This window comes from Bactrocera oleae, chromosome 3 (assembly GCF_042242935.1).
Source record: "Bactrocera oleae isolate idBacOlea1 chromosome 3, idBacOlea1, whole genome shotgun sequence".
In the NCBI taxonomy this organism is placed as follows: domain Eukaryota; kingdom Metazoa; phylum Arthropoda; class Insecta; order Diptera; family Tephritidae; genus Bactrocera; species Bactrocera oleae.
Genome location: NC_091537.1, coordinates 66,118,212 through 66,262,390, shown reverse-complemented (window position 1 = coordinate 66,262,390; position 144,179 = coordinate 66,118,212). Strand labels below are relative to the sequence as shown.

General features: G+C 33.5%; 1 long non-coding RNA gene across 2 annotated transcripts; it reads left to right on the top strand.

Moving 5' to 3' along the window:
• Positions 1-48,622: 48,622 nt before the first annotated feature.
• Positions 48,623-110,303, top strand: LOC118682385 (uncharacterized). 2 transcript variants are annotated; one of them, XR_011395436.1, is made up of 4 exons: positions 48,623-48,694; positions 89,770-92,501; positions 93,052-93,849; positions 109,792-110,303. It is a non-coding gene; the product is annotated as an uncharacterized lncRNA (long non-coding RNA). The 2 variants fall into 2 exon arrangements; XR_011395435.1 differs by lacking the exon at positions 109,792-110,303 and adding an exon at positions 97,002-99,626.
• Positions 110,304-144,179: the final 33,876 nt, after the last annotated feature.

The following is a 144,179-nucleotide window of genomic DNA, read 5'->3' as shown; positions in this document are numbered from 1 at the left end:
AAGCCAACCGGAAGTTTGAAAATCTTTTATTAGGTATATGGGACCCGATTGACCCTATTTAATAAATTTTTGGCATTAATTTTTAATAGAAACAGATACCCTCTGAGTTTAATTAAGCTACCTTCCATACCATCAATAATATAGTATAAGGAGTAAAGTCAACCGGATTTTTAAAAATCCTGTTATTCGTTTAAAGGGACTACTGCAATATTTCACCCAATTTTATCCATTTTAGGCACAGAGATGTACCGTAAGAAGAAAAACACACTAACTCAATTTAATTAAGGTAACTCACATATAGGCCGATATATGGGGTATAAAGTCAGCCGGAAGTTCGAAAATCTTTCTACTAACATATGTTAGTTATATGGGGGCCAAGGAAAATATTCACTTGATTCAACCCATTTTTGAAATATGGACATATTATTATGAATAAAGAATTCTCTCCTAATTTCAATAATTTATCCAACACATTGACCGATAATTTCAGTATGGTTATGGTTTGACAACTTTTTAACCTAAGAAGGTATACCATAAAGACAATACTCGTGCAAAGTATTATTTCAAATGAAATTTAAAGTTGTATTATATGGAATTTAAAATGGTGCTATTTTCACAATATATCATAGGATCCTGAAGATAATATTATTGGCTGAATTTGGTTGAAATTGGTCAAGTTGGTCCCTAGATTTGTGATTACTCCTAAATGTAGGCGGTGACACGCCCCTGCGACCCCTATTCCTATAGAGCCATATTCTTATCATTATGGGTGTAACATTTAATGTATTTGGCCTATTTATTTACAGATTGATAGCGCTTTTAGTAGTTTTTAACAATACCGTTATATGGGGAGTGGGCAGGGTTATCATCCGATTTCATTCATTTGCAGTGGTAGGGGTTGTTATAAGAATTGTTCTACGTAAATTTGGTTATGGTGACTTTAGTGGTTTAGAGCTATATACTTTAAACCTCTAAAAAGACCCATTTTTTCAAATTTTTTGGACCATAGCAAGAAGCACCTACTGCAATTCCCTGCACAAAATTACAAATTTATTTCTTAGTGCTTAGCTATGGTCCGATTACGCCAATACTACATTCTTATGGTGCCAAGCAACATGTGTACCAAGTTTTATAAAGATATCTCAATTTTTACTCAAGTTTCAGTTAGCACAGACGGACGGTCGGGCAGACAGACAGTCACCCAGATTTAAATTCATCTTTTCATCCTGATCAATAATATATACGTTACCTGATATCTATCCTCGATAATTTTTAGGTGATACAAATAACCGCTATGTGGAAAAAACTATTGTACTCTGTAGCAACATGTTGCAAGATAATAATCCATGCCAAAGTTGTTGAAGATGTCTCATCAGAAAGTTTCATTTACACAGAATTGAATTGGATCGTTCCATTTGTATGGCAGCTATACGTTTTAGTAATAGCACAATGGAAACAACAACAAAAGAGTATAAAAACAACTGTTGCTCAACTATGACGATAACTGTTCAACTATCTTAAATTTCTGTATGACTGCCCAAGCCCTCTCGAAACTTTGCGGCTCACCTTGCCATCCACCTACTACTCATCATGCGGTATTTGTAATGAGTACTCGTTGGCAGGCCCATTGTGATACCCACCGGGACATATATTCCCTCACTCTATTGTCTCCTCTATGAACCAACCTGTGCTTTTGATGAAGTTCATAAGTATAAATAGTTTTATGTGACCAATTTCCGATATGTCGTCTAGGAACCCTCGACAGTTAGTTGCGATTATTTTCCTGTATAGAGCCTTACATTTCCATAGAAGATTTTTTACAGTCTCCTCTTCTTCTACCTCATGACTTCTGAACTTCTACAATACATGTAGTCATTGTAAGGCGGATACACCTTGATTGCTGGCATGTCTACCAATTATACTTGTACATAGACCTACAACTCCTACCAGAATTCTTATGTCATTCCTTTTGAATTTTAACAGTCGGTTTGTGCAGCTCCTGTTTCATTCCCGCCACGTTTGCCTGCTATTTCAGCAAATCAGCGTTTGATCCTCTAATAGATCAGGACATTCTTCCACTATCTTTGATGAAACAATAGGATACTTCAGTGATTTCAAAGCCGCTGGGCTATACGATTTTTGAGTTTTTGTCAGAACAACAAAGCTTTTTTTGATTGCTTTGATCTCTGCTTATAAGACAATCCAGTGGTATCGCAACCGGAAGTCGATTTTGGTATCTAATTTTGCTGAAAAGACACCACCTCCAACTCGATTATCTAGTTTGGACCCATTAGTATAGATGCTTATCCCTGCATTCCTGCCCACTCTTCTCTGGTAGGGAAGGCAATATTGGGGACCGAATTTAGTTTCAATTCTGATGAATTTTTTACGAAAATCCGTGGTAGTGGGTAAAAACGCGAACTTACTAAGTATCTCAGAATGCCCCTTGTTGCAGGCGACTAATTGAGAGGATTCCCTCTGAGAGCTGACTTCGCTGCCACTTGCTTACAGAGCAAGTCTATTGGCAGGAAATGTAAAAAGACATTTAGTGCCTGACTTGGCGTTGTTCTAAGAGCTCCACTAATGCATAAACTGCCTGCTCTTTGTATGTTTTTCATACGCCTCCTTTTCCATTATTGGCCACCATACCAATATACCTTATGTCATGATCGGTAAAACAACTACTATGTAGAGCCAATAAGCTACGAGGCGTTAGTCCCCTTTGGAGCCCACCATCCTTTTGCAGGTGTAAAATGCCGTAGCATTTAAGTTTGGTTTCCTTGAAAGCTTTCTGTCTAAGATTAGTCCTAAGTAGCTTGCCTTATCTCCAATTGTTAGTCTGTTACCATGTAATACTGGCGCCGTAATTTCTGGAGTATTGTATTTACTGGTGAACAATACTAGCTTCGTCTTACTAGCATTTAAGTTTAGTCCGCACGATACGGCCAACGATTTATATCGTCTAAAGTTGTTTGCATAAGGTTAGCGAGAGTGTTTGGGAATTTACCTCTAACCGAAACTGACACATCGTCAACGTCGGCCACAACACGTTCCCCCTCCTTTACTACTTGTAGATCCAATAGTAACTTATTCATTGTCAGAGAAGTGGGGATAACACGCCTCCTTGAGGTGTACCCCTTTGGACGGATCTGCACATCGTTGAGCATCTGTTCAATTAATTTTCTGAGAGGTTCAGAGATATCCAGATTCTTAAGCGCGCTCAGTGTGGCCCTAGGTTGGATACTATTGAAGGCTCCTTCTATATCTAAGAAGGCAATTAGAGTGTATTCTTTAACTTCCAGAAATTTTTCAATCTCCACCACCATAGAGCTTAGTGCTGTTTCTGTGGATTTTTCTTTGGAATACGCATGCTACGAAACAGTCAATTTTCTAGTTTTAGTTTTTTCTTATATGCATTTCTATTAGCCTTTCCAACGTTTTTAGGAGGAATAAGAAGAGGCTTATTGGTCTGAAATCCTGTGGACTTGTATGTGAGCTTTGGCCTGCCTTAGGTATGTATATTACCTTGACTTCTTTCCATAGCGAAGGAGAATAGCTTTTAAAAGCAGAGGTGGCACATGCTCCTCGTCGTATGGCATATAACTAGACTCCAGCCGGTAACTGCTTGCGCCCGTTTCCCAGATTACTGCTGCTGTGTCATGGTTGCTAAAACTATGTTAACGTTTTAAAGGTTTTTCTTTCCCATTATGCATGCTCGGACTTTACCGTCACAATTAGTCATAAATAGCGCACAATTAGTCCTCAATCCATAAATACGTTCTCCATTAACCCATGGCTCCTGAATGAGGACAAATTCAGGCTGTTCTATTGCCATTTCTGGATCAATGGGTATGTAAACAAGCAAAATTGCCGCATTTGAGACGAAGAGTAATCTGAAGAGATTCAAGAGCTGCCATTTCATCCAGAAAAAACAACGGTTTTGAATCATCGGTCCATATTTCTTAAAAAATTATGCCGGTGAGAATATAACCGTCAATGGCGACCGATATTGCGTCATGATAACCGACTATTTGATGTATGAAATTAAAGCCCGTGATTTGTTCGTCATTTGGTTTCAATATGACGACGCCACTTCCCACACATCGCATCAATTAATAGATTTATTAAGAGAACCCTTCCGTGAGCTGATAATTTCACGTTTTGAGCCGGTCGATTGGCCACCATGATCGTGTGATATTATACCATTCGACTTTTTCTTGTGGAATATGTTAAGTCTAAAGTCTAAGCGGATAATCCCTCTTCGATTCAGGCCTTGGAGCAAATAATAACGTGTCATTCGCCAGTTATTAGTCGAAATGCTCAAACGTGTTATCGAATATCGGACTCTACGGATGGACCATCTGGGACGTAGCCAGGTCCAACATTTGCTAAAGAATGTTCTTTCGAATGATGACAAATATTCCCCATTAAATTTGAATTTTCTATGTTTTTTTCTTTAAAAAGTAGGAAACCTTGAAATGGATCATCCGATAGAATCGCTCTACCCTTATTCCCACAAGCACAGGAAGTGCAATTAAATGCACATTTATTCGTGTCATTATCGCGTTGCGGAAGCGAATTTTAAAAGCTGACACTTTGCAGGTAATTAAAATTGTCGCACGCTGGCATCAGCACAGCTGCCATGCCACTCACTTCTGGAAACATTAAAAATAAACTTGGTTAGCTGCATGTACTTTTGAGTTATTTAAATAGATTCGTATTTATGTGAAAAAGGAGAAGAAAAGAAGAAAAGTTTTACCATAAAACTTTAAGGCAGCAACTCTCGGCACTGTTGCAAAAGTGAGATCTCTTGTAAGTGAATGCCTTAAAATATTTGGTTAATAAGGGAGGCGCATGAGCTTCACACCTCAGGCGGCCGTCATTATACCCATTGTGTTCCGTGGTGGTAACCAAATAAAGCCTTATCCAACCACTCAGTGGATTTGGTAAAAAACATGATTTCTATCCATTGTAGCTGCCCAATGTCTCTCAATTTGGAGCATTTGGAGCCGTGGAAGATATCCCGTCTCATCCGGCTAAAGGCTAGACATTCGCATAAATAATGTTCCTTAAGCAGTGAGACTTAGTAGTAGCGCTACGGCTTATGAACTTGTTCTTATTTCATCTTTTGATCCGTCGTAAATTTCGCCGTTGGAACTGTCGATCCCAGGACCATTTGTCTATTCTTCTGTAAAGGGGAATGGAAACGTTGAGCCTAATTCCTCATTTATTTCCTTTTCTCGGTCGCATTGCCAATTCATCCCGAGTTCATTAACATGGTCGAGTAAGACACCACACGTAGTGCGGTCAAGTCTGGCCCCAATGGCCAAAAATCATAAGTCGGCTGGCCGTAAACAAAAATTTTAAACAATCTCATGAAAAGTTCTTGCTAGCGTTCCAACCTGGACAAAAAATCAAGGGAGTTGATCTATATTTATCTTTGAACCTCTATGCCGTATTACGTTTTCAAGAAAGTAGTAAAGAAGTAGTTTCCTTTATTAATTATACTCCCGCAACATGTTGCTACAGAATATAATAGTGTTGTTCACCTAACAGTTGTTTGTATCACCTAAAACTAATCGAGTTAGAAATAGGGTTATGTATATATAATGATCAGGATGAAGAGACGAGTTGAAATTAGGGTCCGTTCAACCGTCTGTGCAAGCTGTAACTTCAGTAAAAATTAAAAACATTATGAAACTTGGTACACATGTTTCTTCGTACCGTAAGACGGTTGGTATTGCAGATGGGCATAATCGGACCACTGCCACGCCACGGGCTTCTGCAGTTTAAATTTTTAAAAAATGTGGGCGTGGTCTTGTCACCTAATAGGTTTAATGAGCATATCTCCTAAACCGGTAAAGCTATAATAACGAAACTCACTGAGAACGAGTATTTTTAGGCTTCCTATCGGCAGTGTGAAAATGTATGAAAGCGGGTAGCAAGCCCGCCCACTCCCCATATAACGGTACTGTTAAAAACTACTAAATCAAAAAACGATAAATCAAGCACTATACACGCCAGAGACATTTAATTTTATCTCTGGGATGGTATAAAATTTTATAGATTTTATAGAAACCGTGTTCAAAATTTGACAGCGGGCGTATCACCGCCCACTTTTAGGTGAAAACCCATATCTTGGGATCTGCTTAACCGATTTCAACCAGCTTCCATTCCTTTTATATTTTTATTTTATAGAGCGAAAATGGGTGAAATTTTTTCACTTTCCAGTATGCAAATCAAGCAACAATGATTATATCGGCGTGAAACTTTGTGTGAATAATACGTTTAAAGTATGCCACCTTGTGACCAAAAATTGTCAAAAGCGAACCAAAACTATTCAAGCCCCTAGGTACTGAATATGTGGACCCCAGTGCATATAATTGACTTTTTACCGAAAATATCGGGCAATGTGTAAGATATATAATTGAAATTTATAAAATAAAATAAATAAATGAAACTCTCGATATTGGTATGGTTTTGTGACAAAAATTGGTTGAATCGGATCAATACTTTCTTTAATATACAATTTTTCCAACACCTGACGTACTTTTTCTTGCAAGTTGCGAGAGTATAAAATGTTCGGTTACATCCGAACTTGAAACTACCTTACTTGTTTTACTTTGTTATTTGGTGAAATTATATTGGTTAATTTTTAAAGAAATTACAATTTCAAATAGAAATAAAGAAAGCGAAAATTGAATAACATGCTGCAATGAGACATAGCAAAACCTTAATGAATAAATTTTAATATTTACAAGTACTTAACCGTTTTAGACAATTTGTATTTATAATTATAATTTTTTTTTTTCATTTAATGGCCTTTGAGGACAAATGTATTTAAAAAATTATGGAAGGGATTTTGACTATGGAACTATGGGAAGAACGATATTCAATAAGCGTATATAAAAAGAAAAGCACTGAGCGAAAGTTTTTGAAACGAAAATGAACTGCTATTTAGCACACGCCCATCAGACTCAGCAAAATTCCAAAAAATATTTGGAAATGTTTTCTGTAGCTTCAAAAACAACAGATCTGGGAATTTCTCCCTTTTTAATGCAAAAGACCAAAAAGTTCCCCTGCGATAGGCTTACAAGAGATATTAACGATTTAGGTTCGTGTTAATAAAATATAAGTTCACCTAATTTATCATCCAGATTATACACAAAATTCTTATCTCTCTGCAATAATAAGGGTTTAGGGAGGTCGACTAAATAAATGTGAACGTTTTGAAGAGGGGTCTTGAAAAAATATAAAAAATAAAATTTTATTTTCCTCTTCTTTGAAAGTTAGAAAAATAGTCTTCCAGATTCATTTCTTCTGAGATTGGAAATGCATAGAGAATCTATGCAGTGAATGAGTTTGAAACCAGAATAATTTTATATGAAGTAAACTATTTGTAATGAATAGCATAGTTTAAGTAAAGTTTATCCAAGGAGAAAAGTCTTTGCGAATGGCTTATGTTATAATGACATTCGTTAATACTTTTATTATCACTCTTATACTTCTGCACAATAATTAGGAAAAATGGAGAAAATAGAGAATGAAGAAAATTTATAATTCACTCTAATATGAAATCAACGGCTCATCTACTCATCAACTGGTAAAATGAAAATACCTATAAAATTGTATGGATGTGGAACATCCTCATATTCCACAGATAATACCATGAATAGAACAAACAGCCAAAAACACCAACATTTGCAAACAATAAGATTCCATAAATGATTGGTTAAAAATCTTCTCTATCAAAACCACAACTGTACAAAATTGATGCCACAACGTGGCAAAAACTAGCACCATGGTATTAAATTTTTTAAAACAACAAAAACCATATAAGAAGTTTATTTTGATTATTTTTGGTCAGTTTTAATGGTAGCTGTATGATATAATAGTCCGATCTTTAAAATATTTTCCGAAATTCTAGCCTCTCACAAAAAGTCAAAATTTCGTAAAGATATCTCGACAAATGAAAAAGTTTTTCATACATGCACTTGATTACGATCATTTAGTTTGTATGGCAGCTATATGCTATAGTGATCCGACATGGACGATTCCGACAAATCCGATCCGACAAACATCACGGTAAACTAAATATACGCTGTTCAGGACATAAATAGTAAATTAACGACGATCTTGAACAACGCAATCAACACAACCACTAAACCTGATAAGCGCTCTGTCTACCCTACCACCAATTCGTGCAAAATAAAAATTTCCAGCCGCGTTAAAATGTCAAACGCTCCACACTTCCATTTCCTCATAGTTGGGAAAACAACTCAGTAAATGCAAATCGTTTGACAATATTTAGGTGGCAAAGTTTCGCGCTGCAAGAGTATAAGGGATATTAACATAGCTTTGCTAAGGAGTTAGGAGGGTGAAGAGACTGCAATGTGAATTTGTAAAGTGGTAATTGAAATGTGTAACTATAAAAAGTCCTGTCGTTCATTGGCATTAAAAGTATTTGAAGTGAATAACTTTAGTTATAAAGCATCGCCTAACCAGCTGTTGAACCTAAAATAAAAATTTATAGTTACGGCATATAAAATTCTCATTCATTTTTCTACCTGGAATCACTTGCTACCACTTTATATTTATATTATATATATGCAGGTTAAATTAATATTTTCTATTTTTTTTTCAAATCTGGCTTATAATTTATCTCAAAGTCTATTTCCCTCATTCGCAGCCACGCTAAATCTTCCTTGAAATTCTTCTTATCTTACCTTTGCCAGAAAAAATTAACCGACGTTGTCGAAATTATAAAACATACAATAATTTTTATAGGATATATTGGCCTCTTTACGTTTTCGTGTTCTTAATCGAACCACCAGAAGTAGTAGTTTCGTTGAATTTTCACTGTTATTGTTATATATTCAAATCTACAATAAAGAACAATTCTTAATCTAAAATAAAAAAAAACTAAGAAAAGCATACTTCTTTAGGAATCACCCGACCCTCGCATTTCTTCACCTTCTAAGTCGCTTTTACTTAACTTTTTTTCTGTATCGTGGAAGTTTAATAGTTTGATGCGTTTACCAATATTGCTACAGCTGTTCGGGAATGCGAACAAAAAGTGTTATTAAAACCAAAACAAGAAAAAACATTAACTTCGGTTGCACCGAAGCTATAATACCCTTTGCGAATACAAAGGCTCCGTACAAGAACTCGATTCCGATTTTTCAATTTGTATGTTATACTATTTCTTTGGAGATTAGATTATTGCCTTAAATAATAATCCATGTCAATTTTTAAGATACCGCGGCAAATAAAAAAGTTTCTCATAAAAGTACTTGATTCCGATTGTTTAGTTTGTATGACAGCTATATGCTATAGTGGTCCGATGTCGTACCGACAAATGAGCAGCTTCTTAGTGAGGAAAGGATAGGTGCAAAATTTCAGGTCAAAACTGAGGGAGTAGTTTGCATATATACAGACAGATGGACAGACATGGCTAAATCAACTCAGCTCATCATGATGATCATTTACGTATATATTTTATAGGGTCTGCGACATTTCCTTCTGGGTGTTACAAACACCGTGGTATAGTTAATATACCATGTTTAGGGTTTACTGTTAGAATGAAGTAAACCCACAGTACACGAGTTGACACACATAAAGTATAAGAACAAAAAGTGTAAATGCATTTTAATTAGCATACTTTTCTTGGTTGGTACTAAATTTAATCCTCTTAAAGTTATAAAAGTTCACACTCCATTACTACAGTGGCCGGGGCATGTCTACACGCTAGCACTTTTTGAATTTATTGCAAAATATACTCATCCTCGAAAAGTAGAAAAGAAAATTTCCCGGTTTGCGTCGTAACACATTTGCCTTTCTACTCCTTGAAAAGTTCAAACTAAAGTAATAGTTCACAGCGTGTTGCAATGCCTGTCGTTGGTGCTGTTGGACTGATTTTTTGAGCACAGTATTTTTAGTTACCAAACCGATTTTTGCAGCAGTGTTGAGTAATGAAACGACCAAACTAATTAAAACAGTAACGGAAGTATCATTAAAAAATCGAACTAAGTGCATTAAAGTCAAGGGAGTAGTTAAAATGTTGATTGGTAGAGTACATTAACGTACGAGCTGTCAACGTAGTCCTTTTAATTCAATAAGGCACTTCCGGCGTGTTTAGTCTCAGCCTTGTCGTACTAATATCATAGTTGTTTCTAACGTAACCGTTATATGATAATTGGTTGTGGTAACCGCTTTCGCTCAAACTCTAGTATTCCATATCTACATAACTTGATGAATTAACCCCAGTAGCTTATGAGGTTCATAAACATATTATTGCACCGACAAAAGCCTTTTTTTTGTTTTATAGTAGGGGAAAGCATCGAAAGCCGAAGTGCGGAAATTTAACCCGCTAAACCTAACCTACTCCCAACTCAAGTCTCTCCCACGGAACCATCGGATTAAGTATTACTTCATGGGAGGCAAAAGGACATTTAAGTCTCCTTTACGGTAAGCACCTCAGTTTTGTCATAATTAGAGCTGCCGCATCGCTGACAGCTTTCCATTTATCAGAGGACTGACACATATGTGCTGTCAAAGTTTCCACCGTTAGACTAACGCCGAGTGTAGATTTTAACTTTTCTCTAATATTTAAAAAAACTGGAGCACGGAAAAAATACGTGTTCAGAGTGTTCTGTACACGTCGGACAATCGGACTAACATCATGATGAAATTGGAATAGATATTTTCTTAAGCATCCATGTCCACTCAGTATTTGGGTTAGGTGGAAAAGATGAGGTTTGTCACCATTGTTAGGCTCATTGCTTTGCTATTAAAAACCGTCGGCTGGAACGCACGTAGCCTCTATTGGCCATCATTCACGCTAGAGCATTATAAATTCGGTTTGCTTTACCGAAAGTATACAGCAGGTGCTCTTTAAATTTTACTTTGAAGTCTAGTATTACTGCCAGATACTTCATCTGCGTCTGAGAAGTAATCTCGCAATCCCCAATGGTGAGTGATAACCTTTCTTCCACCTTCCTTGTGCTTATGAGCAAGATTTCCGTTTTCTGCTCGGCCAGCTCTAATCTTATGTTAGCAAACCATTGGCGCAGACCATTAATGCAATCGTTGCATTTGAGCCTGGGGTCATCCGAATATTTAGCCACTGCTACCACTATGAAATCATCCGCATACACTATTGTTTTCACGTTTTCTGTTGATGTATTATTAGTACCCCGTCGTACATCAAGTTCAATAGTAGAGGGCCTAAGACCGACCCTTGCGGTACTCCACTCGAGATAGTGTAGCTCTGAGTGCCCTCGTCGGTGTCGAATAACAATCTGCAATTTTTAAAATAGCTCATTATAATATTTACGAGATATTGGGGAGCGCGTATTTCGTATAGAGCTTTCATTTTACAATATTTGCCCACTTTGCGGAGTTGAACACATTCTTCACGTCTAGAATAATTAGCCCGCAATACTTTTTTGTGCCACCTTTCCATCTTTTGTCACTTACTGTACATTTCGCAGTATCAACGACTTCTCTTAGTGCGTCCATAATGGACCTCTTTTTTGTAAAGCCATATGATCTTTCTGATAATCCGCCAGCTTTTTCGATTGCTAACTCCAAGCGGTTTCTTACAATGCTTTTGTACACTTTACCAATCGTGTCGAGCAAGCACAATGGTCGATAAGATGAAGGTTCGACCGGTGGCTTTTTTGGCTTTGGGAGTAGTACGAAATGTTGTATCTTCCAGGGGTCGGGGAGCACTTCTTCTATTATACACGCGTTGTACACTTTTAAAAGCAAACTGGGTTTTATTCGTTGCTTCCCTAAGGGCTCTGTTTGGTATGCCATCTATTCCGGGAGCTTTGTTGTTTTTTATTATTTTAGCTATGGTCAATATTTCATCTTCAGTGATCAACAATGGTGGTTCTGCCGGATCGTTTTGTGGCTTAGCGTAGGATATAGGGTGGTGTATCGGAAATAAGGACCCGACTACTCTTTACATAAAGGATGCGCTATTAGGCTGCTGGAGCTTATTTTTAAATTTGGGTATGCAAATTTTGTACGCAGTTCCCCATGGGTCTATGTTCGCTCATTACAGAGCTTTTCGAAACTGTTTATCTTGCTGTGGGTAATCGCTGACTTCTTATGCCTTTTAAACGTTTCCCTGAACTCAATTTCCTTTGCGGCCTCTGGTTACGTTGTAGGCGACGTCTGGCTGAGTGACAAAGTTCCCTGAGCGTGGCTATTTCCTCGTTCCACTAATATACTGGCCTTGGTTTATTACAGTGTGTTTTACTACTCATAGTTGCGTCGCATGTTGCGATCAGTTCTTTTCGCACTATTGATACCAAGTGAGTGGCGTCTTCACCTGGTGTCTTTGCCGCACTCCAGACTATCTCGAAAACGTCTTTATCGAAATATTTTTCGCTCCAGCTTTGCCAATGGAAAGAATTTCTTTAGGGGGAACCGTTTCCCTAGAGTACAAAACTTCAGCAATTACAGCCGAGTGATTGCTATTTATGTAGATGTCTGACACCTCCCACTTTATGTGTCTGCTCAGTGTGTCATTAGTAAACATTAGATCTATTATAGAACCTTTATTTACTTTTTGGTACGTATTTTTCATGCCGCTTTCATTAATATGAGGTTCTTTTGGCTCACTAATTCCTTTTACAAGACCATATTGCTGCCTTGCCAGATTTGCCTGTGATCCAAGTGCTTTGCGAACGCTGGCAGTATCAATATTTTTTTCTATAATCGTTTGTTTGAGCAGGTCTTGTTCTGCAACACAGTGATTTAAATTTAGCTGCAATATCCTCATTTTTTTAGTCACGTCATTATCTCCAGAAATTTCGGGCACTTCGTACTCAAGACTGATTCCCTTTACATAGCATGCACTTTGGAGCGTTTGTGCAAAACTTTGCAACGTGTCCTCCAGTTCCATAAAGCGTGCAAAGAGACGATTTGTCAGTCGGATTTCAACATTTTCGTGCCATATTTTCCAGGTCTCAACAGCTAAAACCACACGGAATAGGCGAATATTTCTACAGATCGACCACCCTATCCTAACTTTGTCCAGTTTTACTGCAGCCTTGGCGTACTGAGCACGCAGGCATACAAGAGCTATTTGTGTGCCATTACGAGTTTTTTTTCATTTTGACGGTTGTTTTCTCCAGGTTTTGGATCCCACACTTCTTGTGTAGTGCACACACTATTGTAACGTTGTGGGGTTTTGGTTGTATCACCGCCATTACACCCACCGCTCCCTCTAAGACGCTTTGGATGGTCCCATCACATCGAAGCCAAATTAGCGGCCATTAATCTGAAATCTACTCAAATGCTCTGGATTATTGGTCCTAATTCAACACTAGATTTTAAACACAAGGTTCTTCTATACAAGTGCATTATAAAGCCAATATGGAGCTACGGCATTCAGCTTTGGGGCAGTGCTTGTGAGTTTAATGTCCAGAAATTGCAAAGAAGATAGTCTCGGCTTTTACGACAAATTGTCTGTGCTCCATGGTATATTTGTAAGGAAAATATCTATAGAGATCTCAGCATTCCTATAATTCATGAAGAAATTAAAAAATACGCCATCGAATACGTTGATAAGCTAACGACTCATCCCGAAACCCTAGCAAAGGATCTGTTTCTATTCGAAGGCCATCAGAGGTTAAAACGAAGTGACACATTGAGCCTAGCTCGTTACGCCCACTAACCGTGATTATAGAAAATTAAGATACATTGTAAAAATTAATAAAATCAAAGTGAATTTTTGTATTACAAAAGAGTTAACTTCAAAAATTCGCCAGTCTTTGAAAAGTAATTTCCTGCTAAAGTAGTATCCAAATCAAAATGTGAAAGGTAACTTTGGTCTACATCTAACGTGCCACTCTATTACCTTTAATACATCGATTATTATTTATATCTCCGCAGTATTGTTAGAAGCTTTTGAAAGCAGCTGAATGACCTGATAATTGGATTATATATATATTATAAATACACTCTAAGAGTTGTTTTTTTTTTTTTTTGGTTTAAAAAGTTTCCCTTGAAGTGCTTATAAATAATATAAGTTTAAATAATTATTAACTTGTAAGGACTAATCTAAACTGGTGGATAAACTTTGTTAAGATTTTATTGTATGCGTTAGCTATAAATTAAGATTTTCTATCTTTTTTGTTGACCTCCTGTTTATGAGCGTATTTGACTTTGCAAATGTGTAAAATCTCTTTTCTTATTTTATTTACCTGCTGTCTTTATTATTTCTTCTCTGGGTGATAACAACAAAGAGAGCATACAATCCATTATAACCGAAGCACAGTGAAAACAATTAAAATCAAATATCTCAAAAACTACGGTGACCGCAATAAAAATGTCGCTGATATGTTCGCGTTGAAGCAACATTCAATGCAGCTTTATTCTTTATGTTTTAATGAAAAGATAACATTGAGGCAGAGTATAAGAAAATACATAAACAATTTGTCACAACATATAAAGATGTATGTATGTACTATTTCGGTTGTTTCTTTTTTGTAAAAATACAAACTGTTATTAACAAATTGTTGGTTTATATTTTAGTAGGTTGTAACTGCATGAATAAGACCATAGAATATGAAAAAACCAACCTGCTGGTTGGCGCTACAAGTGACCAAACAATCCATTCGCGGTTTGATTTAGCATGTTTTGAAGGAGCGTCTGGCTCGAATAAATTCCAGTCGAGAGAATATTCTCTTCCAAGGCGTCCATTGTCTCGGAATTATCCGCGTAGACAAGCGACTTCACACAACCCCACAGAAAATAGTTCAACGATGCACGGTCGCAAGATCTTGGAGGCCACGCCACAGGTCCACTACGCGAATTATGCGCATACCAAATTTTTATATTCTATTCTATAAATTGATTGTTTTGTTGGCTGCATGGGAAAACGCCTCAACAATTACTTGTGGGGTATCACCATTCGACAATTTTGTTTATTAGCAAACCTATTAACTCAAAAGTGAGCTTCATCGGAAAAAAAATTTTCTTGTGAATCTCGGACATTTCATTTTTGGCCCATTCGTCGAAAGTATGTCGCGTTTGATGGTCGTTCTGTCAATTCATTTGGAAATGGCAAACCAAACTGAGAATAAATCAAGTAAGAGCTGTTAGAAAGACCAACTTGAAAACCAACAATTCGTAAAGCAATGCAAACAGAAGAGACAGAGTATTAAATTGCAAATAAAAAACGAATTTTTATACAATTTCGCTTCAGTATACGTGAGAGTAATGTGAATAACAACCAACTGGGGCTAACTAGTGGCAAAGTTTAAATAACCAAGAAAATTTTCTTCCCCCATTATTCACACAAAGGTGGGAAAACATGTCGATTTGCTTGGGAGGAAGCGTGTTGAGCATCATACGATAATTGTTACGAAAAAGGCTTTATTAGGGTATAAAAAGTGCGTGTAAATGCAGTGAAAAAATTCAGGAGTGAAAGAATTAAGTAGCGGATTATGAAAAGTCGTAATATTAGTATCCTCTACATTAATACAAGTTTGGAAAAATATACTTATCTCATTATCATAAACAATAATAAACATTAGAATGTACGTCTTTTAAAATACCTTTAAGGCTAGAAAAACTTTATTTTTACTGAACATGTCATGCTTAAAATATCGAATTATTTGTAGGCCAACGTATTTTAGGCCACGCAACAGTCAGCATGCATAGCTTTAGCCATTTGAGAGCCAAATTGTGAAATGTAAAAGTTTTCTTTCTGACAAAGCAAATCAATATGAATTTTTATTCTTCAGATTGATTTGTTGTTGAGCTTTGAAATTTTCCTCCACTTTTTTTCAAGAACTGAGTTTTTATGCGCTATTCTTTACCAAACTTGTATTACTTTTGAAGCTACCATGGGAAATTCTGAAAAACGATTGAAACTTTTTTTTATCAAGTTGATAATTGGACAGTTTTCATAGAGTGATCCTTAACTATAACGATTAAAGTTAAGAAGATTTCTTTATTAATGCTTTTTATACTCTCGCACGTTTGTTTGTATCACCTAAAATTAGTCAAGTTAAATAAAGGGTTATATATAATATATAATATATACATAATCAGGATGAAGAGACGAGTTGAAATCCGGGTGAGTGTCTGTGCGTCCGTGCGTCCGTCCGTCTGTGCAAGCTGTAACTTGAGTAAAAATTGAGGTATCTTTGTATGGCCCCCCTAATAAGTTTAATGTGCATATCTCCTATACCACTGAAGCTATAATAACAAAATTCACTGGAAACAAATGTTTTTAGCATGTCGGATCTCGGAACCACGTTCAAAATTAGATAGTGGACGTGGCACCGCCCACTTTTAGGTGAAAACCCATATCTTGGGATCCACTTAACCGATTTGAACCAAATTTGGTACATAATATTATTTTCATATTTCTATGTACAGTACGAAAATGGGAGAAATCGGATTACAACCACGCCTATTTCTCATATAACATCATATTAAATTCCATCTGATTTTTTCACTTTCCAGTATGCAAATCAAGCAACAATGATTATATCGGCGTAAAACTTTGCGTGAATAATACGTTTAAAGTATGCCAACTTGTGACCGAAAATTATCTAAATTGAACCAAAACTGTTCAAGCCCCTAGGAACTGAATATATGGACCCCAGTGCCTATAGTTGACTCTATGCCGAAAATATCGGTCAACATAGAACAAGCCGGCAAGATCCACAAAGTATTCTAAAACGAGTATACTTTGCGAGAGTATAAAATGTTCGGTTACATCCGAACTTGGCCCTTCCTTTCTTGTTAATATTGCTTTCATGTCAACTTCTTAGAAATAAAGTTTAAATGTAAAATATTTTGCCACCTCATCTTGGCAATAAATTCGGGTTCTTAAGGCAATATAGTTTTAGATTTTAACACATTTGACTCTCTTTAAACAAGCATCGGCCTACTTACCACGCTGTCATAAGGGCTGGCTGAAGCTTTAGAAAAAATAGCATGCAAAAAAAAATCCGTAGATTTAATTCAATAATTATAGTTATTCAAAAATACAACATTTTAGCTTATTAGCTTTCATTATACACCAAAAAAACAAATAAGCCGGCTTAATACTCATCTTATTGTAAGTGATTTAGTAATAGTAATTTAATACTATTTCCGACCGGAGAGTTTCATATATTTTTCGATAGTTTCATCCATTATTGAAGAAATTTGATACGAAAGAGATACCTTTAATTTCCATAAGCAATAAATTAATCTGAAAAAGTCATGCTGGCGTGCTAATTTACCAATAAAGCCATGTACATATGCAGTTACGAGTATATACTCGAATATGTCATTATTTAAAAAGAACACTACATCACAGAAAATAACTATAAAATTGATACTGTGTTTTGATCTGTTATTTCTAACTAAAATTTTCATATTTCCAAGAATCAAATAAGGTTAAAATACAAACTAACAAGTCTCAGAAATTTGAATATCAATAATTAAAATAATGCCCAAAGATTGGCAATATTTTATGACATTTTATTACAAAGAAATTTCCTACTGACCTGCACTTTACACTTTAGCTTGTACAAATATTATATGACAGTAAAAAGTATGAGTAACAGACAACATTTAATTAAAATGCTGGCCAGGCATGCTGACGCTCTCACACACCACACTACACTTATGAGCGGCCTTAAATTGTACACCAATAGCAGCAAGCAGAAAGACAGATAGGTAAAAGATAAGTTGGTTGCTATTGTTAAATGTTGATACTGGGGGGTATATAAACTGTTTGAATATATATATGTATGCCCTATAGTATAGTTGATGCTATAAATACATTTATTTACACTGGCCTACAGTGGTCTTGCTGCCCTAGATATAACATAAGATCGATTTTTGACACATTTGTGCTCACAGTTCATCACTCTATCAGAGATTTTGTAAGATTTGCTCTGTTTTATTTGTAAATATTTATTTTTATTTTACATTACAGAAATCATATAACAAAGGGGAAGTAAACAGAGAGACAAATATCGATAATACAATATAAAAGTATGTTATATTTCAATAAAATGCTGTTTTTAACATTTCATTTATGGTTTTCCAGTTGAAAATATTTTTTTTAAATACCAGAAGTAATAAATGGCATATTACCATTACATCCACCTTGAAACCTTTTTTCCATCACTTTTATATCTTGGTGGTACCGCTCTCCCTGTTCCTCTCTATAATTTCTTAAAATATCCGAATATCTTTCCAGATGATTGCGAAGATAGAACAGTCATAGCTTTGATAAAATCTGCATCTTTCACGATTTGCCTTATCTGAGTTTTAAACTTTTTACGGTAAAGAACCTGAGAATGGGGATCATTTATTACTATTAAGCTGATAATTGATCAAAGTATAAGATATGCAATTGTCATAACTTACACAATAAAATACTTTAATGAATAAATTGATAAACTGGGCACTCGAAACCGTCAAAATTTGCTAAGATATATAGGGCAACAAAAAATATTTTAGTTTTGAGGAGCTGTGTTATAAAAAGTATACGTTCAGCCGTAGACCAAAAATGTGTCTGATTATATAAAACAATGACAAAACAAAAGTCTCATTAAAATGGTTCTTTTTATCATTCGAGATCAGTTTAAGCCCTTACAAAAAAAATATGCTATTTATAACCGCTTTGAAGGAAATTAAAGTACTGCTCACAATAACGTGGTTTCTCATCTCCTTCTATAGAGATGAATGTTCCCTTACTGGTCTCATTTCCAATCAGTTTAGCATATAGCTACAGTATAAACTGAACGATCGGAATAAAGTGCTTACAACGAAAATTAACGTTTTTTCTTGTTATCGTTGACTTGAAATATATCTTTTGAAAACTTTCCCAGATACGAAATCATCTTTATACTTATTTGCCAGTCAATTACTTGTACATCCGATTAGTTGACTATTGAGGAATTTCAAGTATGCTTCGAACTACCTTGTGAACATCTATGGTATATATTCAACTATGTGTGGCTTTCTAAATTAATCTACAAGTATATAGACGGTGCCATTATGCTTGCGTCCAGTTAATTTAAAAGCTTTCCACAAAAATTAATCACATAATTAAAAAGCTGCCACACTAAAGAAACAATCACAGAGTAAATATGAAGAGCAGGATAGGTTTGATGGCGTCAAAGGGAGAAGAGCAATGAGGGAAATATTCTCGTCCAGTAACTTAAAGAAATTGGGGACCTTTCTTTTTTAAGAAACATTTATATTTTTCTCATTGTGTCAGTGTACATATTAGCCGCTCATCTACGAACAATACAAACTTGTGCTTTTCAATTAAAATCACATTTAATTTTGCATGTCCTGCGTTGCTTCATCTTAAAGCTTTACCATTATTTTTGTCGCTCCATTTTGCTTACTCGTTTCATATCTTTTGTGTTTGTTTTTTGTTCAACTGAACTTTGCTATAATTTTTCCTTCTGTGAGCACTCCTTAGTGGTAGCTTAAACAGATTTTCATTGAAACTAACCAGCATTGAAAAGAAATTTAAACGTTTACTGCCTCCTCCCTTCTAGTTGTGTATTTTTCAGTCTAAGTGTTTTTTTGTGAAAGTATTGATACGTTTTGAGAATTTGGCGAGATAAAGTTACATCACCATTGAAATTTTATAAACAATTTTTCACTTCATCAAATACAACAGTAAGTAACAGAAACAACAAAGCGGCCACTACAATACTGTTCAGCCAGATCAGTGCGTCCTCTTAAAGTGAGCTTACAATATGTCAACAACATTAAGAACACTCTCAAAACTTGAAATGTAGCATTTCGTTAAAACTTATAGTAACTTAAAATCTTATAAGTAATTTAGGTTGAAAAATGGGAATGGATTTGCTTTGTACTCTGTTTAATACTCCACTGCAGTCTAATGACATGGTTGTCTTTCCGGACCTTTCTCTACTTACCTAATTATTCTATAAGTAAATATCCCGCTATTACAAAGAGCAACATAAGCCATCTGCATGTACATATACATTTACTCATTATTTATAATTTCAGATATTATTTTAAACGTAGTTTCAGTTCATATTTATAATAATAGTAAAAATCCAAATTCACGATAGAAAAATTAGTATTAATTTAAAATCTATATTTCGTTATCGTGTGCAATTATGAGTTAATATATTTCGCTTTTATGTGTTTAGATTTATTTAATTAATATACAAGTATATTTGTTTAATTATGTGTCTGTTATCATATTTTTTGGCTCTGAAAAAATACAATTTAATTTAAAACATGCCTACGCAGCAGAATTAAATATTCATCAACATATACGACATAGTACATACATTTAAAAAAACAAATTTCCAATTGATTTTAGTGTTATAATTTACATTTCAGGTACTTATATAAAATGTTTCTCTTTCATAATTATAGAACTTTTATTCTTATGGGTATACTGCAAAATTAATCAACACTTCCTCTCCGCAAATTTATTATGTTGGTCGGCCAGTACTGCATTTTGCTATGTCGATAAATCACGAATACGCAGTGTAGCTCATAAATAACCAATGAGCATGTGAATTACATCATAGTTGTCAGATGATTTCGCAAAAACAAACGCATATACCACTAGTAAAAGAAATTAATTTTGTTCCAAAAATATAACTAAAACTATTCAGTAAAATATGTCTACAATAACTTGTATCAACCAGTTATGTATACCTTGAATTTCTGCGCTCACTAAAATATATAGTATATTAATGGAATAATTTTGAAATATTTCTATCATAAACAAAAATATTTCTAAACAATATACCTACTTTACAAACATAGAAATAAGTGTTCAAGCACTCACTTCTTTGACACTGTTTATGATTTATGATTTTCTGCATAATATATACCCAAATAGGAGTGTACTGAAGATGGAAGGAAACTACTATTTGCTTAAACTTTTTTATTTATTAACGAAACAGTTCATATTCTACATACACATTTGAACATGAATATAAATAAATAAATTAAGTGTGAATCAGAATTTGAATAGAAATTGAACTAAATATTTTTTATATAATATTAGCTAACATCTTTTAATAAAAATTATCATTTTTACAATATTAGAAAAGTGGTTGGAGACTTAAACATCTGCTGTTAGGAGCTGCTTTTTGTAGCAGTGTCTGCCATCAAAACAACAATGCTAGATAAGTGGGATATGCCTTGAAATTTAAATAAAATAAGCCTTAGTATGTTTTTGTGTAAACTAAAGTGAGTGTGCGTCTGTATTTATTAGAAGTAAGATATGAATTTTACAAGTTGTAAAATTTTGGTTTAATTATTATACTTTATTTTTTCAAGCTTCATTAAGGGTATGCCAATAGCTTAAACTTAAAAAAATATACCAAAAGCTTTTCGTTTCCCATTGGTACTAGTTTTAGATTTTCAGAAACCATTTGATTGAGTCTATATATACGTCCTTACGCCCTAATTATAAATTATAGTTTGACATATGGTCAAACATTCGTTACAAATGTTCGTATTCATCATTTGTTGATGCCAAATAAAATGGTTGTTAAAACAAGACAGTAGACAGTAAGCTGATTAACTACATACTAATCACGCGAACGAAAGCTGCTGATGCAAGGCTATATTTTATTATTCAGTATGAGGTTAAGATTACTATACCCGTAAAACTGGCAGTAAGGTGAAATAAATGACGTTTTAACTATTGTTGTGTGTCATTCGGTAGGCGTAATGTGATGTTTTCAACTTCATTAACTCCCATAATTCAGCATATATGGCTGGCGTATAATAGTTTCAAGTTTTCGAATAGCTGTAAGTGACTTGCGGGATCTTAAGCTTTACATATTTAGTACTGATTGTATCTTTGATACTCAGATTATTCCTTTACCGATACTCAATTCCAGGATAATGAGCTTATGCATCAATATTAAATTAGAATAGATAAATAAAGAAAGAAAGCTTATGGCAAATTCGAAAAGCTTTTGAAGATAGAGAGTGCTAAGTTATAGGAACAATATCTACAATTACTATTAAAAAGTGCAGCGGAATAAATGTTTGAACATGCAACTCATAAAATAAGTAATTTTGTCTGGACTTTCTTCAAAGTTTTTGAAAATAGTTTAAGAAACATTACAAAATAATTAATTTTTTTATTATTTAAAGATATTAAGAGAAACAGATCAGCTTTTAAAATACAGAATATGAGTCACTTCCTCATTACATTAATCCGAATTAAATTATATCATTATATTACCTTATAATATTTTTACTTTACAAGGTATTTCTCACAATAAGGACTTCTATGAAACAGCATAGTATGACGTGAAGCGTTTGTCAATATTTCTATCAAGAGACGAGAGATAAGTAACGTAATAATCAAAATTAGTATCAAGTCTACCATAAGTTGGTTTGATTTCCATAAAATATTAAGCAGATGAGTAATAATGGCAATGCAAACTATGAGAAATTTATTTCGGTCTTCTATACTATGCGTGTTGTTTTACTGTTCGTCCAACAAGCGCAAACAAACATTGTTTGATGTTACTCCTAATGTGGTTACCGAGTTGTTAGCGAAGCTGTTAAAATACAACAGTTGTTCCGTATTAACCATCATTAAACTAAATGCTCTAATAAAAGTACATACGTGTTAACGCAGTAATGCTCTACGATGCCTGAACGAGCTGCAGTTATCAAATTTCTCTTCTTTCTTCCTTTTCGCATATTTAATCACAAGTAATCCATTTAATGTAATGAAGAAATTAATGCCAAACATTTGGTCGTTCATTAATTATTAATGCCCTTCATTTGGTTGGCTGCTTATGTTGGCCCCCAACGTAGTTAGCTTTTTATATCTATTGTATTTCACGTATAGGAGAAACAGATCAGTCTTGTTGTCAAAAATAAGCGGTAAAAAATAAAAACTGTTTATTTAAAAGACTTACTCAGGCTAAGTCTTTCTTTCTACTACATTACTTGCTTTCGTTGTTTTATCTTTTTCTTATTCTAATATTGAAGCAACCACTTATAGTTACGGCAACATGTGTCAAGGCAATATATATTCTTTATAGTGTTATTTATTGCGACGTTAATTTATTTTTGTTTGACTGCCGCAATAGTCGTTTGAAAATAAAATGCACAAAGAAAATGTATTTTCAAAGAGCTCCAATTTATACGAAATAGGATATGCATATTTTTTGTGTGGTCGCTGTTGCGATCACAAAACAAGAAGAAATATTTTTGTTTACATTTCGCTTATGCCAACTAATTGACTTTTAATTGTTTGAGGAAGGTCGGTAACGTTGACATCGGCAGCGAGATTTCGTTATTGAAGTTCTTGAGAAATGTATTTTGGTGTGCATTCAGAAATCTTTGTTTTTTTGTCTTACTGTAAGAAGTTAGGTCTTCATGGAATTTATTATATAAATTAAAGCAGTAAAGCGTACAAATATGTTTATATAACTTCTATAGCTCCGAAAAATTCTAAATAGTTTTGATGGTAACGCAACTTTGTTTAGAAAAAAATTTGTTGCAAGTCTTTTTAATAATATAAAATTCAAAGCTATGAACCAATCATAAATACTGTCAGCTATCCTGGCGGGCTATTATAGTCCTTTAACCGCCAACGCGGATGGAGTCTATAAGCAGCGGTTTGGGTTAGCCACCAATACATTGACAGAGATATGAAAACAATTTCCTTATTGTATGAGTTTTAAACTTTTTTATACTCTCACAACTTGTTGCTACAGAGTATAATAGTTTTGTTCACCTAACGGTTGTTTGTATTACCTATTGGTGATGTTGGAAAAGCGCAAACGCGCTGCTGCGTGGTAAATTGCCGAAATGTTTGCGGGGGTACTTTTTGTCCCGTACCCGTATAATGGTAGACCATAGTCGATACCAAAAAGAATTAAAGACTTAGTTAGATTAGTTAAAATAGTTTGATTACAATTACTATGTTTAGAAGCAAAATATTTTATAATATTCAACCTTTTGTGGAGTTTTCCTTTTAGAAATTTACAATGTCCCTTAAACTAAGAGTTTTATCAAATCTTAATTATATTATTCATAGAATTTTTAAATAATAAACATTTGCTATATTTTTATTCATATAAGATAAACTAAATTTGAACACTTTCTCTTTTTATATATATGTAAAGTTACATTTTTCATAAGATATATTCGCTCCGGTGCTATGGCCCCGTTCTGAGATATCTTTAAGGATGTTAGAAAAAGTATCTTTAACCTGGTTCATACTCTATATTTAGCTATAATTTTCTCACTTCGTCGAAAGCAATAATGAAAAGCACTACCGATATAGGGGAACCTTGAGCAAAACCATTCGATAAAGGGAATTTGTCAGAATATTTTTTATTAATTTTCCCTAAATGTTCGATTTGACAGATTTTTTTTACAAAATTAAATATATTTTTTCCGACATTCCATTTTATTAGCTGGCGAAGAACAACGTTTATACCTATTGGATAATTTGTAAACGTTGTTCAAAAAAATTACAGATCATGACATATTAAAAATGGCCGAAACGACATTAAGAAATCATATCATCCTTAGTGGAAAACCCCAATCATACAAATAATTCACTGTTTATCTTTTTTACTTTTACTATCCAAAATTATGCTTCAAAAATTTGAATAATTTATGATGCATTTTTTTTTGTGCAAGATAATGAAGAGTTGTTAACAAGATTTTGCAAAGTAAATATATTTGTCATACATTCAACTGCTTTGCAGTTGTTATTGCTTTGTTTTCCGAACACATTTCTATTTTATGAAAAGCATTTAGTTGAGTAGCTAATAAATGTGTCAAGTTGTCAGCAACAGATGTCCGCTGTTTATTAATCAAATGATTTTCCAGAAGGTAATAAGTCGAATATTCGAGATGTGGTAGAATAAGTATACAGCGAGACGGTTATATGGTATCAATATTTGAAAATATAACATTAGAAACGTTTTTTGACAAGTATAGTTTAAATATGTTTTGAAGAAAGATTTAAAAAGTAAAGGATGACGAAATTATTACAATTACTTCTAAATGCTTGTTTAATGCAGTAGACAAGTATCTGTTTGGAAAACGGTTTAATTATCTTCGAGTTAAATGTGTCTTTGTAAACAACCGAAAGTGAAATTTCCGATATTTACAATGGTTAATTTTGTTGAGAAAAGAACTTGCATCAAGTTTTATTTGCGCAGCAAATATTCTTGTGCGGACATATTTAAAATGTTGCGGATGGTCTTTGCGACTACTGGCTACTCAAAAAATTAAAATGCAAATTAAATTATTACCATAATCAAAACCGTCGGCTGCTTAATACAATCACGACCGATAAATAATTATTTTAAGATTATTCTATATTTATTCGTCGCAATTGAATAAAAAGAAATATGGAGAAGAATTATACGAAATAAATCACTTATTCCAACGGAAAAATGAAACAATACAATAAACTTATACTTATCCTTGTAAAAAGCCACTGCATTCCATCATACTTTCTTCATCCTTTAATGTGACTGAAATAAATAATTTTTAAATATTTATTTATGTTACCACATATTGCATATTAGAATACTGCGTGAAATAACATATTCAGCTATTTTAATGTCGTATGTTATTATTACTAAAATTTGATCTATTGCAATTTGCACTGCAGGGGCGCCAGAAAATTAAGTTTCTGTCCAGTTTTCCAGTCGACTGCTGCTTCGTTTCGGGCTCCTACGCATTTAATAAAATAATTTCCTTCACTATTCTCTAATTGTACAAATTATTAGCGAACGCTGCAGATTTAGCTTTGCGATGAAAATAATATCGAAAAGTTATTTGATAATAAGTTACGAGTTCGAATTAATACAAGTATATAGTTCATTAAGACTTCCAAATTATTGCAGATACATAATCCGAAATCAATTGGTTTGAGAGACTAACTATATTGCCATTATGTAAATATGTGAAGTCAAGGAAAGGTATTAAGTGCATATATGTATAAATACTTTACTGTAACGGTACGAAAATAATTATATAATTATTCAAAATTAGGACGAAACCCAATTTAAGGTATTATATATTGTGGTCTTTCATATCAACGATTCACTATTTAATTTATCATTATTATAACATATGTGTGCACTAAAGTACAATAGTACGCACACACATTTTTATTATAGCTGCAGAGTGGTCTGCGATGCTGTGAAGATACAATATATGCATAATATATAAATCATCATTAAATTGAGTGCTCTCAAAATGCACGCAAGTTAAGACATTAATATTTCATGGCTCTATGCGTTCTAACAAATCACGTTTGTGCGTCTTGCAGTTATCCAACTAATATTTATTTTTCTAGTTGTTGCTAATTACTACATAAAATGCCAAACGTTTGCGTCTTCATTAATCGTAAGTTTTCTCTATACATGAGACTACTATTGAATTACCTCGTTACTCATACGCCCTGTAGCATATTCGTTTAAGTAAACAATCAAGTTTTTGCTGCATTACAGCATAAATCGCGAGTTACCACAATATATGCTTTACTTTAAATATATTAAGCAATAAATAATGTAATATAAAATTTGTATACTCTTTAGCAAAATGTTGCAAGAGTATAAAAATATAAAATATTTATTTTGTTTCTTACTTTGTTTTTGTATTTATCTGCTGTTTTTAAGCACATTTATATTATATTATTTTATATTTCAGCCCTTCATTCAACTAAATCTTCTTAGTTAACATACAAATATGAGTACTTATTCACGATATTATATCGTTCGACTTTTTGGCGGAGTTTTAAGGGTCTTATTCAGTGACCAAAGGTTTTATTCACGTTTGGATCGGATTCGTTATGAGACTATAATTAATTATGAGAGTATAATTTATTACATATTTTCTGATGCATTATGTAGTTTATTTTTACTTACTTTAATTTATATGATTTCGGAAGTTTGTTTTTATATACCTATTAGGTAAACAATTTAGTGCTTACCGATTTCGAACTTTAATCAAAAAGTTCAGTATTTTGTGGTAAACTTAAGAGATTTATAGTTATTTTCAACGAACAGAAAATAGATAGGGCGCTAAGAAAAATGCAAAGCTCGAATGAATAGTAAACAGAATAATGATTTAGAAAAGACCATGCATTAATCAGAACCTGAAAGAGGTTTTGTGAATAATAACTGTGGACTTGAACTAAAGTGTGACTGATCTAATACAAAATGTACAAAGAAACCTTAGAATAACCTATTCTATATAGTAAGCAAAATTATATATAGATTTTCAAATAAAATACTAATGACTAACGCCAACAAGCTTTTGGCTGTGGCTGCCGCCTGATGATTTTATGTATGATGCATTTGTCTGTCTTGAAGGTTTTTAATGCTAAATCAGAGATAAAAAATTAGCGTAGTATCAAAAAAAAGGTAATTAATCAAGATATTTATTTTGGAATGTTGATACGTAATTTTCCAATAGCTTTTGTACTTAATAAACGTATATTCCTTTTATGTGGTGTTCACTCATTAAGCTTGGATGTACAATTTTTCGACTTACTTCAAATGGAGGCAAATCACATCCGAAATACATAAAATATACATCTAAGCAAATAAACAAATACATCGTTTTATTCCTCGTACAACAAAACACATCATTGAGAAAGCTGAGCGCTGAGCGCTGAGCGACCGCAAAGCCTAATAAATGTATTCAACCAAGCTAAATGTATGTGTGAAATAATACATATTGTACATATATACGTGTATAAAATCGACATCGATCTGACTATTGATTATATAAAGTTATTGCATTTTATTCAAAGCTACTTTTGTGTAAATGCTCCTGATCTCACAGTCGATCAAAAACAATAACGAATTGATGCTTCAGAAGAGTGTTTGGTACTGGTAATTTTATCGTCGATATGTGACAATGGATGAAATACGGCTTCACTTGAACTTGTATACCCCGAAATTTAGAAAACGGTCGACTGAGTGGACAGGTAACGGGATGACATACTTGTATATAGTTTGGGATGCAAACGGAATAATATACATCAACAATCTCCTTAAAGTAATCAGCATCAACAGCGGTTATAACTGTGTACTTCTGGATCTATTTTTCTTACTTATCCTACGTACTTATGAATGACCTCTTATATAATAACTAACAAACTTAATTCTTTCTCCATGAGAAAAAACCTGCCAACAATATTCATTTTCCCCGCACATGTAAAAAATGACCCTAACTTAAAAATTCACATACCGACGCAATTTCATGTACACCAAATACGTTGCATAGTTCTTGTTATTGCTGTGAGCTCAATTGGCGTGTAATTCATGGAAATTTGATTCTCCTGCCCTCTACCAATGTCAGCGCGTCCACCGATGTCATTTTCTACATATGCGGTGAAAATGGATATTGTTGGAAGGTTTTTTTTTTTTAACTGCAAAATATGCCATAAATTAATAATAGTTTCTGCTTTGTGCTCTTTCGATTTATCACAACTTCGCATTAATTGGTGTGCGTTTCCATGGTCTTAAAAAAGAGATGTGTAATAAAAATGTTTTTAAAGATGTTATTCTAGTACTATTAAGACATGTTGATCACTCCATAAATAATCAAAAACATTTCTTTTTTTTCTTGATTCTTTTGTTTGTTAAATACTCGTTAAATTCATATATGTAAAAGGATAACCAAAACTCTGATCGCTGCTCACACTTCTTTTTCGGGAGTTGGAAGTTGGGATGAAATATAAAATAAATTCTACATTTGTTCAAACATCAATGATTTTCGTCTACCGCAATGTACTATTCTTGTACACTTTTCTTCACTGGTTCTGGGTTTATTCTACATCCTTAGCACTCTGCCAGCTTTCTTCCTGCGCAAGGGAAAATACGTAATAGAAAATGTCCAGGAAAGCACACACCATTTGCCTGCTAGATACTTTTACCACGTTTGGCAAACACTATTCTGACGCCTGGTGACCGTCACTTCCCGTTGCTTGCGTTGACTTTGGCTAGCTTGTACGAGTAGGTTGCCTTCTATTAATTATAATAATTACTATTGTATTATAATAGTTAAAACAAATGTCAGATGCGCGCACTTCTCGCTCGTCATTTAACTAATCACAACCATAACGTATTACCAGCACGGATTTATCTATAATAATGCTATAACAATACGCAGAAATTTGGATAGGAATAAAGTTTTATTTAAATGGTTGTGAGGGGATATCCAGTTTGCATATTAAAGTGTGGATGTCTGGATGTACGAGAATATGTACATAATAATACACCAAATTGTTCAGTGAAGATAAAAGTTTAGCATTAACCGGTTAAATCAATTCAACGTTATATTCGGCTGCACTGCAGCTAAAATATTTATTATAGCAATAAAGGGTATAAAAAGGAAGCTATGTGCTATAGTTGTCTGATCTGTATAATTTTGGAAACTCGGAAATTATAGCAATGCCCTGGTTAATGATCTATGACGAATTTCGTGAAGATACCATGTCAAATAGGAAAGTTTTCCATACAAAGATTTGAGTTGGATCAGCCAGTATTGTATAACATCTAGATGTTATGTTGGTACGATATTGGTGGTTCCGACAAATGAGCAGCTTCATGGGGAGAAAAGAGGGTTTGCAAAATTTCAGATCGATATCTCAACAAAATAATTGTGTTTTTAAATCGACTTAGCTCTTAAAGCTGGTCGTTTTTATATTTACTTTATAGGGTCTCCGAAGTTTCCAGTTGGGTGTTACTAACATCGTGACAAAGGGTAAATTAAACACTGATCAGGATATTAATATAAAAGTTATCATATGAAAGGTGAGCTGAACTATATTTGTTTAGCTTAATTTATGGCCAAAAACTTTTAATAGGATAGATCAATAATATTTTCGAGCAAAATTTTTACGTATAAAAATTGTTGCAACAAAATAATTTAGTAAACCTCTTTATAATAACTATAATTTAATCTTCTAAGCACAATATATCATTTAGAAGTTTTCAAAGAACATGTTCTTTAATTGCTATTCGTAGTTGAATATCTTTAAATTTGCATGATTTTAGATTTATTAGAAGGTGTCTACTGAACCATACCTGCTAAAATTGTTAAGAACATATTGAAAAAGTTTATTCGAAATTTGAGCGTATAAAACTAAACTTAGAAGAGTTACATGGCCAAGTCTTGAAAATATAAATTTACTAAAGTCTCGAATAGTTAGAATGTAATATGCTAGTTTTTTGTAATATTTCGTATAGCAAGAACTATTATGAGCAATAGCAGGTATTTTAACAAAATATTATTTATAAAAATCTGATTTACAATGCGCACAATATTAAAATATAATAAATGATGACAAATGAAAAATTGTATTTTGACTATTGAAATCATTTCCTTGAGAGTCCAATTTCGTACAAAAAGCAAGAAAAGACATATTTCCTTCAATAAAGAGCCTGTTATTAAGTGGATACTATTTAAGAGTAGAGAAAGCACAAATCAAAAGGATACGACAATGGTCGATAGAAAAACTACATCACATGATACCAATTATATTTTAATTACTGTTGACAAACGAATAATTAAAATATCTTAACCAAAATATCAGTTAAACCATTTAAGTAATTGATGCCACCAACGACCTTTTTTTGCAAGAATATTTTACTGGAACTGTGTAAGTGATTTTGTATAGTAAATATCGTTTTCATGGTGACCTGCAGGTGGGTAGCCAATAAATATGACAAGTTATCGGCAGCAGATGTTCGCTGTGTACGAAACAAATAACTCCGCCGAAATCAAGAATTCAGACTTTCAAGATGTATTGAAGTAAGTAAATGAAATTACTAAAATGGTAGTAAAAATCAGGATATTTTTAAAAATATGATAGATATTTTTATTTGCTTGGGATCTCTTTAATACTTTATAAACTTTCTGGGATTTTTTTAACACACTTTAAAGTACGCGGATTTTCAACACAAATTAGTTCAGAAACTGTTGCCAAGATATGACCAGGGCCTGGTAAAATAAAAAGTTTTACATAATATTTATAAGACTTTTTCCAGTTGGCCGGCGCGTATTAGCAACTTTTTGCCCTATACTACACAAAAAACGGAAAATTTTGACTATTAAAGATGTGAATAGAAATTTATTTTTATTAGTAACATTTATTTGATTTTATTTTATTTCATTTATAAGCCACGTACTTCCTGAATTTTTAGTAATGATTTAACTAAATTTTAAAAAGTTAAAAATTCAATTGAAGGATATTCGAAACTACAGGTTAGTTGTTAATTTGTAATAACATATTAACTGTTTTTAAATGTGCTAAAATGATTTTATATTTATTGGTAGAAATAATGAAAGCAAAAATTTTAAACAATGTTTATTTGTTGTGTTGGACAAATATACATACTTAAGTACAAATTTATATTTCAAAATTTAAAACATTGTATAAAAACGCAGCGAAATTTATGCAGCAACGTTATGACTATATGTAATTACCATTAAAATTCTACACATGGCGTCTCGAGCCGTAGGCGCGCTAGAAAATAAATTTATTTGGTGATTTACGTAAATATTTTTACGTGTTCACATTCGACCAAAGAATACAAATGGAAAGGTGTCACCCAGACAGGTACGCACCTGACGGGGGGTAACTGTGTGCAGAAAAATAAATAAAATAAAAATCACTTTATCACAATTTACTGTTATAAGCAATCAAAAAAGCTATGTGTGCGTTATGTTGTGATTACTAATTTTGTACAATATTGCTTTCGGTGGCTTTGTAGCAGTCATGCTGTGAATTGTAAGTGAAAACATACGAGTATGTTAAATATATACCAAAAAGCCCTGCGTTGAAAATAAAATTAACTACCTAAAAACATAAACGAGCTAGTATGTCAATACATATGTGTTAAAAGTTGTAAATGTTATGGTTCCGTTAGAATATGAACTGCATTACGACTTCAACACTACTTAAATTCAAATGCTTAAGAGGTAGTAAAAATACCTGACTGACAGCGTATATGTATCATCTGCATATTAAAATTAAATATGCATGCATGACGATTTTTACATGAATCATTAGTAACAATATCGATGGTTCGTAAAGAAGTGTATTCCACCTCGGTACATCAATAATACTTTTTTATTAGGCATAATAACAGGAAATCTACAATTAAAAACTATTGTTAAAAATAGGACAGTTTTCTAGCAGCTGAAAATTATTACTTGCGACCAGGTGGCAAAAATATCTCATCTCTTCAAATGAAGCTTTTTCAACTGACCTGTCTTGCTCCATCTTCTTGAGACTTGCAGGAAGTGTTTAGTAAGTCCTAGGCTTATAGATCCAATAGCCTACTGGATATTAATTTTGTAGCAAAGATAGTTTCCCTAATTGACAGAACAACTTATCAACTATCAAATATATATTAAAAGATCATAAATTTTACAAATCTCCAAACTCATATTCAATTATACTGTAGTTTTAAAAAGAATATGGGAAATATAAATGCCTTAAGGATTAAGAAATTAGCGAATGTTGTTTTAGAAAATGAACAGCCTTTAAATATATATTGACAGCAATATGTTGTCTTCAACATCGGTATTGACAGCGTTGGCCTTTGAGATAATAAAAATGTGATAAATGTGAAATCCTCTCAGACAGTTAATATATGTAAATACCTTAATTCTTTTAGAAATAAAAGTTTGCTGAAGATATTGAAGGTTTTCTTTCTTGCCAGATTTCTTGTAAAAATATATATAAGTGTGTTTTTTATATTAAAAAGGAAAAATGTAAGTTTAGTTGCACAGAAGTTATTATACTCTTCACAAATAAAAAAGTTTCCTCACAAGAGCTTGGGATCGTCAGTCTGTATGGCAGCTTTTTGCAATCGTGATCTGATCTGAACAATTCCTTTGGAGATTGCACGATTATCTTAAGATATAATCCATGGCAAAAGAAATCTCTTCTAATGAAAAACTTTTCCAAACAATTACTTCTTTCCGATCGTTCAGTTTGTATAACACGTATAAGCTTTAGCAGTCCGATATCGGCAGCTTCGGCGAATGATCAGCTTCTTGGGGAGAAAAAGACATGTGCTAAATTTCAAAACGATCTCAAAAACTGCGGGACTAAGTCGCGTATATACAGAAAGACGGACAGACAGAGAGACATGACTAAATCGACTCAGATCATCATGCTGATCATTTATATATACATTATGTGCAGGTTCTTCTAAGTGTTAGGAAATTTGTGGTAAAATTAATACTTGTATATCTTATTTAGGGTATAAAAAAGAAACTAAGAGAAAACACTTATCTAAATTTTTTTTTGTGAGTTAAATGAAATCTCACTATCAAAAAAATTGGAAAAATTAAGTGGTTTCACAGACATATTTTTGCCTGTGGAAAACGGTATAGAAAGTGCACTTTATAAAAGCAAATATACTTACAAGCTACACGCAATAGAACATTTATTACGTAGGCGGACAACAACAAGTCAATTTACTCCATAAATCTGATTGTAGCAAAATATAAATATTGATTTCATATGTGGAAAGACATTTTCATTCTTTGGAAAGCGCTGATGTAGTAATTACTGCACGAAATAAACATATTTCTATAGGCATGCGTGAAATGTATGAAAAGAAGTTGAAAGCGGCAACTTAAATGGCTCCCTCCTCAGGTTATTTGCCCAAAGTAGCAAACGAAAGCATATATTTTCTTACACACATATGCACAAACATACATATATAACATACAGATATGAATTTTCAATCATAAACATACCTCTGAATCAAACTGACAGAAGTTGTCGACGTTGTATAGTAAATGTACATGTATTTTTGTATGTTTTTTTGTGGACGAAAGCATAAATGAGCGAATGAAGTGAATAAATGAAACGTGACATATATAGCATTTGCACTATTTAGTGTGTTATGCAACAATTTTTGGCGGCACAAATTTGACAACCTTTACTTGTGTATGCGAATATTTTTGAATGCCTATGAACAAGATTGCTCTGTGTATATGCATTGAAAAGCAAAACTGTAGAAAAGTATGTCCAGCAATATTAATAGCCCTAAACATTTGCACTGATTTGTCTCCTTACTTCGTTTTTATAGTATTTTCTTTTGAAATTATTTACTTTTCTCTTTCAAACCGTTCATTTGTTTAACTTAGCCCTCAATTGGCAATCTTCATGTGCTACATCAGACCTTTTCATTTTAATTTTTTCACTCCTGAATCCATTTACTATACGGATATTAAATATGTAGTTTTCACGATATATTTCAAAATAAAAGTCCTTTCGACGTGTGATTTTCAGTGGGCAATATTTTTTTCGGAGTTGGCTTTTTGACAGCTAGTACTTGATTTAAACTCACTACAATTTTATAATAAACATACTTAACACACATCAAGCCCGTCGCACGTTAAGTGAATGGTGTCGCCTTCAAGATTGTGTGATTTAACAGCGCTGGACTATTCTCCGCAATGATTTCATCGCTCACTATAGCTTCGATTCGCCAAACATCATTTTCCAGTGAATCGAACAAACTATACTAGATGCTTAAACAAACGATCAGTACTTGTGATGCAACTCTGCGCTAACATGTCTTCTGAGTCATTCTTTCTTAGTGAAGAAATTATTTTTTTCGCTTTAAAAAACGTTACCTTTATTTCTGTTTTCTATAAATAACTATAACTTATTTTAAGTCTAAAGTTTTAAAAATATAAGAAAAAAATTTGAATACTAATTTGTTATTTTAATCATTATCAATAGTAAATCTGATCCAATATATTAAAAAAAAACTTGGTAGCACTGAAAATATCATTTATACCACTTTAATGAAGTATCCGCATACTCTCTTGGACGAATTCTCCTCAATAACTTTGTTGTTGCTTTTTACAAAAGAGCAGCGAAATGGCTAACTTTACATATCCAAACAAACGCTAGCGCAAGGCGCTCTCGGGAACGAATAGAAATTATGGATCCCTTTTTTCTACAAACATATTTAACCATTGTTAAATTCATATCATGCCAGAATGTATTAACGCTGATTGACAGAAAGGAGATACGCAACAGAGAAAGTAAATAGTGTAACTCTCCGTGCATATACAAGAAATGTGCTTGGCTAATTAGGGAAACTTCACATAAATAACGTACTGGTGTGAGATGTCATTAAAAAAAAAATAAGGAACGGTAATCCGGTTCTTGGCACCCAAACGTTGAAAGCGTCAGTATTTTTTCATATATTTTACATAACATTTGAACACAAGTGCTAATAAACAATCATATAAATATATTAATATTATATAGATGTAATATGTACGTAAAACAAGTTATTTGTATTTAACGCAGCGAGATTTTATTTCTTGTCGACAAATCTACATATCTGCTTGATAAACATAACGTTAAGATGTTAACAATTCCTTCACCTCTATGTATACATATACTATGTACATATATTATATCTTCATCTTCATCCCGTTTTTTTCGGTCTTTGCTTACTTTAAACTTTTTCTTGTATTTTTTGTATCATATGGGTTACTGCTGTGCCGCTTCCTGCGATCTGGGAAGAATGACAAATGCATGTTTGCAAGGCGGCGTGATCTTTGACATACTACATTGTAAGCATATAACATACGTTCGGTCATACATATTTTAGTTGATCACACGACTAGGCGCGTAAGCAAATATGTCACATGTCTGTACCTAAACACAGACCGCAGAGCTGGGTATTTATTCTATTATGCCGATCATAATTTAATTTTTAACGATATCTCGCAGTCTAATTTATTTCTTTATTTATTTAATTATTTGTCAAAGGATCCTTTCTGTTCTTTTAATCGATTAATTTCAAAGAAAATCTGAAAATATCTGAATTTATATTCAATTTTGGATAAAAGGGTTTTTCAAAAATCGTATGATCTAGAGTCAATAATTTTCATTAAAGCTTAAAATCTAACAGACAACGATTTTGGCAAATGTTGGCGAATTCCTCTGAAAAGTATTACTTTTATAGAATTCGTTAGAGGGTAAAGTTGTGATGGTCTGTCCTTTTAAATATATTATTTGGTAAAGAGCTCTTTCAATATCAATATACGAAGCTCTGTATAGACTTATCTGCCTATATATATATATATATATATTGACGGAAATATACTTCACAATAATGCAAATATTTCTATACAATATGACGATAGCTTTAGCTCAAAATTCAAATGGATGATTGTAAATAGGTGCTTTTATACAGAACTGAGGGACTATGCACTTTCAAATTTACTTTGAAATACGCGACTTAAGATTTTAGTTCAAAGAATGTAATGCAAAAGCGAATTCATTCGGGGGACAGTACTCCTATCTTTATGCAACCAATTTATATAATAACTGCATAAGGTGCTTCAAGCCACAGAGATTTTTCAAAAAAGTAAGAAAATGTGTAATCGTTCTTAAAATTAATAAAAGTAAAAAATTATAAAGATTTCTTGTTGTTAAGGGAATCACGTTTTAAGATTAACTTGTAGGACAAAAAATACTTATTTATTTCAATTGGTAAACAATACAAGCTTTCAATAATATAGATGTGCGATATCATTTCGAATATTTTGCAGCTTCTTGGTGAGAAGAGCACATGTATAAAATTTTAAAACGATATATCAAGAAATGAGGGACTTGTATTCGTATATATTGTATATAAAAACGGAAGTGGCTAAATCGACTCAACTCGTCTCGCTTTATTGATGTTTTCTACATTCTTCTTCATCTGTTGCCATAGCCAACAATGTACATTTTTTTTTGTCGATTATTGTTATCTGTTAGTTATTTTAGTGAGCCGACTGCGTGGCTGTTGGTGGTGGTGTTGCTGCTTCGTCGCATGTTAAGTAGTGCTTAATCAGAAACGATAAAAAAGTAACAAAATTCCATTTTGCGTTACTGAAAAAAAATATATGGAAATAGCAGTTTCAGTAGGTATCTGTGTGCTGGAGTGTAATTTTTCGCTTACTTGCTAAGGCGGCGAGTGAAAAATTTCACATTTTCGTTTTCACAAGTCAAAAAACTAGGAAAAGTGCTTGCATAGCTGTTGACACCGCAGGCATTGAAAGGGTGCGCTTGATGTTGCTGTTGCATTTGCAGCGACCTTCAACTCCATTTAATGGTTTGTGGTTACGGTGCAGCAAGTTTGTCGTACAACTATGCATATTTGTGCGCGTATGTATGTATTTCAAGTATACCCATATGTATGTGAAAGTGTTTCTGTCGAGCTTGTGTTTTATTGAGCGCGAAATTGGGTATTTCACACTCATTAGTAATTTATTTGCCAACAGCGAGGAGGCGTATTTATATTGCTAGCCATTTTTTTTATATGTTTCCACAAATGCGCTTCTTATTTGTATATAAAACCTTACAATTGAACTGGTAAAATTCAAAATTCATTAATGATAACTAAAAGCTGGTGTAAACCTCAGATTAGCAGCTTTACAGAAACATAGTTTCAGGCGTTTGACTCAGATACTTTAATAAAATTCCGAGTTTCTTAGTTTTAATGACAACTTTCTAATATGGAATCTATTAATGAGGCACTTTAAGATAAACTTAATGCAAAATGGGGAGTTAGGCATTTAAGAAATTTGAATTCCAAGTATATTTTTTCCTAAAAGCAGAAGGTAGCGCAAAAACTAATTATATTATTTAATTAAGGGGCATTGTGGCACACTTGCGGTAAGTACTCACGGGAATTCTTCAGATACTTAGAATACTTTCCCATAATTTTTAAAATATGGAGGTTTTTCTGAACTTGTAACAAATGCAGATAGTACAGGCAACAAATTCGGAGTTGGAGCTCATTTTTTTATGATCACGTTGTATAAATTAATATACTCAATAAGCCTTTTTTAAAGTGGTAGACGATATTATACGAGCTGAAGAGTTATGTTCCTACCGAACCGAATCCAACCTGGGATTGAATACCATCCCTATTCATCATTATTCACCCAACTATCCAAATATTTATGTTGCATCAATTAACAGATTTCCCTGCTGCCGCTTATGCTTATGCTTCTACTTATTCTTTAATTTAATTTTAACCTTTTTTTTCATTTCTTTCTTTACATTAGCTTTGCTGGAAAATTTATTTAAAAGTGTTGTCAGTTGTTGAAATTTTTCTTCATTCAGTTTTCGCAAATAATTCATTTGTGCAAGTATCTATTCTTCCAAGAGTTTTCCACGCGTCATTACAATTTTTAAATTCCACTATTCAATAATGCTCCTTCTTGTTATTACTTCATCTTCTTCCTCCTTGCCTCTTGCCTCTTGTTTTCACACTTTCCCACTGAAATAACTTCTCACACAGCTGTGCTTAACTTTTTTAGCTGCCACACCATTCGTCAAGTAAAGTTATGCAACGACAGCCTATCGTAGCAGTAACAGGTCACAAAACTATCAAGATTTATCTCCACATCTACAACAACAGCCACAGCAGAAACAAGTACAACTGGAGAGGTTATATTTTATTCGGTGGTATGGGAGCGGCGCTTGGCGGGGACAAATTATATAACCTTGCTTTATATGTGGTCCCTTTTTTCAATCAATATAACAATATAAAACACCGATCATATTTTTGGTGACTTTCAATTCCTGATATTTATAATGTTCTTTTTTACTTATTTGATGCCTTCGAGATAAGCGTCTTCTTTAACTCCGAATCCAAGGAACCGTCTTAGGAAGCTTATTTATCAAATATTACTCATACGTAGTGACGTATTAAAACTAATGTACTTATATCAAAAGAAATAATAGATCATTATTTGAAAATACTTTTGTAATGTAGCTGTAGGGATAAGCGCTTTCTTAGCTTTGTTCACCACCACGGTGATTAGAAAGACTATCTATTTAATCTATTGGTGCAATACTTAGGATAGTTAATCCAAAAAGGTAAAACATTGCAACTATCTTCAAAATTTTAAGTTTCAAAGTAAAAAGATAAAGAAGTAAGAGTTTTACTAAATTTTCAAACTTTTACAGCTTTTTTTTATACAACTTATAGTCCCGTACATTTTAACTGAGTGTCTCATAATAAAGGTAAACTAGATATATGAAAACTTCCAAAAGCGGAGGGAGTAGTAAGAACTGTCAACTGCGAAGGCAATGAAAGCACGTACGAAAAGCATAGAAAATTTTCTTGTATCCACACAATGTGAATATCTCACTTCTAATTGTATTTTACAATATATAAAAGAATGCGCACTTGGGTCTTGTATCACTAAATCGGTATCTTAAGTAAATTTACCAATAAATTTTATCAATGGCAATGCGTTTTTTCCATGGTTGGAAACTGCGAAAATGTGCAAACTAGCAGAGATTCGTCAGAAAAAGGAAAAAAACAAAAATGCGTTTTGGTGCGTTCTCGCAAAAAGATAAAAATGAATAATCAGCTTAAGTATATACAACTTAATATATATGTATAGTCGTAGGAGGTAATTTAGCCAAAATAGTTATGCAAGTACCAGGGCAAACCATTACAAAAAACGAAACGGTTGGGTTCAGAGGTTCGAACCACTAAGAAAATACTTGTACCGATTCAAGAACTGGTTTATGCGTATCTCTCATCCGCGGTTCGGTTCGGTTCAAATGGTTCAGTTTTTATACCCTGAACAGGGTATATTAAGTTTACCACGAAGTTTGTAACACCAAGAAGGAAACGTCGGAGACCCTATAAAATATATACATAAATGATCAGCTTGATGAGCTGAGTTGATTTAGCCATGTCCATCTGTCTGTCCGTCGGTCCGTCCGTCCGTCTTTCATTTATCGGAACGGTCGATATCGGACCACTGTAGCATATAGGTATGTATCTGCCATACAAGCTGCGCAATCGAAGTCAAGTGTTTGTATGCGAAACTTTGTAATTTGGCATGAGTTATTTTCTAATGAAACAATGTAATCTTTAAAGAAATTGTTTAGATCGGATCACGAGAGCATACACCAGCAAAGTGCTTGCATGGAAAACTCTTTCGTTTGACGAGATATCTTCAGGAAATTAGGTATGAATTATTCTTTAAAGCAGTAATGTATTCCCCGAAGAAATTGTTCAGATCAGATCTCTATATAATAGCTAGCATAAAAATCAAACGGAATCAAGTTCTTGAAAGGAACCGAAGTTAACGTTTTTTCTTGTTTATACTAATTTATATGAAAAAACCCATACGTACATACATACATATTTATGTATGATAAAAATCCTTCGTAATTGAGATCAAATTCGTGCGAAATATTTATTATAACTTTTTAGCGTTAATTAAAAAACCTAGTATGTAATATATTAATAGTTATTATTATATACATATAACGGGTGTTTTATTTTCGAGGTATAAAACTTTAAGTTGGCATAACTGTTCAAGATGGCGACCGATTAAACAGCTGTCAAGTGATTTATTCTCCGTTTGGTTTGGCAATTCATCATGAACAGGCTCCCGCCTGAACAACACTTGCAAATAGTGCAATTTTATTTCGAAAATAATGGTTCTGTACGGAAAACGTATCGCGCACTACGTTCATTTTATCGTATGAAGCGATGAAGCGCACTTCTGGTTGAATGGCTACGCAAACAAACAAAACTGCTGCATTTGGAGTGAAGCTAATCCTCTAGTGTATGTCAAAACACCGAAACATCCAGAAAAACTGTTTGGTGCGCTTTATGGGCTGGTGGAATCATTGGTCCGTACCTCTTCAAAAACGATAATGGCCAGAACGTTACTTTTCACTCCTGAATTGAACAACCATGATGTCCAGGAGCTGTGATTCCAGCAAGACGGCGCAACATGTCACACAGCTCAATCGATTTATTGAAAGTCACATTTGGTGACCGCATAATTTCACGTTTTGGACCTGTGAATTGGATTCCAAGATCTTGTGATTTAACACCGCTAAACTACTTCCTGTGGGGTTATGTAAAGTCATTGGCCTATGCGCATAAGCCACAAACGCTTAATCATTTGGAAAACAACATTTGCTACATTGTTATTGCCGATATATGGCCACAAATGTTGGAAAAAGAAAATTGGACGTCCAGATTGCCGTGGCGGTCATCTGCCAGAAATCATATTTAAAATGTAATGCCACAAGAATATATTTCGGATAAATAGAATTCATGTCAATCGAATAATCCATCGTTGTTTTATTACAATTAAAAGTTCTATACCTCTAAAAAAAACACCCTTTACACCCTTTTATATATAGAATGTCAGAATGTAGACTTTCAATGAAAAATATTTAAATTTTTCTGTAATTTCTGCTTTGAAATTTCACCAACGATCTTCTCTGAAACGTCGTGCTGTATTTGTATGTGTCTCGCCTAATTTGCTGTATGTTTTCATTTAATTTTAAATTTAATATATTCACTCATTTGAATATTAATTTGTGTCAAAATAAAAGCTTTTGTGTACTGGATTCACCGTCATTTCAAAAATATTTACAAACAAGTAAGGAAGGGCTAAGTTCGGATGTAACCGAAAATTGTATACTCTCGCAAAGTCAAATGGTATACTCGTTTGAGATTTCTTTGTGGATTGACTGATATTTTCGGTAGAAGGTCAATTATAGGCACTGGGGCCCACATATTTAGTACTTAGGGGCTTGAACAGTTTTGGTTCGACTTAGGCAATCTTTGATCATAAATTGGCATACTTTAAATGTATTATTCACACAAAGTTTTACCCCGATAGATTTACTGTTGCTTGATATGCATAGTGGAAAGTGAAAGAATCAGATGGAATTGAAAATGGTGCTATATGGGAAATAGGCGTTGTAGGTAGGTGTAGGTTGTAGTCCGGTTTTGCCCATTTTCGCACTATAACACAGAAATATGAAAAGAATATTATGTACCAAATTTGGTTGAAATCGGTTGAGCGGATCCCAAAATATGGGTTTTCACCTAAAAGGGGGCGGTGCCGCGCCCGCTGTCTAATTTTGAAGTTGTTTCCTATTAAGTCATCTCATACCATCCCAGAGATAAAATTTAATGTCTCTGGCGTGTTTAGTGCTTGGTTTATCACGCTTTTAGTATTTTTTAACAGTACCGTTATATGGGGAGTGGGCGGGCTTGTCACCCGATATCACCGTCAATAGAGGTGCTAAAAACCTTTGCTCCCAGTGAATTTTTTTAATATAGCTTTAGCGGTTTAGGAGATATGCACATTAAACTTATTAGGGGCGGGACCACACCCACTATAAAAAAAAAAATTTAACTAAAAATGCCCCTTTCTAATGTGATCCTTTGTACCAAATATCAGTCTTGTATCTTATTGCGGAGCTTAGTTATGGCAATTTATTTGTTTTTGATTAATGGCGTTTTGTGGGCGTGGCAGTGGTCCGATTACGCCCATCTGCAATGCCAACCGTCTCACGGTACCAAGAAACATGTCTACCAAGTTTCATAAAGATATCTCAATTTTTACTCAAGTTAGAGCTTGCACGGACGGACGGACGGACGGACAGTCACCCGGATTTTAACTCGTCTCTTCATCCTGATCATTTATATATATATAACCCTATATCTAACTTGATTAGTTTTAGGTGATACAAACAACCGTTAGGTGAACAAAACTATTATACTCTGTAGCAACACGTTGCGAGAGCATAATAATCACTTTAAAGGTATGCCAATCTTCTGAGAATACAAACGTAATTATTTAAAATTATAGTGAATAATTACATCTCATGGCGTTGCATTCAAGCAAATTTGTGGCAGTTTATTATCGTGTATTATGTAATTTAAAAATGCTCGTTGGAGATTTTCATTTCGAACCGATCGGACCATTTTTTTGAGTCGTTTCCGGTTCGGTTTTCGCATTTTAAAATATACGCGGTTTGGTTCGGTTTAAGGTCTGTAAAAAAGAGGCGGTTCGGTTCAAAACTGGTTTGTAGCCCTGGTAAGTACATCTTAACGCATAAATAGGTGTAATTTGGCTTGTTAGCAGACTGCTCTTAACAATTGTCGACATATGCAAGTAGTAAACCATTTTGTTTGTAAAAATAAGATTGGGTATTTTATAAAAAGTCAACAAATATGGCGAAATGTTCCTAAATTTTATTTCAACGTAATATATTCGAATGATGAATCAAACTTAGTACATGAATTACCTCTTCTTACAAATAATTTCTTGCCAGGACATTTACGATTTAATTTGCTTTCCATTTTTGACTATATTTCGGTAGTTTTTGTTCATGAAGTTTCCTTGCTAGAATAAAAGACTTTTTTTTGATAAATCCTTATATCATAACTCAATAGTTTTTCAAATTTAAATATATATTTTATAGTACTAAACACAACTTATATTTCTATTCTTAAAAAATTTAAAATGAAAACAAACCAAATTCAACTACTGTTATAAAGATATTCTGCAAAAGATTTTTTTTTAGGAACTATTTAAGTATTTCGTATTAGTGTTTTTCAAATTAAATAATCTTCGTTTCCATTTGCAACAATTTACTTTCACAGTCGACAGAGAACATAATATAATAAAAAAACGTTTCGCATTCCATTGCGCATATTTTTATTGAAAAAAATTTTTGCAGAAGAAATCATGGTACTTAGGCACACTTTTTCTTAATTTGCTTCACTGAATAATTTAGTTAAACCTTTCGCGTGCAAATGGCATCGGACTTAAGTGTTATGTGAAGGGAAAATGAAGAAAATGGAAACAAAGAGCTAAGCAACAAGATGTTTAGAGGAAGGATATACATAAATATATTAATGTTTTGCATTTATAGCTGTAATCTATAAAAAATAGTGTAATGATGGTATAGGGTGAAGTATTAGAGACAGGAGGTAGAAATGCTGGAGAAGGCTTTTAAAATGATTTGTGTAAAAAAGTAGAAATCAATTTATTAATATGTTTATATTTACATGTAGAACGCTTAAATTCATTATAATATTTGTAATTTTTTTTTACAATTGAAAATTTAAATATTATACATACAAAATTTTTAATGTTATATTTGAATTTAAATTTGGTGTATGCATTAATTCGTGCGGTTTTCTAAGAGAGGGCTCTACTAGTATTATTTCGCGTCGTATTCATCTGTGGCTATATTCATTTCAAAGGTACTGCCATTTCGCGTCGTTTTCAGTAGACATAAATTGTTTGAGCGTAAACAACAATTTGTTTCATTCATTTGAAAATGTCGAAATTTGTACCAGATAAAGTGTTTTTGCGGGGAGTTCTTCTTCATTATTTTAACATGAAGAAAAGTGCCGCCGAAAGCCATCGTATTTTACTGGACGTTTATGGTGACCATGCTTTAGCCGAACGAACGTGCCAAAAGTGGTTTGCACGGTTTAAAAGTGGCAATTTCGACTTAGTCGACGGAGAACGACCCGGACAGCCAAACAAACTTCAAGACGAAGAATTGGAGACATTGCTCGACGCAGATGCATGCCAGACACAAGAAGAACTTGCAAAAGTATTAGGAGTTGATCAAGCAACTGCTTCCAGACGATTAAAATCATTAGGATTCATCCAGATGCGTGGAAATTGGGTGGGTGGGGTTATGAATTAAAGCCAAGAGACGTCGAACGTCGATTCTGCATGTCGGAAATGTTGCTTCAACGCCACCAAAAGAAGTCGTTTATGCATCGGATTGTCACTGGCGATGAAAAATAAATTCATTATGATAACCCAAAGCGCAAGAAATCGTATGTGAAGCCCGGCCAACCATCAACATCCACGGCAAAGCCGAATATCCATGCTGCTAAGGTTATGCTATGTATTTGGTGGGACCACAAGGGTGTGCTCTATTATGAGCTATTGAAATTGGGTCAGACGATCAATGGGGACCTCTACCGAAAATAATTGATTCGTTTGAAAAAGGCCATCGCGGAAAAACGACCAGAATATGCGACCAGACACGAATCAATAATTTTTCATCATGACAACGCTCGGCCACATGTTGCAAGGCCAGTTAAAAACTATTATGTTTGGAAAACTGTGGGTGGGAAGTTCTACCTCACCCGCCTTATAGCCCAGACATAGCACCTTCCGATTACCACTTGTTCAGATCAATGCAGAATGCCCTCACCGGAGTACGCTTCTCTTCAGAACAGGGTATCAGAAATTTGATTGATTCTTTCTTGACCTCCAAGCCGAAGAAGTTCTTCTGGGATGGGATCCATAAACTGCCAGAAAGATGGGCAAACATCATAGCTTCCGATGGGCAATACTTTGAACATTAAATGTATAACAATTTTTTCACAATAAAGTCTTAATTTTCGTAAATTATTTTCTGTCTTAACCTTACTATCCGTTGATTGCGTGTTTTAGAAATCGATTTCATTCAAACGATTACTGAAATTTACTGAAAAATATACAATTTTACTAAAAAATAAAAAATACCACTTTGTTTTGATTGCCAAAATTTATGCTATCTAACTGACAGTTTTCGAATAGCTGTTATTCAAATCTGCGTCGAAATTTTTATGTTTGCATGCGTAAATCCAAGCAAGTATACTTTGGGGCAATTAGGAACGGGCATTTTAATACATTTAAAATTTTAAGTAGTGTTCAAGTGGAAGCGTGTGAACTAAGGCATTATAAAAGGCAGTTATAATTTAAGTAGTAGCTAGTATAAATTTTTGAATAACAATACTTTTATATCAATATTCTGCGTTGTTTAAAACTGAGGGTTAACATTTTCTTATGAATCTTACCAAAAAGTACCAGATACTTAAAAAGCATTACTATCATCATATTTAGCTCTCCGCATACCGTATTGATTTCCATAAACTGTATGTTTGACCACAATGAAGAGCTCCAAAAGTATGTAATAGGAAAAATCCGGGCTTATTGATGTGGACGAAGCGAACTCATATCAGAAGGTTGTAGGACTAAAATCTTTAATTTCCTTATCTATAGACCTGAAGCTACTTTTAAGTAGCGCTTAACCGAAGTATGTATATTTGATGCTTACATCGAAGAACACATTTTTTTGGTCAGTTTGTTGCGCAAACAAAATCAGTTAACAAAACTCGCGAAAAAATTTATCACCACACGGAGAGAATGATTTTTTGCCTTTTAACTACAAAACAAATAAACATTCAGTTGCACTGCAGCAAAAATGCTTTATTAGCCACTATAAATACTATCAAAATAGGCCAACTAATATTGAAAATTTCAGTCAATATATGCATACATACATACATTCCATAGATTCAAAGTGCTGAAAGCTAAATATCAACTAATCTAATTTCTTTTAAGCTTATTTTCATGTTTGGATTCTAGGTATGATAATGCGTGTGTTTGTTGAAGGCGTCATACAGACACTTTTATGACACCCCAGCCCTAGCTTTTTTCGAATTCACTTCTACACAACACTATAACTTGAATAAATATTGCAATACATATAAATTTTTTTTATTGTCTCATAACTTTAGAGTTCATTTTCGTTTACCGGATTTACAATATGTATTTTCAGCCTCGATTTCTCACTCAATTACTCACTTTCGCTCATGTAGGAATTGATTTGAAGAGATCATATTACTAACTCGAGCACTCAGCAATTTAGCTTCTTGAGTGATATATCTACTCTGAGCTAAGTTTGAATTTCGAAGTACTCAGCTTACTTTATTTGAGGCGAATTTGTGCAGTTGCTCTCTTATTGAGTGTAGCTCACTCACATTTGTAGTAAACAAAACTGACCTACACTAAGCTAATTTACTTTAACTTAGGTACATAAATTAAGACATTTTATATTATCTCAGAGGTTTTGTGGAATATATACAAACCGCGGTTAACGTCATACACATTAAAAATTTTAAAAATTTATTTAATAAAATGTTAGGGTTCAATCTTATCCAATTAAAGAGTACAATTAGAATATTAATATAAAAGTACTAAGTAGCTAGAACAGAACTGTAGCAATGCACCCTAGTTTCATCTAGCACTTCAAGCTATCCCTCAACATTGAAGACTTTTCGTTATCCGTTAGAACTGGTAAAGTCAATTACAGGGAACTTTTTACGAGCTAATATTTTACGCCCTTTAGAGACATTGTTGTTGTTGGAATTGAAACTGATACACAGGTTACTTTACGCTGCTGATGAGTATAAATATAAAATGATAATAAATTATTCAATTGAAATTTTTGTAGTAATTACAAGTAATGTAGACCAAAATAGGCGTAAGTATCAGTTAAGAGTCTTAAAATGTAACTACGGGACTCTCTATGGTGAGATTTTCTATATAAAAATGGCTGCATTTTCTTAAGATGGTCAGAAGACAATGTCACATAATTCGCGGTTGAATAAAATGTATAAAACTCTACACTTGTTCAACAATGAAATAAGAGAAGTTTTGCGTCCAATATATATGCATGTTGCGAAATTACTCTTCATACATTTTTTTTGGCAATCGGTTCAAGTTTTATGAATTTATATGAACTTTTTTTTCATACTCGTGCTCATTACTTAAGTTTGATTATACTCTTTATAAGTAAATTTATTCCTTGCTACGAACCTTTCCTTTTATACATAATCGGTTTAAGTTTAGCTCACTTCTGTTAAAAATCTCTGCAAACTTATGTTCTTAGCCTTCAGCTAGTAATCTTTACTCTTAAAATGGGTTTAATTTTAATTCACAAAATTCCAATTATTACATATATATTTATATATTTCGCAAAAAACATTTGCTCTTATACAATGTCAGTTCATTTTTATTCTAACTTGTGTTAAAAATCTCCACAATTTTTCTGCGCACATATGCTGTTAAAATCCAAAATTTGAGCATCATTCGAAATTACTCTCTATATTTTGTATTTATATATTACAAGTAACCTTTACTCTTATACCAAATCGGTTTAAGGTCAACTCACTTCTGTTAAAAATCTGCGCAAGCTCTCTCCACGCTCATAATGCTAAAATTCAAAATATTAGGATCTATCGAAATTACTTCCTATATATGTATTTATATACTCTTATACTAAACTGGTTTAAGTATAATTCAATAATGTTAAATATCTCTACACACTGTCTCCACGCTCATTTTGGAATTAATTCCTATATATTAAATTATGTATAGCAAGTAACCTTCACTCTTATACAAAATCGGTTTAATTTTAAACACACTTATGTTAAAAATCTATACAAACTCTCTTCGTGCTCATTTTTTTTAACATCAATGTTTAAGCACCTTTCGAAATTACTCTTCATTTATTAATTGTTAATAAGTTTTACTCTTCTTACATTTATTTATTACTAGTAACCTATAGTGTTATACAAAATCGGTATATATTTAACTTATTTACGTTAAAAAACTAGGTAATATTTAAAGCTTCTGTATACTTTCAAGTTTTTCAAACACATCCTGATCTCAAACAATAACACTCACTATAGCTGGCATTAGCAGCACAACCTCCGACAAATTCCATTCGTCGTTGGTTAGCTACCGAAACCAAATTGCAAATCCTCACACACATCTACGCACTTATAAATGCAGCACTGACTTTGTGAGTAAGTCGGCAATTCGTTTACTTTCGAAGTTTCGTTAAGCAGCGCTGTCGCTTAAACCCTCGTTAGGACGACTTTTCCAGTGCAATTTGCTCGTATCATCAGTGCCTGTCGTCAACAAATTAGTTTAGTCTTATTTGGACTTCGTCGTTGATGGTTGTGTAGCGATCCTGAATATTGTGCCGAACGCGCGCCTTTCTGGCATAAAAAATGTTAGTGTACATATGTATATAAGGCTATTATTGAGAATATAAGAACAAAATCAGTGAAAATGCCACAGTTCAAAGTTGAAGGTCGAAAATAAAGTTGAACTCAAAACTATCGCACGAATATACTTCTGCAGCTGTTATCGTTAAGCTATGTGAAGAAAGAAAGTCATATAAATAATCGTGGTCTTATTTTTGCACAAAATGTGAAGTTTTACAAAATGAAATTATAATAAGCAGAGAAATTTAAAAAATTTTAATAAAATAAAAGACGCTGATATAAAATGCATACAAAATATTTATAAGATAATTAAAATTACGAAACAAAGAAAAGACTAAGCATTTTGAATATGATAACATATTTAATACAATTGGTTAGTCAAAGCATTACAAAGTAAAGAATACCATATCATAACTTAACATAACATGAATTAAGAAATCAAAAATTACAATAAGTAATTTACTTTTCGCCAAATAAAAAATAGATACGAGGTGGGTTCAGTAAATAACGAAACTTCGCGGCTTTAGAGAATCCAATTGTCAACATTTTCAAGCCATTGCATAGTCTCAATCGCGGGCTTTGAGCGCGGCGACCAAATCAAGAAATTCTGGAAGGGACACAAACCCAACATGATCACAAAGTATGCCCAAAATGTTTGCATACTTTTAGCCGTATTTTCGCATATCTCAAGCGGAACAAATCAATTGAAGAGCATTGTGGTTCAAAAATAATAACTTTTAAGATATAATTTTTTAATGGCAAATAAAAATATGGAATTTAATAAAAATTTAATTAACAAAAAATAAATTATTCAATATTCGGATTCATAATATTAGTAACATTATTATTGTTTTGGTAAATAGCTATCCCACCATTTGGAACAGTATCTCGTTTGAACATTATTAGGTATTTCAATCGGATTATTAATGCTAATAAGTTTCCCCTTATCTTGACTGGCGATTTCAACATCAACTTCGCTAATAAAAAATCAGAGCGGTTGACAACTTTTCTTTCGGAAAAATTTAATTTAAAAATGAATAATGATCCACAAGAATCCAGATATTTAAAGAATATCAAGTCTCAAACTTATCTTTTTGATTTTAGTTACCATAAACCTATATTTTCAATGATATAAATTCCTGAATAACTTATATATATGTGTATTCTCAGTTATTCAATAAAAGAAAAAAAATTGTTTTTTTATCGATCACCTCGCTCAAAAAGTGTAACTTGAATTATTTTATATAAAAAACAAAAAATACTGAATAAAAAATATATAAGTAATTAAATTGCATAAGTTGATAAAAAATGCTATGCAAAAGCTTTACCGCGACAGTCCCCGAGCGCCACATGTATTTTTGTTTTAATATGGAGGTTTACGATAAAATTTTAAACTGTATACCTATATTACCTAATTTGTCTGTAGCATCCACTGAGGTAAGACGTGCTTTTATAAGCTTGTCGATTTTCGTTTCTTAAAATCTCACATTTCGGTTATTTTTCGTGAATCCTTAGCCAAAAACAATACCGTCACGATGCCCCAGACTAAAGATAACCTTAAAGGGCTATCGGTTTACAAGCATAGATTGCAAGCATTGCTAAAGAGCTATCCCAAAAATTGAGTTTGAGAAGTGTTTCGACGATTGAAAGAAGCGCTGGCATAAATATACAATATCGGAATGGAACTATTTTGAAAGCGACAACATTAGTTTAAAAGAATGAATAATTTTTTTTCAAAAAACGAAATTTCCCCCTTATTTTTCGAGCAAACGTAACGTAACATTAATATTTTAAATATTAGATGACTAAGAACGACTTTCTTAAAAAATATTTGCTCTATCAAACCAAATTAGTTTCAAATAACTAACTAAATGTCTTTAAATGCAATTATGCAACTGTAACGAATAACAATTGCTTAATATAGTGTGAAATTACTACCATGATTTATAAGTGTGAACATAAAGCAAAACGAATAAAAACAAAAATTCGGTCTCGATTTTGTTAAATTTTTTGCTTCGACAATTCTGAAATAAATTATTAAAATTTAATGTACCAAATTCTCAAAAAATTGTGATGTGAATTCAAATCCCGTCGAATAAGCACGAGAATACACACCGAGTGTTATGTTATTTCGTGTTCATTGAATTTAAAAAATATCATTACGGTTGGAAAATGTTTCTCCATAATTTAAATAATGATTCCCTGGAAGCGCAGAATTGCCAGAAGCGACAGTAATATAAATAGAAGGTTTAAATTATGTGTAAATGGAGGAACCATAGTGAAATAACAACAACAGTTAGTGTATTGGCAGATAGGGTTTTAGCGGAGTTTGCTTACTAGTACACATTAGCCATTGGCACGTGCGGAGTGACGTATACGTGTTTTTTTTTTTTTTTTTTGTAAGTAGGGGGAAGCATCGAAAGCCGAAGTGCGGAACTTTAATCCGCTAAACCTAACCTACTCCCAACTCAAGACTCTCCTACGGAACCACCTGATTAAGTGTTACTTCGTGGGAGTAATAAGACATTTAAGTCTCCTCTATAGTACGGACTGACGGACGCCTAATCTATTCCATATATCTTAGTTTTATCATGATTGAGGCTGCCGCTTCGCTGACAGCTTTCCAATTCACACTGGACTGACACATAAGTGTCGTCAAGTTTTCCACCATAAAACTACCACCGAGTGAAGTTTTAAGTTTTTCCCTTGTACTCGAAAAGCGAAGGCAATAAAAGAATACATGCTCAGAGTCTTTTATGCACTCTGTACACATCGGACAGTTCGGACTAACATCATGATTGAATCTATACAGGTAGCTTCTAAAGCACCCATGTCCTTTTAGTATTTGGGTAAGGTGGAAATCCAGGTCCCCATGTCGTCTGTCTATCCACGGGTGGATGTCCGGTATAAGTCTGTGGGTCCACCGTCCTTTGAGTGAGATTTGCCACCGCTGCTGCCATATTGATAAGCTTTTGACTCTCTCTGCTCTTTTGGCTCCTATAGACGACTCTGGTAACTTGTATACTCGCGCGAATTCATCACCGTGGATGTCAATGGGCATCATACTGGCTATTACTTCCGCAGCCTCGCTGGATATCGTTCGGAAAGCACTGATTACTCTTAGTGCCGACAGCCGGTGCACTGTGTTTATTTGTTTGGCATATGCTTTAACGTTTAACGCTTGGATCCATATTGGGGCCGCATATAATACAACCGATCTCATTACCTTTGCGAGTAAAAATCGCCGGCTGGAACATACGCAGCCTTTATTTGCCATCATTCTTGATAAGTCGTTGAGGATTTTGCTTGCTTTACCAGAGGTATATTCTAAGTGCTTTGAGTCTATTATTACTCCCAGATACTTTAGTTGTGGCTGTGGCTTTAGTTGTGGCTGTGATTGAATCTCACACTCCCCTATGGTGAGAGATATTCGTTCCTCCACTTTCCTATTACTTACTAGCAAGACTTCTGTCTTGTGCTCAGCCAGAACTAAACTCCTTGAGGAGAACCATTGCCGCAGACTATTGACGCATTCATTGCATTTGCTCCGGAGGTCATCTAGCTGCTTAGCCACTGCTACCACTATAAGATCATCCGCGTATGCGATTAATTTCACGGCTTCTGGTTGGTTTATTCTTAGCACCCCATCATACATCACGTTCCATAGAAGGGGGCCTAAGATTCGAAATAGCGTAGCTCTTGGTGCCTTCATCAGTGTCAAATATTAGTTGCCTGTTTTCAAAATAACTTTTACAAGATATTGAGGAGCGCGTATTTCACACAGAGCCTTGATTATGTTTGTCCATTTTGCTGAGTTGAAGGCATTCTTCACATCCAGGGTGATCAGGGCGCAGTATTTTTTAGTCCCGCCTTTCCATCTTTTTCCACTTACTGCGCTTTTCGCAGTGTCAACGATATTGTTTAGTGCGTCAATAGTGGACCTCTTTTTCATAAAGCCGTATTGTCTTTCTGATAATCCGCCGGCTTTCTGGATTGCTAACTCCAAGCGGTTTCTTACTATGCTTTCGTACACTTTGCCAATCAAGCATGCACAGAGGTCGATATGATGAGGCTTCCTCCGGAGGCTGATTTGGCTTAGGTAGTAGAACCAATCGCTGAACTTTTCATGGGTCGGGGAATATTTCTTCTTTTAAGCATGCATTGTACATTTTTGCGAACACATTTGGTTTTAAACTCATGGCTTCCTTTAAAGCTCTGTTTGGTATGCCATCTATACCAGGCGCTTTGCTGATTTTAAGTGACGTATACGTAATCAATAGGATATGCAGAAACAAATCCCATTACTGCACATGCTGCGCTATCTGGCGCTCTTGCTTGCAGGCCTTGCGTGCCAAAAAAACAGTGTAGTGTCCGCACCGTTTTGATACATTTTGCACGCTTCGCATTTGGCCTTGGCTGCCATTCGTTCGTTAACCAAGTAAGCAAAAATATATTTTGTGGAACAGCAGACATCACTGTTAATTACTTTTATTTACTAATAAACTTGCCGTTCTGTTGTCAACCCGTGACCAAATGTTCGTCCAATATTCCACATTATATTTTTATATTATTAGGAGAGGTCATGCATTATTCAATTAACTTAAAACGCTGGATATTCCATACTAAGTCTCTGATTATTGTTGGGGCAAACTACAGTCTACTACTGAGTTTTAACTCTGATTACTCCAAATCAAAAATAGGTATTTTTTTATAACAGAATATTATCAGCTTCTAAGCAATGGTTGACCTAAATTTCATTTGCGATAACTTTTACCAAACACATTATGTGCACCACTTCTGAAGCCAATAGCTTATTTCTAGAGTTATTGGAGTTCACATATATAGTTATATACGAATACAGGCATAAGCATCAATATATTTGTATTATCAGCATTCTTTCAACATATACATACATATATATTGGTTGTTTCTGATAATGAATATAATGCAATATTTGGAACAGAAGAGAGACGTTTGCTTGGCGTAGTAAAAAAGTTTCGCTAAGATTTTGCAGTTAGCTCCCTTGTGGAAAATGTGAAAAGCAGAACTTTTCGCGCTGAGAACTGTCTTCTGAGCTGAAGCACGTTTAATAAAATGAAATTTTCATTTTCTTTGACTTTTATGCATTTCAGCCAAACTTTCAAGAAAAAAAAAACGAGAAAAACGTTAACCTCGGCTGCACCGAAACTATAATACCTTTTACTGTAGCATTTCTTAAAGCATAAAGTGCACAGAAATATCTTTACTCTGATTTTTATGGGTCCGCTAGTATGGCGGCTATAAGCTATAGTGGTTCGGAGATCATACCGTTGTCTTGGATAATAATTCTTGCCAAAATTTGTAAGTCTTGTCCTTTCATACTAGAACTTAAGTTTGTATGACAGCTTTATGCTATAGTTGTCCAATCTGAACAAATTTTTGATACATTGTATCGTTGTTCAAAACAAATACACGAGGAAAGTTTTGTGAAGAATACCCTTTCATATATAATAATAACTGGCATTTATACCAGTGTCTCGTCTGACAAAATGTGTGGCGGAACTTGAGAAATTAGCTGAAATACAAGCAAATACCAAAGTGTGTGCATACGTTGTTGTTGTATTATACTTGTACAATAATATGGCTGCAATTTAATTTTAATAATGTAAGAGAATTGTTAGGACCTTTAGCAAAAATTTAATTTACTTAATAACCACTTGAAATATCTTATTAATTATATTAAAGCAATAATATTGCTGATGTAACTCGACAGAAATTTTAAAGTCGTAAATTAAGATCGCCCTTTTGAAATTTGGTTAACTACAATATCATCTGTACTCATATTATAAAGAAGAAGGGTTTGGGGAAAAGGTAAATATCTTTATCTTAGTGTTAATGCTTATCAAAATTACATACTTCATATTCAAGACTGACTCAATTCATTTAAATTATATTAATAATATGAATTAATCGATTCAGAAATTCCATTTGAAAGATATCCTCTCGGCTAGGCTTCAACATAATACATAACATTGGGTCACATGTCATGAAATAAAGTGCGCTGCGGTTCATTTGCCCAGTCTATCATATATTCGTGTATATGAAGTTCTCTGCTCACAAATGGGATGGCATATAGAGAGAACTGCTAGTTATTTACAAATATTAGTATTTATTTCGCGAAACACAGATCAATTACTTGTAACATTTTCATTCCCTACATGAGTTTAAACAGCTGCAGTTAAATCACAATACAAAATTTCAGCATCAAATTAAAACGTTTATTACAATTATAACTGGCATTGGTTTTTGTCAGTAAAGCCTTGCGATAAATTAAATTTTATTATGCACCAGCCAGAGAACTACCAAATTCAATTGCAATGCTGGCGGCTTTGCATGTTTGCTGGCACACTTTCGATTCCATCGAATACAATCGGCAACTACATAATGGTTTTCGCTACCCCCATTATTAATTTCTCAACAAAACTTTTTTTGTGAGCTCTTTGTCTAAATTGGCGTCAAATAAGTGCATTTTAGCATTGGCGTTATTTTTTAGTCCTTAATATTATGGCTGACACATTTGAATGGCTTTAAATATGTTGGGTGCCGGTTGCCCACATGCACACCCACATATGCTAATAAACAAATATATTCAATAAAATAACTTGGTTGTATGCCAAACTGTAATCTTTGGTGTGTCACATATACACGCAAGACAAATGTCACACATATTTATGTGCACTACTTTCTATACAGGAAGGCCAAAAGAAATTAGCCCAAATTTTATGCCCAATTCATTGTGAAATACCAACATAAAGGGAGTGCCTGGATCTTTTATTGAATCAACCAATGAAAGTGTAGATTAATTGCATGAAAGCACAATAAAGATCTCGTCTCTGAATTTTTTTATTTATTATATTTATTTTTTAAACGACGTCCCCATATTCTTATTCCAAGTTCATGGAAGAAATTTTTCTTTCTTAGTTGGCAGTTGAAAAGGCTGATTAACGTATATTCTTCGAACTGAATTGTATTTTTGCTCCTAACATTGGATAATACTTTTAGGAAAGGAAGATCTGGAACAAATACTGATTTAGTAAATATTTTAGAAGTCTCAGAATTGATAATTTTTTTGCATATTTGATGATATTTAATTTATAAATGTTCTCGTTGCTAACAATAAGGATTCTGAAATAACATATATTGTAGAAATTGGTATAGGTATTCCCACCCTTGAACTTAACAAAATTTATAATAATAAATTAATGCAGGTAACGCAACTGATATTGGGTTAATAAACTAATCAGCTACTCAAATTTTAAAACTGGAAAGAGCCTTAGCTCAATATCACCTCAAATGTTTTGTTTTTTATTAAATAGAAAAATAATATCAGGGAAAATATAACCCTTGTTTAGTCATTAATTCAAACTCTTTGGTGAAGTATTGAGTGACTATTTTTATTTGTCACCCAAAAATAAATATTCACGATTCTTCAATTTTAAAGTAAATTTTGGTTTACTAAATCGTAAATATTACACTTGTTTCAATTGTACACGAAATAATTATATTTGTTCTAGCCAAATAAGGTAGAGCTAAATTCGGATGTAACCGAACATTTTATACCCGCAAAGTCAAACGGTATATTCGTTTGAGATTCCTGATCCCAAGATCCATATCTTTTTTTCCCCCTAAAAGTGGGCGGTGTTTAGTGCTTGATTTACGTGCTTGATTTAGTAGTTTTTAAAAGTACCGTTATATTGGAACTGGACGGGGTTGTCCCCTGATTTCACCCATTTTCACACTGTCGATAGAGGTGCAAAAAAAATTTGTTCTCAGTGAACTTTGTTATTATAGCTTTGGCGGTTTAGGAGATATGCACAATAATCCTATTAGGAGGTGGGACCACGCCCACTTGAAAAAATAATATTTTAACTGCAGATGCTCTTCCCTAATGTGATCTGTATACCAAATAACAGTCTTGTTTCTTATTGTGGAGCTTAGTAAAAGCAATTTATTTTTTTTAATTATTGGTGTTTTGTGGGCGTGGCAGTGTTCCGATTACGTCCATCTGCAATACCAACGGTCTTACGGTAGTAAGAAACATGTGTAGCAAGTTTCATAAAGATATCTCAATTTTACTCAAGTTACAGCTTGCACAGACGGACTAACAGGTAGGCAGGCGGACAAACAGTCACCCGGATTTCATCTAATTAGGGAAATGAATTTTAGGATACTTATTAAAAGAAAAAACTCATTTCCCTAACTAATCCTCTTCCTATTCATATACTACTATTTTACATTTAAAATTTAATAGTTCACTGAAATGTTAAGTGCATAGCGCGGAACAAACACATTAAATTAACGCTAAATTAGAGCGTTTACTTCAAAAGTGATACAGACACTATAGTAGAAGCTTCAGTAGTGAAATGCTATTTTGATAAGAATTGTACGCGCGAAAATTTAGATCACTACCACTAATAAATACCGCAAGTGAATACGCTTTGATATAAATAAATGATATTGAAGGGAGTAGGACTCACCATAGACACTGTAGCAACGATAAGTGCGCAAGCCCGGTTGGGAATTCTGAGCGTGTAAACCAACATATCTTTCAAAATTAAATTTCTTAGACAAACTGAAAGATCGATGTCAATTGCTTGTATAGAAAAATTTTAATTCGACGAGATATCTTCACAAAATTTTGCATGGATTTTTGTACAAGACAACGCTAAGATCTTTGAAAAATTTGTTGAGATCGCCCTACTATAGCATATAATAGCTAAATAACCTGACCGAGTAAAACGAAAATCTTGTATGGAAACTTTTTTTATTATGAAGGGTTTTATGGCTTCAATTCAGCTGAAATTAACGTTTTTCCCTGTTTTTATGGTCAGTTTCGGAAACTCAATACAAATTCATTTAAGAAAATATAAAAATACCAAAGAAATAATAATATAATAAAAAATGTTACGAAAACTAGAAGAAAACTTCTTAAACGATTCGAAACGCGTGCACTACTACAACCATCACAGAGCAACAAAAATGTCACACCAAAAACATATTACCACTAATGATGTTTCGTCAGGCAACAAACTACGTAGTTGATATGCAAGTTCTTACAATTTTCGTCATTATTTATATAAACTGCCGACTAGCTTGAACAACTTACTTTACCATTTGAGCTAAAAATTTAGATTAATCGTTGGCCAAACAGTAAAGGTGTGAAATATTAACATTCCGTTACACCCACTCACTTCGCTTGTTTGAAAGCGTCAAACGTCCTACCAAAGTGCCACCAGAGGGTGGTCAAATGAAGGCAGACATTTGTATGTTTACGTATTGTTTTGTTATAAAATTGTATCAGATTGTGTTACACAGATTTGGTTAGTAAATGACTGCTGAAGTAAAATTAATGATGTTTGGAATAGAACACGTATTGTAGATCACAATGATAAAAATAGTAATCACATTTGGGTTTAGTAATCATATTTTAAAATTTTTGGAAAGCAATTATAAGAAATATTTCGCTTTAGAAATTCAAGTGTTATAAAATTTATATATTAGGTAAAGTAAAAAGTTCGTTCGGTTTTTTATTGATTTTTAAAAAGATGATAACTTTGTGTACATTTGTCCGATTTAAGTCAAATATGCGCCGTTTTGTTGGTAAACTTGTTGCCGACGAGATGCCAACTTCATTATACCCCTCTCCTAGAAGACTGCGTCTGTTGATCAAAGATGGCCTTTTCTGGATGAGTGCTGCTTTCAAGCGGTCCAGTTGTTGGCAGTAGAGGGCCGAATTGAGCGTTTGGCCATAGGGGAGCAGCTCGCAGTAGATGATTCCTTGCCCATCCCACCAAACACACAGCAAAACCTTCTTGGCAGTCAATCAGGTCTTGGCCACCATCTGGGCCGCTTCCCCGAGCTTTGACCACGACCGTTTGCGCTCGATGTTGTCATAAGTGACCTATTTTTCATCGCCAGGCACAATCCGCTTCAGAAACGGGTCGATTTTGTTGCGATTCAGCAGTGATTCGCAGATGGAAATTCGGTCCATCATGTTTTTTTGCGTTAGTTCGTGTGGCACCTAAACATTGAGCTTCTTTTTGAATCCAAGGTTATGCAAATAGTTCCAAACGGTTTTCTGGCTTATCTTTAGTTCCTCAGCAATTAAATAAGTGCTTACGTGACGGTCTGTTTCCACTATTTCCATGATTTTATCGCAATTTTCGACGACAGGCCTCCCGACGCGTGGTTCATCTTTTACATCGAAATTACCGGAACGGAACCTAGCAAATCACTTTTGTGCTACACGTTCGTTTACAGTATCGGGCCCATAAACTGAATTAATGGTTTCAGCCGCTTTGGCTGCTTTTTCGCTTTGATCGAAGAAAAATTGTAAAATATAGCGAATTTTCTCTTTGTTGGTGTCCATCTTTGACAAGCGCTCACAACGAACTGAGTAAATCAATCGAAAAACTGTCAAAGACAAACTTTTAGCGCGAATAAACACGTTTTCAGGGCCATATTTTATGACATGATGCGATACGTAACACTAGTACTATGGACAATAACGCCATCTCTTAGATAAAAACCGAACGAACTTTTTACTGGACCTAATATGAGAATAATTTTATGTCCCGAATTTGGTTGAAATCGGTTAAGCAGATCCCAAGATATGGATTTTCACCAAAAAGTAGGCGGTACCACGCCCACTCTCTCATTTTGAACGCGTTTCCTATAAAGTCATCTCATACTATCCCAGAGATAAAATTTAATGTCTCCGGTGTGTATAGTGCTTTATTTATCGCGCTTTTAGTAGTTTTTAATAGTACCGTTATATGGGGAGTGGGCGGGCTTGCTACCCGCTTTCATACATTAGCACACTGCCGATAGAAGTGCTAAAAATACTCGTTTTCAGTGAATTTCGTTATTATAGCTTTAGCGATCCTGTATACCAAATAACAGTCTTGTATCTTATTGTGGAGCTTAGTTATGGCAATTTATTTGTTTTCGATTAATGGCGTTTTGTGGGCGTGGCAGTGGTCCGATTATGCCCATCTGCAATACCAACCGTCTTACGATACCAAGAAACATGTTACCAAGTTTCATAAAGATTTTTATTTTTACTCAAGTTGCAGCTTGCACAGACGGGCGGACGGACGGACAGACAGTCACACGGATTTCAACTCGGAAAAAAATTCTTATTGTTTCCAAGAGTATGTAAAAATAGCAAAATACAATAAAATTACAAAAAAAATATATATAAATGTAAAATTTTCTTATATAATAATATAAGCTAATTGCAGCAATATGTGCTGCTTATTGTAATAATATATTCGTCCATTAATTTCCGGTAATACGAAAATAAAGCCCTAACATATATATGGTAAGCCCAGATACTGCCACTGCCGCTATACTATTCCATTTTCGCCTACAACAAAACAGCAGACAAGTGAATTGCACTCAGTGGATGTAAATAAGAAAATACAAATAATTTTAACGGTTATGGCAATAACTAACGAAACTTACGAGTGAAATTTTGTAGAAACAATAAATATTTTTAAATATTCGCGCAACGAGGCATACAGCGAGAAAAGCAAGAATAGTACCAATAACAAATACAACCAATATAGTACGGCAACCAATGCATATAATGAAAATGAAACGAAAAAGTAAAACACCTAAATTCTTTTCGTTAATTAGCGCAATTTGTGTTAAGAGCTTCTGGCCGTGGCTTAGCGAAAGCGGAGATGCTGGTGGTAGTTTACTGCCGCTTGCCTACTGCACACATGTGACCGTCACAGCTGGTGATGCCATCGGATACACGCTCACCATGCGTGGCCAAAATCGCTATCAAGATGTAGGTGGGGGTGGCGATAGCAGTAGGGGAAGTATGTAGAATGTGTATTTTCAAAATATAATGGATCTACATGGCGTTGATCATGATTTTTTCATAGTCAAATGTGCATGTAAGATTGAATGTGCGCTGGCCCCACTAATGCCTCTAGTTGTCTCAATCCCATGATAATTCAGATGACGATCTTGCAATATCAGTTTGCGCACAGAATCATTGATTTTCTGAACAAGAATTCATTTTGGACGACCTTCCGGAAATTCGTCCTGGAGTGATCAGGGACCTAGATAGACTTCACCATACCTTCATAAACATTGGTCCTTGATGAAGCTTCATCGCCAAAAGTTGAATTAAATTCATCGATTCACTTTGTTAAGTTAATTCACGTCGAGTGTTTTAAGTTTTTGTAAACAACACAATTATGTTAGCGCTGTATATTAAAATGTGAAGGCAACTCGAAATACAGAAAGCAACCTACGTAATTCATAAGAAATATTGTCGTTACAGGAAAGCATGTACTTTAGCTTTGAAATAGTTGACTAAGATTTTATCTACTTTCATTAAGAGATTATGTCCATTTGTTTTAAGATTTTTTTTAATGTTAGTTTTATATTTTGTACATTTTAAGAATTTAAAATGGTTTAACATTAGGCGATTCATTTTAGAAAATTTCGGATCCTCTTACAGGATTTCGAAGAAGTCCTCTAAGAAGTTGTTAGGCGGTGAGAAAGATTTTTCTGTTTAAATAATCTGAAATCCAAAATTAAAATTTTTTAAAATTATTATTCATAAATACAGGCAATGATTATAGAACAAGCCACAATTTTTTTGTTTTTGATACAATTTCAAGTCGATCTGTCCAACAGTTTTGGCGAAATTTTACTCGCCGATTCTGAAAACCGCTTTTCGGGAAAAATGTTTGTAAAGTTTAGGGAGCCGATTACACTAAGGTAAAAGTTCTTAGATATCCGCGCATATATCAGAAACTATTTGCCGGATTAATTTGAAATTATCGAAGAATATTTTCAAATATAGCCAAAAAAATAGATTTTTTGGAATTCACGACGGGTTTGCCCTACTTACATGGGCTTTAAGAAACTGGCCATCTTCATCTGGGAAAACTGTGAGAGCAGTTTATCTCCTTCGTGGAAACAAGGTTGGAAATGGAATATTTTATAGTTCTTATTGTTAGTGATAATTGATTAAAGTCAGCAACTTGAGGATGTGTTTTTTACCTTCCAAAATGTCATGTATAATGTTAATGAATGAAATCATGCGATCGCCCAAGTCGATAGTTTGCATATAGAATTCCTAATTTGATATTCATATTATTTTGAGAACAATATAAAAGGGAAAAATGTAGAAAAAATTCGATACGTTGGCGTTGAAGTGTCAACAAATAAATTTTTAAGCATATGGTATAGTGACATTTGTGTTCATGATAATGTCAATAACACTACCGAATAATATAATAACACCAAATTATAAATAATAAATTCGGTTTTACTTTATAAAAATATAATACTTGCTCACGCCTTTCATTTGGCGCACATTTCAAAAGTTATTTTCCCTAAAGGTCGTTAACGCTGTTTTCCCGGAAAGTATTCCACCAACTTATATTAAAAAATTTGCATTAATTTAATTTCAGTTTTTGCTATATCCACAGTTCACAACGACCTAATTATATTTAATCCACTTGACCGCGCAGGCGTATAGCTGACTATAAGTAAAAAAATAACAATGAAATGATAACAGTTACAAATTCTGCTGGGCCACGAAAATACTTTAGTCGGCATATATCTATATACAATATTTATCAATATGTATAATAGGGTAGCTCAAAAAAAATTATATTTTTTTCGGTTGGTATTTTGAAACATAGGTTCTTAGGTTTAGTTGTTACGGGTAGGTACTCCGCCTTACAGTTTTATGTTATTTTTCAATTAGAAAAATTTATATCTCACTTCCGACTACTTAAAAATAATTTCTCGTTTCATAGATTTTGTAGGAAGTTGGATGCTCTGCAAAATCGATTACGATTTTTTTCGTAAACCTAACTGTTTAAAATACGGTTGAATTTTAATTATTTTAAGGGAATTTTTTTTTCTTATGAATTTTGGAATTAAATGATAAAATATAATTTTATATTACCAAACTCACAACAAAATGGTCTTGAATACTTTTTCGAGTAAGTTTGGCACCAGTAAAAAACAAAAAAATTATAAAAATAAAAAATTTAAGAGACAATTTTTGTAGACGATAATTTTGTTTTCATTGAGTTATAAAATTCATAAGAAAAGGAAATTTACCTTTAAATAATCACTTTATGAAACATTTTTTGGTAGAGTATTAAATTTCACACAAAGTCTGAGAAACGATACATTTTTTCAAATAGTTGGAAGCGAGATGTGAAGTTTTTATTTTATAATCAGAAAAGGATAGAAAATTGTAATGCGGAGGACCTTCTCTTAACAATTTAGAGCTCATATTTGGAGAGATTTTCGTAAAGGTTTCTAAGAACCTATTTTTTAGAGTAAAAACCGAAAAAAATTTTTTTTTTTTACCCACCGTAATGTATATATGAAATATATACACGTTGTTATATACGTAACGTCTGCATAAAATGTTGCTGCAAAATTGCGCGTACTTGCATTATATGTATGCCTCCATTGTGGAGGTGTTTGTGTTTAGTCTATTGCAAGCAAATAAGCGACAAACGAGCGAGCGGCGATTAAATAAAATTAAAATTCATTTTATCTTTGGTTTTTAACGTTAGGGACACGACAATGGTTCATCAAAATAGCTTTTCGACTGGTCCATTTTGTTAATGCAGTTAAAGTGACTACAATTATGAATTTACAAATAGATGCCGGTTGCGTGAAGAACGCACAAAAGCAGCAGTACAAAGTATTTAAATTTAAGCATGGTATTACAAAATAAAAAATGCAATATAAAATCATAAGTAAAGAAAATATATCGAAATTTAAAGTTATTCCAATTAGAAATAAACACTATTTTATATGCCACTAGGTAAACATTGAATAATTTCGAAACAGCAACAACTAACAATTTAATAATGGAAAAATCAAGGGTTGTGCTGTTACCCGTACCATAATATTTAGTATATGTTTATGATTTGTCGCTTAAATATTCTGAACAATATGTTAATATAACATAAGCAACAAGAGACATAATTCATATTCTCTCTTTATATGATTACCATTCATTTAATTAAGATATATGTATAAATTATAAATGTTTATACTCTCCCCTTCATATTCTAAACTGTTCAACATTTAATACTGACATAAATTGTGTCTCATAATATGACAAGGTCAATTACAAGAAGTTCCAACATAACCACTTGTTGCGCGTTGATACTTCATGGAGAGTGATAGCCATAGCAAAAGAATGTACATATGTTCTTAACTATAATGGCGAATCAAATACAGATTTACTTACTCCATAAAAATATATGTTAACAGAAAGTTTAAAACTTTTTGCTATACATACAAGATATAGAGTTTAGCTGTAACATGTCTTTTGTTCCCATGTATGGCATTTTCTACACCATTTGTGGGGTGGTCTAATCACATGTATTGTCTGTATTCGCACACACATTTAGACACAGTTAGCAATCAGTCGTTGGACCTTATTTGGGAATGACTTTTTCTTGTTGAAGAGACTTGTCGAGTGACCAACTTATCCTGAATGAAAAACTTTGTTTACATTTATTTTTACTACATTGGTGTTAGTATTTATTTGCGTACTGCTGAAACGAAATTTTGTATGTATAATTAACATTTCCGAAAGCCTTTTCCTTGCTCTTATTGGTCCAGAGGTGCGGAGAGAAAACGCTTTCACGCTTGAATAAAATAAATTCAATAATTTCCTAGTTAGATAAAAAAAACACTATTAAGAGAAGGAAATCTTCATTTTAGTAAGTCTTAACCCGTTCATTCATAACCGTTAGAAAAGTAATTACTTTGGCTTGAGACATAATCTTAAAGTGAGAATTCGACCGTACTCCATTAGCTTGCACAAAAGTTATATATACCTATACATAAGTACATACATATCTATAAATTTCACTACTTTATTTTCTCTTATACTTGCTCTATTTCTAATCATTGTTCCAACATTTACTTGGTACTCGTATGCTTGTGACAACTAACATGCGGCACCTCAACTGCGCTTCTACCAACTCATTGTCACCTTCTATTACGTATTATACCTTTGCGCAATATATGACGACGTGCGTTTGGTGTCATTGCCATTGGTTGTCATAACTTGATTACATTCAATTTATCGCGCATGCTACATCTGCCGTAAAAATGAAAAATCATGAAGAATTTTATTAGAATTTATATTAAGAGGATATTCGGAATGAGGCAACTACGAATCTATTACTTGAGAAAGGTGAGAAGGAAATTTATAAGCAAAAACACATTAAAGACTTAAGCCATAAACCTTTAATACTATATGGCTATATGTATTCAAGAAAAAGATATGGGAAAATTTTTTGAAGCAACTAGTCCATAAGTAACGAGATATTTGGACTCAGAGTAGAAAACTACACCTATCGAAATAAATTGTGTTGATCTTACATTTACCACATACATTTTTCTCCTTGTATCAAGTTAATATACTTGTATATATATTTAGTGCTTAGTTTGTATACGGTTAACATATGATTTATTGTACAGCATTATATTTTTTGCCCGTTATTTATACATATTGTTTAAAAATATACTAATAAGACCGCGATTAATTTGGGTACTTACAAAACATTCTAAATGGGGAGTACCATAACCTGTGACAGGATAGCATTTTGTTGCCCCAGAAGCAATTGCGCTTTTAGGTGAATTTGTAGTTGTCTAACACGATAGCAGACATCCAGTGAGGCGGCAAAAGTGTCTTAATTCGATTCGATTTATATTTGTAGGTATATCTGTGCACTATGTGCTGTGTATTTTTAGCGTTTATGCCCAGGATTATGTATAGAATTTTTCACGCATAAATTCTGATACTTAAAGTCCGCATACATATACCTAGAAATTTTACTGTCGCTAGTAGTATCTTCTGTGTTAACCACTATGACCTTAATTTACATTGGAGTCAGCATCTCCAATACTTGGACAATCGCCAGCACCCTACAAGCAAACTGCCGAAATCCCCCAAAAACAGTAGCATCTGAACACCAGACACTCAACACAGCACTCCTGAATAGGCAAACCAGTGAGCAGAAACACCCCCACCACGACACATTCACTAAGACTACGGAAGGGCTCACCTACAAAAACTGCAACACACAACAACACACAAAAAAAAAATAAATAAATAAATTTAGTACTCAACACTCAACTAACACAACACTCACACACAAGCATTCGTTGTAATTGCCTACTACAAAATTTACAAACATTTTCCCAAAAAACACTGTGTACAAATCCACCTGCTAGCTAAAAACAAACACTTGCCCTAAGAAATCGCAACGTCAATGTCAAAGCCTACTCCTGTACTGTCAACAATTGGATCATCTGAAGTAAGTAAACGCTCAGCAGCCCCAAAAGCTGCTTCGGCCAAACGGAGGGATTGTGTTCCATCAGGACAACGCCAGGCAACACACATGGCTTGGGACTCGTCAGATGTTCCAGGAGCTTGGTTGGGATATTCTTATGCATCCATCTAATAGTCCAAATCTGGCACAAGTGATTACTAATTGTTCCAGTCTATGACGAATGATTTTGAAAAATTTTCCTCCAGAGAAGTTTATGAGCATCGATTTTCTGATGGATTGGTGGAAAGAGGATTTACTTTTACTACACCTTATATTATTAGATATACCTTCCTCAAATACAATAATAACGTGTACTCATAAAAGAATAAAAATACCCGTCCAAATGTTCATATATTTACATATATTTTCTACGAACCTTTAAATGTGTACCTTCTTAAAGTGATATTCCATCATATAGAGCTTGCTGTTGCAAGAATAAAAATATTAAATAAAAACAAGTGAGGAAGGGCTTAGTTCGGGTGCAACTGAACATTTTATACTCTTGCAACTTGCAATGATCGAAGCCGGGAAAATACCTTTAGGCGTTAGGAAAACTTTGTATTAAAAATGTTGAAAAACAATTTAACATTCATTATTCGATGAAATTGTAAATGGACCAAATTTTGTATTTTATTAAGTTATATTACAGGTCATAACACTCACTTAGTATTATTACTATATTTTACGTCCCGCCCGCTAAAATTGTATTAAAATTATCTTCAAATGAGATATATGGGATATAAACTCAACTGAAGAAGCTAAATTTAATATAAGGGATGATGTGAAAACGTCACACAGGGCGATCGCAATTCATTAATTTACGGATATAAGGTTTGACCAAAGCTTAGACCAATTTCATTCATATTCTCACCCAATTTTTAAGAAAACTTGTTCGCTAAATTTTATTAAAGTATCACATATATTTTTAAAGTATTAAAGAGTCAGATGCAAAGTCGGAAATTTTTATACAGTATAGTGGAGAGAGAAAGGGATGGGCTGATTGAGTTAATTTTGATATTGCTGAGGTATTATTCTAACCATATTTTCAAGCAATTTTATAAATATATAACTCACACATTAAGCGGCATGTTCGGCATAAGGTTTGTTAGAATAACTAAAAGCAATATACATACATATGTATGTAGTATTTTGATATTTGGGGTAATTCGAAGGCTAAATTCCCATATTTTCAGCATTAAACTATAGTACAAGGTGCAATTTAAAAGTTTCAGGACTTTTAATAAAAAACGAATATTATTTGTTTTTGTTTTTTTGAAAACTTTATTGGTCGCCTTCAAAATAGTCTCCTTCCGCCTGAATACAACGTTTTGCACGTTCAAGAAGGTTATCGAATGACTTTTTTAGGTCATTTGTCGGTATAGCGTTGAGGATGGCGGTCGTCGCCTTTTGGATGGCATCAACGTCAGCATAGCGGTTTCCTTTCATGGCCAAATGTAGTTTTCCGAAAGGGTAGAAGTCGCACGGTGCCATATCAGGTGAATACGCGGAGTGGTTGATTGTTAAAATTTGATTTTTGGTCAAATAATCGGCCACATGCGTCGATCGATGAGACGGCGCATTATAGTGCAACAAACGCCAACTTCCATCTTCGCGATATTCGGGCCGAATGCGACGAATACGTGCTACCAAACGCTTCAAAACTCTAAGGAAGAATACCGCATTAACGTTTTGGCTGGGTGGAGCAAATTCTTTGAGGTCAATACCCTTGGAATCATAAAAACAAATCAGCATTGTCTTCACTTTTGACTTCTCCAGGCGCGATTTTTTGGGTTTCGACTCATTTCTCATTTATGTCCTCACGACCACTTTGAAAACGTTTAAACCACTCGTGAATACGGCTACGGGATAGACAATCGTCGCCATAAACTTGTTTCATCATTTGATGAGTTTTGGTAAAAGTTTTACCAAGTTTAAATCAAAAATTAAATTTGGCTCTTTGTTCGATGCTCATTTTCCGACCGACACTACGAATGTAATGTCACATGTAGCGCATAAGATTTACAAACTTTACAACAATACATTAACAATTCATTTTATATTTGAAATAAATTTAATATTTAAGTTAATTCTAGTATTCATGAATTCATCGCTTAATTGTGCCTGCCTTGGTTGCCGCGTCCGCCTCTCGTACCCTGCCGTCTTGTCCATCTGCGGTTACAACGACCCAACCTAGTATCCGGCGGTGTTGGTGCGGATGTTTGCAGCTATGAATGGTTCGCAGGCTCGGGAACGGACTGTCACTTCCACAAGGATTTCTCAATGTCACTGTATTTGTATTTTATTTAGAGTATTTCGTGTGCGTCTTTATTATTTATTTTATTGAGTGGCTAAATTGGTTACTGTTATTGTTACGGTTTACAAAGCACTTTAATAAACGATAGCTGAAACGGTAGTTCAAGCGGTGCCGGTGGCCGACACTGAACCGGTAATTTGTAACTGTAATTTCTTCAAATTTAACCGCGTTCGTGTAAATTACATTTAACAATTTGGTACGATTACTTACGAATATGCACATAAGTATGTATATTTTGAAAGTACATATGTTAACGCAGTCTTTTTTTTATAAGGTAAGTACATTTTACACACTCCACGTCACGTCGCCCTCTTGTTTTATTTTTTTTGGAACTTATTTTAATTTTTAATATTTTAGGTATTACGTATGTATGTATGTATCGCGAAATTTAAGCTCACTCCACGGTATGCGTGTATTTACATAGATAGTAATTTCGAGAAATTCTAGCATACACACTTCAAGATACTGAGTATATGTATACATATAGCTATATTTGGATTTTAATCCTTTTAAAAATTTTTATACTCTCGCAACTTGTTGCTACAGAGTATAAAAGTTTTGTTTGTTCACCTAAAACTAATCGAGTTAGATATAGAGTTATGTATGTATATATAAATGATCAGGATGAAGAGACGAGTTGAAATCCGGGCGACATATAACGGTATTGTTAAAAACTACTAAAAGCGCGATAAATCAAGCACTAAACAAGTTAGAGACATTAGATTTTATCTCTGGGATGGTATGTGACAATTTATAGGAACCACGTTCAAAATTAGATAGTGGGCGTGGCACCGCCCACGTTTATGTTACATCCGAACTTAGCAATTCCTTACTTGTTTATTAAATTTTTGTTTTGTTTAATTTCTTTTTGTCACTATCACATTTTTGTAGTTAAAAAAGTCGAAAACTGAAAAGTTTAACACAGGCAATTGGTAGCGAAAACAATTTTATTCACAATTATTTTATTGCACTTTTATGTAAAATATGCTCGGGCGCTATGAAAATTCTCAAGAGTTTTTGAAAAACGAAAGCAAGTTATTAATAGGGGTCCGCGATAAAAAGAAAACCTAATTGACTGTGAAAATGAAAATTTAAAAATCCATTAAAATAAATAACCGTCCGCATGATTCTCCGTTTAAATTACAATTCAATTCTCTATTTCATTTCTTGTAATCGCTTAGCCTAAACTTAAGGTAGCGGCTTAAACTAGTGGTTATGAAAACATGTACAAAAAGGGGTAAGGGGTATTAAATTTTGAATTTCCATTAATTATTGTAGTACAAGTACTACTACTAGTAAGTAAGTATTTTTATATAAACAAAAACCTTTATAATCGTTTACATTATTTATAAAAACTTTATATTTTATTACAATATATTAGCAACTCACTTTATATTTTAAATAAATTTAATATTTGTTTAGCTTATGCGCCACGTTGGTTAATAATTACCTTTTTTACTTTATCTTTACTAACAAACTGGGTTTTAATGGTTTTTAAGAAGTTCACAATTTTATTCATAAGAGAAAAAAATGAATACCATTATTTAAATGAAAAAGGGCCGTGACGGTTGATAAGTGGAGGTCATGTTTATCTTGCAATGATGTTGCGAAAGAGAGCCTTGTGGTCGCTCGTCGGTCTTTTTTACTTCCTCCGGTGTGGTGTGTAGTGTGTCCACGGATACTGCCGGTATACAATAATAAATTTTGAATTTTGCACTTCTTTATTTGGGGCTTAATTCGGGGAATGTAAAATTCCTGGCAGACCATATGTTTCATGCGATGTTCGGCGTGAAGCGTTAATGTGTGGATATAACTTAGGGGTAATGTGGCAAGTCAAGACTTATCTGGTATAATTATGGGTTAGGTTTGAGTTGGCAAGCCGACCATTCACCCGAAGCAGATCTTTCGTGTCTATGAATGGATTTAGTACTAAGAACTTTTTTTATCAATCGGCTTCGATGCTCTTAGTAGTGATATTTCTCGGCTGAAGTAACGCTCTTGTGTAGATGCGACAACAACGACCTTTGCTTTTTGTAAGCCTAGGTGGGTCACTGTATCGTATTTGGAGTATACTGAGGTTACTCCCATAACTTTAGTTTTGAGTCGCTCTATGAACTTGAGAATATAAGCGATTACCCGAGGGCTCGGGGGTACGATGAAAATCGCTCAAGGATGTCAGTATCCTCCAATGTTGTGTGGAAATAGTCGATTTTTCTGGGGCAACTATATTGCGAATGGGCGATTGTGGCCAGTAATCGGAAGATTTTGTTAACCATTGGGGCCACTCCACCAGGGAGTGGTGGTAGCAGGGCGAAGCGGCTTGCACCTGGATCAGCAGGATTGTCAGCACTGGCTCCATGTCGCCAAGTGGCTGATCCTACCAGGTCAAGTATTTGAGACGTTCGATTGAAAATATACGTCTTCCATGCATATGGGGATTTTTTTAACCAGGCTAGTACAATTTCATAATCGGACCAAAGATATAATTTATATTGCGTTTGTGCGATGGACACTAGTTTGGCTAGCAGTAGCGCTCCACATAGTTCAAGTCGAGGTAGACTTATTGTTTTTAGAGGAACCACTTTTCCTACTATTAAGTGGCTTGTGGTCGCAATGCCGCTTTTTGTGCGAACGTATAGAATGGCACAATATGCTTTTTCAGAGGCGCACAGAAGACGTGTAGCTCGATTTTGTACTCTGGGGCACCCATCGAGAGATTTGTATCTGTGAGATATCATTTAGATTGCTCGCAAGCTAAGACCACTTTTCTAAACGAAGTGGCTTTACTTGTTCGTCCCAGTCGGTTCCATCTAGCCATAATTCTTGTATTAAGATTTTGGTTTGTATCATAATTGGCGAAAGCCATGCTGCAGATATTGACTCTGTAGTGTATGCAAACTGGTCAGATATCGCATTCCGCATACCGGAATTTCGGAAAATAATTCGCTGAAATCTTGATCGTCTTTATGTACTTATGAACTGTTTGTCGATAAATTTTTTCGACGTTTTTGTTGAATACATATTTGAATATACGCCAATTTAAAATGAGTAGCATTAAATCTGGTTGGAGCGTGCGTCCCGTAAATAGGATATCATTTAGGGAATTCCACTAGCAAGTGGATCTTGAGGAATTGAAAACAGATCTTTTTTGTCTGGCTTTACTACTGCGTGATGAGGCAAGTAAAATGAGTAATATTTGCCAATTATGATTTTTTCGCTTGCGCTTACTTCCGTTCCTCCATGTGGTCTAAATGTAGGTATTCTTCTAACACGCCATCACCAGCTTAAGTTCACCTTTTTTAAGTAAGTTTTTTTCCATACTTAAAAACTGCTGTATTGCAGAGGTGCGAGAGTGACCTAAGGCGAGTGTGTTAGGAAATTGTGGTTTAAGTGGTAGTCGTACGACGTACCGACCATTATCTGATCTAGTAGTTGTGGCTTTGAAAAGTCTTCACAATACTGATATTGAGGGGTTGTGATTGATATGGGAGGTGTTCTTTTACCTCCCAAAATTTCTTTAATTGTGAATTGAGGTATTCATTTGAGATTTCCTCAACTTGAGTTGTCATGGTGGTAAGTGGTTCCGTAACTAGTCCACTTAGGATCCAACCGAAAATAGTATTTTGTGTCAATAGTGTGTTTGAAATTTTCTCAACTCCCTCGATTATTATCTGAGGTATGTGATCGCTGCCTAATAGAATGTCTATTTGAATGGGGTTTTGCAGTTGGGATCTGCTAACTTGAGGTGTTAAACTTTTTATGATAGCTCGGAAGCATATTTGTTAGTTGCGGGTAAGACTATAGCATCTGTTTGAATTCTTCTATCCGCTTGGGGAAAAATTAGGATTATGGGGCAGATTTTATTAGAGTTTTGAACTTTTCTTCCGCCCATTCCTGTAATTTCAAAGTTGGCTTGTTTTGTTAGCAGTTGTAGTCTATTTTGTGCCCAAGGCGCTATAAACGATCGTTGCGATCCTTGGTCTATTAAGACCCTAAGCTTAAACAGTTCTCCTCTGTGTTCAATGGAGACGACTGCCGGGTTCTGCCTATTCTTTTGTCTACCCTTTCTGCGATTTCGTACTGGGTAGTAAGGAAATATTTCATTTGTTGCCACGTGGGGCATTTTCTTCGTGATGAGAGCGATTGCTCCAATAAAGGTTATGATTTTTCTGGTAATGCGGCGGTGCATATGTTTACCAGCATAGGGTCCCAACTGTCTGTGAGAATATTCTGTGTCGATAAAACCGACAAACGATTTGAAACAGTGGATTGTAGTCTAATAAATTCATCACTTGTTTCTTTTTTAATTTTAGACAAGTTTATTAGTGCCGTTACTTGTTTATCGATCAATATTCTTTCGTTTTCGTATCTTGATTCAAAAGCTTCCCAAGCGAACTGTTTGACTTATACGCCGGTTTAACCTTTTGTTTTGTATCGGATCAGTGATATAATTTTTGTGCATTTGATAACATTGGGGGTTTACGTAAACGGCTGTAAACATGTCCCGGAAGGACGGCCATTGTTCACAACCACCATGAAATATGAGGGATGCCTGAACTTGCCTCTCGACTTTGTGCTTGTGGCAGCTCTACTCGCTGATGTGGAGTAAGTGCAATTGCTTTTATAAGCTTAAGTTGATCGAAAATCATTGCTTTAGTTTCTTCGAATTGGTCTAAGCAGTTTTCGTATTTGGCATATGCCGAAGATTTGAAATTTTCTGGTAGATCTGAGTCGTCAGATTCTACAATTGCGTCATATGCAGCTTGGAGACGTGACCAAAAATTGTCAAGATTGTCTTTTTTGATATCTAATACCGATTCAGAATTGTCCTGAATTGGCGAAGGTGAAGTACAGTATCTTATTAAACTGTCACTTTCCGAAATGAATTTTGTGTAAGAAATGTCTTTACCCCTCTTTTTTGTTTTGTAGCACATTACTTTGAGCGTATAGCTTCTGCAGGTGTACATGGACATCTTTCATCCGAAATCATTTTTGTTACTTTTAGATATTGAGTTGGTTTAGATTCCTTAAAATCTGGGTTCATTTAAAAAGATAAAGTAAGTGAAATTAAAAAAAATTTTCAGTGTACACTGATAATATTAGATAAATAGAAGAGAATACCTTTTAGATAAATGGGATTTTATTTTTTGTTGTATCCGGACTTCGTCAATAACAAACATGTATTTCGTTTTTCCGCCTTTTGTTTTTTTCTTATGTTTTATTATTTATTGTTACATACTCGTTTGTATGTATGTTAATTGTGTATATTATCGCTTTTAAAATGAGGTAAATAACCTTTGTACATAAGCGTGCACGTCATGTGCGTATGTAATACAAGTATGCTTGAATGTTTTGTTTGCAATCAAATCAGGTATAACAAACATTTTTATACTCTCGCAACTTGTTGCTACAGAGTATAATAGCTTTGTTCACCTAACGGTTGTTTGTATCACCTAACACTAGTCGAGTTAGATATCCGGGTGACTGTCTGTCCATCTGTGCCAGCTGTAACTTGAGTAAAAACTGAGATATCTTTATGAAACTTGGTACACATGTTTCTTAGATCGGACCACTGCCACGCCCACAAAATGCCATTAAACAAAAACAAATAAATTGCCATAACTAAGATAAAAATAAAATACAAGACTGTTATTTGGTATACAGGATCGCTAAAGCTATAATAACGAAATTCACTGAGAACGAGTATTTTATCACTTCTATCGGCAGTGTGCAAATGTATGAAAGCGGGTAGCAAGCCCGCCCACTCCCCATATAACGGTACTATTAAAAACTACTAGAAGCGCAATAAATCAAGCACTATACACACCGGAGACAATAAATTTTATCTCTGGGATAGTATGAGATGTCTTTATAGGAAGTACGTTCAAAATTAGAGAGTGGGTGTGGCACCGCCCAAATCTTGGGATCTGCTCAACCGATTTCAACCAAATTCGATACATATTATTATTTTTATATTTCTATGCTATAGTACGAAAATGAGAGAAATCGAATTACAACCACGCCTATTTCCCATATAACACCATTTTAAATTCAATCTGATTTTTTCACTTTCCAGTATGAAAATCAAGCAACAATGACTATATCGGCGTAAAACATTGCGTGAATAATTCCTTTAAAGTGTGCCACCTTGTGACCAAAAATTATCTAAATTGAACCAAAACTGTTCAAGCCCCTCGGTACTGAATATGTGGACCCCAGTGCCTATAGTTGACTTTTTACCGAAAATATCTGATACCATAGAACAAGGCGGAAAGATCCACAAAGAAATCTAAAACTAGTATACCATTTGACTTTGCGAGATTATAAAATGTGTCAAATTGCTTCAAAATATGTTCTCGAGTATAGCTGAACAATGTCAAAATTAATATCTCTCTCTATCCCCAATATATATATGATTTCCGTCTTTTTACCTGACTTTAAACCGTTCTGGTTTACCAAATGTGATATTTTAACAAAATTATGCGGATAAGATTTCTTAAAAATTATGTGGTTTGATACTGAATTAGAATGAAATTAGTATATACCTTGGTCTAAACCTCATACCTTCATATAATGAATTCCGCTCCTCTGGTTGACAATTCACAATTGATGCTTAATTCTTTCTCAACATATTTTTAATATAAGGTTTGAAGGAATTTCCTGGCCTTTGATTCTTGCGAATTGTAAGAGTATAAAATTCTCGGTTCCGCCCCCGTACCCATTATCGGGCATATATTGACCCTAGCTGCAAGAAATTTTATGTAAAAAATTCAAACTTCCGTTTGGTTTTATAAAAACGTATAATATAAGATATACGATAGTTTAATGCCGAAAATGTGTGAAATCGCTCCACGAATTTCCCCAGCTCACATGTACTACTTATGGTATAATTTTTTTTTTTAAATGGACAGTTTTTCTTAAAAATAATATGACGCTGCATATGAATGAAATCGGTCTAGACCTTTGTTTAAACCTTATAACCCTAATATATTTTTCCAATTTTCCTTGCTTACTTATTTTGCGCAATCCTGTTTATGATTTATTAAACATAAGGGGTATTGCCGAAAAATTTGGTCAAGTACTTGCAATTTTTTGTTTTTTTTGTGTTTTCAAATTTGTGTGTTTTGGATACACAAAGGTAAGCATGTATAGGCTTTTGTTTCTTATATATATGTATATTTCTGGTTTTCCCAGAAATTAACCGTACGTTAGAATTTTACCACAACCGCTATATTTAACTATAAACCGATTTTATTACAGTTTTTTAACAAGTTGAACTTTAACTTTCAACATAAATATATGCAAATAAATATATACAAATTATAAGTAATAGTAAAAGGAATCGATACGACTCACTTTGTACCGCCGCAAGAGTATTTGAGGGTTTTATATATGTGCATATGTGTGGGGTGAGCCAATGCAGAAAAATCCGTTTCTTCGTCTCTACTGTCCAAACTTTCGTTTGTTGTTCTTTGTTCCGTAGACATGTTCCTTAGTTTGTTGTATACTCTCGCAACCTGTTGCTACAGAGTATAATATTTTTGTTCACCTAACGGTTGTTTGTATCACCTAAAACTAATCGAGTTAGATATAGGGTTATTTTTTATATAACTGATCAGGATAAAGAGACGAGTTGAAATCCGGGTCACTGTCTGTCCGTCCGACTGTGCAAGCTGTAGCTGGAGTAAAAATTTAGATATATTTATGAAACTTGTTACACATGTTTCTTGATACCGTAAGACAGTTGGTGTTGCAGATAGGCGTACTCGAACTACTGTCACGACTACAAAACGCCATTAATCAAAAACAAATAAATTGCCATAACTAAGCTCCACAATAAGATACAAGTCGGTTATTTGGTATACAGGATCAGATTAGGAAGCACCATCTGCAGTTTAAAAGTTTTGGTGATACCGACCACGTCAGTCCGAGTTGCTGGGATCGGCGCCGAATCGACTCTCCACGGTCTTCGTGTACACTCTCAGCTACGTCCTCTATATTATTTTCACTGCGTGCTGGACGTGGTCTTTCGGTCGAATAATGAATGCTGGGTCTCAAGATGGGTGATGGTGTTGCGAATAGTAGTTTCAGTAGGATAATTATGTTGACCATAAGTTGAGCGAAGCGCGAATTAGGTATTTGATTATTGTGTTTAATTAAAAAAACTACGGAAGAGTACCGTACTGTGCGGCTTACAGTCTATTTAGTTTATTAATAATTTTTTTACTTTTTTTAAAATTACATTTTGCTTAATTTATTTGTGCTGAATCGACGTTCAAAAATATTCCTTATGTGGTAATAAATGTATATGATAATCAGTATGAAATATACATACATATGTATGTATATACCTAACATTGGCATCCAATTTCATTATGCTATTGCAAGAGCATATTACAATGTAGGCTCTTGCCTATACAAATTGCTATGATACATATTAAAAAATACTTTTTTTGGCAGCTTGGGAGTGGTGGAGTAATCTGATAAAGAAACTTCCCCGGCTGTAAGAACTCTCCTGATTTCTTGTATTTATGCTTTTCATTTTTGTTGTCTTTTTCTTTGCCATTCTTACAAGGATTACTACTACCACCATTACTATTATTATCAATGTTCTATTAATACCATCGTTATGGGAATTTCTTATTAAAATTGTATCATCGTGTATCTTTTGTATTGTAGTTTTGTTATTATACATAAATTCTCAAGTATTTAAATATACAGCTTTTACTCAATTCTTGAATTTTTATTTATTTTTTTTTTTCGTAACCAAAATAGTTTTCGCCAATCTTCGTAATGAATTTTTCTTTTTCACAAATCTATAATTTAATTTTATTTGGCAATGGAGTAATTAATTGAATCTAAGTTTGAACGAAGGTCCTTTTATCTGAATTGCGAATATTATTGTTTAATTTTTATATACTACTATTCCTACTTTTGCCAATTTTATTTTATAATAATCAATTTCGTACTTTCAATTTCGTCCTTAGTTAACATTCTTGAATGTACCATAGTAGTTGGCTTCTTTTTTTTTTTTTGGCTTAGCCTGAGGTAAAGCTTTTAGATTATAAAAACAGAAAATTGTTGGACAAAAAAAAATTTTTAACATCTAAAGGCCCACTCACTTTTAAAGTAAATTTCATAAATTTATCAAAATTTTAACTCGAAATTTACTTTAGAAGTGCCTCTAAATGTTAAAATTTTTTAATTTGTTTCCAAAAATTTTCTTTTTTTATAGTCTACAAATTTTACCCTCAGGCTAAGCAAAAAAAAAAATTTTAGTTTGGCTCTATCCTAGTCAGTATACATACATTTTCTTTTAATTCTATTTTTTTCTTTGTTTATTTTGTTTAGGGTTTATATTATTTGTTTCTTATCTGATTCTATAAGCTCTTTTAATAGATTTAATAATCTATTGAAATGGTGATTAATTAATATTTGTTTATTTAAGTTTACAATGGCATTATGGCCATTTTCTTCAATAATTTTCAAATGTTCGACAATGTCCTGCCTGTCATCATCCACAAATCCAAACATCCATTTATAGGCTGTTACTCCAATATACATATATTAAGCCTCTTTTATTTCTTTCTTTGAAATACGGTGTTATGCTTTTATATTTTTTATTTCATTAAACAAAATTTCTTTATTCTCCATATTTAGCGATATTTTCTTTAATCTGGTCAACTATTTAAGTAATTTTGTTCGGTTTTATAATGTGCATAACTGTACCCCCACTCATTATAAACCCCACTTCTTCTATTATTGGTGTGATTTGCAAAAGTGATGCCACCAATGTTATAATTATTGTTAAAAAAATTATTATAAACATCATCTGTAAAAAAAAAATTAAAATTTATAACCGTTTAGGTTTTGATTAATTGTCTCTATATGTAAGAGTTTGCGATATTTTATTATTGCAACGGAGTAAGCATTTTAGTCGCTTCTTACGACTGGCATCACTTACAATGGATATATTCTTGGAAATTACCGTACCCCGTACCCACTGGGGTGGAACAAAAATCATGTAATAAAATTTTTTTTTTTTTAAGTGTTACTATCCCCATTAAATGCTCTTAAACTAAATACATAATCATCTTTCTTGTTTGGGTTTTCTATATTAGCCAATTTCATTGGTCATTTTATATTCGAGTGATAAACATTTTGCAGTGGATTAATTCGGTAATATGGCTGATCTTTATGCCGTACTCTTTTGTAGTTTTTAATCGGCCCTGTTTCTCTGTTTCCCATGTATTCTTCTCTGTTTTGATTTAATTTTGCTATTGTTTTTTGTTTTATCATATTTAGTTTATTTTGTTATATGGGTGGATATATGTTTTCTTTGGCGTCCTTTGGATAACATTTGATAGTTAAGTGATACCTATCGTTATAGTTGCATATAACAATTTGCTTTCTCATTTCTGTTGAAAGTCTAGGGTCCTCAATTCCTGTTAGTTTTTCCAACAAGGTTAAGTGAAGTCTCTCAATATCTGCATTTCCTGTATAACTATTTGGTTTTGTATTCGGCATTTAAATATTGCATTAATTGTTCTGCTCTAAATTCGTTATCCATAATAATTTTCTTAGGTTTACCGAATTTCGCAAAATTTTTCCATAGTTATTGTCTTTTTAACTCTCCTGTTTATATCTGTTATTCTGTAAGCTGCTGCAAATTTGGTTATTGTTGGATTGTTTTTTGAAATGGAATACGTCAATATGAATTATCTTATTTTTATTCGTTGGAGTTTCAGTTAGATGAAATTTTGGTTTTATCGTATTTTATTTGTTAACGTTTATGGCAGTCGTTTTTGATGAACTATATTTCTTCATTGAATTTCGGAAAAAATATTTTATCTTTTAACCCTTTATGCCACTATGCATAGATTTCTTAGTATAATGCATTGATATTTGTTTATGTAATTCCTCTTCTTCTTCTATTTCTGAGGCTCTTTTTGAGCATTTTACAAATTTTAAACGTCTCTCTTGAGCATAAATGTCAATGAGTAATTTCTGTATTTTATGATAATCTGCTTCAGTCACTTCTAAAACTATTCCCACTATTCCGCTTCCTTTTATACATTTTCTTAATGTTTCCTTGTTCTCTTCTTCTTCATCCTTAGGGTTTATTTCAATTATTTTTCCTCCATGGAGTCTTTGCATCTGAGTTATTGGGCTATGTGTCAATATTATTTGAATTTTGTATTTATTTACAATTTTTTCAAGCAGTTCTTGTTGTCAGTTGAATGAATTGTTTCTGACAATTCCATTTTTGATTAATTGTCATTACCTTCGTTTATTTATGGTGAGTTCTCAATTCGACTCACGAAATCAGCTACTGTATAATTTTTTCGATTTACGTATTCTATTTCAAAGTTCTATTCCTGCAATTTTAATAACCACCTCTGATGGTGTTAAGAAAATTCCTTTATTTTTATATTCATTAACTAGATATTTGATTGGACAGTGATCTGTTATTATTTTAACTTTATATACATATATATATGGTAAATAATATGTGATTGAAAAAATTACTGCTAAAACTGCTAAAAGACATAGAATGTCTGTAGTCGAGTATTTTTGCTCGTGAATATTTAGTGTTCTTGAAATTTAACACACTGGTTGACTTTGCTGGGAAAGTACTGCTCCAATGGCATAGTCACTAGCATCAGTTGTAATACTGAATTCTTTATCCTACTCTCAGAATTTTAGAATTGGGTGAGTGAAATTAGTGCTTTTAAGTTATCAAAGCTTTCAATATATTGTGGGTCTTTGGCATTTATTTTATTGCCTTTTTTCAAATATTTTTTTATGGATTAAGCTATTTTCGAATAATCTTTCATGAATTTTTTGTAATATCCTGTTGCTCCTAAAAATCCTTTGAAGTCTTCTTCAGTTTTTGGTATTAGTAGTTTTTGAATTGTTACAATTTTATCTGGATTTTCTTTTGTTAATATGTGTCCTAAAAACTAAGTTTCTCTTTGAAGAAAACTGCATTCATTTGTCTGTATTTTTAATTTGTTTTCTTATAACTTCAAAAATATTTTTCTCAATGAGCTTATATGCTCTTCTAATGAAGTTGTAAAAAGTAGTATGTCGTCTAAATATACAACACATATTTTATTTATGTATTCTCTTAATATGTCGTTCATAAATCATCGAAACGTAGATGGGGCATTTTTTAACCCGAAAGACATTCGAACTTAGTCTGGCGGGTAACAAAAACTGTTTTCTCGATGTCCCTTACTGCCATTAATATCCTTTGGCTAAATCTATTGTGCTAAAGTACTGTGGTTTACCCAATTTGTTCAAGATTCCTTCGATATTTGGTAGAGGATACTTATCGTCTACAGTTAATTGATTTAATCTCCTATCATCAACTACTAGTCTGAATTTTTAAATTCATGAATTATCTATCTTCTTTGGTGCTATTAAGATAAGTGAGCTAGCTATATCTACTGTGATTTTCCACCACTGCTTTTGCACTTGTGAGCATGTCCCCTTCCTTGTAAATGAGTTTATTAAAATTCTTCAATAATTTTTCAATTTCCCTTTTCCAATTTGATGATGATTAAGGTTGATGTTCTTTATTTCACTTGTATCCAATGACTAAACTTGCTTCTGCATCATCTTCATGTTGAATGGAAGATTTCCGCCATTTTTCAATATTAATACAATTTTTTCGACATCAATTGCTTTTACATTTTTAAAAATGAAATCATTTCCTATCAATAAATCATTCGATTTATTAATATAAATTAAAAACCATCTTATTCTGGCGTTTTCCGGATATTTGAATTCTTTTGCTCTTTATCCTAATATTTGGCGTTTTACTTATTCCGTTTAAAGTAGTCACCTAGTGCTTTCACTTCCAAGCACCGGTAATTTAATTTTTTCAAAACTAGATTTTTTCATTATCTTCTGGTTGAGCCTGAGTCGATCAAAGCATAAAATTGTTTCTCAATTCAAGATTCTGAGGCTAGTTTGTAAAGAACGTTCGTATTTGATTCTTGTGGATCACCTCTACTATTCATTGTGTCCACGGCCATGGGCTCTGGTTGCCTTCTTTGTAAATGATGTCTATTATTTCGAGCTTGTTTGCCGTCTCGCGTAATCATAAAGGTTTTGATTTAAATAGTTTAACCGACTATGCCCCGATGGCTGTCTTGTTTGATTGGATTGTTGTCCATAAAAATTTATTTCACGTTGTCCAGATTGTGGACGATACTGTTGTCCAGAAACATTTTGGTATTGTGGACGATATTGCCCTGAAACTAATCTGTTTTGATATAGAGTATTTTTTTGTTCCCTTCGTCCCGAATGAAATTTTTTTTATTGTTATTGTTGTTTTTAGATGAGGATTTAGATTACCTTCATCCAATCCAATACATTTTTACATTTCATTGGTCATTTCTGTCTGTTTGCTGAACCACAAATTTTTAAGGCATAGATCACCCTAAAAACTATTTCTTAATGTCCTGCATAGTGCCTTTGTATTCTGTCAATAGCCTAAATGAAGGATGGCAATTTTTTTACATTATTTTATCTGCGATAAAGATGCTAAGCATCGAGTTAACAGTTTTATTTGGTCTGCTATTATTTTCCTTACTGGGTCTTTTTATTTTACTCAAAATTATGCAACAATTTTTTTTTTTTAATTTTCTTAAGATTGCAGGACAAACCATTACATATTTATAAAATAATTGGTTTTCAGAAAAATGGTTTTGTTTGATGAATCTGATGTTCTTTACTTTTGCCATATATGTATTTTTATATTTTATTATACTTAAGTTTACTTACTTTAAAGTTTAATATCTAATTTTGTATTATTGGCTATGCAAGCCTATTTTATATATGTGTTAGTGTGTTTGTCTTTATCTTGCTGTTGTTGTTGCTGCTGCCTTTGCTGCTGTTGTTATTGTTGTTGCCCTTACTGCTACTGTTGCTTGCTGCTACTGCTGCTGTTATTGTTGTTGTAGGTTTATTATAAAACTCTTCTCTTTCAGTTATTTCGACTGGCGTACGGTTTTCAGCAGGAAAATCTCAGGAAACATACTGGTTCCTTTGTTTTTTTTTTAATATATATATATCATTTTTTGAACGATTGATTTTTACAAAGAAAAATTGACTTTTTGAAAAAGTTTTTACTTTTCTGCGCCTTCGCTATATTCCAATTTGCTGAATTTAATTTTACTGTTAAGTTGTTGAATTGCTTGCTGCTGCATTGAAGAATTTGTGTTTAGCTTCCAATCCCGATATTTAAAATATTATTAAATAAAATTTTTTGTAGTTTGAAATCACAGCACTTGATTCTGCTTTTACTTTAATAATTTTTTTGTTTGGGAACTGGAACGAGGAACGTCGACTTCGCCAATTACGTATTTGGTTCATGTGTTTGATTAAAAAACTACGGAAAAGTACCGTACTATGTGGCTGACTGTCTAGTTTATTAATAACTTTTTCTACTTATTATAAAGTTACATTTTGCTTAATTTACGCTGAGCCGTTGTGCTGAATCGACGTTTAAAAATGTTTCTTATGTGGTAATATGATATTAAATGTATATAATAATCAATATGAAATATATATATATATATATATGTATATACCCAACGGTGGCATCGAATATCATTATGCTATTGCAATGGCTATTTATTTACAATGTAGGCACTTGTCTATACAAGTTGGTATGATACATATTAAAAAATACTTTTTTTTGGCAGCTTGGGAATGGTAGAGTCATCTGATGACGCAACTCGCGCGAAACACATTCTTTACAGAACGTGAATTTTCGTGATAAAGTTGAACGATTTGTAAATGTTGTTCAGGTGTAAAACTTTCCATGATAAAATGCCAAACAATACTTAACAAAAGTAATACCTATGACAGCTTGGCACGACTTACGCGTGTCTGTCAAAAAAAGGATATTGAAATAAATTCCTCTACTTTTATCACCCCTGATGTATGGTATTTTATCCCACTGTTATGCCCATAGCGAAAATTACAATTTATTAGGTAAATTTTCAAACATTTCGGAACAAAATCTTGATGTTCGTGAGTAAAATGGTATTTATCGCATTATCAAAGCTGGTTCGACAGGTGGTAAGTATAAGTAATTATTACTTTCATTCGGAGCTGCTTAGTATTGTGATTGATGCCTTATTACAACTGTTGTTAGCAGAGTAAAATATCTATCTGGCACTGTGTTTATGAGTAGACTACTGACTGACATGTATAAATATATATATAAGCATGAACAACAAAGGACTGACAACAAATGCAGTCACTTTATTGCATAAGCAGCAACTAAGTTGCAAAGCATACGTATGAATGCGTATTTACCTATATATACTATTGCTACTTTTAAGCATGCTGAATAGAGATTTGCACGCTTATGTGATAACTCATAAGTGACAAGTGCTTTTACTAAAAAGAAATACTGCAAAATAGTTTCAATTAAAATAGAATGGTAAGTGGTTATTCTGCAAGAGAAAACATTAATTATTATTTTTATTTAAATGAATTTCTAAATTAAGTTGTACGAGGTTTACTCGTATGCTTGTAAAATAGGATGTGCAAATTTCATTTATAATTGAATTTATTTGAGTATACTTCGGTGATAATACATACTTAAATTTTTATTTTGAAATTTTTTCAAAGGTTACATAAAGGTTTCCAAATTAAGAGTTCTGAATATTGGCGACAGGTTCATTTTAAAATTATCTACAGAAATTAATTATTAAATCATGCTGCCAGATTCTCTAAGAGCCTTGCTGTGCGGCTGTTATTGAATATAGTTATATCAGCATTTGTATAGCAAAGTTTATTGACACTCTATCGATTAAAATGACAAAAATAACAGATAACACAGTGTTTATTAACATTTAGTGACAAGTGGCTAAGAAAATAAAATGTGACATAAACATACAAACATACATACAGGCTGAGGGACTCAACAAATACCTAATGAACCACATAAATAAAAAAACATATGTATGCAAGATCAAAGTTAATCACTGATAATGATTATGATAAATAAATAATTTTACGGCTTAACACACCCACCATTAACTTTCAAATATATCCATTGACTTTGAAGGTGTAAACGATTGTTAGCTTGACGTCTTAGCAATAACAACAAAACAGAAGAATTAAATAAAATATGTTAACTTGACGAGGGAGGTTCGAGTTGCTCATTATGGTGTTGTGAGTAATTTCCTTGTTAACGATAGCAATAGCAACCCGTATTAAGGTTCGAAATTCTCATGAGCTTCAAAGCCGTCGCTTCTAAAAGTTTGTCCTTATGACAAACAACATAATGTGACAACTCAAGCAAAAAGTAGCAACAAATAAGTAATCAAGTACACTCAGGATACTTTAGCTTTGGAAAGTTTCATAGATATAAGTACTTATTAGCGATTTAATATAATTTTGTTAATATATGATTGATAAGATATCTGTTAAGTCATTTAAGCTTGAAATAATAGGCAATGGTTAGATTTAAAAAGACTTTACTTTATTATAATCGTATGTACTTTATGGTTAAGTAATCTAGTGTTATTTCAAATTTTCTAATTGACTATTTCGTTTCTATTTCCCTAATCACCGTTTCTTAGAATATTACTCAAAGGTTTAGCGCACCTTTTGTGTTTTAGTACGAAGCTTTTTAAACCATATACCCCATACGCAATACATACATTCCGTGATACTAATTTAGCACTAGATTTAGAACTAAATTTCAATTATAACGGGTGATCCAAGGAGATGTACCTTTTTAATAGCCTTTTTGTGACAGATCATGCGTGAGTAGTTTCAAGCTGTCATATTATATTTATTCAGTATTGTTTGACAGACTTACGCCTGAACTTTATTACGAAAATTAACGTTCGGTAAAAAATGTCATTCGCGATCGTTGCTCAACTTATAGTCAACATAAACGGCCTACTGAGCGTACTAATCGCAACACCATCTAGCGACCCAGAATTAATTATTGGATAATATTTGACCGAATAGATCACGTCCAGCACGCAGTGAAGACAATGGTACATTTTACGTCGATATCTTAAATTGAAAGCGCATAAATTACAGCTTGTGAAAGAGCTGAAACCGATCGACCTTCCCAAGCGACATCGCATCGCATAGAAGGGAAGGAAAGGGGGAGTGTTTTAGTGGGTATACCACTCACGTAGGATGACGATTCTATATGGTGCGAAGGCATTTTAAACCCTTCTTACCGCCTAAAAATAAAAAAGGCACTGGTTTAATCTTATTTGATTCTCAACTAACTCATGTATGTATTTTGATCCAGAAGCCCGAGTTTCGAAATGTTTTCGGTAACTATTTAAAATACGACCTGAATGCGGATATATACTCGGACAAACAGTCAGTGAAAGTACATAAATTAATATGAGGAGGGGAAAACAGTCTTCAAACAGTGACGCACAGATGAAATGTATGAGAAGTGTACTAGCACTATAAAATAATTTAAAAGGAGAGTAAACAACACAGAAGGAGAAAGTGGTATGGCGACAGTCTATCGCTGAAGGATGCGATGGTTTAAAATAATGTGCTCAAATAGTAAAAACAACAGCTCGCAACGGCTGCACTTTGCATTGCCACCGACTTGTTTTGAAAAACCAAAAAATAAAGTCAGAAATATATATACATACCTAGCTACTAATGTATGTATGTATATATATGTGCCAGAGAGAAGATAAATACGGCAAATGACAAACCCGACAGGGGTTAAACAAAAAAAAGTTTGGTAATGGAGTAGTTAGCGTAGTCTAAGTGACATATAGGGTGGAACGAGATAAAATTAAATTTATAAATAATTTTGAAAGAAAAGTAAACCAACCTTAAATTTTAAGATAACACGTCTTATATTGCAATCTTTCAACTTTCCGCTGAAAATCATACAATAAACGGTATACATTTTGTTTGACAATACGTTTCAGTTTAGGCTCTGGAAGAGTTAACAATTCGAAACTCAGTTCAGAAAGCTTTCAGATAAAATTCTTTTCGTCCATAACATGCTATTTTCATATAATAATAATTCAGATATCCATATAATTCTAGAATCACCGCTGTTAAAAAAAAAATACGAATCCTATTTTGTACAAATTGTAAAAATTTTAAAGCAAACACTAGATCCCATATCAGATTTGTAGAAGCGACTTTCAATTAGTAGGTATACAGTATACGTGTATAATGCTTATATCGAGTTTTCCAATACGAATGATATGATTTCTAAGTGTCGTTTCGGCCATTTTTATTATATCTTGATCTGTTGTTAAGTTTATAATTTCATCATTGAAAGATATATGCAAGAACAACGTTTACAAATTATTCAATTTTATTATAAAAATAATCATTCTCCAATTGCAACTTTACGTGCTCTTTTGCATTTTATGGTCGTAATAATCGTCCTCCTGTGCTTGCTATTTGTAGAATTGTTGAAAATTTCGCGCGTTCATTTTCTTTACATTATCTTCAAGTGCCAATAAGACAAAGAACTACTCGAAGTTATGAAAATATTGCTCCCGTTCAGGCAAGTGTTGCTGAAGACCGCAATTTGTCGATTCCAATTGGTGCACCGTAAACGTCGATAATTTGCTGGTTTCGCCTTGAAACAACTTGAAAAACGATAGCGATTTTTTAAAAAAACACATCTTCTCCGGTGAGGTTGACTTTTATCTGAGTGGTGCGGTAAATAAATCAAACTTTCGATTCTGGTGCGAAGAAAATCCACAAATTATGCATGATCATTTTTGATGATAATGGCGTTTTGTGGGCGTGGCAGTGGTCCGATTACGCCCACCTACAATACCAACCGTCTCCCGGTGCCAAGAAACATATCCACAGAGTTCCATAAAGATATCTCAATTTTTACTCAAGTTGCAGCTTGCACAGGCGGACGGACGGACGGACAGACGTCACCCGGATTTCAACTCGTCTCTTTATCCTGATCATTTATATATATATAACCCTATATCTAACTCGATTAGTTTTAGGTGATACAAACAACCTTTAGGTGAACAAAACTATTATACTCTGTAGCAACAGGTTGCGAGAGAATAAAAATACTAAAAGCGCGATAAGCCAAGCACTAAACACCCCAGAGACATTAAATTTTATCTCTGGGATGGATGATATAGGAACCCTATTCAAAATTTGTCAGTTGGCGCGTCACCGCCCACTTTTAGTTGAAAACCCATATCTTGAGATCTGATTAACCGATTTTAACCAAATTCGGTGCTTGACGTTCTATTTCTATGTTATAGAGCGAAAATGAGCGAAATCGGACTACAACCACGCCTATTTTCCATATAACACCATTTTCAATTCCATCTGATTCTTTCACTTTCCACTGAATAATACGTTTAAAGTATGCCACCTTGTGACTAAAAAATGTCTAAATCGAACCAAAACTCTTCAAGTCCCTAAGTACTAAATATGTGGACCCAAGCGCCTATAGTTGACCTTCTACAGAAAATATCAGTCAATCCACAAGGAAATCTCAAATGAGTATACCATTTGACTTTGCGAGAGTATAAAATGTTCGGTTACATCCGAATTTAGCCCTTCCTTACTTGTTTTTTTTTAGATTTGATTTAAAATTGAGGAATGAACTGCGAACTGTAGTCTATTTTACCTTTCCCTGTTATCGTTCGTACCTTCGTTTAATCCCGTAAAGTCAAAGAGGCTTAGTAAAACTCCAGGGTTAATGTTTTAAATATGTTCTCTCGCCGGATTTAAGTGCACGTTAGCCTAACTTGCTCTTCTTGCAACTGAGTGGCAATCCAGGAGTATGTGCTTACTGTCTCTGCCCTTTGGGCACAGACGTGTCACAGATCCGTGAAATAGTACTCTAATCTGTGCAGAAGACACCGCAGCCTACAGTGATCTGTATAAAACTACACCACAAACTGCTTTAATTTGTTTCTGAAACAGAGCTTGAATAAAATTAAGTTCGCACACTCTAATGCAAATGGATTCTGTCACACGACTGCCAATTTCCAGTTATACTACCGTATTTACCATACAAAATGTAAATATGTATGTATGTTAGGGCGAGCCAAAAAAACTTACCTATAGAATTAATGAGTTAAAATAAACCTATATACAGATAAAAAATATTTCTTTAAAGCAGGATTTTTGATTGTATTTAAAAAGCCTTGGTGAGCATTAAGAGTTTACAATAAGTTAAATTTTGTTTCTTAAAAATAATAACATTTTAACCGTTTAAAATAAAATAATTATATTACGGATTTTTGTAGAGCACAAAATTTTCCAAAAATACATACCTGTAATCGATTTTTTTTTTCAATTCAAATATTCGTAAAATCCGTTTTTGAAAACTGAAAAAATCAAAATATGCAACAGATATACAGATAATTATTATAATTATACAAAAGGAGGAAATAGCAATTTATCTTGCAAGTGGTTTATTTAAACCCATGAATTCGATAGATAAATTTTTTTTTTTTGCCCCACCCTAATAACCCGTATGCATGTGTATATTTTGTAGTGACTTTGAAGTCATATGCAAAGTCGACAAAAATTCAAGAACTTAATGCATTTTTGTAGTTGAGTGAGACATATGCACACAAATACATTAAAATTTTAAACGGAATTAAGTTCAGACAGAACGAAATCAGAATTTTTGACTATAATTGTGCCGAAGTAATTTTTTCAACTTAAAAAAATAAAAATAAATATTTAACTTAAAATATATATAATTTCTTATATAATATATTAGTAATTTTATATTAAATAAGCATTGCATAATATGCAATATTTGAATTGATGAACTGTGAAAAAACTTAGTAAAAATACTTTGATAGCCGCTGTTGAAGTTGAAATCATATAGAAACCTCATAAAGGTTGCAACTTCGGGTAATATTTTATGCTCGCTAATAAACTTTACTTTATCTTATAAATTTTTTCTTACCCCCACTCAACCTTTTAACATAACTTTTTCTTATATATAATAGTATAGTCGCTATATTTTAATTAACTGAAATACGCTTACTAATAGCCAGGAATTGTCACTGCTGAACTACTTTTTGTATAATCACCGATGATAATATGTCCATTACACAAATACCTAAAAAGAAATTGAATGGTGTTCACACTCACTATTTATGTCCGTAGGCGGGAATGTAGTCGCTGACATACAGTCGAGTTTAATGTAATCCATTTTAAATTATCTCCAACCTTTGATTGTGTGAAATGTATTTAATTGAAGCAAATATTACCAAGTGCTCTGTTCAAGCTAGCTTTGCGAAATTCTATTATATTTAATTATACAAGGCATAATTTCAAACACACTTACCAATAGAAAAATATTTTACTAACAAATTTCGATTTTGTTTTGCAGATGAATACTTTGCATCCGAAACATTTGAGACTGGCTACAAAATAACGATGCGACTAGCCTTAAAAGATGTTGACACAGCAGTCTTTGGTTCTTTCGTTTTGTGGCAAAGAATTCTCTTGGCGATACAAATACAAAACATGTATAAAATATACTGAAGAATGCTAGCTGATTACATAAAATAAAAGAGCTTACTTTATGCGTGTGTTAAAATATATTATACAATAATTTTAATTTGGCAGTGTAGTGGCTATAAGCCAGGTACCATCTGATAAAAATTTACCTGAACTGACAAAAAAACTACATTTTAACGTTTCTAATATAAATATTTATTTTAACCTTCCAAATAGGCTCCTTAGGCGCTAAAGCATGCTAGCGCTTAATACAATTTTCTTTACAATTGTTATATCTAAGTCTCGACTGAAATGGCGTTCAGTGCATTTAGAAAAATGTTGGGTTTTTTCGTTTTCGGCTCATTTTTGAAGCGCAATTCGCTGAATTGTTTTTTTTTTAATATTTTTTTTCATGATATCGTCATTAACAGAGGATGGCGTGCTCGGACGTCTTCACGACCTTCACTGAAAAGCAAACTCATTACTAAATTTTTTTCCATGGCAAACATCGTTAAACAAACCAATAGAATACTAACGAGAAATAGTTGGAATTATTAGGTCGAAAAATATCTATTTTTCGTGTCTGAATAATATATAATATATATATTTATAATTGCTGAAATACTGTGACACTGGATTGAGCCCATTAAATTTAATGGATAACATACTTTAACAAATGATTGAGAGTTGTAGAAACCTCAGAATAATTCAAGGCCACCTTACATATATATGTACACTTAAAATTATTATAATTCATCCTTCAGAAATTATCAATTACTGAGTAGAAATCATATGTTCGTAAATATATCCCAAGTATAGAAACATATGTACAAGAAATTGCTAACATTATGTCCCTCATAATATTTTCTGTATACTGTTCAATATAGTTATAGTATTCTAGTCTATGATATTATTGAATTAAAAGCAAATATTTCCGTGGTAATAAATAAAATTGGTAGAATAAACAGGACAACTGGAAGATTTTAGTGATAGCTTCTAGCTACACAACACAAACCAATTCTTTACCATAATAACGTCAGCTCGTTTATTCTTCTGCTTGCAAGTTAAACTTATAAACAATAGTGTTATTTAAGTATTTATATGAAAAATTATTACATTTAGCTTAAACTTTCAGTGGCTTCAAATAAGCTTGCGGTTTGAGAAATTAAAAAATGTAGAATTTACTGTGTGATTCACTGTATATTTACTTGACTGCGCTTAGCTGGCAACGACCCAATAGTATTGCATAATTAATGTGGGAGTAACTGCAATGGTGTTGAACATGAGTGTATGTACAGTGTACACACATACACTCACAATTGAATTTATGTACCTTATATGTTGGCCAGGGGCCATAGCCACTTAGTCAAGTTGCTGTTTGAATGGCCAGTTTGAGAATTGAAAGCATGTGTTAATTATTAAGTTCGGTGTTAGCAATTAAATCGAAAGGTTTCGGTTTGGAAATAATTGAATATATTTATATGATAGGTATATATATAAACATTTTTTGTTGCGTAATATTTGAAACCATGTATATCTAACCTATTTGCTTAAGTAGCAGTAAAAAGGTAGCAGAAAAGGATTACTAATTATTGTAAGAAAGTTTTGCATTCAAGATCTCCTATGAATTTTGTGGTCCACTAGAGAACTGAAAATTCAAAATTCTATAGCGCAATATATGAAACAAAAATTATTTAAATAATTTTAAGGGCTATAGAATATATTAATTTAACTAAAAATCCCATATAAAGTAATTTCAATTGTTTTTAAACATTAAACATACTACAAGTATAGAGTTTTAATATCTATGCCCCTTAAAGTCACAGGAAAAAGAAAACTTTCAAAATCCAATTGCAATAGTGTCATTATTATTATATTAGTCCAAAGGTTTTAAAGCGAAAATGTCAACCAAATAAACCACTTTAGATTATATACAGTCTAGTAAAAACAAATCCATTTTTTTCCAAAAGATGGCATTAGTAATCTGTGTCTTAATCGGATTACGTTATATGGAGATAGAAAAATAAAATTTCGTACTAAAAAACTTCTGAGATAGGTTCTGATTGTACACCATATATTCGTTTTCGTTTAATAAAGGTAAAAACTGGGCAACTGAGAATGTTAGTAGTGTTTTTGGTCTTGATACTGTAACAGCCAATCATGTGGAATTTTGGTTTTGTCGATTCCGTTTCAGTAATTTTGATGTCAAAAATGCACAGCGCTCTGAAAGATCAATTGTCGAAAATGTCGATTACTGGAAACCGTTGAGTCTGACCATCATGTAAGTATTTTCGTGATTGCCCAGGAGTTAATCATTAGACAAACGACAGTTTGCAACTATTTAAATATACCTGAATACAAAAACAAACTCGATGGATGAGCGCCACACGAATTATCGCAAAAACCACATGGACTGAACTTCCATCTTCGAATGCCTGCTGAATCATAACCAAGGGTACTTACTGGTAATGAAAAGTGGGATACTTACTGCAACGGCTAAAAACGGATAAAATTGACAAAATCGCCTCAAGAGAAGCTCCTGGAAAACGACAGTCTCAATTTTTGTCAATAGGAACGATGGTTTTCATAAAAGGAAGATTTTGAGATTGCCTAAAAATTGCAGTAAGATATCGAACAAAGCAGTGCTTATTTAATATAAATTAGACAATTTTAACTAAGCTATATAAAATCTTGAATTTTATGAAAAAATAATTAATTTTTTTACTAGACTTTATAACACATAAGTTTGTGCTAATAAAAAATAATATCAATGAATTACTTTCCAACAAAATTTTGTTGTGATACATTGATGGGTATACTTGTATTTTCGTTTTGCGAGTATTTATAGATTGCTCCAATTGTATTCGTATTGCTTAAGCTTAAACTTTCGCTTTGTTCAAATACTTTCTACGTTGCGTTTTATTTACTTAATTCTAAAATTTTTCTATTTCCGATTCATTATATTTTTACTAAAAAGTGCTACTTAAAATTTATTCCGCTTAAAATATTTTACAAAATCGAATATCATAAAATTTTGCTCTATATATTTAATTTACATTTAATTCTTTCTTTCAATAAAATACTGAAAAGGTCATATACTTGTAGTGTGCTACACTCTACTCTTTTTCTCTGTTCTTGACGCTGTTCTATATTTTCTCGTTTTTCATTGCAGACATTCCGCAAACAACGACAGTAACTACAGTAGCACTGACGGAGGATTAAATACCGCGGCAATGGTGGTTGCAAAAAAAAAGAGCAAAGGCCTGTATAGATACCGTAGATAAAAAAATATAAATTTTCACAAATTAAAACTTAAATTCAACTCCATTATTTGTTATACTTAACTTCATTTCGTAATTTCTAAGCTATACACATGTTCTCCTCCTCAAAAAATGTCATAGATATAGATACCCTTATATCCATAGCATCCAATTCAGTTGACGCTTACGCTTCCCTTAACACACATTTTTTTACTTTGCCTCCCCTTCACTTACCTGGGAAATCCTGTCAACAACTCAATGCATCCACTTGTCTCATTTATTACTCCGTTGCAATAACCAGTTTTGTCGTTTGTTGTTTTGGGAGGTCATTTAAATGACACTTAATCTGGTGAAGTGCATGAGAACATTATAGGATAAATTGTGTTTACCATAAGAGGAATGTTTGTACCCATTATATACCTAGCTTGTGTCTATGAATATATTAGTAGTATGTTAGTATGCTTATGATGTTTTTTAAACAATGTGGACTTATTGCACATATGTATTTTATATATTTACAAAATAACAACAATAACAATGGGTTGGTTGCGTCGAAAAAATAGATCAACGATTCAGTAAAAAAGTGCTTCACACAAAATCGAATACAGCAGATATTTCATTGTCGTTATCCTTGAATAATGTTTATAATGGTGCCATATCAAGCTTATGGAATTAACCGGATCACGGTACGGGGAGAGAGTATAATCAATGTGAGTACATAAGAGAGGTATCAGTTTATTATATATTATGTTATGACAAAGTTTATTTTTTAGTTGAATATCTTTTTAGCTAGCGTAAAACTCCCACGAGGAACATATTGAAAATATTTTATTTAATTATTTCCGACTGAAATAACAAATTTAGTTGTTACCTTAACTCATGTAATAGGCATAATATAACGTTTAAAAGGTGCTTGTATAAGACAAACATGCTTCCGGAGCTTCTGGGGAGTCATTGTTGACGTTTTTGGCCTGGCGCTGTTCTGATTGAACACAATTCCTTCCTCACTGTTGACAGTTCAAGTCCGAATTAAGTGCTTCACTGTAAGGTAGCAGTTCATAAAAGATGAGTCCCTCTAAATCCAGTTAAACACATAGCAAAATCTTGCTAACAGTGCATTCGCCCTCGTTTGTCCTGGCTATTCGCGATTCGATCACGACCTTTTTCACTTCACGTCGTTTAAGTGCTCCACTTTTCATCACTAGTTTCCCGTTTTAGAAAGAGATCGATGTTGTTGCGTTTCAGCCCAAAGAATAATGAGTCAAGTAATTAAAACTTATAAGACGAAATCTTATCAATAACTATATAGCGTAACCCGATCACTCGCAATTAACGCCAGATACAGATTACTAAAGCTAGCTATTGGAAAAATTATGGATTCCTTTTTACCAAACCATGAGCCAATGTAACGGCCCGTTAAGTCTAACTGAGATACCAGGCGTAACGATAATAATACGAGGGATCAACCCTCCTTCACAGCTTCGATTGAAATACATACATATTAATATTCCAAACAAAAAAAAAAACTTCGCTTATGCCTACCGACGAACTAATTCGATTTGATTGAGATAAATGTAACTCATTGGTGGGCCTTAGCCAATAAGTATTGGCCGTATTACACGAGAGCTCAGTAACTCAGTAAAATATGAATATTTCTATATTATGCACTTATTATACACTAACACTTCACTACAATATTTCTACATATTTATTTTTTATTATAATTAATTAAATATTTGTATCCAAACGAATGAAAGCAATCAAAATAAATAAAATATTAAATCACCCTTTACAAAATTAACTTATATGCTACTATATGTAAATATTGTACCAATTCAATGACAAAACGGACAAAAAAAGGAACGGTACCTTGTTTAGTTGTAACAATATCCGTTATAATCCGTTATAGAAAATGATATTCAAAGAGACCCTCTTTAACATTACTTTTTTTTTAGTTAGATTTCCTATTTGCATTGGCGGCCTTCGGCCGCACTTAAAAAAAATAACACTGGCCGATCCAACACCGGGGTGGTCATTATCCCTTTCGCGTCAAGAGAAGGGAACGATTAAAATTATGGTTTATGTATTTGGGGTATAAACCTCTATTATTCATCAATTCAATATGGAACCCATTTGTTATTGTGCATATAACAAATATTGTGTAAAAATAAAATACTTATTTAAAGCAAATATTTAAATAATTGCTATAAAATAAATATGTCGAAACATTGTAGTGAAGTGTAAGTGTATAATAAGTGCATAATATAAGGTTGGAAGGTATCTCCCTTCCGCTTTTTTGCTCTTCATTCAATGCTTTATAAAAATGTTACAGTGATCGGATTTAGTTAAAATAATCTAGACGGCAACTTCATAATACCTTCCTCGTAGAAGCCCCCCTCCTTATTTGCGAAGAATTCGGACAGCCACTTTTCATAAGCCTCTTTTGAGTTCAACTTCACACCACCAAGGGCATTCGCCATGGACAGGAACAGGTGGTAATCACTTGGCGCTACGTCCGGGCTATATGGTGGATGCGATAAAACCTCCCATCCGAGCTCCCGTAGCTTCTGACGAGTCATCAACGAAGTGTGTGGTCTGGCGTTGTCCTGGTGGAACACTACACCCTTCCTGTTGGCCAATTCTGGACGCTTCTGGTCGATCGCCTGCTTCAAGCGGTCCAGTTGTTCGCAGTAGATGGTAGAATTAAGCGTCTGGCCATATGGGAGCAGCTCATAGTGGATGATTCCCTTCCAATCCCACCAAACACACAGCAAAACCTTCCTGGCCGTCAATCCCGGCTTGGCCACTGTTTGGGACGATTCACCGGCCTTCGACCACGACCGTTTTCGCTTGATATTGTCGTATGTGATCCATTTTTCGTCGCCAGTCCCCATCCGCTTCAAAAATGGGACGAGTTCGTTCCGTTTCAGCAGCATATCGCAGGCGTTGATTCGGTCCAGAAGGTTTTTTTGCGTCAAATTATGCGGCACCCAAACATCAAACTTTTTTTGTATCCAGCCTTCTGCAGATGGTTCAAAATTGTTTGGTGACTAACTCCCATCTCCTGGGCGATGTCACGAGATGCCATATGCCGGTCTAACTCGATGTATTCCATGATTTGATCGGTATTTGTCGTCACAGGTCTTCCGCCGGCTGGCTTATCCATGGTGTCGTTTTCACCGGCTCTGAATCGTCGAAACCATTCCTCCGCGGTTCGAAGTGATAGAGTACCATCCCACAAAACACTATTAATCTCACGGAACGTTTCTCTAGCGGATTTGCCTTTAACGAAGGAAAACGTTAAAAAAGCGCGAATTTCTGCGTGAACTCTATGTTTACACGTCTATAACTGTTGAACGCAATATCCAAACTAATCATGCATAGCGTTGTTTTGTAGGTTATGTCAAGACCTTTCAAATTATGTATAGTGTTGTCAGATACGAGCTCTGTAGCGCTTTGTACATAGCCGCGAAATTCAAAAGACAAAAAAGCGGAAGGGAGATACCTTCCAACCTTATATAAAAGAAAAAATAACTATAAATAGAGATTTTGTAAGATAAAAGTTGTGAAATATTTAACTTTAATTGCAAATATCTCGAAAACTATAAGTTTCCGGCGGCAATAATATATTCGTGATCTGGAGAATCTCCTCTATCCAACCATACCCCTCTTAACCCTGAAATCATGGGATGGTATCATCATATATATCATATATCTATATTTTAATTAAGACAATCAATTTTTGGTGCTTCTACATTTTTGTACTACCCAAACTATTTATTGAGAAAACAAAAGGACAAACAATATACGTGTTTATATATTTTGAGTTTTTCTCAAGCATATTTTCCATCAATATTTTTAGTTTAAATGTTTTCATACACGATTTGCATTCAACAAAAGCGCCACAGTTTCAACGATGGCAGTATGGCAAACGATTATGCCACTTGAAGTGTCAGCACTTACTCTCGGGTGTCGGGCATTTGCTCTCTTTAATAATCGAGCCATACTCAACGCTGAAAAATCACCAACGGAGGATGTCAGTTACAACTGTGCCTGTCAAAATCGATCAAACTGCAAAGGGGAAGGAAAATAAATTTGAATGCGGGTAATTGCAGGAGACGGAAAGCAGCAAGACACGCATACATTTAGTTAGGATATGTAAATATTCCATTGGAGAAAGCAAAAGTATGTAAGCGTACGAACCTTTTTGCAATTGCATTTTTGGCGCATATGATTGCCCAGCTGTTGAGAAAGTCTTGGTTGTTAACTGGCTTAGGTTTAAGCATCATGCTACGTTCAATGCAAGCTGGCGTACAAACACAAAAATTGCCATTATTCCAACGTTCAAAGAATTTTTACATAGAATCGAGAAAAAATAAATCTTTGCTAGGAAGACACTGTGCTTGCTTCTTTACTCTCTTCCTTGCATCTCTTTTCTTTAAGCTAGCAGGCTTTATTTTGTCTTCACATTTTACCATCGCATGCATTTTTATATGCAAGATATACTTTTATGATTAGCTTTTCACCCAATATGTATGAACTTAGCTTCACTTCGATAGCTTCACTGCATTTCCCTTAAGCTCTTATACTATTTTCCCAGTTTTAAATTTTGCTTATCTTAAATATTTCTTGAAAATTTCTTAAGTGCTTTTGATCGTTTGATTTAATCTAACAGCAGTTCTGTGGCATTTTTAATGCAATAAATGACATCTTGCGAAATACATTTACGAAAATGAAATTGGCTTTTGAGGAAATGCCTATGATACTGAGAAGTTTAATTACAAGTAAATATATGCATTTTTTTCTGTTACAATATACGAGTATAAATGGAGATATATAATACACAATTTTCATGAATCAAATATTTTCTATTTTGAATAAAAACATGAGATATAGTCATGTTATTCGAAAAATTGTAAAACTTGCTAATAAAATTCGACTAAACCGGTTTGCAATGTAGACAGTCTTGGAAAGATAATGAGCTAACTTTTGCTACTAAAATCATTATACAGCGTATTTCATGTTTTACCTGTTATATTTTTTTAAATTTGCGAAGTGAAAAATTACTACATGATTTTCTTAACATAAATGTTTATGAGAATTATAAATCAGTTTTAATCTTATTAAATTAATTTTAATGTTTAGTGGGATTTAACATCGCTTGTATAAAAACGTTTTTTATACATTTTTTTTCACTCCTATAGAACTACCTTTAGATCAGGTTGGCTTCAAATTTTTCGTATTTTTTAATGGTTCACGGTTCAAATAAATTTGTTAAAGTGCCTCATTGTAGGCAAAATCTATTTCGATCTAATATCCTTTTTTATTATAACAATCATAAAAAACCGATAAGAATTAACTTGAGCTTGAATTAAACATCGCCAACCAAGCAAGAAATTAGTCTTGCGCATTCAGGATATTACACATAGTTCAAGTGATTTTTGCTAATGATTTATCCAAACACATAATCGCCAGAGAGTATGCTAAATATTACTTATTTTACTGCTAATTACTTAAGATTTATTTTTGCAGGCTATTTACGCCCTTGCGCCCAGAATACGAATTATTCCAAATTATATTAAATAAAACTTGAGCAACTTTGAGGTACAATTAGTTTTAGGTTATCGAAATGTGTGCATGGAAATATATTGCTCACACAAGATTTCTTAAAAGTGAATTTGTTTCGATTACTAAAACTTTGGTTCCATTTATTTCTGTTTTTCTTTTTGCACAAAATTTCCTACGTATATGCATATCTACATGCATATCTACCTAAAAACTTGTAGTCGCATTTCCGCAACATATTTTTTCCCTCTTCCACCATTTTTTTGCTTTTCATTGCACATATCTGGTGATTAGATTGCCAGCTGCCGGTGGAAATGTTGTCGTGCAGACGCATTAATCGGTGTATGGCACTGGTGTTTCGGATTTATACAACACGCTTGCCAAAACAAAAACAATGCTTCCATAAAGCTAAATATATGTATATATATTGGTTTGCGTCTCAATTTCCACGCTGATTCGAGAATTCTGGCTAAAGTATTTTTGTATTGTGTTCTTTTCCTAATTTTTTTGTTCGATTTTCCGGATTAGATTGGAATTCGCTGGCAATTCTTCGTGGTTTAGTTATGACAGCTAGAACTATTGCAGCGTAAAGGCATTTCCTGTGCAATGCAGCAGGCAATGAGCCGCGGAGGCGCTTAGTCACGCTTGAACACCGACCGCCAGCCGTTAGCAGTCAGATGGTTGTCAACTGGATTTTGACATTTATTTTAGTTTTTTGATTTTATTGATTAATTTTTGATATGAAAACTGAGAGTTTTGGTTGCATATTTTATCTGAAAAAGAGCCTGTTTTTCTATTATATATAAATATTTTGATTGGTATTGATATAAAATTAGAATATCAAGCATGATGCTACTATTCCTGTATATAGTTATATGAACATATAATGTACTAATTTTTTTTTATCAAGCCATTAAAGAGGATAGTTGGATTCTTCAAGCGCCTTCTTCTTCCGTGGTAATGAGGAATGCTTGACGTATCTCCTTCAAATATTAAACATTTTAGGAGATTGCGGATTTAGGAGATGCGAACGTATGCGAACTTTGACACTTTTTATAGCGTGGTAACCGAAGCCATCACATAACATAAACATAATAGCTTAAACACAATACGGGCGACGATGAATATTCGTCGGTTTCGGCGAGTGTTGCCGTAGTGTAAAACACAATTCCGACCAATTTCCTCGCAGCTAGTGTGTATTTCGCGGTCAAAAATATCACAATAAATGACGAATACAAACATAAACAATCTTAATATTGCCAACGCAGACGTTTTATTAATTTTTTTTTTTTTAATTCCTAAGATATTTACTGAAAACAATCTTTCTTTAAAATGGTGAGGCCGTTTTTGCCGCCGCGAATATTCGTGGTCGCCCGTATTCTGATTAAGCTATAAAGAAGATTAAAACCAGAAAGTTTTAACGCGAACTCAAATATTTTTTATTAAGTTCTTAGAATATATTTGAGAACGTAATATTTTTTATTCTTTAATTATTTTTCTAGAGCAAATGAAACTACTACTAAAATATGTTTAGTTAAGTGTGCTTGTTAATAATACAATAGCTTCGTCAATTTATTTCAAGTCCAGATTTGTACTGCGTCTATATAAAATGTGTATTTATTTTTGTACTGAATCGTTATTAGAAAAAATAATTACATAATAAAGTTTTCGAACATATTTGAGTTTCTGTTGAAGATCATAAAAGCAAGTAAAATTTCATTGCTGAAATAACTTATTTTAAGAAACAAAGCAAATCACCCAGCCATGTAAAGTCTAAATTGTAGAAACTAGTAGATTACCACCGCGTTTTCCCCGAATTGTCCTGTAAAATTCAGTATTAAACAGGTATATATATCAAAAAAGCTTTCAACGCCGGCATTATTCCGGACGGGTTGTACAGAGATATCACAGATAATTTTTTGCGGGCATAATACGAATTATAATCTTCAGCAACATCATTTTCACTACTCATATGCATAAATAGCAGTGTGAATTAATTATTTACACAAAAACTCCTAATTTTTTATGCTACACTCAGATTGTATATCGAGTACACTTACATATTTGCTATAAAGAAGTAAAAGAAAGTTTACGATCTAACGGGCATAAGAGTTAAGTGTAAAAAATTTAGCTTTTCAAATGTGTTTAGTAAGATATGCCAACAATATTTTTAAAATAGAGTCTAATGGCATTAAAACTGTTTGAGTGGCCTCTTTAAAAACTTTTTGATTTATTTACCCTAAACTTAGCTTACAATATGAAAAAGGAACTATAGGACTTAATACTTTATGAATACTTGCGAACTATGAATTGTTTTATTTCTAGAAGTTCCGCCTTTACTGAATCTCTTATTTAAACACTGAAAAAAGCACAAATGAAATATTATTTTATTAAATAAGCGATGCTCAATTTTCAAACATAGGTAATACTGACTCACACTTAAATTATTTAATTCAGTTCATTTCATTTCACTTCAATTCATATAAAACAACCTCAATCACACATAAATATGTAAATAATAAATAGCTCGGTCGCAAGCTAAGCAGAACCAGATGTCTGCGTTAGTCTTTTAATTGTGTCTCAATTGGTCATCATTTTATTTACTTCACTGAAGTGTACAATGATTGAAGGATGCTACAACTAAGGAGAGGCTCATTGAAATTGATCATTGATGAAAGCTCTTGACTGTTATTGATAAGCGATTAGTGGGTATTAAGATATAAAAGCTCTATATTTACATGTACCGAAGTTCCTTAATTTGAGTTCCAGCAATGTAAAGGCGGTGTATTTATGACGCTACTTTTAGTACCTTTAGTTACCGCTCAATAGGCAATGTCATGTAAGGCAATACTACTATTTCACTTTAAATAATCCACAAAGAGAGAGGTGCTTATTGGAAATCAATTACTATGAAGCGAATGGACATTCACTGAATTTTATTCCCTTTAAGTGCCATCTAAAGACTTAAGGCTTTACCTACCAATTTGTAATCAAAATACATTTCAGAAAAATATGAGATTGTTTGTATTTTCTGTCATGGTATAATACTTCGATTAGCTCATAAAATTACGATTAGCGCAAATCACACTAAACAATGCTGACATACTTTACATGTTGTCCTCGAATATAATATATGTTGTTTTCAACTTCGATTGCCGCATATCTTATATAAGTATTTATGTATATGGCTATAAACTGTCATTAGCTGGCCGATTTGGTTGGCTTACAGGGTTTTTAATAAAACCCTTGAGCTTAATTTGGAAATAATATGGTGTATATGCTTTCTCCATTTCACAAGCCTTTGGTTATGCTTTTTGGTTAGCTTCAATAACCAAAATCTGTAAAACCAAACAAACATGCAGAGAAGAACAAAGTTTACTTCAAAACCGCAATTTAACATTAAAAACTGCGATCATCAATAAATGGTATCCTAAAAATGACAACAAACACAATAGTGACAATATCAGTCCTAGTAAAACCAATGCAAGCAAAAAAAAAGTAATTTCACAAGCCAATGAAGCTAAACTACAAGGACAGTTTGATGAGACTGTGCACTTTAACAACTACAATCAGTTGATCATACCTCAAGTTATTAGGTTTGACGAAAGTTATAAAACCCAAATTTCTTTGGTCATAGTCCCAAACTCTTTGCATTAAAATCCCTTTAACAAACCTAGAGGAGGTTCAATAGACAATATGAATTTTTTATCAAAGTTTATTGTTAGAAGAGTATACCGCCTGGTTTGTACGTGAATTTAAAATCACCATGGCTGATACATGTATTCATAATAATTAAGAAGAAATCAGGAAACTTTTTATGAGAGGTACGTAGACAAAATACGCCCAAAATACTAGCTCGCCCAAACTTTTTTTCTACAGCTTATCAGAGTGCTATTCACGTTGGGTAGATTAAAGTCAAAAATAAATTAATAACGGATTCTTGTTTGATAAAACTATCATTATCATATGAACTAACAAACCTGAAAAAATTAATTCATAAAATGTTGGTAACAAAAAATATAAATAGAGTAAGTAGTAAAATTAATATTTGGTTTGTGATTCTGATGCCTTAGGGCATTAGTACTTTCCTGGCAGAAATTTACATCTTCATTTTAAAGTACTTGTATGTACTGTGTATTCAATTACTTGCTTTGATGATAAGTATTTCGTGATAACAAACTGTACTGCTGGTGTTGACACCATTGTAAGGGTTAACTGAAGTTGATTTACTTAACCTTAAAATTCAACAAAAAACCCTGTTTCTCTGTGCAAAACTTTATGTTGTTTATAATTTCATTCAATATTTTTTGCGTATTACCTTGTTTTTGTAGCTTCCACACTTTTTCACTGCCGGCTGCTTCAACCCAAATTGTTTACATTGAGTAATCGACCTACTTTTTTTATTCGGAAGGTTGTTATTTAAATTTTTTAAAAATTAATGTTTGGGATTCCAAAAAGAGGATTTGGATAGTGCAGCGGTACCATGCTCATTTCCGTTCAAAGAAAATTCAGACGGGTTTTTGGTGCCACCCCCCCGAGTAAATGGACCATTATGAGGTTTGTTAACATGTTTGACGAATCTGGAAGGTATTGCAAGAAGACCATATCATCGAGATCCGTATGTTCGTGTTCAAGAAGCAATCGCGGCTGTTGCATCGTCAATTTAGGCAAATCCAAAGTTTCCACTCGCAACTTATCGGCGCAACTTGGAGTTAGCAGACGATCTTTACAACGACTGATTTATGATGATTTAACTGTTTCCGAACAAAATTCAAATAATAAGCCCGTTAAACCCTTTAGAAGACAATAACTTGATAAATTGCCGGTCTATGTCTGATGAGGCCCATTTTCATCTAAACGGAAATGTAAACAAGCAAAATAGCCGATATGGAATGAATATCAAATCCAGAAATAACGAGTCACTATGTGGTGCGCAGTTTCATCAAGGTGTAATGTCGGGCTATACTTCTTTGATAAAACAGTGTAACAGTAACTGTCAATGGGTACCGTTATCTAGAGATGTTCAATGATTCACCTTTTGATTCCAGCAAGATGGAGCAACTGCACACACAGTCAGAGCGATTATTGTAGAGCTCCAACGAAAAATTTAAAAAAATTAATATCAAGAAACTCCACTTCCCGCTGGCAGCCAAAATCACCTGACCTGACTGCAACAGACTTTTATTATGGGGTTCGTTCAAGCAGGAGGTGTAAAAAAAACACAGAAATCTGACTGAGCTGAAGCAGTCCTATAAAAAGGTAATTGATGCAATTCTGACTTCAACCTTTCAGGACGCAACGACTAATTTTCTAAATAGGTGTCGCAATTGCATGGCTGAGCATGGAGGTCATTTACTTTCCATAATTTTTTAAACAAAATTTTTAATACAAAATAAAATAAAATTTGCTATTTAATTTGATTAAAGCAAAAATTATTGCGGTTTGTTTTTGTAGCACCATTCGTGAGCCACCCTGGACAATGTATATTAGTGTTTTTGTGTTTCGCAAATATATTTTAGAAATGTATTGCTGAATAGCAATGAAGCAGCAGTGGCAGAGTTATAGAAGACTACTCGATGAAGGTAAAAATAATCTCAAACCCTCCCATATAACAACTGGCTTCAGCCAGGAGTTATCTAAGTAAAATTTGAGTTCATTGAAAATAACCATTTAGTCGTATATCGTCGAGTAGGAGTACTTACGAGAGTATCTCTATGTACACCAACTGTTGTGGTTTTATGAACAATTTTTATATTTTTACACATGAGTGTACGCGCGATAATTCGTTCACGTTGTTGTATGGTTTAAGGGATTTTTAAATGTTGCAACAATAAAAATAACTTTAATATGTATACAACTTTCACCTTTTGTGCGCATATTTGCACTTTGACACCACACTGTAGGCTTGCCACTATCCGCTGGTTGCTTTGCAACTAAGCTTTTGCTGCAATTTCTTAACCAGCGTAAGCGAGTGAATTCAGATTTTTGCTGCCACGTTGTATTTGTTGTTGTTTTTAAATAATTTCCACACAATATTCGTGTCTTTTTTGACTGCAGGTACCTCTACTTTAGAAGAGCATTGCTTGTTACTGTACTCATACCGTTGGCGTGTACTGTATGTGTTTGTATGAGGTGCTTCAACAGCAGGGCTTATGCTTAAAGTTTATGTAGAAAATTTATTCTTTTTCAGGGAGTTTCGTCGATTACATTACAAATATAATTTGTACATATTCGTTCCTGATTGATGTTGCCGAAGAAGGTCACAAATTAAAAGTGTTCAAAATTATAAGTGGTGTTGTGACATGAGTGGCGAAATATATTTTAAAATTTAGGGTTTTCTTTAAGAACTGTAATACTTGATTATAGATATTCCTTTTGCTAATGGATACTTGTATGAATCCATATTCATGCCGTGAACTTGAAACGAAGTTTGTAAGTCCAGAAGGGCCCTATAAAATATATTTATTGTATAAGCACTACGAGCTGAGTCGATTTAGCCATGTCCGCCTGTCTGAAATAGTCCCCCAATTTTTAAGATTTCGTTGAAAAATTTTTCACACTTCACACACAAACTTTTTTTTGACAAAATACCTTTTCGAAATTCGGCAGAGGTTATGGTTCAAGGAAATGGTGCTACCTCCGAACTATTTGTACAGATCGGAACACTATAGCATATTGCTGCCATTCAAATTTCAATATGGTCTTATTTTCCTTAGTAAATAACGATAATTTGACTTGATGTTTGTATGAGTTGCAGCAGGGTTTATGCACCACTCCCTGGTGGTATTCAATATAATATTTAATATTCGCATATTTAGTTAAATATAATGTTGGTATATGAAATACACCTGTGAAGGGTATTGTAGCTTTGGTGCAAGCAATATTAATATAGTGATTTTGGATTTTCGGTGGACGATAATTAAGGTACTCTGAATAAATAACGAGGGTCATGATGAAAGGAAGATCCGTACAATTTTCTTATCTCTTCAGCTTATTAGTCTACTAATTGCAGACGAGAGAGCGTTGTAGATTTCTTCACTACTTCTTTTTTTTCACTCTTTTGAGGAATTGGTTTTCTGCTAAATATATTAGACTTCTTGTAGCGATGTTTCGTAAGAAGCGTGGTCAAAATCGTACGAGGTCAAGTGGCGGCTTAATTATTTAGAAAAGTTTTTTAAGGATTTAACCTTATTTTCAAAAGTACTGTAATCCAGATAAATACTTTAAATTATACAGTTGTGGTTTAACATAACAAATACTGTACCACTTTTCTGATCTTCAAATAGAATATTGTTCAGATATAGTTTTGAAATACAATAGATTGATTTGAAAATTTTGTTGGCGTTGGTGATCCTTGAGTGATAAAACGACAGAAGCAAGACACCGATTGCTAAAGGATAAAATATAAGATATAACGTTTCCAAAAGTATATGTATAAGGGGTATCTGATAACATTTGTTTTTTAAACTGACGAAGTCGAGGTTAAAGTTCTAAGGTTGCAGCAAATTACGTGTCTGTAGAAACATACGAGTGTATGAAAACTTTATCCGCATGAGTTGAGTGTGATGCAAAACTTTATCCGCATGAGTTGGGTGTGATGCAAAACGTTTGGAACACAACTTTTCCCAGAAAAATTCCAATTTACCTCACAGACAACACAAGTAATAATGTGGCATAACTCTCTGTACAAGCATAACATATTTACTGCTTGAAGGTTAAGACAGATTTAAGCGTGATAGAGAGTGAACGTTTCAATTCATGAAACAAGTTTATGGCGATGATTGCCTATCCCGTAGCAGAGTGCATGGGACGGCACGTGGTTTCAACGTTTTCAAAGTGGGCGTGAGAACATAAATGAGAAATGAGCCGAAAGCCAAAAAATCGCGCCTGGAGAAGTCAAAAGTGAAGACAATGCTGATTTGTTTTTATGATTCCAAGGGTATTGTCCACAAAGAATTTGTTCCCCCCAGCCAAACGTTAATGCGGTATTCTACCTTGGAGTTTTGAAACAATTGGTGCGCCGTATTCGACGTGTTCGGCCCGAATATCGCGAAGATGGAAGTTGGCGTTTGTTGCACGATAATGCGCCGTTTCATCGATCGACGCTTGGGGTCGATTATTTGACCAAAAGTCACATTTTAACAATCAACCACTCCCCGTATTCACCTGATATGGCACCGTGCGACTTCTACCTTTTTGAAAAAATGCATTTGCCGATGAAAGGAAAGCGTTATGCAGACGTGGAGACCATTCAAAAGGCTATAGTGATTATATCAAAAATATGTATTTCCAACTTCTTCAATTTTTTGTGTTACAATATATAAATGTACCCACATACAGACGTACAGATTTATGTCTGTATGTAAATGAAAGTTAAGAAATATAACAAAAATAATGCAAAGCAAATTTGCTTACGAAACTTTTAACGCAAATGAAATTGAAATAAATGGAAAACATATTGTTTCAACTAGTTGTGTGGATACTAAAATTGTTAATAAAACTGCTAAGCTTTAATTAACTTGAAATGCTTGAAGCGTGGGATTGTTTAACGTGCATTGTAACTGGAAACCAATACCCACCCATTAACATGGTTTGTAATGCAAACACATATTTATTTCTATATTGATTTTTACACTAATAATTGTGAGTGCATATGTATGAGTGGGTGTTTTAAGCAATTTCTGCAATGCGAGCTATACAGATTCTTCAGAAATAACCCTGGTGACTACTTGTGGTTAAATAATGGATATTGCTTAATTTTGAATATATATAAGATGATAAATATTAAAAGTATATATGGAAGTCAATAAGTAAAAATTTAACCATTTCCAATATAAATATTACGGAATTATCTTAAGACAATATCCCACAATTATTCGAATATGTGAATGGGGAATAAATCAGCCGAAATCTCTTATATCTATTTTTAGAGGACGTTAGGAACTTTATTATACATATTTATATAAAATTAATACACTTCCTTATTCACTACATATTTCCTGATAAAAAGTCATACTATTATCGAGAGTTTCATTTATTTATTTTATTATATAAATTTGAATTATATATCTTACACATTGACCGATATTTTCGGTAAAAGGTCAACTATAGGCACTGGGGTCCATATATTCAGTACTTAGGGGCTTGAACAGTTTTGGTTCGATTTAGATAATTTTTGGTCACAAGGTGGCATACTTTAAACGTGTTATATGGAAAATAGGCGTGGTTGTAATCCGCTGATCATTTATATATATATTTTAAAGGGTCCACGACGTTTCCTTCTGGGAAACTTAATATACCCTGTTCAGGGTATAAATATATTTAATTATGTCAAAGTAATCTAGGTGTAGAATTACCCCTTTGTATTTGCAAAGGTTTACTACAAATTTCACGTTTTCAAATATTGTAAAACTTGTGCTAAAGGCCGTCCTTCTAAATGCGCGTACCTGGCTCTCGCTTATTCGCCAACGACAACTAGCCAAGCAATTTAATTAATCACATAATACTTTTATCGTCTCAACAAGTAAGTTTGTGCAACTATTTTTTACCATTTTTCGGTTGAGAACTTGTTCGACTTTAAACATTCAATGCCGTATTACTACTTTTGAGTTACCTGTAGCAAAAACATTCCTTGGCGTTCAAAATTACCCATATACATAAGTACGTATGTATGTGCTTACAACAGTGTTTCGTGCCTCTAACTCTATTATACATATCTACAAAATCATACATCAGCAGCAACAACTACAAATACTACAAGTACTAAAAACTACGCCGTAGTCTTCTTCATGCGGCAGTGGTTCAGTTTGTGGAAACGAAAAATAGTAAGTAAAATATAGACTCCTCGAACGCAACCGATTTCGTAAATTTTTTCGTGAATATCGCAGATAAGGAGCAATATTTTAATGGAACGCGAATAATAATCCTAAATACCGTTAGTCTCAGCGGACTCTATCCCTAACTCTCTAGGAGCTATTAGTTGCCCATCTTTTTTAATCGATCAATAATAGACTTATAAGCCTATATAAAAGGTACGACCGTCTGTAGCACTCAATTTTCACATATATTCGGTAGACCAATATAAGAAGCAGGCCTGAAACATAGCGGGCAGAATTTAGCATCAGAAGCTATGTAGATGTTTTTATTCGTAGTGTACTTAAAACTTTGCGAACTTTCTTACCGACAGTCCAACCTAAATGTAGCAGTTTATGCCAAAAGACAGAATTTTATGAAAAATCGAAGGATAAGATCTTAGCCTATTGTTCCCGCAACATTAACTTTTTCAATTGCAACAGTAAGTCGAGGTGAATTTTAATCTCTTACATCCAAATCTGACTCAATGAATGAAAGAAAGTGGTAATTACAAAATATATATTAACTACTCCTTAGGGTTTAGATCTATATCTTTCCTGTCTTATTGATAAAGATATCCGTAATTTAAGTAAACTATGATATCCTGGAGTCTAAGGGGCCGTGAAGGCCGCAGGTCCTTTAGAGTTGTCCAGGATGCACAGCGCGGAAGCGAACCAGCTCTACTTAACTTAGAAATTCATTGGCTTATTGCGTTCTAGGACTGTGACTGCGAGATCCTTTTGTCCTAGAGTAGAACGTGGAATATCTACTGAACTTCTTGAAATGGGTTAATATATAATGGGGTTAATCTTACCGCTATCGGTAAAGTTATGACTGAACACTGATCAATAGGCATTCGAACGCTAATTGCCAAAGTTGTATGCAGAAGGTTGAGTTGTAAACATTCAGGCGTTTTTTTCCATTCTCCAGTATTTACAAGACTAAAGTTGGAACATCTTTGTTGGACCAAGAGACTTCGCAAAACTTGATATTAGTCGTCTTAACTGATTGGTAATATACTCAAAGCGCCTTGTAGATTTATAAGGGCCTTATGATCCAGTATATAAGAGTTTTTGGTGTACCACATAGGACCGGCGAACTAAGCTTGCCAATTGAGTTCCTTCTTAAGATCGACCCATTAACCTACCCTAACCTATGATTCCCTGTATACAACGAATTATACATGAGTAGCAAAAGAAAAAAGTTTTAACAATAAAATTTCTTTAATTTTACAGGAATTGTGTTACTGCAAAATGCATATAAGCTTCGCTAGATTTCAACTTCTAAAACCGAAGGAATTTATAATACCTACTGTTTCAATAAGTATAAACTCCCTCCTCCAAATATACCGCACCACCCAAGAAACTAATGACACGTTCTAATATAAACCACCATATGCACCACACCTGGGAACAAACCTGAGAACACCCAAAGGACCTCCCCACAAACGACGACACTCAACATTTGAGAACACCACGTAACATGACATCCGACCTCACCAACTGTACAAAAGGAATTGGATCATCATTTGTTAAAACACATCCGCTTATCGTCTACGGGCGTGAGCGCCACCTCACCTCTATCGTTTTATACCACGTCGATCAACATCGCTTCAAACTCTTTTACTGCGGCTTTTATTCGGAAAGCTCGTACGCGTTACTTGATTACCCTCAAAATTATAATTTATAATTATCTATTTATAAAAATAATAACTGTTTTTGTTTTTAATAAAATCTTATGCACGAAAGTTGCATTTTCATTTAAATAAGTGTGAAGTGAATATCCCAGTGGTGTAGACTTCCCAATAAATTGGGTACGAAAATACTCATGTTTCTACGAGCCTCACAGAAAGGCACTATTGGAAAATATACATACACTTATGGACAAAAGAATAGGTGTGCTTTAGGTCGTACTGTTTTTTAGCCAAATGGTGTTGTAACTGTTACTTTTTTTGATACCGTTACATTTTTACGATGAAGGCGAAAGAGTAGTGCATAAGTATCAACAAATTGCATTACTATTTGGTAAGCCAATAAAATAGGTGTAAGTAATATGTTTTAAAAAATAAGTGTTATTTCGAAGTATTTTTCATATTAATGTAGGTATTGGAGTACGAGGGCTGCTATATATATTTCTGGCCTAACAATGAAAATACGAATATTTATCAACGAAAATGGTTTTTTTTTCGGTCGATTGCTGTTTTTTTTCGGGCTCATACGCATAGATCCATGATTCGTCACCTGTGACGATCTTATAAACGTCTTTTGAAGCAACGCGATCGTATTTTTTCAGCATTTCTTTACACCAATCCACACGAGCCTTTTTTTGAGCGATCGGGATCCAACGAGAACAAACCTTTTTTACGGCCAGGTGTTCATGCAATATCGAATGTATGCTGGTAGGAGAAATGCATAGGCATGCCTCTATCTAAAGGTATGTTACATGACGGTCTTGCATTATCAGTTCATGTACGGCATCGATGTTTTCTGGCACAACGGCTGTTTTTGGACGACCTTCACGGAATTCGTATTTGAGCGAGCATTCATTCGGCCACGATTGAATTCGTTGTACCAGTTTTTCACAGTGCTATAGGATGATGCTTCATAGCCATATAAAGATTTTAGTTCATCGATGCACTCTTGTCGTGATAATCCACGTCGAAAGTTGTGAAAAATTATCGCACGAAAATGTTCACGAGTTAATTCCATTGCCGAGATGAATTTTTTAATTCCCTGTAAATAAAACAATTCACGATTAAATGACAAAACGTTCTGAGTGATGTTATGCTAAAAATTGACAAACTTTCCAATGGAGATGTCAGATTGCACCTGGCAACACTTAGAGTTGCCTAAGCCAGCCAGCTATATAGCAGCCCTCGTATTTGTAATTTAATATTCCTTTTAACACCATAAACTAATATGAAGTAAGTATTTAGAATGGGTCGTAAAATCCACTGTACGGATGTAGAGTATCGATTGGTAAAAAAATTGCGTGATGAAGGAAAAACGTAAAAATTCATTGCAAATACGTTAGGAGGGTCGAAAAACTTTGTAAATAATGCTATAAAGCAAAAAAATTAAAAAGAAACTCGTGGTCGTCCAAGGAAAACTGGCCTGATTGGTCGCCGTATACTTCTCATGGCAAAAAAGGACCCTTTTGTGACTTTGCGGCGAATTGCAGCTGAAGTTGGACTAAATGTTAGCTCAGTGACAATTCTACGTCGATTAGTGAACGGTAATCTACCTTGGCGTAAAGCCAGATAAATTCCTCGTCTAAGAAAAGTCCACATACAGAAGAGAAAATTTTTGCCGCTGAACATAAAAATTGGTGCAGTCCCACTGGAGAAAAAAGTGGCGAAATATTTTATTTAGTGACAAAGTTAAGATTAATTTTTATGGAAATGATTATATAACAACTTTCTGTCGCCACAAAGGCAAAGAATTTGATTGTAGATACACCAAAAAGACAATTAAGCATGGGGTGTAAAACATAATGGTGTTGGGATGTTGATCCTGGAAAAGCGTTGGTCCACTATTTTGGATAAACGACACACAATGACCGCCATTGAGAACAGAGACATTTTGGAAAACGTGTTGCTAACAGATGCTGAAGAAAACATGCCGATGAGATGGAGTTATCAACAAAATAACTACCCGAAACATACATCGAGGTTGGTATCTGAGTGGTTAATAGATGCAAATGTGACCTGTATGCAATGGCCTCGTCAATTCCCTTATCTCAACCCGATTGAGAACTTGTAAAGTGACCTCAAGAGGAGATTGGCAGCCTTTTCTTTTAAAAATAAGAAGAAATTGTGTCGAAAAGCAAAGAAACTTTGGAATGCTACCCCATTAGGATCCTGCCAAAAATTAATGAAAAACTACGGAGGATATACAGTTTATCAAAATCCTATGGACCGAGAAAAGGATAACTTGAATTTTTAGATTTTATTTAGAAAAAAATAGTTTACACCTATTGTTTTGACCAATGATATTTCCTATTTTGGATATTTCCTCAGTTTTAAAATTTGGAATGAAAGATTTTCGACATACTTATGTTTAATAAAGTAAAGCGCAAATATAAATGTCTGAACCAAAATTGTTTTAAATGCAAATTCTTCAAAGTTATTAAATAAAAACTGTGTACACCTATTATTTTTTCCATAAGTGTATATGAGTAAAAATAAACAAAATTTATTGACGCAAAAAAAACAACTGACAAAACAAAAATGTGTACATAAATACAGAAAACACACATGAAATAATACCAAAAAAGATATATACAACCAAAACAAAGGTTGCAATAAGTTAAAGTTGTTAAAACAAAAAAAGCAAACAAATCTGAACATAAAAATAGACACAAATAAACGAACATATTTACATATAATAAATAGTGCAAAATTTGCAAAACAAAACACAAAAACAAAGAAACGGGCGCGAATTTTAAAAACATAAAAATACACAAACAACATCCCAAGGCACACCAGTTGGAAGCATTTCGGAGAAGACATATTTACATACACATTATTCCCAAAAACTTTAAACGAAAACATAGTGACAGTATTCATTTCACCTTTTTTCTATTATCTGTAAATAGGTATGCATAAATAAGTTTTACTCAATACAAAACTGGTAAGCTCCGTTTTAATAACTTAAAAAACGGGTATTAAACTGCTATAATCTCCAACCAATTAAAGCTAATAAAAGCAATTGCACCTACTCCACATCCGATAGTAGAGCTGTCACAAATACAAAATCAAGAGGCAAGTTCAGGCATCCACCTCGAGGTGTCCGAATGTGACACAGAAACATTTTATGGAGGTTATGAAGAATGGCCGTTCTTCCGACACATGTTTACAGCCGTATACATCAACCACCCAAAATTATCAAATGCACAAAAATTGTATCACCTCCGATACAAAAGAAAAGGTCAAGCAGGCGTCATAGTCAAACAGTTCGCACTAAATGACGATAATTTCAATCTGGCTTGGGAAGCTCTAAAAGCAAGATACGAAAATGAAAGATTATTGGTCGATAAGCAAGTAACGATACTAATGAACTTGCCTAAAATTCCGAAAGAAACAAGTAATGAATTTATTAGACTACAATCCATTGTTTCTAATTGTTTGTCGGTTCAATCGACACAGAATATCCTCACAGACAGCTGGGATTCAATACTGGTAAACATATGCACCGCCGCTTTACCAGAAAAATTATTACTTCTATGGGAGCAATCGCTCTCATCACGAAAGAAATGCCCCACGTGACGGTAAATGAAAGATTTTCTAACTACTCAGTATGAAATCGCTGAAAGGGTATACACAAAAATTATTAAAACCCAAAGCCATCAAAGCGACCTTCATAGAAGCTTCAATAGACCCCAAGCTAGAAGCAACAACAATATTAACAGAAGCTTTTATAAAACGCAATCGAACGCAATCGTTCACATCCGAACAGAAAAACCATACGTCAAGCGAACTATGCACAAGAGAGCACAAACTAAACTCTTTCGAGAAATGTAAAAAATTAAAAATTAAAGAAAGAAACTATTTCGAAGATCAAAAAAATTATGTACAAATTACTTGTCACATGTGCATACACATAAAATTGCAAAAGCAAACATAATTGCTTATATTGTCACAAAAGACCGCACTCAATGCTTCATTATAGAAAATTTCATATCGCACCCAAAGAACTCTACAAACTTAAAGGCTTAATTGATCAAGGAGCGTTATAATCCTTCATAGTGTCTAGGGCACAAAATAGGCTGGAAGTAGCCATCAACATAATTGAGTTTTGAAACTACGGGAAGAGCCCGAAAAGTAGTCCAAAACTCGAATAAAATTTGCACCATTACCCTACAAATATGCTTCCAAACTAGCACACACACAGCAAGCAACCGAAGTTGGTTAAAATCGGTTAAGCAGATCCCAAGATATGAGTTTTCCCCTAAAGGTGGGCGGTACCACGCCGGCTGTTTTGAACGCGGTTCCTATAAAATCATCACATACCATCCCAGAGATAAAATCTAATGTCTCTGGCGTATTTATTGCTTAATTTATAGCGCTCTTAGTAGTTATTAACAGTACCGTTATATGGGGAGTGCGCGGGCTTGTCATCCGATTTTTTCCATTTTCACACTGCCGATAGAAACGCTAAAAATATTTGTTCCCAGTGAATTTTTTATTATAGCTTTAGTGGTTTAGGAGATATACACATTAAACCTATAAGGGGGCGGGACCACGCCCACTTTTTGAAACCCTTTTAAACTACAGATGCCGTCCTCTAATGTGATCCTGTATACCAAATAACAGTCTTGTATCTTATTGTGGCATTTATTTCTTGTTGATTAATAGCGTTTTGTGGGCGTGGCAGTGGTCCGATTACGCCCATAACGGTAATAAGAAACATGTGTACCAACTTTCATAAAGATATCTCAATTTTTACTCAAGCCTGCACAGGCGGACGGACGGACGGACAGACAGTCCCCCGGATATCAACTTGTCTCTTCATTCTGATTATTTATATATACATAACCCTATATCTACCTAGATTAGTTTTAGGTGACACAAATAACCGTTAGGTGAACAAAACTCTGTTGCAACAAGTTGCGTGAGTATAATAACACAAATATTGGGCTTTCTAGTAGGCATGATATGATTTCTAAATGTCGTTTCTGCCATTTTTAATGTCAGGGTCGGTAATTTTTTCTTTTCTTTTATTCAGTAATGTTTACAATTTACGCAAGAACAACGGTAAAGATCAATGATAACTAACTTTTTATGGCCGCAATTGGAAGACGTTGATTTTGACAAGACGGGGTTACGTGCCACACAGCACGTGCAACAATAGAAGTATTGCGAGAAAAGTTTACAGATTCGATCATTTCAAGAAATTGGAACATTGAACGTCCTCCAAGAAGTTGTGACACCATGATATTACTTCTTGGGTGGTTATTTGAAGTAATTGATCTTTATCAATAAACCAGACTCTCTTCATACTTTAAAAGTGCTATTCGTGACATACGACTTGATTTAGAGGAAAAAGTACTCGAAAATTGGTTTCATCAAATTCGATTCCTGCAAATAAAATCGTGTAGGACATTTGAATAATGTTATCTTCAGAACATAATTGTATCAATTGTACTTGATATCAAATAAAAAACATTTAAATTTCCTTAACAAATAGTGTGTTTTTATTTTAAACAAATCATCACACTCTTATTGAAAAACCCTATATATTAAATTCAACCATATCACCAAATATATAACTAAATATTCCAAAAGAAAATTAGTTGTACACTAATTTCCATAAATTCGAAAAGGGCAATACAACAAAAATACAGAGGATCCAATGGAATGCGACAACTGACGCATGATGGCCTACTTTAAGAATTAAAATCCTACTTCAAAAAGTAAATGGATATTACAAATATTAATTTATCGAATTTCTACATTACGAAGTGAAGCCGTTCTCAGCCGGCCAATCGCTGAACGCTCGCAAGATCCCTCTAATTCCATTACCCTTACACCAGGGTATCTTCTCAAAGGAGCATCCATTCTGGCCACTTCTGAATCAGACGTGGAAACACTATTCTTAATCATGCCGATGGAAAGAATAATATTTAACGGACCTCAACAAGACCTGGAAACAAACCTACGAACACCCACAGCCACAACATTTGAGAACACCACGTACGGTGATAAACGACCTTACCAACTATACAAAAGGAATTGGATGATCATTCGCTAAAACACATCCGCTTGTCGTCTGGGGGCCTGAGCCTCACCTCCTTCTCTTTATAATTAATAATTATCTATTTAACGAAATAAATCGCATTTTCATTTAACGTGAGTGAAGTGAATATCCCAGTGGGTTATACGTTGGGTACGAAATTATTAACCTACTTTTCGTTCCACAATCGGTTTGTTCGCTGCCATATATAAAAGACTTCTCAAGTTGATTGAGAGAAGACGAAAACTACATTTTTTGTATGAGGAAACTCTATTCTTTTTCAAAAACATTATATTTACAAATTTAAGGTAAAGGTGGAATCTTTAAAGATATATATATAAGAAAAATGTATAATATTTAAATTGCTTTTAAAATGTTGGCATTCACACACATCCGATGCGATTTATTTACATTACCTAGCTTAAGTAAACTTATAACTTTAAAATATTAGCATATTCATATTTGAGTGCAAAGCCATTTAAGATAATTCGACCATACTTATATAACGTTCCAATACTTCGTTCGTATTCAAAACAAAATTAGTTCTTTGCACTTTTAATTAATTCATGATATGCTATTTGATAACTGCGAAATATACACAGAAAAGTCGATACACACAGCAATACACCTGAAGTAATTTCACTATCACTAATATAGTTTAGCTAAACTCTTACTTAACCGATTATAGACATACTTAAATGGAAATTGTAGATATTTATTTGTACAGGTGGTCCCACTCTTACTTAACAATATTTCATAGTACCAACATGAAGTTTTAACCTTCACATTGTAGGTATACATATATGCACACATATATCGGCGTGCATACTTAGATATCACTCTTACGTTGGGTTTGACATTTTAGTATTCATACATTCTTGTATACACATATTTATTTCCACTTCGCTTCAACGCACGTACAGTCTTAATTACAGATCTACAACCAATGAATCTTAAACCAAAATGAGGAACATTACTGACACATTGTCTTTCGTAATGACTGCTCCTGCTGCTCCATATAGTGTCTTCGTTTCCAAGAGCTAGTGGCATTGTTACACTATTAATTGCTTGAATATTACATATGCTATAATTGACTGCCGTTGTTCTCTTAAGCCAGCTGAGAATTTGTCAAAACAAGCAAATTCATACACTCAAAGTTCCGGGGACCGATAATATTGAAATTTTGAAACTTTACATGGGCAAATACCTATTTAATAATGTGGATCAGTTCCGAGCTAACATTTTCCAGATATATATATTTCACAGGTATACTGAAGAAGGTTTAAAGTAAGTAAAGGAAAATATACGACTGGTCTGGGCACAACACTCATAAAATAGTGTCGGTTAGCACATCCATTAAAACCTCCTTAGAAACATGTTCCAATAAAATTTCATGATCTAAAGATAAATATGTATGTATGCAAAGATATGGGATATGAGATATAAAACTTAACACAGAAATACAAAGGCATAGACTTTGCTCTAGAGATTAAACTTACTTCAACTTTAAAAATCGATATTACATGGTAAAGAAATATGTAGTATATAATATATATGTATATATGGTTCTATTGCTATGTCAATAATAATATATAATATTTTTACTTTTTCCGTTTTCTGATATCAATTAACCTCACGCACTTTGTTTATTTTCTCCATTCAAAGTTTTTGTATAGGAGTGGATGTTACGTATTAATACTCAATCATATTCATCTTTTAACATTACAGGTTTTGCTGAAAGTGGTCAGTAATTATGACATTTGAGTACCAAAGGATATGAAGAACAATTTATGTAGAACAGCTGCGCATTGAATATACATGTTCAGTCAAAAGGTTTCACAGAACATACATATAAAATCAATGTTATTCAGGAGTTGGAGAATGTTATGGCGTAATAAATCTTCTGTAGGGACTTGATGCTTATGTGAATTAAACTCTTAACGGGTGAGTGTGCGTTGATGCAAAATCACTTAATTCTTTGGTCTGAGTATACTTTTAGCAGAATGATTGCGGATACAAGTATAAGTTAGTAAGCGGCTGACGAGTTCTAATACCATCATGAAATAGTGAAAGAAATATGATAATGACAATGTTCTGTTAAAAACGGATTTTTAAAGAAATGGGTTTTATAAAAAAATGTATGGATTTTTCTGTCGATGATCGATTTTTACAGAAAGATATTTCCTAATCTTTGAGGGACCATTTCTGAATCTATAAAAAAACCTACAAAATACTGGTTCTCCACCAAAACTTTGCAGTGAAAATTGTATAATTTAGACTAAGGCTCATATCAAACGCAGAACAATTTATCCTGATATTCAAAGGTTGTGTCTTTGTCGAAAAAAAATTGAAAATCATAAGCATCTTTCTACATCAAGAGATATCTTTCTCCAATTAACTGGAATCGCTATTTTTAACTTTATTAATTTAAATGAATAGACCAAAAGAAAGCGACAACAACAATACGCTCAACAAAATTTATTGTATATTTTATTTTGATCAGAATTCAATAATGTCCGCACTTTAAAATTAAAGAGGAAAATCTGTTTATAGGCTCTTTGTAAATGCACAACTGCTACCTGTATTAGCAGCAACATAAACTTCCAGAGTTGTTAATGCTGCAGTACTCTTACCCGTAAAGGCAGTTTTGTTTGTGCCAGTGAAGCTATCAAAAGTTTTGTGCTTTATTTGCCCGCGCTAAATACCCGCATTTCAAAGGCAATCTTACTGCACGATTTCGTGCTGGATATCACACTGCATCCCTTATACTATAAATGCATACTTACTTAAGTAAAATGAAGCGCACTGCACAATCTAACATCGCACACCAACGCCTTATTGTATGCTTCAATCCAAAAAGTACTTGTCAAACGTTTGATGGTGTTGTTTATCTACTATAATTACTTTGTTTTCGTAAATTCCGCGCAACTCAGCGCTTGCACTTAATAGACAATCAAATAGTTTACTGCTTGTTTTAGAATCAACGGTGAATTTGAAATCATATTCAATGCAAATCGTAGTGAGCTCAAACATCAGAAACAGCAATAAGCGGATTCAATGTTTGATTTTACATACATACATAAATCTCTTATCTTTAGTCGTCATCATGATTGTTGGGCCGTCATCGGCATTCCACTGCGTTATTGCGAATTACCTTTAAGAAATATTCAATTAATATAATTTTTGGTGACAGGAGGCATATTTTAAGAAGGAATTTGGAAATTTTATTACAAGTAATTATAAATTAGTTAAAATCAATTAGTTTTCGAGACTATTACTACAGCTCTTCAATTAAGTTTAAACTAGTTAATATGAATTAGAAATAATTGAATTTTGAAATTAAATATGTTTTATTTTTTAATTTTGAAATTATTCCTTCTGTTCGACCACTTAAATTGATTGACGAGTGTTTATATACCAATATGTATTTAGTTTCGACAGCTGTCGACTTATAAGACCCTTATGCATCTCTACTGAAAATGTAAAAATAGGTAATACGTTTTCAAAGGAAGTTGTAGTGCTAGTAGTAGAAATTTCCGAACAGAATATAGAAAACCTACTAGTAATCGCCGGTAAAGCGAGAAAAATGCTCATATGGATACTTATTGATCATATTGTTTCAATAACAGGAAAAAACGTTCAGTTCTCAAAGCTATAATACCCTTCACAAAGAAAAAACTTTTCCTTGCAAGAGCTTAGTTCTAATCGTTCAGTTTGTGTGGAAGATATATGTATAGTGTTCCGACAAATGAAAAGCTGTGTCTGCAAAACAGTAGGTTTGCAAAATTTCTCAAAAAATGAGGGGCAAGTTCGCGTATATACAGACAGACAGACGGACATGGCTAAAGCGACTCAGCTCGTCACTGATAATTTATATATATATTTTATGGGGTCTCTAACGTTTCCTTATGGGGGTTATAAGCTTTGTGGCAAAGTTAATACACCCTTTTCTGGGTATAAAAATAGACTGTGACACTCGCATTGTACCTCTTGTCTTGTCCGAAAAAAAAGAAATAATAAATTCAGGAGGGAAAACGAACAGGCTGTTAAAACAAAAACTCAACTTAGCTTAGACTATTGACATATAAATAACTCTAATTCAGTGATTATACTCACTTGTACAGGTTCATTGAATACACAGTTAACAAAGTTACAAGTCATTAAGTCAATTATTTTTTTTACAATATTATGAATAATTGTTAGAAATGTATAAGGAGTCCTTACCTTCCTTCAAAACACACTATTGAATTTTGATTGGTGAATTTCAACGTGGTCGTACTAGGCTTGAAGACAATCCACGCGAAGGACGACGAAAAACGGCAACCACACCAGAAATTACTGAGCAAGTTCATAATATTGTTAGTGAATATCCTATTTGGACTAAGCGTGAAAGCCCTAAAGCCATAGGCATCTCAGACGAACGGATAATTCATATTTTACATGGAGAATTGTATATAAAAAAGCTGTTTGGAAGGTTAGTGCCGCACACGTTAACAATTACAAAAATCCAACAAAATTTGAGCGTTTTAAGCAGAATAAAACGGATTTACTGCCTTATTTGTAAGCCACTAAAAATTTCATAAGTATCGTTATGTACGTTTGTGAGTTTATAAATAAAACAGTGTCATGAATTTTAAATTTATTTTTACGCTTATATTATTTTTTCGCTTGAATTAGAGCCCTAAATCTATTTTACGGAAATATTTCTACTCTTTCTGACAGGTTTACGTGACTTGAGCGAGAAAAACATTATTATTTTTTTTTTGTGATTTAAAACCAAATTTTCTGCATACGATTGTGCATTTATTTAAACTCAAATATATTTAGCTGTGTCAATAAAAATTAAATTAAACATAGTAGTATTAGTATTAAAAATTTAGTTCTTAATATAGAATTTAAGTTTTCAGTTTAAATTTGCTATAAAGAAATGTGTTTACCTTTTTGTTTGCTGAAATGAATGTACTTAGATATGAGTACTTACGTATGAATATTTGTAGTTTCACTTTGTATATATAAACCTCTCGCAGTTTATCTGCTTTTTTGCTGGCTAAGAGGCCTTATGTTGCTTAAGTATCTATTACGACGGCATTTATGTATTCTCGTAATGGTTTGACTTTTCACCATTCGCAAAGCTGGCTTAAATGTCCTTGCAACTCTTTGGCACTTTATATTTCGCCGAAGGCTGTTCTTCAAGCATAACCTTAAGGGTGTCTTAAGTGTGTCGTTAATAATACATATACATAAAAAATATCAACGAGTCAGCGAATCATTCAACCAATGCAATATCTGCCACTGTTTTATTTCTAGTGCTATATAAATTGCATACTGTATATCAAATGTATTTGTAAGGAATGTGTACGCCATTTGGTCAAAGGACTGCTGGACGTCGTTCAAGGTGATGGTTGTTGTGTCTGTCATTTTGCTCTAATATTTTGTTTTTCGTATTTGCGCTTCAAGTACCAGAATTAATATTCCTAGTGGCAACAAAGTGAGTTTTATGCTCCATTTAGCGAACTACCAGTGCAACGTAGTTATTTATACACGATCATAAGTTGGGTATAGGGGAGTTTGAATGTGTATCATGGAGTATTACTAACATTTAAGTGAAGTGGTAAATATATAAGTGTTCGTTCCTCGTGGTATTTCAAATTCACGGAATTTAAAATTTGCCTTGCAATAGCAAAATTGTTCTTACTAGAACACTAATCTTATAAACTGGAGATAAATATGAATTCGCAGTATACTCAGAACCCTGTGGAGAGAGCGGTGCAATTCGTAAGTGAGTTATCACTAAAAGCCTTTTAGTTTTATGTTATTAACTGTTCATGGTTAAATACAAAAGCCGCAATCTTTTGCACAAAAGTAATGTCTGCCATTACTAAGAACGGAATTTTAATTTAGCGTAGCGCGTGAGTACCTTATTTGTGTTTGAACCAATGTAAATTTTATTTTAACATAATTTTTAATCAGCTTATAACGGGAGTAAATGGCATATCAACACTCGCAAACTCATAGCTTTTATATTTATTTAACTTACAGACCAGCACTGCTTGAGATTAGCTGAGAAATTTGCTTTACGTGCCTTTGAAAGGCCTTACTTTGCGGAACTTCATCATATTTATCTACTTTAGAATATATATTAATATATATATATATACTTGTATATGCATGCACATGTGTCTGTTGACATGTTTATTTTCTGTTTTGTCTGCACGCCGTTAACGATATTTACTGATGACTTCCTGTTTGACCGTGCGATATCAGCATGGTTGTTGTTTATTATTGTACCAGCCCTTGTCACCTATTTACATTATATAAAACATTTGAATTGTTGTTCGACCATTTATGTCGTCAAGTTTCATTTTACGATGACTTAAGCGTGATTCAATTTACAGAAGAAGCCCTAGAATCAGAGGGCTACTTCTCCTTATTCTTGAATTTTTGTTACTTGTTACTTATTTCTTTACAGAGGCATAGACAATCGTAGCTTAAAGACAAAGCGTTCGTAGGGTGGATAAAACAAAAACACTATTTTTTTAATATTTATTTTTTTATTATCAGATACAAAAATTCCTATCTCATACCTTACCGTTTAAAGTTTGATTATCTTAAAGCAAAATTTTTTTTTCTTTTGGATTTCATAACACAATGAAAAAAACATCATTATAAATCAGAAAACTCATATCGACCTGAAGCTTAAATTTTCTTCCAAGATGAGAAGTGTGATATTGTAAATGTAACTATATATACCGCGAGATATGAATTGTATGTTGGGTATACGCCTTATGGCTGTTCTTCAAGGATTGCTTGTTTTCAGTAGAATTGACATCCTTGCTAGCGTCGTTTTCTTTGCAAGTTAGCCTTATGTAAATTTTGACTTGACGTGTTTTCCTATATCTTAATGATAATTAGATTTATTTTTTTGAATGTACGAGGAGATACTTGCTGAATTAAAAAAGAAAGCAACCCATATAGAAGACCCAAAACATAAACTAAATTCTTACCCAACATGGTTTGAGCAAATAATTATTAGAACATTTGGTCACTAATTTTGAGTGCATAAATATTTATATCCATTATTTCACGGAGCTTTTAATTATGTATTTCATTCTAACCATAATTTCTGTTAATAAAAGCTGAAAGTATAAAAAAGCAATACAAGATACTTAGGCGATAACTATTTACACGTGTACAAAAGTGCAAAGAAATTTAGGCAATCAAAAAAAAATGTCGTACGTATGGAACGAAAAATAAAACAATTTTCACGAACAAATGATAAATGTGGAACATAGTGATACAGAAATCCGAAGATAATTTTAAAATATTAAGAAGTAATATGCTGTGCTATTATCTTCGGATAATATTTTCCTCTGCACCTGCATTGCAAGTGTACGTGGCGTCTAATAATTGCTATAATACTATATAAGTTATAAATTGTTTGTTGGTGTGTTGGGAGGTTGGGGAACTATCACAGAAGGCAAATGAGTGCAGAAAATAGCGGCAGTCACGACACCTCGTTAGGAATATAAAATTTTACGATAATACCCAAATATGATGGAGAAGTATGCAGTATTTCAGGAAGCTCAAAGAAGAGACATTACATCACTGTAAGGCCGATAGCTCAAAAATGTTAAGCAATAAAAGTAAATATCTATTCTTCGTTAGTTTTGTTGACGTTATTACACTCGTAGTTGTAGTTATGTCACATGCATGTCCCGCACTAGGAGCAGCTCTGTAAGTACAACTCACAATACCTGCGGTATTTTATGCGACTGGAGTACTCACATCAAATCTAATGTGCCAAGTTTGCAAAAGGTTCCTTAAGTGCCTCTAAGTAATAGAATATTCGAAATAGAATTTTATTAATCTGGGAATACCCTTAAAATATGTACTCTGGTTGTAGTAAGTATGTACCAGTATATGCATATATAATATATGCAAGAGGTAATCTTTTTTACTATTTGCTAATACATTTTACCTGTATCTATGAGCATATGTACATATTGTAGTTACATCAGCTAATAAACCTTTCCTTCGATTTCGTATCTATTAATACTTGATATATAAGTAGTTTAGTGCTTCAAATTAAACTTTTGTCAAAGTTGAGCCCATTAAAGCATTTCAATTAAATTCATAGTGTAAAATCTGTCAAACTTTTGGACACACAAAAGGCTTCTGCGGTAAACCACCGAGTTGTGTGAAATGCGGAGGCAAACATCATACGACTGAATGCAGCAAAGCTAAAAAAGATGCTGCTAAATGTTGTAACTGCGGAGATTCTCATCCTGCAATGTTGTGTCGTTGCAAAATAACTGAAAAAAACTTAGAGATAAAAAGAATGGTAACTCAGTAGAAGAGAATGTTAATGCTCTAAGGAACAAACCTGTTGTGAACACAGGTGAAGTAAATTCCCTTCCTTCCGTTTCTAAAGTTTCGATTGAGCAAATGCCTAACAAGGTCACACAAATACAATTAAAAAAATAGTCCGTTATCCCAAATTTTGAATAAACTAAATGAGCAAGAGAAACTATTTAAGTCCATAAACCAGCGACTCAATCCATCTTCAATTTATTGATGAATAATGCTATCGAACGATAATGGTCTTGCCAAAAGTAAAATTAATTAAGAAGTTATTCTATATGACAGAAATATTGCTATATGTATGTTGTCCGAAACGCATTTTTTGAAGCATTCATTTTTTTAATTAAAAATTAGGAATTCTATCACACTTCAAGCCCAGCAAACTCAACACGAATAGGGAGCGCGATATTTATCAAAATCAATATTGAACACTGCGAGGAAGATCAGATTGAGACGGAAGAAATTCAAGCTAACCATTTCAGATAAGATGCACAAACATCAATTATATCTTCCTGCTCTGTAGGGTACGTCATGGGTGTAGTCCAAACAACAAAAGGCCGGTAACTTCCTGCTCTGTAGGGTACATCATGGGTGTAGTTAACAAAACAACAAAAGGCCGGTAACTTCTCGAAGCTATACAAGCAGTTGGATGCAATATTTTTTCTACAGGTAGACCCACTTATTGGCATACAGATAGTAGGAAATTACCAGACCTTTTTAACTTCTTTATAGTCAATAAACTACCGAAAATCAACTTAAGTATTAAAGATAGCTCACACAGTCCTACTAACCCTGTATGAATAGTCCATAATTTCGGCCGCTCAAGTCAAAACTCTATTTTCTGCATTCAGCGCTTTCAAAGTAAGGTGCTAAGGACTTGAATTAATGCTCCTTGGTGCTTAGATCTGCTGACCTACACCGTGATCTAGGCGTGAATTCAGAGGTAAATAAAATAATTAAAATTGCAAAGTCTCACAAACTAAGGCTTAGACAGCATGCTAATGAGAAGGCTTCCAGACTCATCGAAACTGCTGGGTGAGAAATCCGGTTGAAACTCAAGAAGCCTTCCGACCTAGCAAGGAAACAATATCAGCAAATACATTTCAATAACATTAAGCTTTTACGTATTTTATTTAAATTTTAATTAGAAAATAATCGTTTGTTAGTATTGTGTTTTTATATATTAAGTACAATTGTAAAAATAAATAAAAAATAAAAATTTAAACAAGCTTTTATCAACTTTTTCTTTGTTACATTTAATAAATACAAGTATGTACCTATATAATCTCATATTCACGTTAACGTTCAAACAGAGTAAATAGGTAAAATTAACAAGATCAACAGGTAACGTCTGAAGGAATACACAGGATTGTTATTAAACACCGATAATTGTTATATTGTTTTTCAAACTTTTCTCCATTAAGACGTATACGCTCTTTGAATGCGTGTGAACCAATTTTCGAACCTCTTCTGCCAATTATAATGACGTATCCCCAAAATATTTGTTTTGAACGCATCAACTGCCTCTTCAGGTGTCGAGAAACGTTTACCTCTTAGTTTATCTTTCACGTACGGGAAAAAAAGATGTCATTCGGTGCCAAGTCAGGACTATACGGTGAATGACTCATCAAGTCTATGTTTTGAGTGCTCAAAAATGCAATTGTTTCAGTGGATGTGTGATAGCTCGCATTGCTGTGGTGAAAAGTGATCCGTCTTCGGCGGTTGGTTTTTCTGAATTCTTGAAAGACAACTGGCAAACAAATGGTCGTATGTAGTAGGCACACTCAGTTTTAAAGTAAATTTCGAGTTAAACTTTTTTGTGGACAAAAACAAATAATTTTTGGTTTAAACTCTTCCCGTTTATATAAAATATACCGAATTTGACGGTGTCTGACTCAAAGTTTATGCTAGCGGTTAAGGAAAGCATGTGGTCATTTAAGACATTTTTTTAAAACTCCAATAATGACCACAAACAAATTTTTTAGGTTGATAAATTTTAATTGGCCAGAAAGAGTATTCTACACAGCTTCTAGAACACTTATCAAAAAGTTTTTACGACATAAAAATTTTAACTCGAAACTGAGTGCGGCGCCTCTAGGTGTTAAAAAAAATTTATTTTTGGCCAAACATTTTCTTTTTTTAAAATCTACAGATTTTACCCCCAGGCCAAGCCAAAAAAAAAAAATGTTTGTTCCCTCCACCGTAATGTGTATGTCTTTATATATGAATGAGTGCAATGACACTGAGTGTTGTTTTGAAAACAAACGGATAAGTGAAACTGAAGTGTTTTACGTTCAAGATTGAAGATGAATACCCCTATGTGCCTATGAATATCTAAGGGTAAATTTTTGAGAAACGAAAAAAAGATATTTGCAACTAGTGAAGCCTTGGTATGTATTGGAAGATGTGTAAGTAAAATGTAAAAATAAAAAAAAAAAATTTTAATTTAATTGAACACTTTTGGAGATTTGTCACTTTTGTTGCGCATATGTCCTGTATTACACATAAATTATATTTATTCCATTTCAAATAAAAGCGAAAGTAGTATACTACAAAGATTTGATGTTTAATTCTAGTTCTTCATCACAAAGGTTTTTTTAAAGCAATCACCCGGAACTTCTAGTTTTGGATTCTTGTTAGCAAACATTATTAATCATTGTTCTGTAATTGACCGATCTTTTAAAAGTGGGGTGAAACAAATAAGCATACCAAAAATAGTATGAAATCGCACACATTTACATATTCACACATTTAAAATTCACAAATATTAATAAACTATAGGGCATCATAATGATAAAAAAATTAAATAAATATGTATAAGTCAGTAAATCCAAAGCAACTTAACTGCTGTGAAAATGGTTTGGGAAAATTTAATTCACCAAAAAAGTCATCACAATTTTAACCAAACCAAGTGCGATTCATTGCTATTGGCGAAAGCGTTCATTTTGGAGGTAAGAAATTTCACAGTTTGCAAACTATTATTTTCAGCATTTATTTTTTGCTCTTGTTTACCAAAGCCAAAGAATTTTTTCGATTTTCAAATTATGTTGTAAAATATGAAAAGCGAAAGTAAGTTGTCCAGAAAAGTTAGTTTTTCAAATATATTTTATTCAATTATTTTAATTTGAAGGTGTTATTTTACCGTGAGTAGATTAAAATGTGAATGGGAATAAGCATGCTAAATAAAAAAGTGCAATGAGCTGTAAATTATTTCCTTGAATTGTTAACGGCAGTGGCCACTAATTATAACTTTTGTTCTAAAATTGTTTTTAACAGTTTTATTTTATTTTTTTTTTTTTCAATTTTGATAAATAAAATTTACCGCCGCCTTTCAACACTATAGCCCTAACCACTAAATCAAAGCTGTTTAAAAACTACCTTCATATACTGTTCACAAACGCTTACCTAAAGTAGTTCTCCACTGCTCAAACTCGTACAAAAATTTCCAATGAAAAAGTTGTAATTTCCGCAGAAAAACTTTGTTTTGGTGGAGAAAGAGTTACGAGTTAGTTTAGTAGTATATGTATTTATTTAATAAACTAGCGACGAAAGTTGGCGTATAAGCAAAACATATATGTATACGATACAGTGGCGAGCAAAACCGTTCGGATGTGCGCCACTTTTGCATTCTAAGTACTGTAAAATTTTTTACGACAGCTCAAATATTATCAAATTTTCAGGATAGGTTTATGTATTTATTGTACAATAAAATAATATTTGAAATATATGTTCATTCACAAAAACATAAGAGAAATACAACAAAAATTGAAATAAAGTCATTAAGTACAGTTTTGTTCGTAAAAAGTAAATGGTCTAAAATTACATTATTTAATATTTGGCCCAAAGACCTTTGTGTTTAATTACATTTGTTACACGTCCCGGCATACTTTCAACTAAATTTTCTATTATTTCCTTCGGTATGCTTCTCAAATTGATTTGTACTCTGCTCCTGACCTCCTCTATATTGCTCGGCGCTGTTCGGTATTTGCACAATCTCCTTTTTACAATAGCCCACAAATTTTCAATCGGGTTAAGGTCGGGACTTGGTGCTGGCCATTGGATGATCCTTGACATTGGAGCCAGTGAGTAACAATTTTGGCGATGTGTTTCGGATCGTTATCTAGTTGAAAAACGATTTCTTCCTCTGGATAAACACACTTGTCTATAAAATCCGATAAATTTGACTGAAAAATATTCAAATAGTCTTCTTTTTTCATAATTCCAGCAATTTTGACTAACGGACCAATGTTCCATCAAGTGGAGCACCCCCATACCATGAGACTGCCGCCACCATATTTTACAGTCTGTCGCACATGATGTCGTTGAAGGTTTTCATGTGGGCGACTAAAGTAGTACTGTTTGCCATCCGATTGGAAACGATTGATTTTCGATTCATCCGACCAGATAACCCTTTTCCAGTCTTCCACGGACCAGTTTTTATGTTCTTTACAAAACTTTAGGCGCGCCTTAATATTTTTATTAGATAAAGCAGGTTTCTTCTGTTTAACGGCGGCCACAAAACCAATCCTTTGAAGAGCTCTCCGAGCGGTCCATTCGCTGACAGTCTTATTTATGGCGATTAGAGCCTCCTTTGGTGTTCTATTATCCACTGTAGTGAGTCTTCTGACTATTTGCCTAGCAACAGCGTGGTTGGTTCGGGGAATCAACTACTTTGCATCTTTTACTTATAGCCACAACACTGCTCAAAGCTAAATTTAACTGACTAGCAATTTTACGGATCGAAAGAGCACCTTTTGCCTCAACTAAAGCTGAAAGCTAACCCACGCTAAGTAGTTGCTCGTTCAAAAATATGAATTCGGCGCAAGTAACTGTTCATTTACAGTTATGTTTTACGGCATCAAATCAAATTCAAAGCATATTAATTTCATATTTAGTAAAACGAGCAAAACTGTACATTCAGTACAGTACAGAGTTTGTTTTAGATTTAGTAGGGCTATCCTTTCACTTTAGTTATTGAAATTATATTAGTACTAGAATTTTGCTATTCATTAAACAAAGAACTAACACTTCTAATTTGGTAACGTTTGGGCTAACACTAATACTGGCAGAAGGACGGACGTATAGACAGATGGACATGGTTAGATTGACTCAGCGTGTCAGCTGATCATTTATGTACATATTTTATAGGGTCTCCGACGTTTCCTTGTGGGTGTAATGCATACGTGATGTTTCATTTATTTCTCGGAGTTTTACTTCCAACTCAATACAAAATTTTAATCTGAGCTTCCCCTAAATCCCAAACTTTATAATAATCTATATGCTTATCTCTATATGAATCTTTTTTATTTTTAAAATAAAAATTGGACTTTTTACTTTTTGAAAAGTTATAGTTTTTCACAAGTATGCTGTGCGTAGGCACTAGTACTAAATTCAAATCAAACTCCTATAAACGATAAATTCAACAAGTTAATAAGTTTAACTAAACGTAGACTTTTTCAGATTTAGCCATTTAAAACTTTTTTTTTTTATTTCGACAGAGTTTATCCGTGTTATATAATATGTAGTTTAGAAAACTTGCATATGAAACATAGTTTGGTAGACAATTTTTCATTTCTTCGTACCTGTATTATAATTTTTTCTGAGAAAAATATCATATTCCCTATTTGTGTGGCTTATTTCTATAGCGTGTTTACACACTTATTTCCTCAGTGCTTAGTGGAGTCCCACTTACGCAAACCAAATCACATTCCTCTGCTCAATAAACAAATTTGTTGATATACACAAATAAATATTTGGAACAATTTGGTTACTAATTAAAATATTGATGTATATGGGTTGTGCTTTTCAATTAATAGAAAAATTGTAAGTGCTACTTATGTGTAATTTACAAACTATGGTCAAATTGCTATCATCTTCAATATTAAACATTGCCCCTTATTGTTATTGTAGTAAGGCATGAAAGTTACACACACACAACGTATGACAGTAAGGGCATATGCAAAATACCATGACATCGATTAAAATGAAACTAACGCTATTATAGAAGTTGGCGTAGCTCAGGAAGTTTCCAAATACTGTTGAACAATATAGATTAATATCAAACACGTATATAAATTCTTATGTTTTTCATTTTTGTGAGAAATATAAAAAATTCGGTGCACAAATTGTCAGGAAAAATGCGCGACCAGATTTTGAATTCCATTTTTGCATATATTTGTTGCTTTATTATTGTTTTTTTACCAGCAGATCAACAATTTTTGTTGATGTGGCTCATGAGAATGTGCCAGTTGGCTGACAAGTTGGGTTTGCCTTACGACCAATTAATAATTTTATTTAGTTCAATATTGTCGATTAAATTGGGAATAAATTGTTGTGTGTGATATTTTCAGTATCCACAATTTTTACATAAAGTTGAAGTTTTTATTTAGTATAGTTAGTTTCAAGCTTCGCGTCAGGCAAATATTTCACCAGTGAAATCAGTCCTTAACGCCCTTCCTCAAAGTACGCTATAGATTAGAATTACTTAAAGTAACTGCACGGCGTATTTACCAAGTTTACGTGCAAATTTGGAAATGTCTTTGTTTATGCTGTGAAATTTTGTTAGAATTAAGGAGAGACGTTAGCAGATGAACTAGCCAGAACAGGCACCACCTTACAACTAGATCCTGGTAAGGAGGACATAAATATGCCTCTGGCTACTTGTAGATACTTAATCATCAATCTGGAATCAGTTCCTGACCTGCTCAACTAGCAGGTAAACGTGGCAAAAATGGAATATGAGCCGCACATGCCGACTGTTAAAATTCAAGAGGAATGATATAAGAACTCTAGTAGGAGTACTAACAGGCCACTGTCTAATTGACAGACATGCAAGTAGACTTGGCGCGCCATATAACGACTATTGTAGAAGCTGTCAGGAAGTAGAAGAGAAGGAGACCATTAAACATCTTCTATGCAATTGCACAGCACTGTATAGGAAAAGAATCGCAACCATCGGTCGTGGGTTTCTTGACGACGTCTGGAGGTTGCACAGATAAAACTTGTCTCGCTGATGAAGTTCATCAGAAGTACGGGGTGGTTCAGAGAGGAGCCAATAGAGTGAGGGGATCACAGTCCCAGTGGTATCACAATGGGCCTCCTAAAGGCCTAAGTGTGTCGAATGACAGCCACTTTTCCTACCTACCTAGGAGAGACGTTTATGGGTATATGCAAAAGCTGTCTTGGAGTCTCAGTTTTTTCACATGATTACCGTACCTGATGGGCTATTAGTTCTCGTGAATTAGCAACTGCCTGGTAACGCTTGGCTTTGCAAAAATGCACTTAAGTTCAAATTTGTGTTTGCTGCCATCTTTCTCTTCCTCGTTACTGCTTATTTTAACGCGTTTTCATCTACTTATACATACTTGTATAGATATTCCATACCATATGGCGCTACACCACGTCAGTTTTTTGGTTTTGGTAACTAATTGCGCTAATGCACCTTAAACTACATAAGGTGTAGTTCTATAAGTATAGAAATTGTATTTAGTACGTTCCAAATTGGCAGTGTCATTAATATTTCCATGTCTACTTATAAGTGTTAAAGGTAAAAAGTCCGTGACATTTTGTGCAATGACATGGTATGGAACCGTTTAGACACAAATTGCTGTAGAGATTTACATAGTTATGTTCAATGCAGTTTTAATATTAGACACCTTGTGTTTGATTTATGGTATAACAAATAAACAGAGACATATCCTCTAACGCTGTCATTGCAGTTACGCTACTAACGTATACAAATTAACTCATTGTTATAACTTTCTTACGGAGAATATGCGTAATATATTTTTAACTGTTTATGTCGCGCCGCCTGCTGACTATAAATTGAAAGAAAATTCAATTACAGAATACCAGTCGTTCTATATATTGTCTGTATTACATAAAAATGTGGGCAGGCATATTAGCGCCTAACAGCACGCAACAAATATTTTTTTGTTCTCCAAAAAACTAAAAAATCATTTATACAATCTCAAATATTTCTGACTACTGCAAAGGCGTTCAAAGATCAACTAAGCAGAGCTTATTTCAATAAAGGCGTGACAGTATGAGGCTGCTAAGAATAGTTACGCAAAAAAAGTGTGAGCAACAATGCTTTTGTGGCCACGATCTTGGCAGCTTCGAGAGCCAGCCTACTTAAACAAGCAGAATAACAATTAGAAGGCTTGTAGTATCTTTTTTTCTTTTAAGTTTCGTATTTATAATGCCAAATAAGAAGCTTTCGACAAGAAGGCGGAAAGGCATCAAGTGTCGCCAATGTAAAAAATATACTTATAGTTTTATCCAATTGAAATATTTGATAGCCAAGCCTTAGCTGGATAAGTAGAGTAGGCGTTGCAAAGCTACTTTCGTGTAACTGAAAGAATGAAATGTTCTGATATTTGTATCAGCTTGTAAAAAATAAAACTATTATCTTTTTGTATTGAAATAAATTTAATTTGTTTATGTTGCATGCTGTGGCTTAGAAAATTATTAAAAATGTTCGAATGTCGTGAATAGAAAGCGATTGTGCAAATGCATGTGAATGTTTAGATTTACACTATTGCTTTGAACTTTCTGAGGTTTGGAGGGTTATAATATAATACCTTAAATAAAAAGTTTATTTGTTGTAAGATCAACCATACTTTGTTAAATTAGTAGCTCAACATTTGATGCATAAATGTTTAATATGATTTGTAAAAAAATTTCTTGGAAATATAACATATACATGTACATATATATATATATATATGTATATATATAGATAGATATAGACAAATAAATTAATTATAGAATCATTAAGGTTTCCGAAGAGCATTTCATATAGGTATATACTTGTATATAAAAATTGGTAAGATATATACAGTCAACCCTCCTATAACGCGGTGAGTGCGTACCATGTTATATCGAAACCGAGCTAAAAGAAACTCGGATTTAACCGTACAAACCAGGCTAATTCGTAGCGCTTTTTATGGAAACCGTCTAACGCGATGTATGGAAACCGCGCTATAAGAAACGCAGAATTAGTAAAAATCACATCATTCGTACCGCGTTATATGGAGACCACCTTCTGAGAGTACCGCGTTGTAGGAGGTGTTAAAAAAATTAGCGAGCATTTCTTGCTCAAAGAGATGGACGAACGGAAAGACAGACAATCATCCAGATTTCAATTCGTCTCTTCATCCTGTTCAGTTATATATGCATAACCTTATATCTATCTCGATTAGTTTTAGGTGATACAAGCAATCGTTAGGCGAACAAAACTAGTATACTCTCTGTTGCAATATGTTACGAGACTTTAAAAAGTTAACATTTTGAGGTCCTCAAAAATTCACTATTATACTAAAAAATTACTTTTCAATAATGATATTGTCGAGATGTTTACGAAACCCATTTTAGTTTAAGCCATCTCATCATCTACTTTGTAATTATAAATTTTACAATACCTCTTTATATCTTTCCTTTTTTTGGTATTTCAACTGTGATTGCCAAAAATTAAGTTCACTGACAATTCCTTTGATGTGGCAACATGGCTGGTAATTGCTGCTCCGTAAATATATATAGTAAATTTAAGATTCAGTTACTGAGTTAAGTGAATGCAATGCAAAACAAAAAAAATTTTTTTTCATACACTTCCAGTATATCCGTTTCAACTCGTTTTATGCTTATACCCTCAAATTCTCTTCTACCCTATATACTTATTATGGAGTCTTCGCTGACATTGCCACTACTTTATTTCGCGATCTGAAACTGAGGCTGCATTACCCTCGGATTATTATCAATTAAGCTTTCAGAGTGTCTGCATGTAGTCGCCAGCAACATACATATAAACAAAAACACATATATACATAAACATATTAATTTAATTGTAGGGTGTAATTGGACAGTCTTCTTTTCCTCCAAACTTAATGCTACCCAAAAAAGCTGATAAGTGTTCATGCGACATTCGCGACAATTCTTACGATAAAGCCTCAACAGTGGCATTGTTTAGTATTCGCATATACACATACTTATTATATATACAAGTATAATATACTTGATATACTAAGTTGTTGAATCACTAAATGGCTATGAAAAGCAATGGAAATCACTTGAAGTTGTCATTAGTTTTAAAGGATTCATACGTTTATTTATATTCCTACCTAATAAATACTTTTTCTACTACGTGGACATAAAAATATATAAATTGGAGTTATTGCATATTAATGTCTGCCATATATTTGTTGAAAGACAAAATTATTTTTATGGCTAAATGGTATAGATATACTTGTACATATGTACCATATATCGCTCGAGAAAATATTTATGCTTCACCACACATAATTAAGATGTTCTCGAATGAATACATTTTTATTTACAGTGTTTTCTTTCTTTTCAACTTGTTTTATATACGAAAGTGTATTTTCGATTTATCTGTTTAATTACTCACAGGGCAGAGCCAGCATATTTTTTAATTATAAATAGAAAGGTTTACCGTACATTAGTGAAATTTCCGTCTACCCCACCGCCGTCAGTATAATTGCGAGACCGTAGAAGTCGTAGCTATTGACCTAAATTTTTTTTTTTACTGTTAAATCATAAGCTTTAGAGAAGGGGATTCTCCGTCAAATATTTTCAAACACATAAGCCTAGATGATGCTGGGTGTTCTTAAAAAAATTTTGAGAAGTTTACCTTTAGCTGTGTATTTTAAATACAACTCAATTAGCCTTTAAGTCGAATATCACGATGTCAAATTTTCAAATTATCATTAAAAAATTAATACCCTTGTAAAATTCCTATTACAAGTCTTACTCTTGACATTGTTTACTGAATTACTTCAATATAAGGATCATTTCATGGTGGGATAACGGAATTATTATTTATGATAAAAAGTAATGTTTTTCTTTTCGTTCTTTATAGAAACATAAACTGTGTATTTTATCATGTGATAATCTTCAGCAAAAATGTTGTGCATGAGCCAAAGGAGGTTTCTGAGTTGGTACGACTAATTTTCGACAGATGAACAAAATCAATAAAAAAAACTCAAAAATTCAATATTTGTGTAATGTCTTTCCTTCCAATATATTTTAGTTGGTGGCGTACCAACGAGCGCAGTTCACAGCTAGAACTAATATATATTTCCTTATCAAATTCTTTTAATTACAATATATATAACTTTTTCAGTTATTATTACTCATAAAATACATACATATATATTCCTGAGCATTTTACATGTTAACATTAGCAGTTTAGAACAATTGACTCTGGAATATTATGAATGAAATGATTTCATTTATATTGAACTTGCATGATAGCAAGGTCATTTCGTTCGATAAATAAATCTATTTCAGAAAGAAGGGCTAAGTTTGGGTGTATCCGAACATTTCATACTCTTGCAACTCAAGGATGATAGCCGGTGATAACAATCAAATTTTTAACTTTTTAACTTTTACTATAGATCATAGACTAAATTGATTCCATAACCATATTTTACATGACGTTAGCGAAAATATTACTAAAATCATGGAAGGGCTGATTGCATTAATTTTTGACTTTCCCAGGCATGCTTGAGAACTTATTTTTTGAAGAAGTTTCATAATTATAGATATATATATATATATACTTATATATATAATCTTAGGTATATATGGAATAATGTCAGCCGGACGTTTCAAATTTCAATATCAGTTATATGGGGGCTAAGCAAGTTCTTACCCAATTTTATAAATTTTAGGCACCAAGAGGATATTATTTCCGGTATCTGGGGGCTTGAATATGTAGGGTGCAATTTTGACAATTTTAAGAGCTGAGATGGCATATCTCAAAAGAAATAAGCATGCAAATTTGTATCCCGATCTGTTAATTAGCGTTTGAATTGTATACTGGAAAATGAAAAAATCAGATGGAATTATAAGTTGTGTTTTATGGGAATGGTTATAGTCCGATAAATTTGGTCGATATCGGTTGAGTACGATTCTGAGATATGAGTTTTAACCCAAATGTGGGCAGTGCCACGCCCATCGTCTTATCTTTACCCCGGCTATCATAAAGCTTTCTGACATCATCCTGGGTGTAAAATTTAATGTCTCTAGCGTATTTACATGTGTAGCAATATGTTGCATAAGTCTAAAATCGTATTTGGTGCTTTTTTTCTGCAGATTTTTGAATATTTGTTACACAGAGGACTCTCCTCATTTCCTCCTTTTACCAAAATGCAACATTATATGCCAATTTATGTTTTGGACTATTACAAAAGCAGCTTTCTGAAAAAATTGTTGAAGCTGTCTTTATCCGTCTTGAACCCCAAAATTCAGAATACAGATAATATTTCAACGTTAATATCGCTAAAACAGGAAGTGCACCTAATTTTATGGATGTAAATACAATCACAAAACATAATGTCCACTGATTAGATCTGAAACTAGATATGCACGCCTTTTATATATTCACTTGGTATTACTGTCCAAAGATATAGTTTGTAGTAAAACCAGAAAATATCAAGTTTGAAATTATGCCTAGTTTTAGGCGTTTACGCTGGAAAAAATCTTGCACAGCTTTGCAGACTTACGATAATATTTTCATGGTATAAATGCACTTTCTCGCACACACGTTTTCGTAAAAAAAATTAACCAAAACAAGCGTGCTTATTTCATAGCTAATACTTGCAGTAGTTAGAGTAGTTAGGACCTACCTTCCAAGGGGTAGTTTTCTTTGAATCGGCTGCCTAAACATGTGTATGATTACGTGTGCACGCTCATATAACGAGCGTTTATTCAATAGAATGTATATGTATTTATCCACATTCGAGCAATTGTTTGAAATATTCAACACTTCAATTGTTCCATTTGCTTTTGTTCATGAAAATTTCGATAGTTTCATTAAGCCAAATCATTCAGCATATCATGTTCATTCACGTGTTGGACGCCAAAAAGTGTGTTACACAATTCTATTCAGCAGACATGTATTGTAATTGCAAAATTGAACGGTGATATAATTGACACTGAGACCGCCATGCTTTTTACCAATACTTTATCCACCAACAAAATTATCGGTGCTGTCAACGCCAGCGTTACACTTCACGCGCCAATAACTCAAATTTTGACGGGCAAATCATATGCTGCTAAGCAAATGCTGCGGGCTGATAATTTAGCTGAATAAGTGTGCTCGTTTGCCGTACAAACGAATGAGTATTCGCGCGAACTTTAACGGTGATTTTAATGAGGGCGTATGGCGGTGCGCAGCGCATGTTTCTTACTTGTGAGCTTTGTAAGGCTCGTAAAATTAAATTAAATGACTGAGTGATTTATATAGATCCTAAGTTTAAATGTTGCAGTTTAAATAATGGGAGTTTTTTCAGACGTACGTTTTTAAATGGGGCAATAAATATTGTTGAGTTGGTCTTTTTGAAAGCTGTTACTTGAATTATATTCAGTTTGGTTTGCCATTTTATAATAAACATACTTACTCCAGAACAACGTTTGTAAGTAACATTTATTATCAAAATATGGTAGTGGTTCGGTCACGCGCAGCGACAATACTCGGTCGATATAACCGCCCAGCAGATTTGGTAATTCGAGCTAGCATGGATCACGTTTACTCTATTGAATAATCCGCATCCCCAGAGAGCTGTACAGTGTGCACCGAGCAGAGTATCGAAGAGGATCACAATGATTCCATCCGCCATCGCGCAACATTTGGAGCTGTGCCCGTCCACTGTATGAAAGAATATTCAGCAGAATCTTTACAAAATCCCACTTGTGCAAGAATTAAAGCCGCAAGACCATTAAGCACGTCACATGTTTGGTGAATGGGCCCAAAACGAGATGACCACCGATGGTAGAATAGGTACTTTAATAAACATAATTGCCGCTTTTGGAGTGGTTATAATCCACAAGCCATTGTTGAGACGGCGTTACAACCCTCATAAGTCACTGTTTGGTGTGCTCTAGATCAGAGACAATCGTTAGTCCACATTTTTTCAAAAATAAAGCCAGTCATAATGTTGCAGTCATTGAAGAATGCTACAAAGCCATGATTTATGACTTTTTCGTATCTGAATTAGAGGATATTGAAGTGAAGGACCGTTGATTCCAACATAACAATCTACATGACATAAAGCCAACGAAACAGTCAATTTATTGGGGCCTGTAGCGCGGCCTCTAAGATCGTGCGATTTAACACCGCTGAACCTTTTTCTGTGGGGTTATACGATAATTAATAAGATACGATAAACCCAAAAGTTAAATTGCAGATTTAGATTTTTCATATTTAAAAAAAAAAAACAAAAAATACAAGTTTTAAAACAATATTTTGGGTTTCCTGGTTTTCCAATTACAGAATTTGACACTATGGCAAATTTATTAAGCTAGATGATAGATAGCATGTCTTATATGTTATATAATTTACATTATATTTAGTTTTCAAGAAGCATTATGTTTCTGTCTCTGTTTCAATTTTGAATTAATCTAATAGGAGATTCATAAATATATCCAGTATGACCTGCATAGTGCCATTGCTTTGGCTCAGTTGACCAATATCAGACGCCGTTGCTTTATTTTTTGGATGTCGTGAATGATAGCCAAAACCATTAAAATTAAAAGCAATTCGCTAAAAGAAACATACATACGAAACCTATAAGTTTCAGAGCTATACTTATGTACACGATATTGTTTTGATTGCTAGATCTAATCGACACGTTACTGTATTGCTATTAGGTGACAAGCTCGGCTCGAAACAAGTCTCTACAAAAAATATTGTTTAAATCTTCTTTATATATTTTATGGCTGGCTTGTTCTATATACAGCCATTTTATTTCCTTATTATAGTGTCAATATTTTTAGAAGAAAATAAAATTTCACTTCATTATAAAAGGTTAAAGCACATAGACTAGACTTTCACACTTTCACTTTCATATTCAAATTTAGGTTTAAGTTGTATGCTGAGTGCGAATGTATTATTACTACAATATTTTTAATTATACCCTGAACAGGGTATATTAAGTTAAATGATTAGCATAATGAAATGAGTCGGTTAAGCCATGACCTTCTGTCTGTCCGTCTTTATGTATATGCGTTCCTTAGTTTTTGATATATCGATCTGAAATTTTGCACCTGTCCTTTTCTCACCAAGAAACTGCTCACTTGTCGGAACTGTTGATAACGGAGCAGTTTAGCATATAACTGCCATACGAATTGAATGATCGGAAAAAAATGCTTGTATGGAAAAATTTGTTTACAAGATATCTTTAGGAAATTTGGCATGGACCATTGTGATAGGTAATGATCCAATAATATTAATATAATTATTAGGTGATTATTTCATATAATTAGTGTAGAGTTAGCATGTATTAACCAAAATTAAACAATTTGGCAATGTAAATTTACTTTTTGATAATGGTAAAATTGCAAATGAAATTGATGAGTTAAAATTATTCCTGTATTAAAAAAAGTGGTTTATTCATTACTAAGAACTTTCAAATTTAAAACTCTTGTAGTTGTAATGTATATGTTAACAATTTATTGCCTGTTTTTTCAAATGTTGTCCTCAGTAGGCCAATAGTTTGTCTAATTTGTGTATTTGTATATATTTGCTATATAAAGTCTAGTTGATTGAGATCTAATAAAAACATACATTTCTTGAGAACTTACTAGAGACTAACTTATGAGATATAAATGAGATAGACTAGCAAAAAAGACCAAATGCTCGTGTTTCACTTAAGAGGCCTCTATATCTTTTAGAACTCCACTACTTGCAGTTATGGTTTTCTTCCTGTTATAGAGCTCGACAAAAATCTATTCTTGTATTGTAATCCACTTTTTCACTTTTGAATAAATGGCTTCTTTACATATGTTATAAACAAAAGGAATGGTCAGTTCTTCCTACACACATCTTCTCTCAAAGTCAAGCGGAAATTCAACGTCACAGGAAATTGTGTAATTCAGGACAGTTAGCAAGCGGCACATTGAAAAACTTGGGTAAACAATTGCATAAAAAATTAAATAAAATGTACTAAACAGAAAAGAAAGCAGAGATATAAATAGTGGGTATCTAAATGAAATATGTGTATGTTCTCAAACTCGAATGCTCAGGAATATAAAGCAGCGAAAAGTTCAGCAGCTTAAATTAAGTGGTGCCAAGTGTTTGGATGGTGAGTTATGCGGCATTTATGACAAGTCCTTCGTACAAATAACAGCTGTCAACTGTGCAGTGAGCATTTGCACCTATTTCTTTTGTTATGTTAATTATGCTCCTTTTTTTGTTGCGCTCCTGCCAACTCATTCTGCCCTTTTCTTTTAGACGACAATCATTTTCTTTGTTGTGTGATAATATATACATACATATATATGTTTGAGTTTATATATTTGATTATTTATGTAAGTGGTTTTTATAAGTCCGCTTTGCCGATTGCAACTGTTTTCGTCATCATTGTACACCAGTTTTTTTATAACCATATTTTTTGTGCTATTTTCCATTTTTCATTTTCGGTTTTTTCTCTTTCTATTATCACGCTTTATTTCATAAGTTTTTCAAAGATTATGAAACATATCTAAGGCTTGATGACTGTGCACTGTTTGTCTGCTTGTACTGCAGTGACGGAGAGTCAGCTAACTAAGTGACTGACAACTTCCATTTGCAACCCACAATTATGCAAATGTGTACCGATATTGCCATTTTCACTTCACTTTATAATTGTTTGCATTTCAGTAGAACCTTGAGATTCTTTGTTTGTGTTTCTTTATTTACTTATTCCCGCAGTGGTTTCTTGCACTAGTTTATGTACATAACAGATATAATAGAAAATGCAGTAGAAAACATATTTGCTCTTTGGAAGCGAAAGCAAAAAAATAAATTTTTAAGAAATGAATAAACTTCTAAAGAAAATTAAAGGCTTTTAATAATATGATGATTTATTAGACTAATTGGAACTTTAAAGAAAAATATTGTGTATCAAAAAACTTACTATTGTCAATTTTTTTCTGTTCAATAATATTTGGCTTTAATTATAAGCTATATTTTCAGTTTATAATACTAAACTTTGACTTGAAATTCTGCTTTTGGAAGGGTTAGTATAATAAGGTTGTAGTTCCCTTCTTTTAGGTAAATTTAAAATTAAACTAATTTTTTTATAATGCCAGAAAGCTTATTTATAATTCTTCTGATCATGCCGATATGGTTACCTAGCTCCAGCTACATTTGAATTCTGCTGATAATCGACATACTCATATGTCACACTTAATAAACCCAACGATTACCCTCCTCCCTTAAGGTTAAAATTCATTTAGTATATTTTTGACAACAACCTGTTTCGTATAATTAATATTTCCTGCACACAGTTTGGGGAAGGTAATATTTACTTTGCGAAAAAAAGCCATATTGCTTTTAGTATCGAAATAAATTTTTTTTTATTAATTGCTGTATATTCCGTGGGATTCACTTATTACCATATACAGCGTCTACCAGTACAGATCTCGTGATTTTATAGCTCGTGGCGGCAATGTTTGCTTACAGATTTATGTTAAATGTTGTCCGTGTGTTCAGTAAGGTTTTCCATTTCATCATGTACTTTGGTACCAATATAATATTGACCGACTTTTTTCCCAGATCGCCATTCAACCAGCAACATTCGAGGAGCTCGAAGACAACATTCATCGCAATGTAGCCGAAATTTCAACCGATATGCTGCACCGGGTCATCGAAAATTGGCATAAACCGATAGAGATATGCAAACGGAGCCGTGGTGGCCATTTGGCCGACATATTGTGCTCATATTATAAATGGCTTAAAATTACCAGCATAATAAAACAAAACAGAACCCGTTTAAATAAAATTTTATATGATATATTGTATATTGATGCCACTCATATGCCCTGTCCAACTATGCCGTATGCTACGGGTGAGTAAAACGTTTGCTTTTTGAAAGAAAAAAACATAGTAATAAAATCCTGTTTTTAGCATTTCAGTTCACATTGTATTAAATTGCGACATATTTGTAATAATTCCCCTACTAATAGCTCTATTCACATTAATACATTTGTATGTAATGGAATGAAATTTAATTAAAACTTCTATGAAAATTTGTCGCTTAATGTCAAATGTGTGTTTGCTTTTTGGTTCAATTACACATGGAATGCCGCCGAAATCCCGTATGAATTCTAATAGAGCGGAAATGGCGGACTGCAAAGCATGATACCGCTGCACTATCCAAACCTTCTACTCGGCATCTCACGCATTTATTTTTAAAAAATCTAAATAACAATCTGCCAAATAAAAAAAAGTAAGTCGATTACTCACACAGAAAAATAGGTTTGTTTTTGTAGCTCGATTCGTGAACCATCCAGTATTTGCTAGAGTTGTCCAATATCGGCGATTCCGACAAACGAGCAGCTTGTTGGGGAGAACATGTTTGCATATATACAGACAGACGGATATACAGAAGGATATGTCTAAATCGACTCAGCTCGTCTTGCTGATCTTTTAACTAACACTAGAGCTACGAAAATTTACCATATACCTATTTTAAATAGGTCTCTCTCTCTCTGAAAATTAGAAGCGTAGGAAAAACAATAATCTATAATATTATTCTATACACAAATTTAGTAAAAATTATGACATTCTCGTAAAATATTAAATAGAAATAAAGAGCAAATGGTATAAAGAAATTATGCAACCGGTCATTTTGACCAATTCCTAGTTCTAGTGTTAAATAGTATCTTGCATATCTGCCTAAAGTCATGCTATTCCAATTATTTAAATCATTCAAGTCATCGTCTATGAGCCAATTACCTATATAACTTTTTGCAAAACATTTCATAACATTTATGAATTTAAGATATTCAATATAATCGAATCGTGCGTCAAACTACGCATGGTTCTTACATTGCAACGCCAGGAAATATTAATATAGTTAATCCTACAAATTCGCTCCTTAACTTAACATTCTACACTCCAAGAACTTTGTTGACCACTTAATGTACACAGGCAGTTTTCCTTAGTTATTGTACATCTTAAATTATAAATATTTACAATTCCACTGCCTTCAAATTTAGCTTTTACTTACTTTGCTATACTTTTTTGCAAAGGAAAGACAATCCATATATATGTAAGTATATAGTTATTCACATAACCATCCATTCAGCTAAGTGATCACACGCATGGTTTTGAAGTATGCCGCACATTCACAGCAGAGTCTACGCGTCACTTGCGTCGCCATATTCCGCAACAATTGTGTCTAAATAGCCACTCTCAAGCAATCAACGGCAAAGTGACGTGCTAAAAGGAAAATATGAGAGGGAAAGTGAAGAGAAGACTAGTGTCAAACTGGAGAATGGATTATGGAGTGTCATGCTATTGTGGTGGTTTATAATTTCCCAATGGGGATGTAGACTTATTGCTGTGTAAGTGTGTTCGCATGTACTGTATGTAGTCAATAGATAAAGAAAGCGCAGTACAGCTGCTCACAGTTTTGTTTTGTCCGACGGTCGATCTTTCTGCTGTTGGGCTGTACATGGGGGTCTAGTTGTCTTGTCCAAAGCTTTCTGTTCTGAGGGCTAACCTGCAAGCTAGCGCAGACTTC